Source organism: Coffea eugenioides, chromosome 2, assembly GCF_003713205.1.
Source record: "Coffea eugenioides isolate CCC68of chromosome 2, Ceug_1.0, whole genome shotgun sequence".
Classification (NCBI taxonomy): Eukaryota; Viridiplantae; Streptophyta; class Magnoliopsida; order Gentianales; family Rubiaceae; genus Coffea; species Coffea eugenioides.
Genome location: NC_040036.1, coordinates 21,449,679 through 21,584,637, shown reverse-complemented (window position 1 = coordinate 21,584,637; position 134,959 = coordinate 21,449,679). Strand labels below are relative to the sequence as shown.

At 36.1% G+C, this 134,959-nt stretch overlaps 15 protein-coding genes and 1 non-coding gene across 26 annotated transcripts; 8 read left to right on the top strand and 8 right to left on the bottom strand.

The window, feature by feature from the left end:
* Positions 1–37,989: 37,989 nt before the first annotated feature.
* LOC113759237 (probable phytol kinase 3, chloroplastic) lies at positions 37,990–40,394 on the bottom strand. The gene is made up of 4 exons (XM_027301804.1): positions 40,357–40,394; positions 40,113–40,247; positions 38,474–38,589; positions 37,990–38,264 (listed from the first exon to the last, which is right to left on the bottom strand). Exons 1-4 carry the CDS (start codon positions 40,392–40,394, stop codon positions 37,990–37,992), a joined length of 564 nt encoding a protein of 187 aa, XP_027157605.1.
* Positions 40,395–48,182: 7,788 nt separating this feature from the next.
* LOC113763411 (formyltetrahydrofolate deformylase 2, mitochondrial-like) lies at positions 48,183–53,244 on the bottom strand. Of its 5 annotated transcripts, none has more exons than XM_027307217.1 (7): positions 52,866–53,244; positions 51,467–51,675; positions 51,205–51,282; positions 50,967–51,079; positions 50,701–50,781; positions 50,122–50,257; positions 48,183–48,306 (listed from the first exon to the last, which is right to left on the bottom strand). In XM_027307217.1, exons 3-6 carry the CDS (start codon positions 51,268–51,270, stop codon positions 50,179–50,181), a joined length of 339 nt encoding a protein of 112 aa, XP_027163018.1. In that variant the 5' UTR covers positions 51,271–51,282; positions 51,467–51,675; positions 52,866–53,244; the 3' UTR covers positions 48,183–48,306; positions 50,122–50,178. The 5 variants fall into 5 exon arrangements, 3 of the variants coding, with proteins under 3 accessions (XP_027163018.1, XP_027163016.1, XP_027163019.1); XM_027307215.1 differs by lacking the exon at positions 48,183–48,306 and adding an exon at positions 49,792–49,860; XM_027307218.1 differs by lacking the exon at positions 48,183–48,306 and adding an exon at positions 49,792–49,860 and having other exon boundaries at positions 50,122–50,229.
* Positions 53,245–55,355: 2,111 nt separating this feature from the next.
* Positions 55,356–56,699, top strand: LOC113759236 (pelargonidin 3-O-(6-caffeoylglucoside) 5-O-(6-O-malonylglucoside) 4'''-malonyltransferase-like). The gene has a single exon (XM_027301803.1). It carries the CDS (start codon positions 55,356–55,358, stop codon positions 56,697–56,699), a length of 1,344 nt encoding a protein of 447 aa, XP_027157604.1.
* A 2,495-nt stretch (positions 56,700–59,194) lies between these two features.
* On the top strand, positions 59,195–61,886 carry LOC113761939 (magnesium-dependent phosphatase 1-like). Its single transcript, XM_027305136.1, has 4 exons — positions 59,195–59,358; positions 60,065–60,236; positions 61,245–61,361; positions 61,535–61,886. Exons 1-4 carry the CDS (start codon positions 59,249–59,251, stop codon positions 61,703–61,705), a joined length of 570 nt encoding a protein of 189 aa, XP_027160937.1. The 5' UTR covers positions 59,195–59,248; the 3' UTR covers positions 61,706–61,886.
* A 645-nt stretch (positions 61,887–62,531) lies between these two features.
* On the bottom strand, positions 62,532–66,431 carry LOC113761577. The gene is made up of 6 exons (XM_027304637.1): positions 65,998–66,431; positions 65,694–65,789; positions 64,905–64,945; positions 63,739–63,856; positions 63,438–63,518; positions 62,532–63,003 (listed from the first exon to the last, which is right to left on the bottom strand). The coding sequence occupies exons 1-6, from the start codon at positions 66,214–66,216 to the stop codon at positions 62,947–62,949; spliced, it is 612 nt and encodes a 203-aa protein (XP_027160438.1). The 5' UTR covers positions 66,217–66,431; the 3' UTR covers positions 62,532–62,946.
* Positions 66,432–70,040: 3,609 nt separating this feature from the next.
* On the top strand, positions 70,041–73,326 carry LOC113761246 (beta-ureidopropionase). Its single transcript, XM_027304141.1, has 6 exons — positions 70,041–70,330; positions 70,956–71,063; positions 71,717–71,905; positions 71,990–72,217; positions 72,312–72,536; positions 72,799–73,326. Exons 1-6 carry the CDS (start codon positions 70,175–70,177, stop codon positions 73,159–73,161), a joined length of 1,269 nt encoding a protein of 422 aa, XP_027159942.1. The 5' UTR covers positions 70,041–70,174; the 3' UTR covers positions 73,162–73,326.
* A 1,801-nt stretch (positions 73,327–75,127) lies between these two features.
* LOC113761013 (protein EXECUTER 1, chloroplastic) lies at positions 75,128–83,667 on the top strand. Of its 2 annotated transcripts, none has more exons than XM_027303807.1 (12): positions 75,128–75,720; positions 78,268–78,384; positions 78,525–78,590; positions 79,419–79,525; positions 80,178–80,259; positions 80,822–81,523; positions 81,618–81,741; positions 81,870–82,039; positions 82,333–82,407; positions 82,624–82,716; positions 82,834–82,989; positions 83,212–83,667. In XM_027303807.1, exons 1-11 carry the CDS (start codon positions 75,262–75,264, stop codon positions 82,924–82,926), a joined length of 2,088 nt encoding a protein of 695 aa, XP_027159608.1. In that variant the 5' UTR covers positions 75,128–75,261; the 3' UTR covers positions 82,927–82,989; positions 83,212–83,667. The 2 variants fall into 2 exon arrangements, with proteins under 2 accessions (XP_027159608.1, XP_027159607.1); XM_027303806.1 differs by having other exon boundaries at positions 83,166–83,667.
* Positions 83,668–83,746: 79 nt separating this feature from the next.
* Positions 83,747–85,723, bottom strand: LOC113761016 (nicotinamidase 1-like). The gene is made up of 5 exons (XM_027303808.1): positions 85,422–85,723; positions 85,027–85,210; positions 84,725–84,858; positions 84,423–84,608; positions 83,747–84,102 (listed from the first exon to the last, which is right to left on the bottom strand). Exons 1-5 carry the CDS (start codon positions 85,560–85,562, stop codon positions 84,010–84,012), a joined length of 738 nt encoding a protein of 245 aa, XP_027159609.1. The 5' UTR covers positions 85,563–85,723; the 3' UTR covers positions 83,747–84,009.
* A 2,171-nt stretch (positions 85,724–87,894) lies between these two features.
* On the top strand, positions 87,895–89,823 carry LOC113762578 (fructose-1,6-bisphosphatase class 1). Its single transcript, XM_027306088.1, has 3 exons — positions 87,895–88,382; positions 88,856–89,252; positions 89,382–89,823. The coding sequence occupies exons 1-3, from the start codon at positions 87,972–87,974 to the stop codon at positions 89,780–89,782; spliced, it is 1,209 nt and encodes a 402-aa protein (XP_027161889.1). The 5' UTR covers positions 87,895–87,971; the 3' UTR covers positions 89,783–89,823.
* Positions 89,824–91,307: 1,484 nt separating this feature from the next.
* On the bottom strand, positions 91,308–92,705 carry LOC113759234 (putative UDP-rhamnose:rhamnosyltransferase 1). Its single transcript, XM_027301802.1, has one exon. The coding sequence runs from the start codon at positions 92,703–92,705 to the stop codon at positions 91,308–91,310; it is 1,398 nt and encodes a 465-aa protein (XP_027157603.1).
* A 1,475-nt stretch (positions 92,706–94,180) lies between these two features.
* Positions 94,181–99,715, top strand: LOC113761306 (KH domain-containing protein HEN4). Of its 2 annotated transcripts, XM_027304238.1 has the most exons (7): positions 94,181–94,969; positions 95,514–95,960; positions 96,055–96,327; positions 97,047–97,331; positions 97,510–97,589; positions 98,440–98,551; positions 99,285–99,715. In XM_027304238.1, the coding sequence occupies exons 1-7, from the start codon at positions 94,331–94,333 to the stop codon at positions 99,420–99,422; spliced, it is 1,974 nt and encodes a 657-aa protein (XP_027160039.1). In that variant the 5' UTR covers positions 94,181–94,330; the 3' UTR covers positions 99,423–99,715. The 2 variants fall into 2 exon arrangements, with proteins under 2 accessions (XP_027160039.1, XP_027160040.1); XM_027304239.1 differs by lacking the exon at positions 99,285–99,715 and having other exon boundaries at positions 97,047–97,341; positions 98,440–98,524.
* Positions 99,716–100,160: 445 nt separating this feature from the next.
* LOC113761307 (costars family protein) lies at positions 100,161–102,533 on the bottom strand. The gene is made up of 2 exons (XM_027304240.1): positions 102,308–102,533; positions 100,161–100,536 (listed from the first exon to the last, which is right to left on the bottom strand). Exons 1-2 carry the CDS (start codon positions 102,386–102,388, stop codon positions 100,336–100,338), a joined length of 282 nt encoding a protein of 93 aa, XP_027160041.1. The 5' UTR covers positions 102,389–102,533; the 3' UTR covers positions 100,161–100,335.
* Positions 102,534–103,386: 853 nt separating this feature from the next.
* On the top strand, positions 103,387–107,845 carry LOC113754236 (GATA transcription factor 28-like). The gene is made up of 7 exons (XM_027298611.1): positions 103,387–103,856; positions 104,659–104,742; positions 104,848–104,981; positions 105,742–105,852; positions 106,083–106,188; positions 107,186–107,257; positions 107,409–107,845. The coding sequence occupies exons 1-7, from the start codon at positions 103,446–103,448 to the stop codon at positions 107,505–107,507; spliced, it is 1,017 nt and encodes a 338-aa protein (XP_027154412.1). The 5' UTR covers positions 103,387–103,445; the 3' UTR covers positions 107,508–107,845.
* Positions 107,846–115,092: 7,247 nt separating this feature from the next.
* Positions 115,093–120,199, top strand: LOC113760404 (GATA transcription factor 19-like). Of its 4 annotated transcripts, none has more exons than XM_027302966.1 (10): positions 115,093–115,601; positions 115,859–115,945; positions 116,025–116,158; positions 116,555–116,653; positions 116,886–116,991; positions 117,528–117,587; positions 117,722–117,787; positions 118,170–118,238; positions 118,920–119,000; positions 119,874–120,199. In XM_027302966.1, exons 1-10 carry the CDS (start codon positions 115,305–115,307, stop codon positions 119,976–119,978), a joined length of 1,104 nt encoding a protein of 367 aa, XP_027158767.1. In that variant the 5' UTR covers positions 115,093–115,304; the 3' UTR covers positions 119,979–120,199. The 4 variants fall into 4 exon arrangements, with proteins under 4 accessions (XP_027158767.1, XP_027158766.1, XP_027158765.1 ...); XM_027302965.1 differs by having other exon boundaries at positions 116,877–116,991; positions 119,877–120,199; XM_027302964.1 differs by having other exon boundaries at positions 116,877–116,991.
* Positions 120,200–121,327: 1,128 nt separating this feature from the next.
* On the bottom strand, positions 121,328–131,536 carry LOC113760386 (dynamin-related protein 3A). 2 transcript variants are annotated; one of them, XM_027302940.1, is made up of 20 exons: positions 130,925–131,534; positions 129,526–129,808; positions 129,386–129,414; positions 129,164–129,265; positions 128,825–128,893; positions 128,678–128,737; positions 128,236–128,349; positions 127,932–127,980; positions 127,645–127,754; positions 126,975–127,067; positions 126,755–126,847; positions 126,541–126,678; positions 125,175–125,288; positions 124,974–125,069; positions 124,817–124,859; positions 124,424–124,584; positions 124,170–124,316; positions 122,901–122,953; positions 122,629–122,728; positions 121,328–122,123 (listed from the first exon to the last, which is right to left on the bottom strand). In XM_027302940.1, exons 1-20 carry the CDS (start codon positions 131,312–131,314, stop codon positions 121,857–121,859), a joined length of 2,511 nt encoding a protein of 836 aa, XP_027158741.1. In that variant the 5' UTR covers positions 131,315–131,534; the 3' UTR covers positions 121,328–121,856. The 2 variants fall into 2 exon arrangements, 1 of the variants encoding a protein (XP_027158741.1); XR_003467033.1 differs by having other exon boundaries at positions 122,035–122,123; positions 122,901–122,963; positions 130,925–131,536.
* Positions 130,071–130,153, bottom strand: LOC113764289. The gene has a single exon (XR_003467567.1). It is a non-coding gene; the product is annotated as a small nucleolar RNA snoR53Y (small nucleolar RNA).
* Positions 131,537–134,959: the final 3,423 nt, after the last annotated feature.

Genomic DNA, 134,959 nt, shown 5'->3' with positions numbered 1-134,959 from the left:
GTAAATATCAACAAACATTCCACTGCACATGTAGTTTTACACGATAAGGTAGATTTTATAGGAAGGGGTTTAGTGGAAGAGGGTTTTATGTGTCCATTGTGAAGTACTTGCTCTAAAGGTCCATGTAGACTTGAATCATTTGTTACGGAGTCATTTCCACCACCTCCGTGCATTATTTTTCAGCTAAGCAGGATGTTGCTGCTGCAGTCATTTCCACCACCTCCGTGCATTTTCTGATATGATCATGATATGAAACATGATCTGTAGCTTCAGTGGTCGTTGTTGCTGCTGCAGTTCGGGGTTGATTAGTGTATCTGCTCATGATGACTGCTTGTAATTTCTTCCACATTCTTTTAATTTGGGATAGCAGCAGTCGAGAGATTGCAATCAGAACCCACAGTGAAACTAAGAGCGAGCAAACCGGCGCAGGGACAAGGAAGGAGAGCAAAGATGTCACCGAAATGAGCCCAAAAATGAACGTGACGCTTTGAACAAAGCAGTAGTAAATGTTCTTTCTTGGGGAAGAGGGAAGTCCAGCAGAAATCCTTAACCTGGCGTAAAATGACAAACAGGAAATAAAGAAGCTTGAGATAGCCAACTCCATGGTCTTTGGGTGGGTTACAAATGGGGATTTAACTATTCCTTGGTACTTAATTTGAAGAAGACCAAGCAACGCGGGGAAAATGAAGATGAAAATAGCCTGTGGAGCATAGAGGTCTCTTTTAGTACTGATAGTGGTTTCCTCGGCGTCCATTAATGGCATGAGATATAGATATGCGCCAGCAGAAGAAAAAAAATGAATAAGGGTAGAGTTAGAGATCTGAATAGGGTAGGAAAACTTCGAATCCTAGCTTTATTTATAGCCTAGCATTGACGAGGAAAACCATTCTTGCTCTTTTGTAAATTTGCAAAATTTACTACTGTTATTGATTTCGTTGATTATTGTAGAGACTATATTAGTGTTTTTTTTTTTTTTTTGGGTTTGTAGGAATATTAGTGCTTTATTAATTAGGAAAACCCGAGATTTTTAGATCCAGAAAAACCCTAGAAGTAGAAAGTACCCCTTCTTCTACATGAAAGAAGTGGGTGCACTTTCTTTGCGGGAAATTGAGTACAAATGTACAATGAGAAACATACAAGGAACAAATCGAAAATCCATTCCATACAAGTTTAGTTGGTAAAAAAATATCTGATTTTTAATTACACAAACTGTTATAGTTTGCAGTATGCCTTAACTCGTACAGTTTTCTTTTTGCACATAAACTAGAATATCTTAGCAACCATTTAAGAGAGAGAGATGTATATATGGATATACAAAATAGAAAAAAAAAAAGAACTCTTTTTTAGTATAAGTAGAAGATCTCGATCCGAAATCTCTCACTTACACCTTTTCTCTCCATATCATTTCACACAACTTTCTCCCCAAAATAAAAAAACTTTGTAAAGTTTTTTTTATTATTATCTATATAAAAGTTGGGGAAATTTTGGGTGATGGCAATAGGAAGAATTCAACCTTTCTATTACCATCACCGAAATTGACCCCGAAATTGTCTGAGTAGAGGTCTCACACTAAAATGCACTTTGTCGTTTTGTTTTTGGGCACTTCCAATGCTTTTCAGGATGGGTTCCAAAAACAAAAGTTGTACAGAAGACCTTCACCAAAATGCTTTTTTGTCGCCGGTCCAATGCCATTTAGGAGGTGTTCAGAACAAATTTGTGATCTTAAACGGTCATAGCTGTTTGTCATGAGATTGAACCGCGATTGGTCCATGAATATATATAGAGTGCGGGTTTCTATTCCCAACTTATAATAGTCTATTACGCTTGTCCAAACAAGAGAAACACTGATTACTATTATTAGTAGTATAAATTGTTTTTATATGCCTTCACGGGCACCAATCTGAGAAATAGATTGTCATCTTAGTATTTTGCTCTTTCTAAGTACTATCAGAAAATTTTCCCTAAATTCTAGGTGACCTATTTCTAAGCCTTGAATTCACAATCTTTCCTCTGGGATGTAAATAATCAATTAAAACATTTTTCTTCTAGTACATTTATATACACTTAATTTTGTCATGTGAGTGTACACATTATATAATAACTGTTATTCATATTTATGTACTTTTTCTAATAATTTTTTTTTAAAAAAAAAATATTTAACACCTGAACTACATGTTAATGAGACACTCATCAGACAAATCAATAATTACATGCACTAATCCTTACTTAATCAGTTGATCTTCACAAAGTATAAATGTTTCTTTGAACAAAAAGTCCCGGTCGGAAGTCGGAACAAAGTCCATACGAAGTCTTCCTAGGATTCGACCACATGGTCCTCCTCAAACTACAGGAGGGCTTTGCCGCAACTTGTGCTGTGCTACGTGCCTTGGATTGGAATGCTCAAGGTTCGAGGATCTTTTTTTTTTTTTTTTCCTTTTTTGGGTAATAATCGGATTACATAGATAATAAAATAAGAAGACAGGAATTTTTTTTTTCTAGGATCCAAATGGACCAATTATTTTTCCATATTCCATCGAAAAAGAAAATTTTCTCTAGCTAGATTTTAAATGAAATCACGTCATATATTTCTTTTTCCCCATAAATCGCGTACATCTAGTTACAATTTACAATAGTTTCATCATATCTTATCTCTACAAAAGCATTGAAGTTTCATATCTTATCATTACTTGTACAACCTGCCGCAACTTTTAGACATATAGTCAAATTGGCATTGGGAATTGGGAATTGGAACATTTCCATCTCAATCTGGTCAAAAGGAGTATACAACTAACAACCAACAAAAAAGCCGATTTGACTATTCAGTTCAATTCGGGAATTATTTGGATTTCCTTTTGCATTTTTCATGTGACGATTCAGTAGGCTCTATCTTGATGGTCATTGCTGTCGAAATGATGAGCAAAATAGATATGATTCTCCATTTTATGTCTAAGACATGGGACTATTTATTAGTATTAGTTTTAATCAACTTTGAGCTGCATTCATGCTTCTCTTACCAATAGTTCCCTACCAAGTTCAGATGGATTGAACATAAAAAACAATTACTTCAAAATTTTGGTGTGGACTAAGAATTATGATGTTGCCACCACGAAAAACCCAGAACAAATTGTTTAATGGCTTTAAAGTTAAGATTGCAATACTCACAGCAAATGGAGCAATCAATTAAGGGTCTACTTTCCTGGCTTTTTTTTTTTAGACAAAAGTTTTATCCAATAAAACATATATATTCTTTAATTAATTCAGAAAAATTCTCCCAAGCATATCTCCTCGCCATGAGGCCCATGACAGCAATGGCCATTTTGCAGAACAAGAAGGTAGGAGTTAACTGGAGAAAAGGAACTGGCGCAAGGGAACAAGGCGGCAAAAGAGGGAGCAAGGAGAGGGAGCAAGGAGAGAGAGAGAGAGAAGGAGATGGGTAGGGTGCAGAGGGAGGGAGAGAGAGAGAGCAGGTATAAGCAATGGCGGGGTTAGCATCTTTATTCAGGGGTGCAATAATATTAATTTAGATTTATAAGATGTTTGTTTGGCTTGTAGATTTCTAGGACAACTAATAAATATTTGTTATAGTAAACCAATGCTATAGTTTGAAATTTATTATTTTTCGGATCATTCAATGATATAAAAATATGCATAAGAATACAAGATGTATATACTAATTAACGTATACGGTAGGCAAATAATTTGTACACAATCACTGTTTGCTTGGCTTGTAGTAATTCATATAAACAGGAGAAAAGTTAAATACTAAATAAATAAATATTTGCTTACAGAATAAGGTAAATTACATTTAATAGAGAGGGGAAAAAAATAGCATCATATCATATACTTCAGTTCGAGATTCACCATTGTAGAAATAGTGAGGATAATTGTAAAAACATCTCAGCTATGTTTGGAATTAGGAGTTTCCCTTGCTGCATTCTTTTGTAAACAATATAGTTTAGCAATAGTGTTGGATTACCGTTCAATCTGTGATGTAAATTGGTACGGGAGCCCTCAATCCTTGTGTAAACTCATCAGCTTAATTATCAATAAAAGTATGAAGCGTAAAAAAAAATTGTAAAAACATCTCGACACTTTTGGGGACAAGTGTGAGTTTGAAGAAAATACGTACCACCAAAATTCAGGAGGACAAGACTAGAATAAAAATAATGCGATCCATGCCTTTTGTTCTTCGATCGGCATCATCGATGGTGAAGCGGCCAGCAATGATCACCATCATCGGTATCCTATGTTTACGATCAGTTAGCATGCTAAACTTCACTTTCGATCGTATGTTTTGTAGAGAAGAGTCTAACAATTTCTTGAATGAAATCAGTACAACACTTTTTTAAGACCACGGCACGCATAAAGAATACAATAATATTCCAATGTTTTTACTTTGCTGAGTTCGGTGGCAGTGGTGGATGACGGTAGCAACCACACCCTCGCTTCTGGTTGCTTTTTCACTTTCCAGTTAATTTCCTCTTTTCTTTTTGGCCTCGGTGATTATTTAAAAGTCTATTTAATGTTATCAACCGATGAATGTGCAGCTGACATGTTGAAGTCAACCGCTAGTTTTCCAAACAGTGTCTGCCAAAGAAAGGGTGTAAACTGCCTATTAATTGTAAAGTGCAATTCAAGTAGAAGTGCGCAAGGGTTTTCTGCAATCAACCCAACCCTTGAGCAAATTAAGCAGGGGAAGATGATACGCATAACTATTGACGGTAATTAGATATGTCCGTAATTCTAAGAGAGTTGCGGACCGTTGTATTTTCCATGTACAGAAGACTTATTAAGGTTCTTGGATTGTTGTTGTGATGTTTTTTCATTTGATTAGGATGAAACTTTTCTATTTAGTTAACGGGTAATGAATGATAATTAACTGGCCCAGTTCCAAATTCTCTTAAAACATTTTGGTCCAAGAAACAAGCTTGCAGGTTCCAGGAAAGTCTTCGCGAATCAATTCAGTTTTAGACAATGTCCAAAATGATTCACTTTTGCCATTTCCACAAAAAGATGCAAGAGGTAACTAACACCAGTCTTGGTCTTTTTGGCTTTCAAGCCTCAAGTATTCTTCTTTTTTGAGTTTTTGTCGATGGATAGCCTCTTTTCATCTTTTCTTCTCGTGTGTAGAGCAAAACAATGCCAAAAGGTAACATCAGTAGTATCTTTTCATCTTTTTCCCTTTTCACATCTTCTTCTCCTGTAAAGCAAGGTATTATTTTGAATATATATCCCCAGTTATTTCTTCCAAAGAAGATTAGCATCTTGGCAGCTTAAACTAGATTCTTCAATCACTTAAATTGAGGAGTTTTCAGGCTCTTGATTAGAGAATCAAATAAATCTGTCGTAGCAAGAGGTGGAGAAACCTTTCGGTGCATTGTATTTTAGGCTTCTTCACACTTCATTCCCTTTAATCAGGCTCTTCATACACTCTGTTGTCTGTCCTACACTCCTCTATGTTTTACTGTACCCCAGTGACTACCAAAGACATTATTGAAGTTTCGTGGAAATAGATGTTTAGGCCAGGGAAAAGACCCGTACATACAAACGAAAGTTACAAAAAACCCAAATTAAGCTAAGCGAAGCCAAGTTTTTTATCAAGTTTGTCTGTTATAAATTTTTTAAAAACTTTAGTTACAGTAATCTAAAAAAATTTTTCAAAGTTTTTAGACTTTGTGCTTCAAAATATTAAAAAAAAACACATTTCAAAAATTTTTTTAAAAATTTTTACAGTAAGGTACAATAGAGTTTTAGACAAACACTCGTAAAATTCACTTGTCAAACGGGGAGTGCAGGGCTTAGGTGTCAAACTTTCAACCGTCTGCGGGCTGTCTCAGTCTGTTGAATATATCAAATTTTGCGGCAAAGGCGCACGTACTTGAAATGATGTTCTGCTTCTGCCACATCTCATGGAACGAGTGTGCAATTCTTGTATATGTCCCATATATATTGGAGTATCTTATTGGAATTTCATTTTTTTTTTTTTTTTTTTTGCATTTGTGGTTTTAGTTGTGTATAAACGTTTAGGGTATTAACACCATTTCAGTAGAATAGGATGAACTGAGAAAAGCAGAATAATTTTCAAGACAATTAGCAAAAGTCTTCATCAAAGAAAGTTGTACATGTCCCAAATTCAGGATAGGTGTCCTCTGCCAGGTAATATGTTTGTCATCTCTCTAGTGATATTCATCTCGTTTAGATCTGGTTAACATATTTTATGTGCACTAACAGTCGTAGCATATTAGTATTTAGTTACATTTGGAGTGTATTTAGATAGGAGATTATTTGGGATAATTTTTTGGAAAAAAAAATATTATAGCATTTTTTTGATATGACATATGTAAGATAAAAAGATGACTGAAAAATTTGTTTATGTTGCAAGGAATATTTTGTTCTCACATAAATAGAGATTCTTCCAAAAAAGAATTATCATTGGCTCCTTGAGTTTTCGACGTCCTCTTTGCAAATCCCACGAATATTTGGGCGATTAATGGGTGGAAAATTCTATTGTCTCTTTAGGGAATCATTCTCTTCCCTCAATGTATGTCCCTCAATGTCAATGATGATATTGGTTAGGGCGGAAATCTAGATCCAAAGGTTTTGAGTTCAAATTTCTCTTCTCATTTTCTAGATCCAAAGCCGAGCAAGATATATGAGGACTTTTGAAAAAAAATTGCAATTATGTACCCTTCTCAATTTTAAATTGTCAGAACATGGATGGCTATTCAGTTTCTCCAATTCTTTTGACAAGAGAAGGCAAAAGTAGGGCTCAAAACTGAAGAATCCAATTGATTATTCCAAGATGATGCAGAGCCTCTTTTTGTGTGTGTGGATGAAATGTAGCTTAACAATACCGGTTATAAGGACGTCGACTTCATTTGCTAGCATTCGGATACACAAAGCCCGTATAAATCTATGTAATGAATATTTGCTCAGTATTTTGTACCAAAAAAAAATTGATGGAAAAATAGGCAATCCTTTTACATTAATAGGAAAGCATTAAATCTTAAAATTAATTCATCAACTTGATGATAAATTCACGGTCATCTATCTAAGCGAACAATAATCACCGGCAACAACTTGCAGGAAGGACAATCGCTCGGAGAAATGGAGCTTGGGGTATATGCTCCTAATTTAACAAAAAAAATCTATATATATATATATATATATTTTTCACTTAGGAGTATTCCAGTCTTTCGATCAGACCAATTCTTTAATACTGTGTAGAGTTTTTTTTCAAGAATACACAGCGAAACAGCACACTGGGATCGATTACGAAATTTGCTGGTAACTACCAGACTACGAAATTGGTCGAACTACTTGCGGATGCACGAGGATATCAAGTGTGTGGACTTCTTGGCATTACAAAGCGATATTTGACATATACAGTTCATGAAAACTTCCCCCTAATGGCTCCTCAATTGATGTCCCCGTTAACTCAAGTTAGGAGCTGTTTGGTTGGAATTTCACAATCGCTGTCACTATTGGTATATGATAATGGATTTTAATAAAAAAACCTGCAGCATATTTGTTAACGGCACAGGTAAATTTATTTATCTTTTAAACGGCACAGTTGAATTTAAAACTTTCCACTTCTGTTAATTCACTTTTTCAACGAACCAGTGTTGAAAGGACTAAAAGGCTGGGGAAAAAAGAAAATGGAATAGAGCCAATCAAATTGGAAGTTTTTTCCTTTTTTAGGGAAAAAAAGGAAGAAAAACGAGATATTCAATTCATCCAGAGCACAATAAACGAGTAAAAAAAAAACGAAAAAAGTATACCACAAATGAAAAAAAAAAAGAAAAAAGAGTGCGCTGTTGTGTGTGTTTTCAGTTTCACATTACAGCGTGTGTATTCCTATACGTATCTGACTGTATAGGTGTGTGTATTTGGGCTAGATACAGAGACCCAATTGACTCTCAAAAAAAAAAACACACACATTCTACTGCACATGTAGTTTTACACGATAAGGTAGATTTATACGAAGGGGTTTAGTGGAAGAGGGTTTTATGTGTCCATTGTGAAGTACTTACTCTAAAGGTCCATGTAGACTTGAATCATTTGTTACGGAGTCATTTACACCACCTCCGTGCATTTACTGATATGATCATGATCTGAAACATGATCTATAGCTTCTGTGGTCGTTGTTGCTGCTGCAGTCATTTCCACCACCTCCGTGCGTTTGCTGATATGATCATGATCTGTAGCTTCAGTGGTCGTTGTTGCTGCTGCAGTTCGGGGTTGATTAGTGTATCTGCTCATGATGACTGCTTGTAATTTCTTCCACATTCTTTTAATTTGGGATAGCAGCAGTCGAGAGATTGCAATCAGAACCCACAGTGAAACTAAGAGCGAGCAAACCGGCACAGGGACAAGGAAGGAGAGCAAAGATGTCACCGAAATGAGCCCCAAAATGAACGTGATGCTTTGAACAAAGCAGTAGTAAATGTTCTTTCTTGGGGAAGAGGGAAGTCCAGCAGAAATCCTTAACCTGGCGTAAAATGACAAACAGGAAATAAAGAAGCTTGAGATAGCCAACTCCATGGTCTTTGGGTGGGTTTCAAATGGGGATTTAGCTATTCCTTGGTACTTAATTTGAAGAAGACCAAGCAACGCGGGGAAAATGAAGATGAAAATAGCCTGTGGAGCATAGAGGTCTCTTTTAGTACTGATAGTGGTTTCCTCGATATCCATTAATGGCATGAGATATAGATATGCGCCAGCAGAAGAAAATAAATGAATAAGGTAGAGTTAGAGATCCATCAGCAACCAATTTATTTTACAAAACCCACAAGATTATTGATCATCACAGCCAAAGAAAAGAAGAAGAAAAAACCGAACCAGTTTGCATTAAAATAAGGATCAACTAAATCTTTGCCAAATTTCCAGGAGCTATCTCGTTGGAATCAAAACAAAAAAAATAAAAGGAGAGACTTACAATGGTTTTACAATGGAGATTATTATGGCAGTGGTGGTGGTAATGGCACTAGCAGCAAGCTCCCAAGCTTCCCCTTTTTCGTCTGTGGCTTTTGTCTGTCGAGGGAGAGAGCCGAGAAGATGTAAGAGTTGGAGTGTTTCTCTTCTTCTTGTTCTGTGAGAGAGAGCCCAGAGATGTGTTGGGAGAAAAAGTGGAGAGTTGGTTTTTTTTTTCTCTTGTGTCTTGTCTCTCCTTTTTTTCAAGAGAGAGCCAGAGGGACTTGTAGCCAAAGTGGAGCTTGTGTGTAGCATTTGCCAAAATGATGATTTCTCAACGAATGAAAAGAAAAGTCCATGGCCATTGAGTCCAAAATGGGTTAATAGTTAATTTGGTGAAACAAAATGATTATGATTTTTTGATTTTTTTTTTAGTTTTCTTCTTTTTCTTTTTCTTTTTTTAGTTTTTTTGTTGTTTTTCTTTTTTCTTTTTTTTTTTAAAACAAACCTGCAAAAAATGAGAAAAATGCACATTAAAATGCAAAAAAATAAATAATTCATTAAATAGATAAAAATTCAGGAAAATTTTTAAAATTGACAAAAATTTGGTGTCTACAATCATTATAAAATGGCACCGTATTGCGTAGATCAAGTTTCAAAACACTAGCAGTGATTTTGTAGCAACTAATGCCTTCATGAACAACAGCTTTCTCCAATCCAAGATGACAAACGATTTGATTCATCTATCAACCCATACTTGAATTGAAGAAAAGCTTGTCGTTCATTTTCAATACAAGAGACATTCGAATAATTTTCAATACAAGAGACATTCGAATAATTATGAGCTTCTTTACTGCTGGCAATTGAGAATTGGCTGGTGACTGGAATAGAACTGAATAAGAAGAGTAGCAGTAACGATGAAAAAGTACAAGGACGATGATGCTCCATTGGATTCCTTTGGTATCGTTGGTTTGTTTGATATAGTAAGCCTAGAGGGGTGGCCTCATTTATACGCTTTAAAAGGCATATCACTTCACCGTTCTGTGTTTGTAGGAAGTAGGAAGGAACTATACAAAGGTGATAAAGCGACGATGACTTCTAGACTTCGTTGAAAAAAATTTGTTGACATGGTGGAGGGGAATGACAGCATGGAAAATCCTTGCGTGCTTGTGGGGAAAATCCTTGGTGACATACAAATGTAAATATTAATTCATTTTTATTTGGATTTGGATAACTACGTCACCACAGAAAATCAATCCTAATCTATGTTTTGTTATTCATATTAACTAGTGATCGGGACACATTGTATGTGTGTATCAATAATTCAAGTTATGTTTAGTTGTAAAAATTAGTTTTACACTTTGAAAATTTATGTTTTATGAACTTTTGTGTGAAAAATAATAAACACGAGTAGTTAATTTTTGTTAGTTACCGTTAATTGTAAGCATTAGCAATACAACTAAAAATTTTGCATAAAACAAGAAAAAGTAATTTTTCGAATATGGTTATGCCATTTTACCCCTTAGTGTAAGAATGAAAATGGTAATGTAAAAGATGACAAAATATTTGTTTATAGTTAGACATGAAAGAATGTTTGATATAATATCATCAAAAATAAAAAAAAAATCAGCTTTCGACTTCATATTTATTTATTTATTTGGTAAGCAATATCCAAATCTTGATGGTTTGCAATCTATAAGATAAGAAACTGAACCTTTTTTTTTGTTTTAATGACAATTACAACTATCTAGCCATGAGTAGAGCTGTTAATCGAACCGGGCAGCTCGCGAGCCGAGCTCGACCCGGCTCGATAAGGGCTCGACTCGGCTCGTTAACAGAGAGAAACGAGCCGAGCTCGAGCTCTAATGAGTACTCGTTTATTAAACGAGCCGAGCAGGCTCGGCTCGTATAAGCTCGGTAGGCTCGAAAGATAGGGACATTTTCGTCATTTCAGCGTGTATGTGGTACACTAACTCACTAAGTCATCTCCCGTCTGCTGTAGCCCTAATTCCTCCTTTCCTCTTTTGGTATTTCGTTTTTCTCCTCCTACAGCCATCACCCGACTCACCCCGCAGCCTCCATTCTCACACCACCGCACGCCGCATCCCTCAACCTCCATTCTCACGCCGGTGACGCCGCATCCCTCAGCCTCCATTCTCACCACCAGCCATCCCTAATTTTTTGATTTCCCCTTTCTGTCATCTATTTTCCCATTCCACAGCCGCCGCCGCACCCCGTAGCCTCCATTCGCACGCCGCACCCCGTAGCCTCCAGTCTCACGCCGCCGCACCCCGTAGCCTCCATTTCTGTCATCTCTTTCCCGTTCCACAGCCGCAGCCACCATACGGAGCCATCTCGGTAGAGCCAGCCACCAGGGCCCTCTACCATACCCCGATTCACTGCATTCTGGTAAGTAGCCTTGATGGTTTTTTATCGTAGCCTTGATGTTTTGATAATTATTTGCCGTGGTTGAAATTAGTGACATCTTGATACTTTAAAGTACTCTTCGTGCAAAAGTTTTAGTGAATTGCAGGTACTAAGTGACTTTGTTGTGTATCAGCAAACCTTTTTATGTTATATTATGAGAGACATACTGCTTAGGCTTCTCTGGTGTTATGCTAATATACAGATGCAGCTTAATAGTGCATGAGTAATTGCAAGAGAGTCTGAAATTCTTTGAATTGGGGGAGTAACTTTGGATAGGGTCTCTGAAAATACAAAAATGCTAACCCCTAACATGAGTAGGATAATTTTGAAGTCATGTAAAACAGGTACTGTTATTGTTCAGTCATGTAAGAACAGGTACTGTTATTGTTCAGTCATGTAAAAACGGATGCATGCAATCTGTTTTTGTAGTCATCAACTTACATACCACTGGTACTGGTATTTTGTGTGAATTTCATTTTATACTTGAATTTTGTGATCCTCTGGTACGTAGGTTTAGTATGCAACTTTAAAGTGCATGTAACTGAATTCTGTCATCCTTGGGAAGAAGCTGTTGGACAATCTTTGCTTATGGTCCTAACAGATATGGTGTGGCATCAAGAGGTCCAATCTAAGATCAGCAATAGTATGCGTTGCTGTTTTGGGAGATGGTTCCATGTTGGCAGGCCCTGGCACAGGTTTTTATGTTCATAGAACCATTTGTAAATGATTGACAAATTGAGAGGAATCCAAATGCCTTGTTTACGAGTATTGAAAATCATTAATTTGGTTGAAGTGCATACACAACTTTGAGGTTGATTTCGTTGGATTTTTCATGAGAGTTCCTGTTTTCCTGGTCAACTTATCATTAGTTCTATATGGTTTGCCTGTGCAGCTTAAGCCCCTGTGATTGTATGACTGTCCCATAAGTAGGGTCTATTTGTTGAATGGTTGCAATATATAATATTTGATCTTTATTAGTCTCTAGCATTATGATTTTTTTAACAATTTTTGAAGTTTTTTATTTTATTTTATTTTTTGTATGTAAATCTGTTTTATATCCCATTCTCTTCACTGGAGCTTTCCTTAAACCTTTTCGAATTCTTTTTGGTACAATGCTATAGAAAATTAACTGTTGCATCATATTTGTTTCAGTGGTTGATTCCCCTAATTTGCAAGTTCGTAACTAATGGTGATGATTTAGTTGATTTAATGGTTAAGTCTGCAGTTGTGATAAAATTAGCTTGAAGTGCAGACTTTCTTAGCATTATTTTTTTTAGCTTGAAGTGGGCATTATTTTTTGAAATCTGTTTTATTACTTTTATACCTTATTTCTTAGAAATGTTATTCTAAATTTCTGTTTTAACTAATCAGATTCTGTAGTGGTTATTAAATGTTTTTGATTAAGGAATGTACAGCTCTCCATTCAACTCATTTCAAGGTTCATCATCAAGTCCTACGATGGAGCAAAATAATGAAGACGTGGAACAATTGAATTACAACGAAGAAAGAGCTGATGAGATGAGTGAAGAAGAAATAGAAATAATAGAAGATGATGGCAATGAAGGAGGACAACAAGTAGATGAAGTTTTAACTTCTTGTATTGTCATTTGGTGTAGTTTTAACTTCTTGCTGCAGTTTAAACTTCTTGTAATTTGATGTGGTTTGGACATTGTAATCCCCCTGTGGACATTTTGTTTCTCCATTTGATGGTTTTTGCTGTAGTTTTAACTTTAGACTCTGCCTTGTATTGTGATTGAGGCATGGCTTGTTGAATTGAATCAGAGAAATACGAGTATTGTCATTTGGCATGGCTTGTATTGTCATTTTGGCTTCAAATAATAAATCAGAGAAAGTGTATTTTCTTGTGATATGGGCTCTCCCGTAAACGAGCTCGAACTCGAGCTTCGAGCTCGAGTTTTTCGCGAACTCGAGCTTCGAGCTCGAGTTTTTCGCGAGCTCGAGCTCGAGCTTCGAGCTCGAAAAGCTCGACTCGAGTTTTTCGCGAGCTCGAGTTCGAGCTTCGAGCTCGGCGGCTCGATTTCAAAATTCGAGCTCGAGCCCGAGCTCGAGTTTTCTATCAACACATCGAGTCGAGTTCGAGCGCCTTGTAGAGCTCGAATGACTAATCGAGCGAGCTCGAGCTAGCTCGATTAGGGGTTCGAGTCGAGCTCGATTGTCCTATGCTCGAGCTCGACTCGGCTCGTTTAACAGCTCTAGCCATGAGGGACAAAATTAGTTTTTTGGGAAAAATTGATAGTTATATTAGTCACAGCTGTATGGATGATTAAATGGCAATTATCCCTTAAACAAACAAGTACATAACTTCGCTTATATGTAACATGGTTTAGATGCTAGATTATAATCACACCTCTCTCAGTTTGTGTCCATTTTGATTAGATGAGTAGGAATATTTACGAATGGAAAAAGCGACATCTACAACATGTATAAGTAGGTTCCCAACAAAAATTACTCAAAAGATGAGGGTTGCACACTTTATTCCATTATAATATTCCCCTAATAAAAATGGTTTTGTCCCCTCAAACAAAATGATAAATCATTGTGCTATCTATATGGTATAACGCCAATGTAGTAGCACAATTGACACACAGTCAAATCCCAGGGAAAAAAAAAGGAATACTTGTCATTGTAAATTTTCTTTTGTTTGACAAAATCACCTCATTTTATTGATCATCAGAAAAAAGGCCAATTGATTAGAATATAGACCTTTGGCAAAAAGTTCGGTCAAATGTAGTCCGTTGTCTCCGAGGTATCATTCTATGCCCGTCGCTCCTATATGGCATGACGGGCAGCAAATTTTTTTTTTTAAAAGTCTTCTGGCCATCGCACCATGTTGAAGCGACGGTCAGAGCTGTCAAAAAATTTCTGACTGTCGCTCCTATATGGCGAGACGGTCAGGAATTTTTTTTTTAAAAAAATCTTCTGACCGTCGCTCCCACATGGCGCGACTGTCAGAATTTTTTTTTTTTTAAAAATCGTCCTGCTCATTTGAAAAAAAAAAAAATTTCTTAGGCATCCAGCCAGATAATTAGAATATATACAGCCTTTGACCGTGGCTCTATTGATAGCTTTTTTCACGTGAAACCTTTCCGTGAAACCTGTGTTGCCATTCGTTCATCATTGTTAGGTTGATGAGTGCAATAAAAAGACAAATTGGCTCGATTATTGATCGTCCTCATTTATTATGGCCTCTCCTTTTAGACATATCCAGCAAGACATCTGTCAGACATATACAAAATTTATTGGCCAGAAGCCTGCAGCCTTTGACCGCCTGGACTACAGCTTTATTTTTGTTGGCTTGTTTTGTGTCAGGGATAGGCGTAGACAGCCTTTTTTTTTTATTTCTCAATGACACTCTAGTCACTTCAACATGGAGCAACGGGCTAGAGAAATGTACAATTGCTTCGCTTATAAATTGTTCTTCAGAGCAACTCCCAACTCCATAACCACAACTTCAGTCGTTTTCTCTTTTTCTGAGACTTTCGTTTCTCCCTCTTCCCTCTAATCATAAACGGAGCTCCGCATCTCCATTTCTCATGTCTGTAAAGCCTCTACATTCTGTTCGAGCTTGGCTGTGTGAAGTGAAGTAAATATTGTTTGAAGTTACAAACAATATTTGGACAGAGACAGAGATCCTTGAAGTTCGCGCTTAGCTTAGCTACATTCTGGATGAGCTTAACTTTGTGAAGTCTGAAGCTATAATATTTGAACAGAGATAGAGGGCTTGGGATTCGGTCAGTAGAGGGCCTTGGATTTGAACAGTTGTGTTTGCAAGTCTCGACAGGCGAAATTCTTGCAGACACTCCATCATTGACAAGGGAAAACCAACAATAATCAAGTAAGTAAAATACTTATCTATTTCTTTAATTATTATTCATAAATATCGTTTACTATAATTTGGAACGTGTCATTCATGATTATTAATTATATAATATAGTTTTTTATGTTTTAATGTGAATTCTATTTTTGTGTTATATTATATATTATTTGTAAAATCTAACTATGACATGACATTGTTTATATTTTATTCCATATTAGTGTTTTTTAATTGACATGGTAAATTAGAGTATTTTTTTGTTGTAGCATGGTGATTAGTTGAAATTAATGAATGTAGTATTAATGAATTGTGTAATACTAGGTATGTGGAAGAATATGTGATAACCCAAAGTAGTTAGTTAGTGATTAGCTTAATTAATTAGTAAGGTAAATTATTTGATTAGATATTAATTAAACATATCACTAATCATCCTATTAAAAAAGGATAAATTTAAGTGTTGTTACCAATTAATATACTTTTGACACATGATTAAAGTTAACAATAAATTAATATAGTTTTACCACGTGATTAATATTTTAAACAATAGGTGCAAACATATGGACATGTTAATAGATGCTATTAAATTTTTTAATATTACATGTATATCGAATTAAAGGTAATTAGTGTATATATTTTACAAAATTAAGGTAAAGTTACAAATATATCCTAATATTTTAAATTATTTGGAGAGAAAATTTTTATGATTAATTTATCAATAAACTTTTAGATTCCATATTAGTGTTGTAGCATGTTAAATACATGCTGTTGAACTGGTTCATAATACAAATATATTAATTAGCGTTAAACGTAATTAACTTAATATAAATATATTAATTAGGGTTGAACTTAATATAGATATATCACTCGACTGCTTACGTAATTTAAATAAAAATACAAAAAGTTTTAAATTCTATGCATTGATGATGTATAATAATTATGTTAAAATAATATAAAATTGTATAATTTACTCCATTTTTGTTAACAGTGATACATATATTATATTAACGTCTTTAGTAGATTAGGTGAAACATGTCAAGCGGTAATTGTCTGATGATGCAATTCTATTGGGGAGGAAAAATTGTGTATACTGGCGGGTCAATATCATATGATCCACAAGGTCACGTTCCTCACAGAAAGGGTGAATTTTGATGGATTGGTGGACATCGTATCTAATATGATGGAGTTAAACCAAAATACTCATAAAATTAACTTGATATTTCGGAATTACATGCAAAATGGTGTGTTCGGTGCCACGCCCTTGGTAGATGATAATGGAGTTGACGGAATGTATTTTTTGAAAGCTAATAGTGGTCATGGGACGGAGATATATATCGAGGTTGAATTGATTCTAGATTTCAAATATGCTGATATGCAAAATTTGCATATTACAAGTTTGCTTGGTAATCAAGACCCAAGCATATATGGATCGGAACATATGGATGTGGTTGGGACAATTGGCTTATATGAGAGTCAATTGACCCAAGTAGATTGTGAAAATGTCCGATCGGTTCGAAGATCTAGGAGAAAGGGTAATGGACGCTGCATGGAGGTTAATCGTCCCAGTAGTAGTCACCTAATAATGGACACGAAACCCATTATAAGTTATGGTGTGGACATTGATACGTGTACAGTTGGGGGATTCGGGGAAGATAACGACATTGAATTTGTTGATGTTGATGTTGATGTTGACTTCGAACCCGAACCAGATGATGATTCCGATGATGACAACCCTGTGTATGGTTCATTTCCCCATAATGAAAATTTAAGTGAAAGTCAGTTCACATGGGATCATTAGGATCATAATACTCAATGGACCTTTGATGAAGGACCACAACTGCGATATAAAGCTGGTGTTGATGCTGCATTAACGTTTGATCCATTGGATGCATGTGGGGTTGAGAAGCTAAAATTGTGTAATGAATGCACGAAAGAGTTAGAGCTTGGCCAGCTATTTGAAACCAAAGACCATGTAAAGCGAGCAATTAAATTGTGGTCTATAAAGGAAAATAAGGAGTTCAAAGTCCGTGAAAACACTCCTACAACTTGGTATGTTAGATGCCGGGCTCGCACCTCTGTACCTCCATGCAATTGGCAACTTAGGGCAACCCTACGTAAATCTCACAAGATGTGGATGATCGTTACACTTGCTGAAAAGCATACATGTGTCCGTGTATGTGGCAACAACGATCATAAGCAACTGAGTGGCGACATAATAGCTGAGCACATTATCTCCCACATAATGAATGGGCCAGTGTATTGGATCAAAGAAATACAAATGTCAGTGAAAAAAGAATTTCACGTTGACATTTCATACAAGAAAGCCTGGTATGGCAGGCGTAGGGCTATTGATATTGTCTATGGCGATTGGCCTACGTCCGTTGCACAGCTCCCAATGTATGTCCAGGAATTACAATATACCAATCTGGGTACGGTGGTTGTGTGGGATCATCATCCACTGAGTATTTCGAGTAGTCCGATATTTGACTATATCTTTTGGGCATTTGCTCCTGCCATTGAAGGGTTTCGTCATTTAAAACCCGTCAATGCAGCACCTTCAACAATACAATCATATGAAAATTGGTGATTGGGACCCATTTGAGACCCAAACACAGTCTCAACATGTTCCCTATGAGAGGCCAATTGGACGTGTCCCTCGTCAAGCTCGAACATCTACCAGCGGAGTTAGACGACATAGGCATGGCTTGCACGATGAGGACGACAACGAGGCAGAGCATCGTGACCCTGAAGTGGACCCTCAAAATTGCACTAGGTCGACCGGTACACATTTTTCTACATCACGTCATACACCGGTTTCGCCTTTGCCACAGTTTACACAATTGCCACACTTTTCTGTTTATGGTACACAATTCACCCCTTCCCCACACGTACCTGCGTTTGGTTCACCATTCACGCCTTCGCCGCATATACCTGTATTTGTGTACGATGCCACTACATCTGGGGGTTTCTTACATGCAGACTTTAGCCAAATATATGATTTGCTTGGTGCCACGGGAGGTGGTTCTACTACTGTAGATCTTCTGGATTATTGCACTCTTGGTCAGACTATGTTCATGCCTACTCAAACCCAACCAATGGGCATGTCAGGACATGCTGTTCCAAGAAATTTTCACGACTATCGTTCCAAAGACACTAATGATAGTGATGGGACAGCTGAGTCGACAGGCGAGGATACCCTTGTCTCTGATAACGTAGATGAAGATTATGGCCCATCTACTGCTGTTCCACAAGTTCCTGCTCTAGTTATTGGAGAACGAGTGTAACGTAATCGTCAGAGAAGGCCTGCTACTAGATATTATTGTCCCCCGACGATACCTCAGGAGAAGGATAAGGGCAAGGCTAAGGGTAAAGGCAAGAAAACTATGAGGCATTGATATTATTTTGTCTTCGACGATGTTTTATATCTCATCCATTTAATGCATTTCACATGACATTTAATTTAATTTAGTTGTCTACTTTTTCTGTTTAATCCAATCACTTTTAATTTGAATGACGTTAAACATTGTCAAAATAAAGAAGTACAAGTTATTTTATTAAACCCTATAATTGGATAGAAGAGTCCCTATAGGATAATACCTATAAAACAAATGTCGTTTTACAGCTATTTTAATAGATTAAATTATTTAAACTAATTATCGTATATCAAATAATGACACGCAAATAATTTTTTATTTCTACAAATATGTTATTAATCTTTTTATACGATTACATTTTATATGAAAATTCAAATATATAAATCGTAATTCATATTATAATTTTTCATTTTTGGACACAATTACGGTTCCTTTAACATTCTGTGTGCATTATACATAATAAAGTTAAAATTAACAAATCATAATAATATTAAGCAATACTTTCATCCATTACGTAATCACTTCAACTTAAATCATATTATTAAATTATTTTTTAAATTTAACAAATTATAACAGTTACGCATGTTATATGACTTAAACTTGCTAAAATGGTAAATATTAATTCTTTAAGAAACCTCTAAATCATTTAACAAATGGATCAAATTTTTTAAACTTAATCTCCTTTAAAATGCTAAAATTCTTGCAAGCCCAATGTTTGTTTTTAAAATTTTGTCAAACTGTATGCATTGTTTTTTCAAAATTTTGATTTTAAATAATTTTTACAGAAAATTTTTTGCCGAATTCCCAATTGAATTGTACAAAGATTTCTAAATCACCTGGCTGAAGGATTTTTTATATTAAAAAATTTCTCAATGAAAAACAAATATGTTATTAATCTTTTTATACGATTGCATTTTATATGAAAATTTAAATATATAAATCGTAATTCGTGTTATAATTTTTCATTTTTTGACACAATTACGGTTCCTTTAACATTCTGTGTGCATTATACATAATAAAGTTAAAATTAACAAATCATAATAATATTAAGTAATACTTTCATCCATTACGCAATCACTTAAACTTAAATCATATTATTAAACCCTAAATCCTTTAACAAATGGATCAAAATTTTAAAACCTAGTCTCCTTTAAAATGCTAAAATTCTTGCGAGCCCAATGTTTGTTTTTAAAATTTTGTCAAACTGAATGCATTGTTTTTAAAAATTTTCATTTTAAATAATTTTTACAGAAAAATTTTGCCGAATTCCCAATTAAATTAGAGAAAGATAAAAAAAAAAAGCATTTCTAAATCGCCTGGCTGAAGGATTTTTTATTAAAACAAATTCTAAATTATCTGTAACCCTAACTGTAAATGTAACCCTAAGAAATTTTTTTTTTTTCAAATGAGCAGGACGATTTTTTTTTAAAAAAAATTCTGACAGTCGTGCCATGTAGGAGCGACGGTCAGAAGATTTTTTTAAAAAAAAGAAATTTCCTGACCGTTGCGCCATATAGGAGCGACGGTCAGAAGATTTCTGACAGCTCTGACCGTCGCTCCAACATGGCGCGATGGCCAGAAGACTTTAAAAAAAAAAAATTTATTGCCCGTCGCGCCATATAGGAGCGACGGGCATAGAATGATACCACGGAGACAACGGACTACATTTGACCGAACTTTTTGCCAAAGGTCTATATTCTAATCAATTAGCCCAGAAAAGAAAGCTATACATAGAAGCATAAGCTCCAAATACATGAGAACTGTGTCCTATGGTATTTAGAATATTTATACAAATGATTAATATCTAACATTGTAAAAATTTTTATTCCTACTATTGCTCAGTTTTTATTAAACTTCGAGTCAGCATCTGATCTAATCGAATTTGGCTGTGAAAAGAAAAGTAATTGGCCAGAAACATTAGTGGAGTAATACTAAAGAAATGCTCCACTGGATTTTTTCTTAGTAGCCAATAGCTTAGTCCGCTCTGCTGGGCTTCATTTGCGATTGTGACGTAGAAAATGCACGATGACTTGAAGTTTTCATGGAAGTCATGCACTGACCCCTAAATGATGCCTCCCTAGCCCTGCTCAAACAGATATAAATATGTAAGTATTAACACAAAATATTTAGATAATATGATAATAACATGTGAAAACATAATAATTTATCACTCTGTTAAAATATGTATCATACTTTCAATCTAACTGTACTTTATATAGAAACTAAATCCCTTAAGTAGCAATATAAAGTAGTTGGGTATTTAATATTACAAAAGACCATTATCTGAAAGGAAATAATTGCAAGTTTGTTGGAATAGGCAATCCAAGAATCAGTCAAGCAAATTGATTCAATTGCTATTCTTGTGGTTGCTAGCAGATGGTATAAATGGACACCGCTTTGATGGATACATTATTAGCTTCAAAAATTGACTTAAGCTGATGATATATTATCATTATCATCCAATCTGCGTCTCAAATTTATTTGTGGTGAAAATTAAACAAAGAAAAATCCAGTAAAACCAACGTGTTTAATGGGAATTTAATTGGATCAATTAAAACTTGACCTTTATATCCCACGTAGATAAGCCATCAAGAGTCTCATCTTCAACAACATAATTGTATTACTAGGTGGTCTGTAGAGTGATGTTTTCTTTTATCAATTGGTATCAAAATTAATGGCATGGACCACTTAATTAATGGCTGGTTGAATTAGTCCATCTCCGAGAGTAAAGTAAACCAACCAAAATTTATAAAGTGGGATCCACATACTTTGCTAAGCAAATGATCCAGCGATGTTCTTCATTAAAGTGGACGATTTACACACATAAAAAAGATTTAAACTTTATGTCATGAATACTCTTTGCAATATATGCATGGATCTATAAGTCTCTTTCTCCAGTGAAAACCGTATATAATGCATTACATGAGACTTGATAAACTTTCATTCTTTTTTTTTTTTGGACATGATGAACATTTTAATAAGCAAAACATTTTGGTGGCTTTTAAACTATAAAAAGGTTGAAGCTAAAAGGAGAATAAATAGATCAAGAATTTCAAATGCGCATCTAAAATTCTAAGAAGCAAAGAAATCCTAAATAAAGAACGTTCAAGATCTTGACAGGCAGCATATAACGTTCCAAGTTGGGTAGAAAAAATTGGCGGATGTACTGGGTCTAAGTCCGCTCGTCAATGGAAGTCGTGACCCACCGTGGAAAATTTTTATTTTCTTGTGGACAAAATACTTAGAGCCATATTTTGTACTGACTTAATGGAAATTTTGATTCTCTATCAGTTGGTTATGGAATTGATTTTCTGATTTACGACCCTCACATTTGCAATCTAAATTAATTTTAAAATGTTTGGCTTAAAATCACCAAACCTATTGAAAATTTGCCACATATCCTAAAGTTGATAGGTCTATGCTAAAGAAGCAAGTAAATAAGGTTTCCATGAGATGACAACAACAAAATCTAAAGCACGAAGGACAGTAGTCTGCATTGCATATTGGATAGTTACCAAAAAAAAAACTGCACATTTATCAAAAAGAGTTTTGTACAGATTTTGAATTTAAAAAATGTTTGACATAAAATCACCAAACCAATTGAAAATTTGTCACATATCCTAAACTTGATAGTCCCTACATTAAAGAAGTAAGAAAGTAAATTAGCTTTTCATGAGAATAACAAAATCTAAATTATGATGGACAAAATTGATGTTTAAAAAATGTTGTGTGCATTGCATGCTGGATGGTTACCAGAAAAAAGGTGCATACTTTATAAAAAAAAGTTTATAGATGTTGAATTTTTGTTATGTACTTGTTTGTTATCAAAATTTGATCCTTTGAAAGTTCACATTGTTGAATAAGAGGTTTGAGTATTGAAAAAGTATTTTGTACGTAAATTGGATTATATATAATGCGACAGACACCTTAATTGGATGACCTCTATTAGTTTCTCTCGAAGGACATGTAAGTATAAAACTCTTTTTTTTTTTTGTCTTTTTTGAGCTAATCTATATTTTTTTCCTCCAATGAAGACATTCTTTGACATTAATGTGGCATCATAAAGTTTTTCATAAGTAAAACATTTTAGTGGCTTTTAAATTATAAAAAGAAAAGATGAAGCTAAAAAAAAAGAATAGACCAACAACCTAGAATGCAGATATCAAACCAAGGAAAACGAAGAAAAATTCCTAAGTGCATACCCTGCAAAGATCGAGACGTCCTCATATAATTTTAGAATGGTAGGTTTGGTGGTCCAATACTTTCACTTATTGTAGAGGCCTCAACCAAATTATGATCTGTTCATGTCTGCAATTATATGGGTCATTTTAGAAGGAAAATAACTGTTGACATAAAGCCTCCCTATTGGGCAATGACGTTAAATTCAAATTTCTATTCAAAAACCAATCCGGGTATTGTTGACAGAAAAAATTACGTATCAGTTGTATTACTAGGTGGTCACTAGACCGATTGATATCACGTTTAAATGGAGAAAATGGGAATCCATGCTAACTATATATATATTTTTTCGAATTAAATTCCAAAATAATATAACTACAAAAATTATTTCCCAATGTAATACTTTTTCAAAACTATTCCTCGATTTGATACTCCTTGTGAGTTGTAGACTTGCAGCAGGTGAACAAAAATATAAATTATATTGCAAAAGTTTGTAATTACAAGGACGTGTTGACACAACATTTCCTCAGCCTTTTTCTATTTTACTACCTTGTTGTCTAACCTCTGTGCTTTCTAACTTTATCCCTCTACCAGTTTTTCCATCTGTTCATTACTCTTAAATATTTCTTGTCCTTCACTTTTGAACATCTCTCACCTTTTTTTTGGGTTTATTCTAACTCAAACGAATATTGTCTTCCACCTCTCCATTCTCAATTGGTTATGCTTCTAGATGAAGTAGTACTTGGTAAAATGCATAAGTTTTTATCACATAATTTCTAATGTGATTATTACACTATTTTATTGATAAATTATGATATAATCAAGGTGATTGCAGTTAATCTACAATTCACTGGGGACAAAATTGTGATAGTAAATTTGGTGTGACTGATAGTAAGTTTTTGCACAAAAAAGTAACTTTTATAATTTATGTAACTTACTATCTAAATATTAAATCTTACTGGATTTTTTCTAGCTAAAATTACTTTTTTTTCAAAAACTCAGCATTTTTTTTATACAAAACATACTATTTTTCAAGAAAAACTTATGACTTCATTAACAAATCTTACCACTTTTTAAGTAAAATTTACTATATCATTAACAAAACTTTTCTATTTTTCAAACGAAACTTCCTATTTTTTGTACAAAACTTCCAACTTTTTCAAACAAAATTTATGACTTTGTTAATAAATTTTAACATTTTTTCATGTACAGTATATTAGTAAAGATCTAAATAATGATAAGCTTGGTTACTGCTGCCAAATGGGAATTCGCTGGAGACTTGAATAAGAACTGAATAAGAACAATAGCAGTAAACACGAATAAATACCAAGAAGATGCCCCATTGGATGTTTTTTGGTACCGGATATTTGATAAAGCTACCCCAGATGGGTGGTTCATTTAAATGCTAGTAGAAATTGCTGATAAAGACGACTACATGAAAGTCTTCATGGAAAGTTGATAGCTTGCTCTCGAGAATGATGTATATATTTCGTTTTTCATAAGAATTATCAGTATGAACCAGTCCATCGACGACTTGGGACAGGGATCGTTGTCAGGTTAACTGTATTGAACCATTTTTGTTAATATATTGAATAATAAGTTAGGTCGTCAATGAAAGTCCCGATACTCTCTGGAAAATCTGTTATGTTTTGTGGGGAAAAAAAACCCATGGAGACATATTCTAGATTCAATTAATGGAAACGTTCATTCCCTATCAGTTGGTTCATTTACAGATTTATGGTACCACAGAACTTCCACCCTCCTTTTTGCAATTTAAATTAATATAAAATGTTTGATAGAAAATCACCGAACCAATTGAAAATTTGTCAAATGGGAATAACAAATATTTTTTGGGGTTTGAACCATTTTCATCTTTAAAGTTTCCCCCTGAAGACATATTTAGACCTAACATTTTCAAATTTTCATCAATTCTATATAGTTGACGACAAATCAAATAATTTGGATACCAAAAAAAGAAAAGAGCTTGACAAATAACGAATTAAGTTTTTGTACACTATTAGTGTAAATATTTTTTACACTAGCAGTTCTAGATGTATGCTACCTTTGAAAAAACTGAATTTCAAATTTAAAATTAAATTATGTGGCATATATCCAATACAACTCATGTATATATTGATAGTGCATATAAAAATTACACCTTATCTAAAGTATCTTTAATCGCCGGTCTCATTTTTTTTTCTCATTTAGTCCTTTTCCTTGTTCTCGAACACAAAGTAGTCTTTATTAATAATTTTAGTTTCTTCCACCATCAAATCCAGCAGTTCTATCAAAAAGTCTTCCACCATCCTTTTGTTTTCAAGTTCTTCAACAATTCCTTCCACTACGGATTGGGTTACCAAATTAAATTTCATCAAAAAGGTTTCGGTACCTCTGGCCTTATACCCGCCTCCTCCTTGTTCATGTTAATTCTTGGGCTTGGATAATTGAAGAATTACAGCGAATAATATGCATTAATAAATTTATTTATTTATATAAATGCAAGATTTTTGTTTGGTGGATTATAATTTATAGGTTTTTTGTTTCCCTGGCCAGTCATGCAAGTAAACCTTTTTTTTTTTGGTGCAAATAAACGATTAAGTATTTATCTAACATAGGAAAAGCAATCTACTTAAGATGCAAAAGAACAGGGGTAAATTATGATTAAACAACCTCAAGGGGCTAATTCCTAATTTAATATAATTGCAATCCCTTGTGTTCTTGACGTGCTGGGAGGGTCTGGTCGTGAGTCGTGACTCAGCATCGGAAATTCTTACGCCGGAGGAATGTTTATTAGACAAATTTGGTTTTAAGAAAAAAGATTCCCACTTGGTGCTTTTCTGGATAATTTCTGTGATATCTCAAAACAATTGCCAAAATTGGAAAAAAAAAACAAATTTTAATAGTTGATTTGGTTATGATCAAATTGTTTTCGTAAACTTTAATATGGATAATAATTTGCGGGGAACAACAATTGTATGATCAAAACAGGGTGGGGATTCTTCAACCTCATCCCTCTGCCTCTGTTCTCAATGGTGTACCTAGCAAGGGCTTCTTGTCACATGCCATCAATCTCTATCTTACTATAAGCTAATTTACTACATATATATATATATATATATGTCTCTTTTAAGTTAGTTTATTTTATTTCTAAAAAAAATTTTGAATCTATAATGTACAAATTTTGTGGCAATTTTAAGAAAATGGAGAATGAGTATTTAATGTGAGACAATAATTAAGTTCACGTTGTGTTGCCTTAAAATAAAAATGTCAGATTGTGTTCCAAATTAAAGAACTTCATAATGTCGGCAAACAACTTGAACAATAGAAACAAATTAATAGATAGTTCACCTTTTTTATTTTACAAACTCTCATATTTGTATCTATCACTTAAAAGCGTTGTGATTTAAAATTACCTTTTACCTCCCAATTGAACATGGACCAAAAAATACAAAAAAAAAAAAAAAATCCTCAATTGGGTGGAAGTCATTGCTCGTTAGGGAATGGCAGCAATTGACTTAACAGGATTTGCAGATAAACCACCAACAAATGATGCGGAAAATATTCTGGACTTCCAGGCCTATGAATTTTGGGCTCCATTTTACCGAAATCTGTCTCTTGGTCCAACCTGAACAAGGCTCTACATAATCCTAGTCTATAACACTCAACATCTCGGGCCCTAAGCTCTGTGTCGATACTACTCAGGTAATCATTTTGTCCTTCTTTTTTATTAATTTGTGTAGATAAAAAGATAAAATGGTAACCCATGTAAATGTTGGATAACGGGCCTCACAAGTAGAAATTTGTCTAGTTCATACTAGTTTGTGTAATTATTAGAATCACTGGGTGAGACACACACACTCTGTGTGTGCGTATGTTTTAGGAAAAAGTAAATAATGAAAAAGATATAAAATAACAAACTAGTTAGAGCAAAAGAATTAATTATAGAGTATTGGGATTTTTTTAATTGAAGTTAGCGGGTAGACTTGGATATATATAGTAGTAGTGGATAAGTACATAATTTAGAAGTAGCAGTTATGTCAACATGGATGGTATGGAGTATGAGATGGCAATATAATACTTCATCATACAAGGAGAAAATTGGAATAACAAACAATGATAGAATTTTTTTTTAACACAAATTACAACTATTTGGCAAAAAACTCTTGAAAATACTTGCAAAACCTCTGATATTAAATTGTGCATAATTAGTAGCATAAGTTTAGAGTAATTACATTTATCAAATAGTGATACAATCTCTAGTTGCTAGACGGGGGGGAGGGATGGTGATAGGTTGAAATTTGATATTAAATTTATGATTAATTTCTCTTTTATTCTTGCCAAATATTGTTTTAATTGTCGGATTCTACTTATATTTTTTGTTTTGTATTAATTATAGGACGTTGGAGCGAAAAGTGCTAAAAAGGGGCAATTTTCCTGAAATTGGTCATCAAGCGCAAGTTTGCAAAGTCAAGATGAGTTTACGTAGGAAGTTAGGCATAGACTAGGAAATTGCCATTTTTCTTAGATGTTTTTATTTAGGAACAATTAGGATTATTTTTTAAGTTTCCTTTTTCAATGAGAACTCTATTTTTCAGTTAGCCAAGTAGAAACCGAATTGGGGGTACTAAAAAAGGTCAAGAGGTCTTGTGACTGGCTCTCACGGAAAAAAGGCAGAAAGCTTTAGCGCCTTCATCCTTTTTTCTTTTCCTTACGTTTTGGACATTACCAGATGGTTATGAAAAACACTTCAATCAATTCGTATTGTTCAATTGCGATAATGTGCAACTAAATTCTCTTTTTCTAGTTGAGAAATAACAAAGGATTTGATTCATCAACATCTATGAGATCTAATCATTTTTATCAATTTATTTTATTCGTTAATATTTGTATATTTTCTGATTTAATTTCTCATGGTTGTTAGTTGTCTGAATATTAAAGGCACCTGATATTTAACTCAACCTAACGAACTATTGTCAATTAGGACAACTAAATCTGTAATTATTTAATTGTCTTAAATTAGTGGCAACTAATGTGATTGGAATCATGTTAGGGAGACATACGATATAAATTAAATAAACTTTGGTAGTGTGTTTGTTAATTAGAATAGGTTTTTTTTTTTGTTTTTAATGCTATCAAAAAATTAAATCTTATGGGCGTACCTAGAGTTATTTTTTGGTTAGAGAAGTAGTTAACGAGCGTATTTTAACTATTGAAACACTAAGGAAAAGTTGGTTGTTTATGTTTATTAGCGAATAATTGAAATAATTATTGTATCGATAATCAGTCATTTGAACCACTCCCGGAGTTATTTCCTTGGTTAGAGTTCGTTTATCATTCAATTAAGTTTAACTTGTTTTAGTTTAATTATTTTTTATTTGCATTGATTGTTTATTTTCATTTTCAATTGTCCAGACTCTCCCGATTAATTCTCATTTGGAAAGAAACAAATTTTCCTCCTAATCCCTATAAAGACAACGCTACTTGCCATTGTACTTGTTTACATCTTTGAGAGTATGATTTTATTATTGCACAGATCCAATACCTATCAGATGGATTGGGTGATAAGAAGAAGGGAGTACAAGTAAGAGATCGATTCTGGATTCAAGACCTTCTACTTACACTAAAATAAAAATAAAACAAAGTAAGAAAATCTCTAGTTACTATGTTTGATCAAACAATGTTACAATGGCACAATAGTGTAATTTGTTTACGGTGGGAAGTTATGAAGAAGTCAACGGTTGATTTTTTTTCATCTCTGCATTTGTAGATAGAAAAGCATATTTTGGGAAAATCAAAGCAACATTTTGCTAATCTTATTTGGGTTTGTTTATGTAAGCATTAAAATATGAGAGCTAAGTGTGATTCTCGATGCCTATTGCTAGCTTTTGCAATTATGTTATACGTCAAAGGGGTCACGTGAAATTATTTTCATAGAACATTACTTTTGTATGAAATTCTATGGATCTTTGCACCTATTCAGTACAATTGATTTGCAGAAAAATGTGAGAAAGTCACTTCAAAAAGTAGTTCTTGAGCTTCTTTTTTTTTGCTGAAACGAAGTATTGATAATTCATAACTTTACACTGGTAGAGCAACGGCTCCAAGAGACTATTCAAAAGTGTTAGACACCTTGAAGATTGTTCCATTCCTCATCACCACAAATGCCAACTGCATAAATACTAACAGATTTACTTATATTGTCATTTGCTATATCTAAACAAAATGTGCATTTTTGAAATAAAGAGTTTAAATTGTTGATGTCATCTATCAGAGTTGCCAGTCTAATATCTTTGGTTTTTCTGGACATCAACGATGATAGAAGCTGCTTCTGGGGGATATGGACCTTAAGTTCTGTCTACTTCTTTCCTCTAGCTTTGATCAAATCTACTTTACTCAAGTCACAAACAACCGCGCTGTTTGAAATAAAGAGTTTAAATTGTTGATGTCATCTATCAGAGTTGCCAGTCTAATATCTTTGGTTTTTCTGGACATCAACGATGATAGAAGCTGCTTCTGGGGGATATGGACCTTAAGTTCTGTCTACTTCTTTCCTCTAGCTTTGATCAAATCTACTTTACTCAAGTCACAAACAACCGCGCTGTTTGTAAGGTTTCAAAAATTTTCCCCTTTTTTATTCCCTTTATCCTTTTGAGGTAGAAAACTAATCTAGGAAAGGAAAAATATATATCAGCATTATATGAATATAAAAATCTATTCATCTAGAATAATCAATGGTTCAAAAGTACCTGAAAAACATTAATTAGTAGTTTGTAAGAGTTTTTGAGAAAAAAGCTAGATTGAAAACCAATTAGAAATTAAATAACTACATCAACTATTAGCATAAACTACTATAGAATTCTTCTAAAGCATAAAACGTTGACAGAAGATTAGATCAGTGAACAAGAAAAACAACCTAAATTGTTCGACATAGAATATTTATTCCATTCAAATGCTAACAGTAAAATAATTATCTTTATAACCGGTTGTAAATAAACAAAAATCAATGAGATTGTCGTAATATGGACTTTAATGAAACATAATAGACTGCAATGTAAATATGGATAATATAAGAGAATTATTTGAATTCAAACTTTTTTAAGAGTTGAAACAATTGCTAGTAGAACGAGAGAAAGGTTTTGTTATCTAGTTTTTGGGATCAAAATTATCAAAAGGCAAGGAAAGGAAATATTTGGCTTCCAACCAAATAATAGTTTATGGGGAAAAATTCCTTCGAAAGCTATTGATTTGGTGTTAGAATCATCTGGGATAGTTAATTGGTAACCGGCATCTACTACTTTACGTTTCAATTTCTACGTTATTCTTTGCTTGAAAATAAAAAACTTATTAAGCTCTATCATTTTCTTATTGGATAGAATTGGGCAAGTTGGGATGCATACCACAAATATTTAGAAATATTTGGAAAAAACAAATTACAAATTACAATAAATTTTCAAATTATCAATGTTAAGTTCTATTTAGTTCTCTACAATCAACATACAAAAGCAAAAAGAACAAGTCAGATGAAGGAATGTCTACAAAAATGTGAAATTTTCAAAGAGCAAATTATCAAGGATAGTATGCTACGCAAATTGTGGTGCCTTTTATATGTACTTAACAGAAATTCCTCCTCAGGTGAGTAGTCTTCAATGCACTTTCTATAAACTTGGAAGTATGCATAGCGCCATGACTTCTTGAAGAGAAGGATTCCCAAAACTCCCAAGAGCCCGACAGCAAAACCCGATCCTATACCAGCATAAAACCAAGACCAATCAGATTCGCTGTGGCCTTCATCCTCATCAATAGGCCCATTTTTGGTAGGCAATTTGTGTTCCGAGCAGTTCTTATTTTCTTAATCAACCACCACGGTCCCTCTGGAACCCCAAAAAAAAAGAGTTATTGGTCTTGAGAAATAAATTGATCTCGTGAATAACGTTTGGCATGGAGCCCCATCTATCTGGAACAACTGTATTTGGTGGGCTCAAATTTGAGAATGGTTGATGGTGCATTTTTTTTTTTAAAAAAGAATACATATCAAACAATTTGTGCAAAATTAATGATTATGATTCTAAGAACCCATGCTTGTCTGGCATTAGGTTGGTAATCCTAAATGAAGCCTTTGATTATACAAATCATAATATATTTGAATTTTGGGACAAATAAATGCGTTGGAGCATTTGGTTGATCCTTTAGCGTTCCTGTCACAAAATGACCTCTTCTTTCAGCAAAACCCGGTCCTATACCAGCATAGATGGATGGATCGGTCAAGGTCTGAAGTTGATTTTCTGAAAATTTATTGTGTGACAAATTTAGAAAGTTCTGACTTTACAATGTTTTAACTTATATTTTGAATAAAATTACACCGTAAATTTATCAATTATTATCACTTCACACCTTACACTACTAATTTGGATAATGCATACCCTAAAGGAAGCACTAATTTATTCCAAATTATCATAATTTTGCAAAGTATTAGTGATAAAGGTATATAAACAGTACACGCTTACATCATTTTCCTTCTCATTATCTGCGTTTCTGCGACTTTTATAACACACCGATTTGAACAAATACGTTAGATTATCATACTCTACATATGCAAGTCTAGCTCTGAGTGCATCAACTTTTGATCAAATGATCTTCATGTTGCATATAGGCAGAGGATTACATCAACAAGCTGTTGTTTCGCCTCTACAATCTCGACAGTTACAGTCGCCACAAATCCATAGACAAATCCTTGCATGTATTAGATATTTGTCACAGGGTTTTGCTCTTGCCTTCCGATGCCAGTCATCGACGTAGAAAAATATGGCCAAGTCGGGTTCTTGAGAAGACAATTCCATCTACAACAGAGCTTCACGAAGCAGGAATCCAAATTCAAAGGAGTAGAAGTACAAGTCTCCAGGACATAAGATTTTACAAAGGTGTTTTCTGCGTCACCCTCAAGGTTCCTGTAATTGTTGTGGATAATATTACTGAAACATTCTTTCTCAACCTATTAGCTTTCGAGCGTTTACACGTCGGCGCAGGCAGAGAAGTGACTAACTATCTTGCTTTCATGAACAATATTATCCGAGATTCCAAGGACATTAGTCTCCTTCGCTCTTGTGGGATCATCCAAAATTCTCTTGCGTTTAGTCTAACCAGAGATCACAATTGATCCTGATAGCTCAGTTTACATGGTCGAAAAGAAGGTTATCAAATACTGCAGTAGACCTCGGGTTCGTTGGAGAGCCAATCTTGTTAGGGCTTACTTTAAGAATCCATGGGCAAGTATATCTGTAATAGGTTCAATGTTTCTTTTTGCCTTCACCTTTGCCCAGACTGGATATACCATAATTGCTTACTACCGGAGGCCTTAGTTGATGTTTAGGCATTTCTTGTTACCAATTGCATGGATATTGATCATCAATTGTTGGTAAAAACGGTGAAGAGGCTTAAGTGTCTTTGGAATCAATAAGATGGAACTCAAATGTTATAAAGTACTGCAATAAAAACATATTTGTTGGTTTCATTGTAGACAAATTTATATCCTTGAACTTAACAAGAAGCATACGAATGGGATGAACTTTGCTGAAAATCTTTGCATATATTCTCAAAAAAAAAAAAATGGATGGAATGTATGTCCATTCTCTAATTCATGGTCCCGGTATAGTTTTCCAGTTGGAAGTTGGAACTAAATCATGAATGTAGACATTCATGTCGTAGTGTTTTCTACATGATTATTATGTGAACAATTTACCGGCCTTATTCAAATCAATCCCTCCATATGTTGATCGAGCTAATTGAAAAAGAAAAAAAAAAATCTTGCTTTCAATTATTGTTTTAAAAATTTGCCCCAGAACTTCTCAAGAGGAAACTATCAAAGTAAAATTAAAAAATTAAAAAAAAAAACTATGACGAACAACATCCTAACACTTTAACAAACCAGGACTTGTCACTACAAGAATTTTGGTCATCAGTAATAACTACCTTTCGTCACAAAAAATCAAAAAGTCGTCACTGATAACCATTATTGACAACATTTCAGTTGTCGCAGGGTCGTCATTGAATCTCCGTCGGTAAAAGTATACAGTGACGACTTTAAAGTCGTCAGTAAATAGAAGCTTTTTTATGACAATCTATGTCGTCAGTAAAAAATGAAAGTATACAGTGACGACCTTAGAGTCGTCAGTGAAGGAAATTTTTTATGACAACATATGTCATCAGTAAAAACTATAAATCTAGTGACGACACCTTCTCTTGTCAGTGATGCATGGAGGGACGGTAGTGAGGGCATAGGGGAATTAGTGACAACTTTGTTGTCAATAAACCCCTGATCAACTGTGGCAACAATCCCTTATCAATAGACAGTTTTGATTGAGTGACAATAACAATTGTCAATAAAGACATCTTGCCTAGAAAAATACTACTCATTTACAACACCTTACACATGACTTTCCTACTACAATAATATCTAAAAAATGAAAACATCAGCAATGTTTAATAAATAACAAACGTCGGCACCCGTTACAATAGAATATGCCAGAATAACATATTAAATATTCAAATGTCATAAATAGGTGCAACATCATAGTACAAATAGTTTCATAAGTTTGAGTAGAACAAATACTACTCATATAAGTCAAGACTGCACTAAAAAACATATTCCAAGTCCCAAAACATTTCCTGCGCTTCTGAAACATTTTCTAAACTTAAGACAGCACTATAACCACAGTTTTTGAGCCGACATGTAAGCCGTACTGCTAATCTTCTTCGAAACCTCCAAAATGAGCAATATATCTGCAATAAAGTAGTAAAGTTATTAGTAAAGTTATCAGGTGACAAAAGCAAAACAGTCTCTAATTGCTAAATAAACAACAAAAGTAACAAGCATTCACTAATCTGATACCACCGTAATGAATGCAGCAATTGCAGCAGAAATAGAGTGATAAGGGGGAGAGAAACTAGACTTGAGGAAGAAGAAAGAGAGATATTATTCAAAATGATTTTTCCATGTTGCCCAATCCGGATTTCTGCATTCTTATACAGCTCAAGAATAACAAAATAACTACTTGATTGTTGACTCAGCACAACAGTCTAACTAACAAGGAAGATTCCCTTTAACTACTTGAAGGAAATACATTTCGCATGTACTATATTGGTATTCTTCAAGTGAAATACTATACTGGAAATACATTAATTCTTCAAGTTGAAACTGACAATCCACTGCAAAGAGACCAAACAGTACTATATTGGTATTAAAGGCTAGACGGACACAAATTAATGGAAGGGGAGAAGATGGAGAAGGGGAGAGTATGTGTAACAGGTGGAACTGGACTTTTGGCATCATGGTTGATCAAAAGGCTTCTTGAAGATGGTTATTCTGTCAATGCTACAATTAGGTCCTCTTCAGGTTCATGTTTGCTAATTTACTAGTAATTAGTTCTTTACTTGAATTACTTTACCATTTCCGTCTGCAACTTTACATATCATCGAACAACAGTTTTTGGCAACTAAGTAGGAGCTAATTTCAGAAACGAAGGGTCTGAGACAGAACAACAAATTGTCTGCACCATATTTCTAACAAGAAATCAGAAGCTTTGGTTAGCAGAGACAAAGGGAATGAAGAAGACAGTGCCATGATAAAATTCAACAAGGAAAGAAAGGATTTTCCAAAGTAAAGGCGGTAATTAGGAGCCATCAAAGTTTCCGTTTGAGCTTTAAAGCCTAAATGTCATTGCAAACAGAAAAACTAGAATCAGGACACCACATAGCAAATCATTAGGTTTAACTGGAAATTGCATGACATTAATGTTTAGCAAGTATTCAAAAAGCTAAATCAGTACTTTGTTTTTGCTGTTCATTTCTAACCTAAATTAGTAAGCAGATATCAAATCTTCCTACTCTGTTCACAACGACCAGTAGTGATAGCAAAGTTATGCATGAACTTACTTTATAAACTCAAGGTGATTTACTCACAGCAAGAGTAAAATGAGAAAAAGAAACATCATGGAGCATAAAAAACGGCAAATGAGCAAAAAGGGAAAACAACAACAAATTTTCTTCATACATTTGGAGACCTGGAAACTAATCATGATGAAACGATCATAACCCAAAGGATAAACCTCAATGCTAACAAATGCAAATGAACATAGAGCTTGTGAATTGCTGTGCAACAAATTTATAAGCCGCGGACTTTACGAATTGCGAAATGTGAAGCATAAAAGAAAAAGGGTTCCAGCTAAACGGAACTTGCTGCTTCATGTAACAAGAGCGAAGTTAAACATGAGAGACGGACTTAAGACATCACAAGCATAATGCAAGCAAGGAGAATCAAGAAAGACAGCCATATAGGCGTGTGAGTAACCAACAAGGAAAAGGAAACACCCATCAACAAACTGCCATCCAGCAGACTTTTGTTACGTGCATTCTGGGCATGACTCACGCTCAGTAAAAAGATTCTCAACATCTGACTAATTTATCAAAGAGAGACATGAAACAGAGGGAACCTATGAAATGGAAGAGATAAACAAGAGAAAACAGCCCATAAGTACTAACGAATAGATTGCTGTCTATTTACATTCAAATTCTCAAACCAATCTGGCAACTTGGAGAAATCATATCATTCTAGTTCCAAACGCTACTCGGTGAACCAGCAAACAGGGCAAACATTTTTCAATCAGAACCTAGTTAGGCATTTCGTCGAACAGGTTGGGGCATTAGAAATTTCATCAGACTTTTGCTCCAATTGAAGTTAATCGGCCCCAAAATTGTTCAATAAGCAAGAGCTTTCAGTTCAATTTAACACATAAGGCACATATGATCTAAAATCCTGAACAATCAACATGACAATTGTACTTAGCAAACGCACGGCAAAAATGCTCTGAACATCGCGGAATGCAACAACGAAAAAGTGGAAAAAATCAACTTCAAGAATCATGGCTTTTCTTTTTCTTCCCGACTAGCAAACACACGGATTCTGCCTAACTTTGGACTGGCCAGAGTCCATATTGAATAAAAAAGCACAAAATCCCCTCTTTTGGTTCAAAACTTTCGTTTGGGTTTTTTATCAAACAGGTCATGGGCATTAAAAATTTCAATGATTCTTTGTTCAAGTGATATTATATCTAGCCCCAAAATTCATCAGAACAAAATGGATTTCAATCCCAGCATCATATAAAACACATATATTCACGGGCTATGTAAAACACAGAAGGAAGACTGAACTGTAAACGAAGAAATTACCTCTCATGGTCTAGCCAAAGCAAAATTCTCCAAGGCAAGCATCCAATGAGGACCTCTGGTGTAGACATCAATCAAGCCGTTGAACTGCCTCTCTCCTCTTCTACGTGCTTATCATCAGCCTTCAACTTCTTGACATCTTCGTTGTTCTCTCCCTCCTCGTCAGCTTCATCTCTGACGCGCTTTAAACTGCCGGCACCGCCAACCGCCGCGTCATCAGCTTGGGCTTCGACTATTTTCATGTCTTGAGTGGACGATTCCTTCACCTCACCGTCGACTAGGGTTTCTGGGGTTTACTTTTGCTCTATTTCTGCCATAGTTTCCTCTCTGTTTTCCTTTCTTCTCTTAGTCTACCTCTCTCTGACTTCAACTCTCTCCTTTTGCTTTTTTTTTTCCGCCGCTCTCCTTTTCCTTCCCTCTGTTTTTCCTCTTTTCGTAGCTATTCTTTCCTCAGCCGAAGCTCCCTCTCTTTTCCGTTGGCTTGCCCGATAGTTTTTCTCTTTGCTAATCCTTGTCCGCCGCCCTCCTTCATTTTCTGATTTCTTCCGCCGAGAATCGGCATACCTTTTTGGTAGAGAGTTGCTGCTAAATGTGGTCTTCTATTTGATCATTTCCGAGCCAAGATCAATTAGGAGATGGCGAGGAGATGTTTCGGCAGAGATAAGGAGCAGTGTGCTACGGTTGGTTCTAAGTGTTGGCTGTTGGCTTTAGGATACTGCTGGTGTTTTGTTCGGTGATACTGGTAGTGTTGGCTTTAGGATACTGGTAGTGTTGGCTATTTGGTTCTAAGTGTTTCCGCGCCTCTCCTCAAAATATTGACTTTGAATGAAATTTCAATTCCTTATATTTCCCCCTTACTTGTTCAGTACCAAAATTTCAATCAACGTTTTTTAGTTTCCAACATTTTAGTTGAATTAATATTTTACTAATATAATAGTATTTGCTACTTTTAAATATTTTTGTGAAAATATTCATAATGGATGAGAAAATTATGTTGAAATATTACAAGTGGTAAATGCACCTTGGTTCTGCTTCAAATAGTTAATTTTTTTATGACATCAAACAGTTGATCCGATATTAATATTACAAGTGAATTTTTAGCTTCAAATTTTATTTAAATTTACTAATGTATTTGTAATCACTACTTCTTAACATATTTATCAAAAAATTATAATGGATGAAAATTTTTTGCTAAATTCAAAGAACTGGTAAATATACTCTTTCTCAAGTTGTAATAGTTTATATAGTTGTTCTAACTAGAAACTTTCATTAATTTTTTTCAGTTAAAAACCTATTGAGTAACTATGGCTAGTTTAATAAATCATCAAATTTTTAAAAAATTAAATTAATATTTAAGTAACTATGACTAGTTTAATAAATCATCAAATTTTAAAAAAATTAAATTAATATTGAGGCTCACAATTAAATAAATGCATTAGAGATGTTCAAGTTAGTGATGATACTTATGTTGTCACTAACTACGCTATAATTTTACTGATGAAAATTGGTCGTCAGTAAACATAAACAGTGACAACAATGAAATGTTGTCAAAGAAAGCGGTATAATTACTGACAACATTTATCAAGTCGTCACTATCGCAAATCTCGCGTCTTCCAAGTCCCCTGGCACGAAGTAGTTTTGTGACGACAATTAAAGGTTGTCACTGAAAACTCAGTTGCTTTGAGTCAATTGTGACAACCTTCAAAGTCGTGACTAAACAACCTCATTTTGTGACGACTTTTTGTCGTCACAAAGAAATGTTATCACTAATAATCTTTTTTCTTGTAGCCGTTCTTTCGGAATCCAATGCAGATAAATTTAGATGTGCCGAAAAAATGGGCCTTTGGAGAAGTTTTGAACCATTGAGTTTTGATCGAATTAATTGATACAAATAATTTTGCAAATGCATGTTTAACTAAACTAATTAACACATACCTTCAATAACATCATTTTGAGTTTGGTAAAATTAATTAAGTGCTACTAATGAAATCCTCAGCTGCCCTTGATGAATCCCTCTAGTTTACCCAATAGAAGCAAGGGGAACTGTCAAATTGTCATCAAGTTTTGTGCTGATACCACTAATCCACAAAGAATTTGTGTACCATTTTCCAGCTTTCTTGAAGGTACCCAAATATCGAGAAATAGTGCATCTACCTGTTGCGCAACCTTTTTTGTCAGGGAACTGTACATCAAGTTTTGATAATGTGAAAATGGGGGTAAGAAACTAGCTGCCACCATTGCAATAATTCCAGCAACGGATTTGTTTTTATTGTATGGTAATTTCAGGCTCCCGAAACGCCTCCCCACAATAGGAGCTATACCTGGAGCAGGATAAGAATACAAAATCCAAATACTCCTGAGTCCTGATTGCTGTATGGAAAGTTTGAAACATAACAAGCTAGACACTGGCTCTTGTTTTTATTTTATGGGAAAAAAAACAAGAAATAAGGAAAAAGCATACAAGCGAGAAACAATTGATTTGACTTGATAATGTAGTTAAAGAAAATGAGAATGGACCAAAGACTAGTACGATCTCCAGCACAAAGTTTGCATACTGCTGCAACAGCCACCGGAGAAGTTCTCCAATAAACAACACTGGCTAAGGAGATTGCGGTAAGGTAATAAAATGATGCCTTGAGAATTTGCCTGAATGAAACAATTAGCCAAGCTTAGTTTATGAAGCCATTGAAAGATGTAGAGGCTTTCAATCATTAAGCAATTGGTGATGAAGACAATATGGAAATTTTTGTGCTGCTACCATTTATTTTTTATTGCCGTTTAACAATTGATAAATTTTACTTGAAATAAATATATCAAAGTTAAAAATATGTCAATACACTTTAATCAAAGTTTACAATAACTATCTTTTGTACTTTTTCAAAGTTAAAAAGTAAAAATGATATTTTAATCTTCTCAAAGCAAATAATTATTTGACTTGGTTGATCAAACCTGTAAACCTAGGAACCAGCTAGCCAACGGGCAAGTTGGATAAGTTGGTTTACAAATATTGAAGAAAAGTTCAACTACACTTTTTGCACTGGAAGTTGACAAGAATCATGTTTATATGTAGAAGCATTTTGTAAATCCTAATGGTTAGAGTTGCATAATTTTCAAGCCTTGGAACCTCCACACACAACATTCAAAGCCTGTTAAATTAGGAAAATATATACTGATTGAACACATTATTGTGTTTATCGTTATGATAGAGTTGATTAAGCCAACATTGATATGTGTTTGGGTCAAATTCAGTTTTGTCTTAATTTGCTACTATAGAATTATATCGCACAATTTATATGACTCTCCTGATGTTGATTATATTATCAATGTTTAATTGTTATGTGTACCCACAAACTATCACTAGTGCTTTTTATTTTTAGCTTTCGATTGTAGCATTAAAGTATCTTACACCATCAGTTTGTAGCATATTGGTTATTTCAAATCTAACAAATTAGATAGATATTTTTTGCTTAAACAGACATAGTACCCATAAATGGATAAAAGTACTTCGATAAACAAAAGCAAATAAGGTGTGTTATAAAGGAAAAGCGATGGGTTGAATGGTTCAGAAGGAGGAAGTGTAAGTGAAAGGTCACAAATTCGAGACTTCCCACATATTTTATAAAAAAAAAGAAAAATAATTAGGTTTGTTACAGTCGTTGCATTAAAAAACACTTAGAAAATTTAAATTGGCTTCAACTTATCGATGTGGACAATCATGTGTCACGAATTGATAATTTAGAGAGAAAAATGCATGGTTTAAAGGTGCATATTGCAATTAGCCCTAATATTCAACCTGTCATTTATATGGCTGTTATAAAATGCTGCACAAAACTGCACTAAAGGCTGTTAATCACGATGTATAGTCTTCATGGGAAATATATTAAATCAACTTGTCAAAAATAAATCGGCAACCAGAAGGGATATAAGATCCTTCTTTGGCCCGTGGGTTGGAGTCAAATCCCAACTCCTACAGTAAAAATAATCTACTGGTGTGCTAATGTACCCGTTTGGCATAGATGGGCCTTCTCTGTAGTAAGTTATACAATTTAATTGGATTCCCCATCTCCCTAGAGTAGGATGGATTAGATGTTGAGTGTGGGATTAGAAAATTAATGTCCTTTACGTAATCTGGTTTAGTGTTCTAGTACATTTTGTTAAGGTGCCAGAACCTATAGTGATCTCCCAATCCGCTCATCAACTTAACAGCCTTCTCATCTTTCCGCATTTCGAGTCCCAAAAGAAGCAATTTGAAAGCATTGAAACCAGGAACCATAGCTGCTAAAAACCCTCCTTGATTACCAGAACTGTCAAAAATCATAATAAATTAAATTAAACGCCATTTCTATTCTCAAGCAAATAAGAATGGCCTCTTTTTTTTTCCCTCTACTTTGTTAGTATGTAAATTTAAATTACCTGAACCTTGGCCAGCAAAGCGTGAAAACTAGCCCCATGCTAATATGCAAAAGCTTCCTGTAAGTATTCTAGAAAGGAAAATTCCAAAGAATAATAAGAAAACTAGTGGCTGTCAAACTACCAAAAATAAAATTTATAATGAGACCTACTCCCAAAACTGAATGAGTATAGTAGTGAGTAGGGTCGTCTCTTCAGGGAACTGGTAAATTTATTGTACAAAGATAATTTGGAGGATTTTAGGAAGGAAAAAGAAATAAATTAAGGATGTAGGGGTACTGAATTGCTAATTAGCAGAAATAAAGTAGCTAACGAATGTAATAAACAATTAATCAACACAACCTAGTCAAAGAATTAAATTCGGCACCGGTTCACGCAATTGATCATAGATACCACGAATAATTCACACGCTCGCAAATAAATTGGTTCTAGCAATTTAGCAACCGCCAAACTACCAATCTCTCCTTAATTTTACGGTAGTCCAGAGACGCTCTTAAACTACTCCCTTGTAAAATAGATAACCCCAGAGACGTTCGAAAGATTTAATCTATTCACAATCTTAGGAATTAGAGAGACCTGATTCTAGTTAACAGATACACATGCGGGTTCATTTAAATTAGATTAACTATTCCTAGGACCCATATTAGACTGCTTGCGAGGCAATGAAATTGTGCCGTTTACCACTAATTTAAGACAATCAAGTGATACGCACTCTTGTCCTAATTGGCAGTATACTATTCAGACAATTGAACAACTGGCCACATTGATCCAATAAATTCAAACAATAATAGGCTATTAAAATAAGGAGTAATTAAATACTCACGAATGCAGAATTTAAAACAATTAAAAGATCTCACAATTGTCCGTGCATCGGGTCTTGATTATTCCTCAACTAGATAAAGGAACCTAACCTTGCTTCAGAACGATGATGCAATTGAAAGATTTAATGTAATTTAGTTGATTGAAAAGAAGTAAAAAGCGGTACAGCTGCTGGTTTCTGATTCACGTTAAGAAGGGAAGAAAAAGATCCAATGACCAAAGATGCCAGACCCTAGTTTATTGTTGTTCTATTTAAAGTGTTTGTGCCGCCATCGAATTTTGCCAATCGAGAGTTTGTTTCCCTAAAGGATAGTTTCCTTATTTTCCTCCTTGAATTGTTGCCAAAGGTATTCTCTGAACACGCAGCTTCAAAACACGTCTCCCAAGAATAGCGGCTGCTTGCAGGGATAAGTCTCGCGGTACGTCTTTTGGACGTAACTCTGCGGTCTCTGATGTGGGCACGCTCTGGAATGAATAGTCTTTTGGAATTTGGCCTCTTTTTATCACTTTTAACACCAATCGCCTGCAACTAACACAAATATCAATTATGAGTAGAAACCCATCACTTTGCATAATAAGTGGTCAAAATTGAGACCAAATACCATCAAATAAAATGCACAATTATCTCATTATCAAATCCCCCAACACCAAGACAATGCTTGTCCTCAAGCATTTCAAAGTTCAGAGATACAAGTACAGCTACACACACGTAGCAATCCAACATGCGAGCACAAGTGTCCTATCCTCCTAACAATGTCATCAAATTCAGAAATTGCAAGACTTAACCCTCTCTTATAGAATGGTATATGACTACTTATCACACCGATATGAAACACAAAGGGTCACTCTCACCACACAATAAAATGATGTTACCATATGTTTGCTAATATATCACATCGCCACCACCAAAATCAAATTTAATGTAAAAATCAAAGGGTTTTGATGCGGGTTGTAATGGGGCTCAAGCATGGGTTGGATCAAATAGGTAATTTAAGCTTGTTATGTCAAAGGAATACCACTGACCCGCTGCATGAATCCCAGTTTCCTTCTTCAATTCGATGATCTTTTCAAAGCATACCCATAAGTTTCCCAAGAAATTAGCAAGTGCAAACACAACCAAGGGGTTCACCCCACTATCTCAACATCACACATATTGATAATAGCACGTCGTAACTCTTTTTTTCCTTTTTTCTTTGTTTTCTTTTTTATTTTTTTATTTTTTTTCTTTTCTCCTCTTTTTTGTCTTTCTTGGTGTGCTCCTCTTCTTCTCTTTCTCCCCCTTCTTTCCTTTGTTTTCTTTTTGGTTTTTTCAAATACGCACAACTACATGGGAATATAGACACACTCGCTAACTTCAATCATCCTTTTTCATCACAATTTGAAATCGTCATGCACTGAAATCAAGGCATTCCTTTGACACGGGGTAAAAATGAAAAGGGTTCAAATACAATGGGTTTAAGGGTGACCAAATGAGCTATTAAATAAAGAAAAGATCTAGATCCAACCATGGTCAACTAGAGGAGATATAATTAGGGTCGGTCTTTAGAAAGTCCAAAATGGTTAACCTAAGTGCCCTTATCATTTTAATGCATCAAATTCAAGAATGTGGTCTTGATATGCATAACAAAGGAAGTTCTAGAACAATTAAATTATGTGTGGTATCACTCAATGAAAGAAAATAGAGTAGTTATCAATTCAATGCTCATTGGCTCAACAGCTCACAAAATGGTTACTAATCGCCAAGTCTTGCAAAATTCATCATTCAATTCCGTTATCAAGAAGACAAGACATTTAACCTACATAATGTCACTACTCATGCTTGTAGAGTAATTACAATCATCATCATAGCATCAAATTCTAGCAATTTTCAACTACTCCCCCTACACCTGAGGCCTACTTTGTCCTCAATGTAGCAAAAAAAAAAAAACAGAAACCAAGTAGAAAGGAGCTAGAATTGCCCTGAATGCTAAAAGGACGCCACGAAAGCACTATATGGGAAGAGGATGAGGCGGCTGAAATCCAACATGGGCAAAGAAGGCTGCTAGATTTTGTGTTGAATAGAAGAATGGAGTTGCAAGGCTGTGAGACGGTCATCCAGATGATCAACTTGTTCACCCAACCCGTGAAGGGCATCCGCTAAGGCGCGGAACTAAAAATTTCCAAGTACACCGGATGCAGAGGGGATGGACGTTGAGGGAGTGTGGGCAGCAATGGCGAGCAGCGGCGGCCTGGGCGGCGGTGCTTGGTGGCAGCGGATGGCCGTGGGTTGTGTTGCATCGCGTGGTAGCGACGGCGGTCCGTGGTTGAGAAGCGTTACCACACTTAAGAAGCGTAAGTCGGCTGCCCATTCTTTGTAACAGCACCCATTAAATTTTTCGTGAAACGTGGGCACGCCTTGGAAGTCACAATCTTCTGCATAACACCAATAAAGCACTGGGAATGAGACATAATAAAAATAATAATAATAGTAAATAAAAAAATATATAAAAATGAAAGATAGTAATAACGAAGAGTTTAGTCCTTAGGTTGCCTCCCAAGCAGCGCCTCTCTTTAATGTTTTTGGCTAGACATTGCCCTGTTTATTTACAGAGGATAAAATCTTGTGGCTCGTTTCAATACTTCATTCTCTATATAGTCCTGATAACCCTCGTAAATAGAGTAATTATTGAGCATACGAGGTACGGTTTTTCATGGATTTGTAGATGGCACCAAACAAGCAAGTAATGACCTTAATTCTTCACTCACTCCTCCATCACGAGCACGTATTGGTTCGAGATATTTTGCCATCATGACTCTTAATTTATTCCTGTCATGAAATTCAAAATCTTCTGGTATAATAAAGTCAATCTCACTAACAGGAATTAAAGAATAAGAGTCAGGAGAATATTGATTAATGAATGGAGGAGATGTCACCGCATTTGGAGATTGTTCACTGGATTCATTCATTTGAACAATTTGATATTGGGGTTCCATTTCTTGTACTTCAATTCTCTTTTCAATTGCATCTTTAGATTCTTCTTCTTGAGACTCTTGCAGTTCCATGTCATTTGTCAGGATAATTGTATTCTCATCTTCTTTAAGATCGATGTTGGTCTATAAGGGCAATTCTTCATAAATTGGAGAAATCAATTTGGTCATTGTAGATGCCAATTCACGCCTTCCATCTTCCATCCTTTTAATCATCCTTTGTGTCTCCTGTTGAAATTGATATATGTTAGTAGCTATTAATTCAACCATTTCTTCAAAAGACATACTTGACATGGATGATGGCTGTTGCTGTTGATATTGATGTTAAAAATCGATTGGCTCCGGCGTATAATTAAAGTTGGAGTTGTCCCACCATCCTTGATCATACCCGTTTGAATAAGGGTCATACCACATATGATATTAAGGTGAAAAATCTCCAAAAGTGTCGATTGGAGCACTCAGGCCATTTTGAAATGTGGGGTATATGTCGGTTGAATGATCTGAGGAAAAATAACTTCCACAATTTGCAACAGCCAATTGATCATTAGAAAAAACACGAGTCTCATAACCCATTTTAGAAATAAAATCCAGTTCATCACTAAAATACAGAAGATTAGCAGCCATAAACTAGTTAAAAAAAATAAGAGAAAAAATAGACATGAAAATAAGATGAAATAAAAAAAGAAACAAATTAATCAAGCACCAGGTCCCCGGCAACGGCGCCAAAATTTGGTGGCTGTCAAACTACTAAAAATAAAATTTATAATGAGGCCTACTCTCAAAACTGAATGAGTATAGTAGTGAGTAGGGTCGTCTCTTCAGAGAACTGGTAGATTTATTGTACACAGATAATTTGGGGGATTTTAGGAAGGAAAAAGAAATAAATTAAAAATGTAGGGGTACTGAATTGCTAATTAGCAGAAATGTAGTACCTAACGAATGTAATAAACAATTAATCAACACAACCTAGTCAAGGAAGTAATTTCGGCACCGGTTCACGCAATTGATCATAAATACCACGAATAATTTACACGCTCGCAAAAAATTGGTTCTAACAATTTAGCAACTACCAAACTACCAATCTCTCCTTAATTTTACGGTAGTCCAGAGACGCTTTTAAACTACTCTCTTGTAAAATAGATAACCCCAGAGACGCTCGAAGGATTTAATCTATCACAGCCTTAGGAATTAGAGAGACCCAATTCTAGTTAACAAACATACATACGGGTTCATTTAAATTAGATTAACTATTTCTACGACCCAAATTAGACTGCTTGCGAGGCAATGAAATTGTGTCGTTTACCACTAATTTAAGACAATCAAGTGATACGCACCCTTGTCCTAATTGGCAGTATACTATTCAGACAATTGAATAACTGACCACATTAATCCAATAAATCCAAACAATAATAGGCTATTAAAACAAGGAATAATTAAATACTCATGAATGCAGAATTTAAAACAATTGAAAGATCTCACAATTGTCCGTGCACCGGGCCTTGATTATTCCTCAATTAGATAAAGGAACCTAGCCTTGCCTCAAAACGATGATGCAATTGAAAGATTTAATGGAATTTAGTTGATTGAAAAGAAGTAAAAAGCAGTACAGCCGCTGGTCTTTGATTCATGTTAAGAAGGGAACTAGGAGGCATATACCGCGCGGTGCGCCGTGGTATACAAAGAGAAGATGCCCAGGCAAGCATATAATGAGGAAGGAAAAGTAATGGAGGAGGATATATTGGCTGAGGCTAATGGTTTTTTTTTTTTTTCACTAATACTATTTTTTTTTTGGTATATGGGTTACACAGGAGCACAAAATAAGTAGTAATATACAGTACTTTTAGGAAGATTGGAGCCGAACAGAACAAGATATACAATGGAAATACTTTTCGTAGAAAGAAGCTCTTTAAAATAGAGCAAGATACAGAACTATAATTTATTCTCAAAGGCTATCGAAGCATTTAGTAACCTAATATGGATTAAGTTAGATGAAGAGTGAAATTAAAATGCCATGGATACAGTTTTTCAATGCCTTTTTTGCTGAATATGATAACAGCAAAAGAGGTGGCCGCCATGGACAAGCATGACTTGCAAATGGTCTGGGATAAACATAAAATATGCCCCCTTAAACATATGGATTCATGGAACAAAAATGTTTGTTAGTAAATAATTTATGTACATAGCTAAACATAAATATACATGAATAAGTAGACGGCAAAATCGTTTCACAAAAATAGTACGAATATTGATTTAGATTTATAGAGAGGTATTGCTAGGATTTAAGGTTAATACTTTTTTAGTTAAAAATTGGTGAATTTTTCTCCTATCTTACTCTGTTGTTCGTTTAGCACGAGAATAAAGTTCAGCATTTTTCATGAAGTGCATAAGCATAGGATGTGATGATTTGAATATATCATACTTCATAAGAGAGAAAAAGTACTGTCGAGATATAGAACTACTTTGGTTGGAACTTGGGAAATTCTTCTTTTATCTCATTCCATTTCTTGTTTAACATGAAAATCAAGTTTACTATCTTTCATGAAGTGTATAAATATATAGTGTGACCACAAGTATATATTATGCTTCACAGACAAAAGGGAAATATTAAGCTAAATTTGAAGGCATTTTCATTATATATATAGCAACATTGATCCAATTGTGACTATAGCAGCTTGAAAAAAAAAAGGTGATTGAATTCTCATATTAGTTGACTATGAGTTAACCGAGTTGAATAATGAAATTAAAATGCTATGGGTACAGTTTTTGAATTTCCCTTCAGTTGAATTGGATAACAATAAAAGAATTTTAAAATTGTGAAATATAAAGGAATATCTCGCTGGCACAAAGAGTTCTAAGATTATTGAACTATTTTGAGATCTTTCCGTAATTCATGGATGGTGGCATAATCCCTTACAGTCATTTCTCTCCTACTAATAAACTGGAAAATATCGTGATTCATGAATTTCCTCTGTTGCTTTGTATTTGTAGGACTGGGAGATTGTAGCAGCTTCAGAAAAGCTGGCGGAGTGCCAAGAAACTATCTTAAACTGGGAGATTGTAGGAATGAGAAGTAGTTAAAGGCATTGGTTTCACCCATAAAGGCATCTCTTTTTGTTAAGGCCTTTTTTGATAAACTATCCTGTTGTTGTCATCATGACAACTTCTGAGAAGAATACTCGCCAGCGGTCATCTCTTCTAAATAAAATGCTAGCTGAAGACAAATATGAGACCAAGGATCTCAAGCCTCCTAAAACCAAGAAAATTATTCTAGAGGGTAATTGCTATTCCACCTTTGGCCCGAATTGGACAATCGAACGTCCAGAGAAAGTGGCAAGGTGAAATGGTGATAATTATTCAAAGGATAAGCTGAGATTGGTTCTTTGGCTATCGTTCCCAGTAAGAAAAGGGGAAGTGGAGGATTGCTAAAGAAGCTGTGAACTAATGCTAAAACTGAAGTGCGGAATCCAGTAACAGTGAAAATTGGTTTAATTTTTTTTGGCTAGAATACTACAGTGTGATTTGTGCCTTGCATATCTATGTGAGAGAGATGGTGGATGCCTCTTTGTTTCTTCTATTGTATATAAATTCAAAAGAATACATTTCAATTGAATTAGAATTAAATTTTTTTATTATACCAAGAATACAACAATTTTGAGAGGAGGAATAATCTAGATCATCTATGTTCAACACATAGAACTTACAAGGATAGAGCATTCATCGAAAAGAGCATTCAAATCTTAAGTTGGTCATTGGAGAGAGAGAGAGAGAGAGAGAGAGAGAGAGAGAATGCTCTCTATAAGCGGTTTTAGGATTTTTGCAGAACGCAGAGCTAAAGGCCTGCTTGTGCAGGTGATTGGGAAGGCACAGAAACTTGGTCTTGAATTCAATTGAATGTTATAATCAACGTCATAACATAATCCAAATTATCATCTTCAGAGGTAATTCCAGAATTGTAGGCGGCAACAGATTACAAAATTGGAAATGTACATGAAAGCAAGATAAGCATATGCCAAAATCAACTTCAATTCAATTTCTGTATAGCACAAATTTGGCAATTTCATGGAGCCCAGCTTCCTAATAACATTCAGCAATCCGCTCCAAATTGTCATCCCAGGTGCTTTCCACAGAAGCCAAATCCAACAAGAAAGCTGCTTCATCCAAAGCAACCTGTAAACAACAGAAGGTGTAAACACACTGAAGCACACGCTACCAAAAGGTGAAAGAGATATGTGAACTAAAACAACACAATGCAGATAACAAAGCAAATGAAGGGAAGTACAATATATGCAATCTTAAAGGTAATGAATATGACAATAACAATGTAAAGCAACATACTGTCCCCAATTGAGGATGCGTAACATCTTAAGACTTACATTCTTGGCTAGAAGCCATATCCTGTGCTTCTGTACTTGTATCACAGGTATCTCCATCCTGAGGATGCTACAAATTGAGATCAAACAATCTAAGAAGAACATCTCAACTAAGAAGATCTGAATTAGTTTACCCAGTTGGGGCAGTAGGCCATCGCAGCAAAGTAGTTACAGAACCTATACACAACAAGCAATATGTAAAGATAGAATATTCGTCTCAAATCAATATTATTTTTTTTTGACTTTTTAACTCAAACACAAGCCTTATTCACACCTGAGGTGTTTTCTGACAGGTACAGCAGGAGGAATCAAACCTCGCTTGGCCCCAAGAGAGATTAATGACTCGCCTGCTACCAGTCAATATGCCAACCTGAAAAGATAAGAACTTTTTACTGAGTAAAAAAGGAAGAATTTTAGGCGCAGTTGTATAATTCAGTAGAAATTGCAAAGCAAGGCTAGCTTGTCAATCACAAATTAATTACTAAAATAGATAAAAACAAAGAAAAAAGAAAAATAACAATTTATCAAGAATTGTAACTGAGCACCACAGGCAACAACATGAAACTCGTCACGCAAGTCTTTACACAAGGGAGTATCATGCAACTAAACAAATAACAGAAACAACATAAGAAGATTCAGGGGAAGAATCGCCAGACGAATCGAAAACAAGGATATTAGAAAAACAATTGACTCACTACAACTTATTAGTCTAATTAAGTGCTGTCTTGAGATGTCAATGTTTGTATGTCTGGAATAAGTAGAAGAATAGAATATCTAAAAATCGCTATTTGACGTGAGAGAAAGAGATCATCATCAAGTATTTCAAAATGATTGCCTGCGGTGTCCAATCTTCATGGGAATTTAAACAGAATAGATTATCTTTTTTTTTTGACAAGTATATAAATATAGTCTACCAAACAGTGACAGGGAACACTATAGCCTAATAATATGCTTAGGTTGCAAAACAAGGCGTACTCATAAACTGACAACCTATGTTGCATTTTCTCCACCAAATAACCAGAGAGATATTTAGAGAAAAAACACGCTTGCAAAAGAAAAAATGACAGGGAGAACGAGGGATGACAGGGCATACTATTTCCAATTGGGAGAGAGCTTCTTGCTTTCTTGATGGTAGAGAGTAATCTCATGTGCAAGTTCTCCTAGCCCAAAAAAATCCCTATGTTATTATAAAAGCTTTAACAACAAGAATAGAAATGCAACAATGAAGATGATGTTGGTTTTTTCCCCAACAAGTAACAATTTTAAACTATGCCATACCCCGAGTCACACGAAACACCATTCTGAGTGTTGTCGTTCCCCTCTGTGCTAACTTGCAGATGTAATCTTCAACCTATCCAATATACACTTAATTAAAAAAAAGAAAAATAGAACACTATGAAATGCATGCCTGTACATCTAGAAAAGTAGTAAAATAATGAAATTCAACTAACATCTTGGAAGGACATGTGTGGAAATGCTCTTATTAGATACTATAATCACCGGGAAAAAAAAAAGAAACCAGTCTCTGCTTCAGAAATGAATTAAAATGAGCATGAATGATAGCAATTATTTGTTAGCCTGTGACTCTGTGAGATATATAGAGACAACAGACCTGCAATTGTGCACCCATAAACCTTGTCAAGTCTTGAACCTAGCCAAGTCAAGTTCTTTAGTAACAAAGTGACTTGGCACCAATTAATTTGACGCCAGCATCAAATGTCTGCAAATTGTGAATGCCAGGTTTCAATCTACCAAAAAGAAGTAAAGGATAATGATTAAAACAAGCATTTCAAAAAGGCTTAAAAAAAAACTTGATTAGCTTGATGACCACCCTTGAAAGAAGGTAATAAGCCATGATGAATATTAATAACAGCTTTCCATAACTTTTTAAGAAGTTTCCAGAAAGAACCTGTAGAAATCAACTGAAGTTTTGAAATACAGCCATTGCAATGTGTAATTGAATAATGCTACTCTGGTATGTCAAAGCACAAGCGCATGACAACCAAAAAAACATTAGAAGCAGCAAATGCAGTGATTCCAATGTTCTACTCTGTTGTTTTAACGTAAAAGACATTTGAACTGAAGATCAAAATGGTAGATGACATGAAGAAACAAAAAAATATTCTAGAATTCTAAATGTCAATCAACCAAGTCTTTGAAAGATGCTGGGAAGATATCTCACTCTATTGACCTTATGATTGTAAACCCAAAATCATTTAGATGAACACCAACAGCAATCATTACGATATCTGCCATTGAAGAATAACCATATCTGCCATTGAAGAATAAATCACAAAAGGGACCATAACTCTTAACATCTGGCCTAAATCTACTTCACAGTACCTCAAACATAAGCCAGATAATCCGGAAAAGAATAAGAAGAAAGGACAAAACCAACTTATTAACTTGCCATAGAAAAATGTACCAAGAAACAAAGTGCAAGGCAGTGCAATAGACCTTCTAGAGTAAAACACATTCTTGTCCTCGGGCACAAAAACATCAGCATTGAGAATGTTTCCACCTATTGAAGCAATACATTCTGATAGCTTTGCAACTATTCCCAACTCATCCTGCAATTTTCACACACCGAAAACAAAATCAAAGAATTAAAAATTCCATCTTTATACCTCATTTGGCCTAATCCAACTAAAAAATGAAAAACCATTTCAATGTCATTAATGATACCGTTACTCACTGGGCAATGGAAGACATGAATACCATGGCTGATGGAGGAAGAGGTAGATTCATCAAGAGACTCCATTTTGAAGGGCCTCTATAGATCATTAAGAATAAATATTTTTTATCAACATTAATGGTTTGGAAATATGCATGAATTTCCATGCAAGATCCTATATAAGTATAGATTACCAAGTTGTAAACTGAAATAGATAGGAAAGATAGTCCACAGACAAGAAGAACGACAGTAGATCTAATAGATCAGTCCACATGACACATACCTAGAATAAGTCCAGCTCCTGCCCTGTAGCTCGACAAACATGAATCCCAAGAACGTGTAATCCTAAAGAGTAGAACCCAGTAGCATCTAGTAGATACAAAAGCTGATAAGCAAAAGACAATCCTGCAAAGAAGGAACTCCCAAATGGATTTGGCTGTGAGTTAGGTGGCTGTCTTGGCATCCCAGGCTGTCCAACATTATCGCACATTTCTGTAAAATCCCAAGATTAAGAATATGTTAAACAGAGAAGAAACACTTGAACGATATCAAAGTCATGGAATACCTTTTTGGCTAAAAAAAAAGGAAACTTAAATTGACAAACCAAGAGGGGCAGCCATGTGTAAAATGCATATGTATTGGTACATACTGGTATATAAGAGTTGGAAACTACCTTCCCCCCAAAAAAAAAACAAAAAAAAAAGGTAACTTCTATTGTACAAAAGGTAACCTAGTCATTTCACCATTGCGACAAAGATTCTCATTTTGTAATTTTCCTCCTTTTTTCCCCTTGGCACTTGAACTTGACCTTCTCATTCTTTTTCTAGAAATTCTGCCAAACAGAAGCATGTCATGGGGGGAGAGGGTGAAAATTTTCTTTTTTTTTTGGCATCATTAACTACAAAACTGCAAGGTGTTCCATTAAACGCTGTCATTCTTCATTTTACAGATCCACTAAATTTAACACCCTTTGAAAATTGTAAACAGCATCAAGTAGGCAAATCAAAAGGCAAAAGCAAACAGTAAAACATTTAGATTCAAATAGAAGTGTGCAGTCAAGAAACCTAATTGTTTAATTGCTCTATCACATAACAGTTATTTTGATGTTACCTAAATTTCCAAATTCTTGTCTGTTTAATCTGAACGTATAGTTGCACCTACATTACTGAGCACTACCAAAAGCAAAGGATATCATTAAAAATGAGGAAAAAAAATAAAACTACACTACTTACCTGTAAAGCATTTAAATATTCACCAAGATGAAGAAAGGTTCCCTAACGACTTTCAGAATCTAGATATTCAAATCCTCAACTCTTTCCACAATTTTCACATTTTTTTGAAACATTTTTCATAGTGTGATAAAGATTTCAATCATATATCAGAATAATTGTCACCTTAATTCACCAGATTCAGGACTGAATCAATCAACAAATAAACTGCCAGGAAATTTTTTCCTTTCTCCAGAAACCGTGTGTAGGACAAAGACAGGGTAACTACTTCCTAGAAGAATTAAGCGTGAATCACAAATTAGAGGAGACCGTTCGGAAACACAATTAAAATCGAAATTCAAAATTCTCCCAAGCAAAATCAAGCTGCTAATAAACATGATCCAAACTCAAAACCATAACAAGTCTCTAGATGTAAAAACATCGATTAATTAAAAAAAAAGATAGCAATATTACCAGTTGGCATGAGACAGAGAAAAAGGAGCGAGTAGAGTATATAGATCTGCAATCAAAAGTGCTGTAGGAAAATAGCTTGGATTTGGAGTACGGCGGAGGATTCCAAAGAAAAAGAGATCACTATGGAGGACTGGTTTTGCGGCAGGAGGAGCGGCTGCCCTGCTGGTGGTGCTGGGTGGACATGGAGCGAGTTGGCCGAGATTTGAGAGCGATTAATCAGGCAAAAAAGGAATGAAAGGGGGAAAGAAATATCAAAGAATGAGAAGGAAAGAAAGATAAGAGATGACGGCGATTTGGAGAGGAAGAGGAAGAAGGAATGAGAGGTCAGAAATCTGTTGAAAAGAAGAGGAGAAGATGAAAAGCGGCGCCTCAAAGCTTGAGCGTGATTTAGGGTTAGAAGAGGCCTAAAAAAAATAGGGCGAATCACATGCTTGTCACATGAGAGACGACGAAAACCATTCCAGGTCATAAGAGGCCTTCGGCTCTTATTCTATATATGTTGATGAATGGACCCGCCAGGTGCGTTTCATCACTAGTGTCATTTCAAAATTACTTTCAGGCCCAGGCACCCAACATCGATGTTAATGAGTGGAAAATTATTAAAGGGGTGTTTGGGGGGGGGGGGTTGGAAAATTAAAATTTTAAAAATCATTTTAACTAAACAAAATCAAACGAAAGAAGATTTAAATTAATTCAATAATAAGCAAACTCTAACTAAGGACAAAACTCCGGTAGTGGTTCGTACAACCGCTCATTAATGCAATAATAATCTCATTTATTTGTTTTTAAACATGTAATAATTACCAAATATGCGATCATAATATGCGAAATAAAAAGATAATTAAAAAATATATTTACAAAAAACGTAAAAAATTTTCTACCAAAAATCATAATTCCTAAATTTGCTAATTACAAAAACTCGACTTGATTGGGTTGGAGGTGTAGGGGTTCAAGTGCACTAGTTGATCAAATATATTATTTCATACACAAATGAGTGTCATGCGTAGCATATCACTTTTAAGATAAATGATATTCCTCCGTGAATTTCATTAGTTGAATGCATGGAACTTTCTAATTTCTCATGTCTAGAGGGCATATAAGAAAAAACTTAAATGGCCACGTAATTCCAAATACGATTACTTGCAAAATCTCATCAATGCAAACCTATCGAGTGGGCCCAAGCAAAACGACCCAGTCAATCCCAAAGCCCGACCTGGGCATGATAGCGTTCGATTGAGGGACTTAAAAGCTGATGCACGATTTCAGAGTAGCCATCCACCAAAATGAAAAGTTTGTGTGCGCTTTACGGACCGTCATTCGTCGCCCACTAATAATTGGACCCGTTCATTAGCCCAAGTTTCCTCCACCAATTGTGGCCATGGAACGATTGGAGAAAGCTCTCAGCCCGAGATACCCAAAAGAAAGGCCCGGCCCCCAAATAAGCGGCTCCGATCCAACCTACGGTTTTATTAGACATTCTCTAGTGTGGGATAATCCTCATATATTTTCAAAATTAAATAGTTAATGATCCATCTCATAAGTCAAGATCGTCTTGCAAAAACATTTTAAACTAAACTTGATTGGATATCGTATCAGGATACGTTATTACAATTTTCACCACTAGGAGTCGAGGACCTTGTCCTCTATCCACCTGTCATCACAAATCAGTAGCGTGTAAATAAATAATTTTAATTGAGACAAAAACACTAATAGAATTCTCTTCACTGTCAAATTTAGGATTTAATTCCGTGTCTTACCGTTGAGGGTGAAAATTGAAAAGGATACGAGGAGGGGTGAAAAAAAAGGGTATGTGTCGATTCTTTGATGAGGATAAAATAGTGTGTTTCACTATTTTGGTTAACCAATTGTTGGTACATGCTAATTATATATCTTGAACATGTTTTACTGATACAAAAAATTTAGATAAGTGAATTGGCAAATCATGATGGCGGTAATCTAATCGAGAGGCGTGAAATCCTTGGAATACATTGTAAATGAGATGATAGGCTTCAGTGACTTGCAAACCTCCACAACTGGATACAATTACTAATTTTCCTATTCACTTTAATTTATTTATAATGAAGTGGACACGAAAAGGACATGCCGGCGGCACAGCGAGGAGCATTAACTGTTAAAAGTTTGGACAAAAAGTATCAGTGTTTGAGACGAAAGGAATCTAGTAGGCATGGACTTCTAAAATAACCGGTCCTGATTGAATAATGCAGTGTAAAGAGCAATATAACCGATATAGATACAATTATATAACAACAGATACAGCTTCTTGCAATTAAGCTTCTTCTCAATAAACACAATTTTCCAATTTAAGATTTCATTTAATACTATTTAGTTTGGCTTCATTCATGTTCAACCACGTCAAGCCCCTCCAAAAAAGAAAGGAAAAATCCCTTTCATCCTCGACAATTTCCTATAAGTGGTGCATCATTTATTTTGCCACTTCCTCCCAATAGGAGAGACCAACCGACGATGAAGATGATGATGATGGAAGTTAAGGTTCTATCTAGGAAACTCATTCAACCATCAACTCCTACTCCCCATGACCTTAGAAACTTCCGTATAGCTTTCACTGATGAAATGTCTCCAACAGCGAACGTCCCACTGATTCTCTACTATGTCAACAACAGCAGCAAAGCTGACGACAAGACTAGGATCAAACAGTTGCTGGAGACCTCGTTAGCTCAGGTATTACCCCAGTTCTACCCTCTAGCAGGAAGGTACGTCGAGGAAAGTCGCCTCATTGATTGTAGAGATCAAGGTGTTCATTATGCAGAAGCACAGGTCCTGAACTGCCATCTGCATCAACTTCTTGGACCGGAGATGAAACCTGAGCAGCTCAACGATCTCCTTCCGTGCCCGCTTTACGCCGCTGATGGAGTCACGGATCCACTGTTGTCAATTCAGGTTAGCACGTTTGAATGTGGTGGTATGGCGATCGGCGTGTGCATTTCCCACAGGATTGCAGATGCAGCCACCCTGGGCACATTTCTCTGTGCCTGGGCTGATGCATGCAGTCTAGAAGAAGGCAGGGAAAACGTCTGCCCTGTTTTCAATTCCTCCCATTACTTCCCTGGAAGAAACTTGCCTAAGCTTGAGCTTCGAATCCCACAAACCAATGGCCAGGATGTCCCTAAGATATTGACGAGGAGGTTTGTGTTTGATGGAAGGGCGATAAGCAAAATTCGGTCCAAAGTCTTGATGAACTGCGAAAATGGCACAACCAAGCATCAGTATACAAGAGTGCAATTGGTTTCCGGCCTCTTTATAAGGGCTCTTCTTGGACTTGATCGAGCAAAATATGGACGTTCAAGAGCTTCACTCATTACGCATACAGTAAATTTGAGGAACAAAACTTCTCCACCTATTCCAAAACATTCTTGTGGGAACTTCTGTACTTTCGCGGTAGCCAATTGCGCCGCGGAGCAAGCCAAAAGCCCAGGGCTTCAAGACACTGTAAATCTTGTTGGGGATGCAGTCAGGAAAACCGCAGCAGATTGCGCGAGAATTCTCAACTCTGGGGAGGATGGAAACATGGTGATCATCGATTCCTTTAAACATGTCACTGAAATTATATGCAACAGTGGTGGAGATCTGAATGTTATTATGTTTACTAGCTGGTGCCGGTTTCCACTCTACGAAGTTGATTTTGGGTGGGGAAAACCGATTTGGATAAGCCCTGCTAGCATACCTGCACCGAATTCTTGTGTGATGATGGACACCAAAGATGGCGATGGCATCGAAGCATGGTTGAGTTTGGACGAGAAAGATATGTATATGCTCCAACAGGATCACGACATCACAACTTTTACGGCCGCCTGAATGGGCTGAAAGTTTGCATTATTGCCACAATCGTACGCCCTTTTTTTTTTGTACTTTGGTTTCTATATTTCATGATTCATCAAGGATGAGGACATGACTACGTCCAAAACCTGATGTGTCAAACCAATGAATGAGTTGCTGATTAATTACTAAGAACTTTGATTAAATATTAGGGTACGTAGCTAAAATTGACGTTTGCTTTGATTGCTGCTACTATTAATTAAGTTGCACCGCCCTTTTTCTGGTCAAATATGCAAGTTGTAGAAAAAAATTTCAAAGTCTTTGTTTTTCTTGTTTTTTGGTTACAGAAGATTACTATAAACCACAATGGGGTCACATAATCAACAAATTAACCACAAATGGTTGAAATTACAATTCAATAATATTACAAATAAACCTAAATAATAGGAAAAGAGACTAGATCACATATACTAAGACTTGGAGCCTCTAATATTCCCTTTCATGATGAATTAATTGAGTTAGACAACTTGAATCCAAGATTCTTTAATTTACTCTTAAAAAGGCTTCGAGAAGTAGAAAGTACAGTCAGTGCAAGTCTATATCCATGGACAGTTATGCAGAAAAACCTTTTCTACTTACAATATACAGTAAAAATGACATTGGACTTTAGGAGTTAGTGTAGTGCTGATTTAAGCGAAAATCTGAGAACGACCCATATCGCAGTAGGAGTGTGAATCGGAATCGAAGTCGGTAATTCGAAACTTTGAAATCGAAATTTTTTAAAATTTTGGCATCAGAATTTCCGACCGAATTTGATTTCAAATTCACCAACTTCGAATTCAATTTGGAATTCGGTAAATTTCGATTTCACCGAATTCAGGTATATAAAAATTAATATTATAATATAAATGTTTTATTACATATATATATATATATGAAAAATTACTTTGAAATCGAAATAAGAATTCCGAATCACCGAATTCAAGAATATAAAAATTATTATTATAATATAAATGTTATATTACATATATATATATATAATATTATATATGTATATATAAAATATTATATATGTTTTTATATATATATATATGAAAAACGAATTTGAAATCGAAATAAGTATTTCGAATTTCGATTTCGAATTGTGAATTGTGAATTTGAAATCAAAAATTCGAAATCAGAAATTCCGATTTGAAAAATTCTATTACCGAATTCAAACCAAATTCACATAATTAAAAATAGAAAAACCCAATTTCAGTTCCGAATTTTGAATTACCGATTTCAAAAATTCTAAATTCAATTCAGCCGATAAATCAGAATTTTTCGATTTTGTACACTTCTATATCGTAAGATATACAAAAAAAAAATTAGATTTACCCGATAAAAACATTAAAAAAATTAGGAAGATCTCCAAAGGATATTAAAAAAAAAAAGAACTACAAATATGCTCACCTATACATAAAACGTAGATAGATGAAGTTATTATGGTAAACATTGAATAGAAATAGTGTTGTTAAATGAAACGAGTAACTTGAAAGTTTGAATAAGTTTGAATAGGCTCTGCTTGATAATGCTCGAACTTGGTTCGTTAATTTCATTAAACGAGTCGAGTTCGATCTAAAAATTTATTCGATTAATTAACAAGTCAAGTCAACTCGAATAGTTTGTTATTCGATTAGCTCGTTTGACTTTGATAAGAAATGGCATATATGCTATTTCATAAAAATTGTCTGATTGAATAGTAGTATTTGTATGAATATCAACAAAATTGATAATGACAGTTGTTTGAGATTTCGAGCTCGACTCGTATGTAATGAAGGAGTCGAATTAGAGCTCAAGTTCAAGTCACAAGTCCCATTTGTCGAGTTGATTTCGAACACATTTCAAGACTTGTCCACTTAATCGACTGAGCTTTGAACCTGACTCGATAAAGGCACGAGTCGATTAACAGCACTGAATAGAAATAACTACTAACAAATCGTGCTTGGTTAATGCTTATGTATGGACTTATGTAGTACAATTAGTATTATATACAATTGGTACGATTGTTATATATTTTTTTTAATAATTTGACGTACACTCACACAATTTATTGTATTTTATGATTTGATGTACGTTTTGTATAACTTTTATTACACATTATAAAATATAATAAAATTACATAATTGGATACCAAATCATTAATATAATAAAACAACCACACCAATCACACCTATTGCTAACCCATATCTACCCCCAAACCCTTTATGTAGATGAGTGCAAACAGAATAAAATAATTTAAAACCACCAATACCTAATAAGCCATGGTTGGTTAAGTGTAGAAATTCTCTTTGAACATAACTTGTAAGGAAAAATTTGGGCCCATATTTTAAAGGCCAGAGTCAGAAGGGTAGTAATACCTCGGCCCTCTTTTGGGTTCCCTTCATTGAAGGGTATTGCATCTTTGGGCTAGTTCCGTCCATGGGCTACAAATGTTGCTAGTAGAACAGTTCTGCTCACCCAGAAACTAGAATACCATAATAAAGAAGAAAATTTGTGCGGAAAGAAACAGACAGGGAGTGAAGGTTAAAGAATCAAAATATCAAAAGATGGGAGACGAGAAGGTGAAGAATGAAGCAATGGAGATAATGGGACTATTTCAAGTGCTCCCTCGCCTTATCGTCTTCGATCTTGATTACACCATCTGGCCTTTCTACTGGTTAACCATTTTTTATTATTTCCTCTATTTTTCTTGAGAATTCTGTCAATTGTTTGTTGCTTGTGATTCTTGGATTAAACCATCACTTTTTCCCGTTTCTGTTTCTTTGGTGAATCCCATCTAAGTTTGTACCTGGATTTTGAAACTTTGGGTTTTGCTGGATGGTCAATATATGACTGTTTCGAGGAATGCAAATGTAATTCATCCTTTCTTGGCTTTAGTTAACCGAATCAGATGTTATGGTCCTTACGGAGTTCCCGTTTTGTACTTTCTGTCAATCTAATGTACTTGGACAGCATAAGAGCTCATAAATAAATGCAGATTACCCACTAAAGTATATTTGTCATGTTTAGTGAAACTTGGCTTATTTTTAAGGGCTAATCAGTGTTTATGATAAAATGTGGTCACTAGACAACTTATCACGCTTTTTATCTATGGTTTACGTTATGATTCATTAGCGATGAGGCTCAGTACTGGTGATTTCGTACGGATGATCCAAAACGGTTTTGGACAATAAGTTTGTATCTATCTGCACATCCACTAAATTATGTGATCTTTCAGGGAATTTTTCTTTCCAAATATAGTTATGCTATGTCTCGTGTCACAATACTGGAGAAAAGTGGACAATTTCTGCTGATCATGTCCTTTTCTGTCTGTTTGAGTGTTTATTTTTCTCCTTGGAAACTCTTATTTGTTTATTTTCCAGTGAGTGTCGCTCCAAACGTGAAATGCCATCGCTCTACCCTCATGCCAGAGGCATATTATATGCACTCAAGGACAAGGGCGTTGATGTTGCTGTTGCCTCGAGATCACCAACAGCAGATATAGCAAACACATATCTTGACAAATTGGGGATAAAGTCAATGTTTGTTGCTAAGGTGATCCAGTATAGAAGTAATTTATGTATTATTTTATTTTATTTCATTGCTACTGCTGACTTGAGGTCATCAATTTGATAGTCTTCACAAGTATAAGAGTACGCAATGAAATCTTGTCTTGATAGTGGATGTCACGGAGAAACAGGAACGCATGACATGAGTGAAGTGGCAACATTTCCTAACTTCTTGAATTGGTTAGAAGTCTAGGCAGTGATGTTGCAGCCCCTAATTAGAGTTCTGGAGTAAATAATTGGAACTCCTTTTATTAAATTAGTGTTGGGCAAGCATCTGATTGTATTTTCTTGCATCTATGAATGTTCTTTCTGTTATTTTGGTAAGCAATCCCTATGAACCTTTAGAATTTTTACATTGTCATACTTTCCTGTGATTGCAGTATCCAAACTGTGATCTTTTGTAGCACCGATAGGTTACTAAAGTCGAATTTTGTGAAAATCTTTCATCAACTACAAACTTCTTTCGTGCACCATATTTGTGCGTGGAAGGTGCTATTCAGAAGTCTGGTTTAAGGGTGTGTCAACTTGATATTTGCACATGCCTATTTCATTGTGGGGATTCATTTAACAACTGAATTTTGCTTACTAATATACGGAGTTAACCAAAATGAGAAAAAAAAAAGGTGATGTTTTATTTTCTTGATTTATGGCCTTCAAGTGCCTGGTTACACGTAAACAAAATTTTGATATTCATTGATATGGTGGTTTTGCATCATTGTAGGGAGCCCCCCCCCCCCCCCCGGGGGGGAGGAGGGGAAGGGGGGTGTAGATGTTGTCACCAAGAGCTGTTGTCTTACATTTGCTTACATCAATCGACTCTAACCCTTTGATAAGTTGTGACCTGAGTAGTTACTAAAACCGAGTGCAAACTCTCTGTGTTGCAAAACAGTTCTTAGATGTTTTGCAAAGTTTTAGATAGGATACCATGTATACAGTGACTTATCACTATATTGCTTGTTTTTGGCTGCAACACTGAATACTTGTCATATTCCAGGAAATATTTTCCAGTTGGACTCATAAAACAGATCATTTTCAGAGAATAAACCAGAGGACTGGTGTGCCCTATAATGCAATGCTCTTTTTTGATGATGAAGATCGGAATATAGAAACGGTACCGTCTCCTTCCTGGTCCTGGTAGTTTGATTTGATTATCGAACTTATTGTCTGTGATTATGGTACCTGTGGTTCCTTGCTGAGTGAATGCATACCTCAGTTTTGAGCAATATTGAGAAACTGAGTTTTCTTATCCTGCAAATCCAGTAATTTGAAGATTTTATATTTCAGGTGTCAAAAATGGGCGTGACAAGCATATTGGTGCGCAATGGGGTAAACCTTGCTGCTTTGAGAGAAGGACTTTCAAAGTTTTCTCAAAATTTAGCTAAAATTGATAGGAACAAGCAAAAGTGGCTGAAATTTTCGCAAAAACCAGGTTCATCAGAAAGGGACAAGGAATGATTTCATTTTTGTTGGGAAGTATGATATTCCTAGTCGTTTAATTGGGAGAAGATCATATTGGTTTCTATGCTCGTGGAGCGCATGGACATGACATATTGTTGTAATGACACTTCATAATAGTGGACACATACTTCTGTAGCAACCCTTATTTATGGATGTAAGAGTTTCGTTTTTCGGTTCATGAGTTGAGCTTGTCTAATTAGTTTCCTTGGGCAAGATGGCTATTCTCCTATCCTTTTCTTCAAGCAGTCAATGCAAGAGAATTTGTGGCGCATTGGACTTTTTCCGTACATGATAGCTCAAGTTGGTCAATCCTGCATACAATTGTCTACAATTTCGACTAAATGGTAGAGAAAAGAAAGAAATGGAACATCATCTCCAATTGTCCCAAGTAAATTATAAATGTTATTGACTTGCATAAGTTGTTGGATCTAATGATATTTACTTGCCTAGGATAGTGATGATACATGCTGTGAAAGAAGGGACGCTGTCCCTTTGGGGACGTCCGATAAAAAAGAAAGAAGAGACTCTAGTTTATTAGCCAAGAAGCCTTACCATTAAACTTTGAAGAGTCACAATGGAATTCGCCAAGCTTTCAAAATCAGCAGCGTAGGTTGATACGTGCTCGTGAGGAAAGCCATCAGTTGTAGAAAAAAGGAAATATAATTATAGTTCCCTAACTGCCCTGGGGGTGATCTGAATATTGGAGTCATTACCCTTAAAAGAGTTTTTTTTTTTTCTTCCTAAAAGTTGATGTTTTACAATTTATCCCTTGTTAAATAGTAGTTCTGACAGCTGTTTTCTTATATAAAAGTAATTTAAAAAATTGAGCAAAAATTCACATACCTTGAAACATGAGTTTACAAAATTTTCGTCGAAGTACTGGAGCAATCAACAAAGATTCGAAATAATATCTTGCACCAGTACGGAAACAATCCAAAGTGGAAAGGTCCCTTTGTATGCATACAGGCTACAGCCCCAACACGAAACTGACCAGCAGGGGTGGATTGGCGAGTTGTCTCAGGTGCAAGTGAAATGCAAACGTTAGACTTAACTGTACAAATAGGCTACTTCAAGCTTCACTACAGTGTACACCTAAGAAAATGTGTGGTCCAACTCAAAAGAATAAAACCAGAAAAGAATTTATGATTATGGTCTCTGATTCCCAGTATCAAAAGCTTCCATTCTAGGTCGAGCAGCAGAATGCTCCTGAGCTGCCAGACTCTGCACTTAAAGTCTTCTCAAGCCCTATCTTCAACAAGCAACGCCTCAAGTTCCTCTCTACGACGTTCCAACTCCTACAATAAGCGTTAAAAAAGAAAAAGAAAAGAAAAAGCATGAAAAGACTACGTCAAGGATTTGAGTTGACACTATATAAATTTCTCAAATTCTGAAAACAATGTTTAACAACTTGCAAATATTTTCCCAAACCTAACAAATCCACTAAATGTCTTTCACAGCAAATATCTTACAATACACAATGAAGGTAAAAACGGCCTTAATGGCATGCAATTCTTTTTGATTCGTTGTCAGCTTGCAAATTTAATCATTTTAAATGGGTCAACTAGCATGTTTTCTTCAACGTGCATGCAGTGGTTTATTTGCAAATTCACCAAGCTTCAAACTAACTTATTTAATGCATTCTACTGCCGAGCAGCTCATTTGTGTTGTGTCAAAAATGGCCACCCGTGCACCCGATGGTATGCAAACTATTCAATGTGATACATTTTACCTCTAAATCCTTAACAGCTTGATCCCTAGAAACTTCTTTCTTCTGACGAGCACGTTTTAATGCACCAATGCATAGTATGCCCTGAAAGTTGACAAGATGAAGTATCACAATTACATCTTAGATTAGAAATCAAAGAATATTCGAATTGCAGATGGGGATAGTCAATAAGGACAGATTCTCTCTCTTGTAAAAGTAAACTCCTGGAAATTAGGTGAATTACATTCTCTTAGACTAGAGAGTTCAAAGAATTAATGACAGGTTTATCCTTCTCCATAGCAGATATTGTGCTTATATTACTTACTGATACAATATAAATCAGCCCACAGGATAGAAGCAGGTAACATGCTATCTTCTGAAGAAGCACAAGCTCTTGTCTTTCACCAGAATATTCTGGGAAAGCTCTTGTCATCACAGCAACACTGAAACAAACTAGAAGATATTAATAAAAGAAACATGTTTAACAAAAACGAGTTGATTATAACATCCACAGCTTCTCTAACAACTGCTGAAATTATTGCAAAGAGGGTTCAGCCTGTGGTTCTCTTACTTATACCAAATGGTACAAACTCATCCTTAGCCAGTTAGTTTAGGGGTGGCAAAGAGACGGGCTGACAAAGATTCTTGAGTGATCCAAAAGCAAGGTAGAAATTGGCATTTTATGGTACGAGCAAATGGTTTTGGACAAGAATTGGACTGGTCTTATTAAGTGCTTCTGTTGGACACTCAACATCAACACTTGCACAAGTGTTCCGAAAAATGGTTCTACACTTCCCTTAAAAGGTATAACAACATATAGCGGTAGGATATCCTGCAACCAAGTTTCTCATACTTCACAGATGGTTATTGACCAAACAGAAAACCTTACTCTGATAGTTGCAACACAAAGATACTGCAAGACCGGGATGGGAAATCGTTGAGAAAACCATATTTTGCAGATTTAATACCATTTTAACATTGAAACTAGAGGTTAAAATGTCAAATGCTTTACAACTTTTAGGTGGCAACAAGAGATCTTTACGGGATCAATAGATTGACAAGACGTTACATATGCTACACCTATTAATCATTCACTTCCATTACAAATTTGAGACTTTGAAATGCTTCCAAATTAACCACACAAGAATATGGAAGCGAAACATTCAACAAACAATATATGGTTCTACCAACATTAACTGAAAATCTCAGGAATTTGAGATAGGAAGCCTAATCCCAACCATTTCTGCAATTTAGGTCCTTAATAAGTTTGTGAAACAATAAGAAATCTTAAGTAGCTATACTACTTGGCAAGGTCCCTTAAACCTTTTTCAATAAACGACTATACCTGTCAATTAATAATTTTCACACAGCTGATGAAAGCAACATTTCATCCATGTAAAATCACACAGAATAAGAGAATTTGAGTATACTAAGCCCATATTTTGAAAGCAATGCATCATTTATTTCGCGTGAATCAATCCTCAGACTTACAAGATCTGCAGCATACCCCTGCCAGCCCAATACTCCAAGACCTGAGTTAAGTTGGTGAAGACTGTTAGACAAATCAAGCTGTTTTAAAAACAAATATTGAAAATGCTGAGCATGGTAATACCAGCAAAACGTATCATCAATTTATTCCTTTCACAAAATGTTGTGAAAACTAGTTCAGTTTCTTTTTCTTCTTAATTGTAACGTGGCTTAGCATAGTACATAGAAAGGCCGTGAACAAATCATTCACATCCTTTTTAATGGCCTTAAGAATTCAGTATATGAAGCATCAACAAGGCAATAATTCTTGACAGGCAGCACAAGTAGCAATGGATGATAAATTCAGAATCAGTAAGACCAAAGTTAAAGCATTTAGACGGACCTTATGCTGCCTGTAGGATGGATCAAAATCCAAGGCATTTCTGATATCATGTTAAACCGTTAAACCATGAGGTCATTTTTATCCAAAACCAATTGACTGTGAGCGAAGAAGCATCCTATTCAATACCTTATTAGCAATTTTTACAAACTCTCAAGGATACAAATAAGTCCTTCAAGAAGGACTACCATAATATTTTTCCCTTTATCTCTCATAACACGATTATAATTTACGATCAAGTATTTACCACACAAAAATATGACAATGATACAGCTTTTGAAACGACATAGTATTACAAGAGCACATACACAGAACTGCAAATTCTAGTACAAGAGAAACTGAACACTTTAGGACAACGAAATTTCGTCATAGTTAATCGGAAAAAAAAAAGAAAATAAAAATAAACATTGAACCTTCCAAAACTTGAAAATGAATCCCCATTCCATCTCAGCTAACACTGCAAAAATCGCAATTACGACAGCGTAGCACCTGAATATTCCATCAAATACCTACAAGAGAAAAAAAATTCCCGCCAAAATAACCAGAGAGTCCTCATTTTGCCAATTTTAGGAACATTGCCCATATAATTCAATAAACAATACGTAATACAATATTCTGTACTACTATTAACCCACTCACCCACCCCCCCCCGGTCGCCCCGCCCCCCCCCCCCCCCCCAAAAAAAAAAAGAAAAAATGATATAGAGATTGAAATTACGTCTGATCCGTTCTTGAAGGATCGGATGGCTGAGAGGATGTTGACGGCAATGCAAAGTAAAGCAGCTAAGGCTGTAATGAAACTGAAGCATCTACAGACCACTAAGAAGGGGTCGGTTCCGGCCCGGACTGTCCGGGTTGCAGAGGAGGTTGATGAGCTCCCGCTGTTACTGCCTCTGCGTGGCACAGGATGCTCTCCCTCGTGGACGTTCGTCGCCATTGATTTTCACTTCCTTCAGGCTTCAGCTCAGCATAATCTTCACTAGCTCAAACAACAATAGAAGAAAATTAATTATTTGGCTTTAAATTTAGGGATTCCCTCTTCCTTTTTTGTTTTTTAATGTTACATTTTCCCTTTTTTGTTTCTTTAACAGGCTTTGTTTAGGTATGTTTTCTGTAGGAGGTTCTTTCCCCTACCGGTCAAGGAAACCGTGGGCCGTGGCGGGCAGTTGCCAGTTAGTTGAGGACCTGTTTGGATTACTATTTTATGAAGTTTTAGAAAAGAGGTACCGTAGCGATTTGTAATTTGATCCACAGAAAAGTAAAAAAAATTTGAAAAAAAATTACTTTCTAATTAAACATGCACGTGTCTCAATTTTCACAGTTTTCAAGCTTTTATTGCCAACTTATTGTTACAAAACAAAACTCAACTATGGTTACATTGGTAACAGATTCTAGAAATTATTTCGACGTTGGTGTCATTTCTCTAATGGATGTCTATCAGCACTCATTAAGTTTAAACGTTTGATTTTTTTAAAGATAAAATTAATTAGGGACAGTGTATAAAATGCAAGAGATAATAGTAATTATAAGTGTATATACACACACAATAAATTGGATGAAATTTAGGTGTGTAAACGGGCATCGAGTGAATTATTTCTATTGGGTTAGTAGGAGTAATTCTTTTGTTTTTTCGGAAAGAAAGCAATAGCCTTTTTTGAAAAAATAAAAAATGAATGCTCATTTTTCTACCCTTAGGAATAACTGGTACTCAATTCCGTAGACGGACTCGCCATGGGATACATTAACTTACCCTTTTATACAGAGAGAGTAAAATAGACGAATAGACGAATACCAGTTCTACCTGTAAAGCATACTTTTGAAAGCCATGCAGTAAATTTGATGATAAGAGGGTATTTAGAATTAAAGATATTCCAAACATTTGCAGGCTTGCAAGAAAATAAAGCAAAAGAAATCTTTTAAATTATGAGAAGGAAGGAAAGAAATTATCATCCCTCCGTATCAGTTAGGGGTCAAAATGAGATGGAAGATCACTAACTTGCTTATTTACAAGTTTTCCCTCCCTTTTAGATATTTTGGAGTGGGGTTGCTGGGCAAAAGCGATATTTTATATATCTTGGAGTGCTTTTTTTTGGGAGTTTTTACGAAGATAATATTGTAACAATTTTTTTAATATTTGATGTGTACGAAAAAAAATATGGTTAAGAAAATATTTTTAAAAAATATCCAAATAAAATTTCATGAATAATGCAATCCAAACAATAACTCTTCTTTTTCTTCTTTTTTTTCTCCATTCTCCAAATTTAACGAATTGTTTGTATACATTTACTCTTTTTTTGCATGAATGCAGTAGAAGTATGGAAAATGGCTCTAGTAAGGTGGGATGGTTTAAAGGACAAACAGCATAATCTATGGCTTTGGTGGGAGAAAGCTACTCAATCTATATCAAAGGATCATGGACCAGATAGAGTTAACCTCACCATCAATATTTTTTGGTAAATCTGGAAAGCAATAAACAAAAAAGTTTTCGAAAATGGATGCCAGGATCCACACAAATTTGTCATGAAAGCTCAGGAGGATTGGATGGAGTATGAGCAGGCAAGGGAAGAAGAACAAGACACCAGTGCACCCCCAAAAACAGTGAGCACCAGAACAGAAGAGAAACAGCAAGGGAAAACAAGATTTGTCTGTTCACAGATGCTGCAATATCAGCAAAGATAATAAGGACGGGCCAAGGAATTGTGGCAAGAAACTGGAAATGACTGATCATGAGAGCAAAAGGGATAGTCAATCAATACAAGGGTGTACCAAGCAAAGAAGAAGCTCTGGCAATCAGGAATGCAATGCTGATGGCTAAACATGTAGGATGGACGAAAATAATAGTCCATTATGATAGCAAATCAGTAATAGACCAGATAAATAGAAGCAATGACTATGAATACAACATTGCAACTATTCTGGAAGATGTGCAGGAACTTAGAACACGTTTTGAAAGTTGTAGGTTTGTGTTTATGTCTAAATCAAAAAATGAAATCAGCCATGCTCTAGCTCAATTTGCTATCAAGCTAGTGTATGATCTCGAATGGGAACAAGACTTCCCAATTTGGCCGATGGACTTAGTGAGAAAGGAAATAAGGGTAGTAGCCCCTTTTTGTAATTAAATATTGTATTATCAAATGGTTTCATATATATATATATATATATATATCTGTTAACGTTTGTGGGGAAAAAAAAGAATTGTTTGTATACATAGTTACATACATAGATTGTAGAGCCATAGTTCTTATTGTTCTTTGAAATGCCTTTTAACTTTATTAAGAGGCAAAGCTTTCCCCTCGAACATTCTTAGCAATGAATAAATAAAATAGAAAAGAAAAAAGGTAGGGACCTTAATTTGGATAATGAATCAGTACAATTATATTTTGTGCTATTTTGTGTAGTCATTGTATATATTTAAATTTTGTATATATAAATATTTTATAATGTTATAGTAAATATATATTAAATATTTTTTTTATGTACATAATTGGTTACTCTAAATAATATAATGTAATTATATATCCTAGTAATATAACAAGTAGAAAATCCAATCGATACCGTACCAGACCTCAGCCGAGCTGGCCCTTCTTCCCTTTTATAGGGATTCAAGCCACCTCCTCCGTATTTAACAGCATACAAGGTAGTGTGGTTAAGATTGTCAAACGACCTTGTGAGTTGAAAAATAAAAAATTAAACTAAACTCGTAAAAAATCAACTTTTGAACAAAGAAGGGTCCGAGTTTACTTATACTCGACTTGCAAATACTTTAGGAGTTTGGTCGATATTGGGTTCATTCCAAGTTTATAATTAATATATGTAGTTATATATAATATATTTCTAAGTTTTATCTATTCTTATATAATTATATAAAGTATGAATTTGTTAAATTATAATATGTTAATTGTAGATTATATGCATTATGATCTCGTGGTTAATCTTGGAAAGGATCCAACGAGAAAGTATCTCAGAATATCTCTTCAAATCTAATTAGTCATTTTATATTCGTAGCAACAAAACTTGAGGTCTTAATAATCCAAGAATTAGAAATTACATGGAGCTATTCATGACCGTTATTTGACATATTATTCGGGTAAGCCATTTTTCTTTTCCAATATCTTATGATTTGCTACTAAACTAGTTTATCTAGAAACTCAGTTAAATTATTGAAGTCGTTATATATTTATAATGAAATTTTTTTTAAGTCAATAACAAAAGCAATTTATTCTAATGTTTTTTATTTGAAGAGAAACTTATACGATAGAGGAATATATATCATCTAACTTCATTATTTGAACAAAATTTGCTTTTTAAAAATTTATACACTTTTTCATAATTTCATATTTTTCATATGAAATTATTTGGCAGACAAAGGAGCTAGAATTATGACACAAAATGTGCTAATAATAATTGGATTAATCTTTCCTACACTGACGGTGTATACACTATCAGCATTAGATGAATGACAACTATGCAAAATTTGAATTTGAAATTCAACTTTTTGCACACATGTCATGAATCCAACGATGATAGTGTATACACCGTCAGTGTAGGAAAGATTTACTCATAATAATTTTGTAAACATAATTAATATGAGACGTTTATTAAATTCTTAAATTGTCCTTTGTATCCTTTATTTTGTTTATTGACCAATGAAACGATGATATTGGAGAGGGGGGAATGGGTTGGGTGAGAGAAGCGAGAAGGGGCACGTAAGAGATCCATTTACACTAAAAAAAAAAAAAAGAAGTAATGATAATGATGATTAGTTTCGTTACATTCTTCCCTTCTGTTCCTGTTTACTTAGCTCACCTCGCACTCCTCGGTCCTATAATCCTATTCCAGTTTATACATAAAACACAAATATTCTCGAATCTCATCTTCAGTCAACCTTACAAAAAATGGAGATTATCGGAGAAAAAGCAGTTGTATCATCATCAGAAAATGGTAAATCCGAGACAGAAACGCCGGAGAGCAGCTCCAAGGACGGTTCCATATGTGGGTTCGATTCCCTCCATCACCTCCTCCAGGAGTCCCTTAGCCCTCCGCTTTTCCAGGTAACCACCAGTTTTGCTTGCATCAACTTCGTCTCCCCGTTTGCCCTACTCAAGTCAGCACAATTTCAATTTCACCGCCATTTTCTTTTTCTTTAGCAAATTTTAACCCCCGTTTATTGAGATTGGATACTTATTAATCTGTTTACTAAGTTGCTGATTATAATCTTTTCTATTAAAGCCCGCTGGATTCTGTTCGAAATGATTTGACCAAGCTGAAAGAGTAGTCTGGATATAGTTTAGATTTTTAATCAGATGGTGTTTTTGATCGAATAGGTCTGGATGTAGTTTATATAATTTCTTCAATCATGTGGCGCTTTTTAATCGAATAGGTTTGTGTTATAGGTTCTTTTTTTTTCGCAATTTTAGTATCCAACGCTGACCTTTGGTGGATAGGATCTTCTTCACTAAGCTTGCTAAATGGGTCTTTCCAATTGTCACATTCTAATAGCTAATGTTTTTTCATATCAGTCATATCAGTAATAATCTGTGTATAGAACTTTGTGAGGCTCGGTCTTAGAGATGTAATACACGCATCACATCAGATTTGCAGCCTACTGTTTTATTCTATCTTTTTTCTACTTTATATGATGGGATGCTATGTTGATCTCATATCTGTATATTATAGGAGGTGAGTCGTCTGCTTCTCGGTCTGAATTGTGGAAAATCACTTGAAACCATTGCTCTCCCGGAGCCTGCAAGAGCTCTTTCTTCAAAACATGATTTTGATCTCCAGGTAATCGTTTATAGGGTCTGATGTTGATTTTATCTAGCTTTATACTTGCTACCCTTAAGTTTCTTTACTGTTTTGTGTTTTTTGAGTGTTGCTTAAGCTTCTCAAAAGTGGGGTTTTTTATCCATATTAGGGGTAATGTAGGAGACATCTGTATTTTTCCCCTCCGGGATTCTTATTCAAGTTGAGATTATGATCCAGGATGCTCATACGAGAGAGACTACTGGTTATGCTAACTCGGCCATAGATTTTGTGAAAGCTCAACCTTTTTGGGGATTGGATCTGAGAAGGAACACATTTTTGCTTTTCTCCTTAGATGTTTATCTGATGATGTTTTGAACTTCTTGTTGTTGTGATGTTGAACTGATTTTAATCCTTACTTTTTAATAAAGCTGCAAGAAGAAGTGCAGCAAATATGACCCAGGACACATAGTACGTGCACATATTCTTCCCCAAGGGTATGTTGGAAATAAATGAAACTGAAAATTCACTTTCTCAATTCTCCAATTTGTGTAGTCAGATTGATTTTCATAACTCTCATGGCGAATTGCTTGGCTAAGGATAAAATTTTTCATTTTTCCATGATGCATGAAATGATTCGTCAGCTTGCGACTGCAGAAACGTACAAAGCTTAAACTTTCTATTGCTTGATGCAGGCATATTCTTTTCGTGCTGACAAGGAGTCACTCAGAGGACCTCGATTAGTAAGGGTTGGTCTTGTTCAAAATGGTATTACTCTACCGACAACTGCACCCTTCTCAGACCAGAAGAGGGCTATTTTTCAGAAATTGACACCCATCATTGAGGCTGCAGGTGCTTCAGGGGTTAACATAATATGTTTGCAAGTGAGTCTAGTTATTCTAGATTAGCAGTTTCTTGTCTACAACCTTTGGCGTTTCAAGTATAACCAACAAGCGTGACTTCTTTAGGAGGCATGGATGATGCCCTTTGCCTTTTGTACTCGTGAGAAGAGATGGTGCGAATTTGCTGAGCCAATTGATGGGGAATCAACAGAATTTCTTCAGGAATTTGCGCGTAAATATAACATGGTCATAATAAATCCAATTCTTGAGAGGGATATAAAACATGGGGAGACCCTTTGGAACACTGCTGTGATAATTGGAAATCATGGTAACATAATTGGGAAGCATCGGAAGGTAAGTGTTGGAATCAACTAGCATTTCTTCTTCTTAGTCTCTTAGTCTTGTTACATGTGCTCGAATCTGAAACGCCTTTTAATTGTATTTGCAGAATCATATACCTAGAGTAGGGGACTTCAATGAGAGTACATATTACATGGAAGGAAACACTGGACATCCTGTTTTTGAGACAGCTTATGGAAAGATTGCTATTAATATTTGTTATGGAAGGCACCATCCACTTAATTGGTTAGCTTTTGGCTTAAATGGGGCAGAGATTGTCTTCAATCCATCTGCTACTGTGGGTGAACTCAGTGAACCTATGTGGCCTATTGAGGTACCAATGTTTTTGGATTTCTAAAATGGGAATTGTTTTCTCCTGCAGAATAATTTCTCTGTTTTCAATTATCCTGCAAAATGGAATGTTCTTACCAACATTGACTAGTGTTCAAGATATCTGACACAATTGAGGATTGGATTTCCGATATCTGTGCAAGTAGTATCTGGAGAAATTTTGGTCATCATGGTTCTTAGTTGGCTGATTGGCAAGAATTTTATTATGGCCTTCTATAACTCGTATTGATGCCATTGTTTTGCAGGCTCGTAATGCAGCAATAGCAAATAGTTACTTTGTGGGTTCAATTAATCGTGTTGGAACTGAGGTCTTCCCCAATCCGTTCACATCAGGAGATGGAAAGCCACAACATGCAGATTTCGGGCATTTTTATGGTTCCAGTCATTTTTCCGCTCCAGATGCTTCGTGTACGCCTTCTTTATCACGCTACAAGGATGGGTTGATGGTATCAGACTTGGATCTGAACTTGTGTAGACAACTGAAGGACAAGTGGGGATTCCGTATGACTGCTCGATATGAAATGTATTCTTATTTACTTGCTCGTTATGTGAAGCCAGATTTTGAGCCCCAAGTCATTTCTGATCCCTTGCTGCGTGGGAGCACATAATACATTGTGACATTGCATCTCAATTTAAGTGCAGCGAGAGGGAACTCTTTCCTTCTTTTAGTTGTATGCATTGAACCAAATTCCTACACCCCGGAAAACAAACACTTCGTCTTTGCCAACGATTGTGCATTTATTATATCATCAAGATGCGGGAACTTGGCGTCTGATCATGTTCATGGCATTAAATTATTTATTTCATCGTCGAGTGCTTAGTTTCGAGTTGTTGAACCCAATCTCCGAGTTTTCATTTCATTATAAAGCGGGCACAGTATGAACATGGTTCAAAGCGGGCACATATATTGATCACGGTTTCGGCGAAACGTAAATTTTTGAAATATTTAATAATCTAAAAAATGTAAAAAAGTGTTATAAATAAAAATAATAAAAATTTAGTAAAAATAATAAAAATTTGAATTGATTCGAGGTGATTCGGCTGTTTCTATCCGTCTGGAAGACGTTTTGATCAAATTTTTGTTAATTCGGCCGATTTTTTGATGATTCATTATTTCGGAGTCATTTCATCCCGATATCAAAACGAAAAGCCCCGTTCTGATGACGACGCGGCCGAGTCGTCACGGTCTGAGCTGAGTCTTTGAATCATGGGTGTAACTAGGTAGAGCGGTAGCGACGGGTGTCTTTGCAATTGGTTACATCTTAAACTCCAGTCAGCAAGTCATAATTTTGTTGATCATAAGCCTAGGCTCTTCTGATTAGTAATCTCGTAGATGTTTGATGGTAGCCCTTCGAATTTGATAACCCAGTACCTGTGTTTGCCCATGTTATTCATTTTATTTATGAAAAATGTGCAAATATAGTGATAAGTAATTGTTGGCAAAAAATAGAAAATGACAAAGAATTGCTGAACAAAACCGAAGAATGAAGTGAAGATAATTTTTTTTTCTCATATAATTGTTTGTAGACAAGCAGCATAAGAAGGATGATAATAGCCAGAACCTATTTTGAGCTCGTTGGATTGGGAATATGCTATTTTGCTCGACCACAAAATCAATTAGGCGGTCGAGTCAATGTTGGACAAATCAGAAACATCCACCATGAACATTTCGGCCCCTCAATTATCGGGGTTGGGAGGGTTTGGGTTGGTAGTTATAAGTCTCCTGTGGGACTTCAAAGGATACCGGCTTTTGGGGTTCTCTCGGGGTTTAGATTTGTAAAAATTGACGTAAGCTCTTTGAGCTTCGAAAGAAAAAATTAAAAAAATAAAATAAAATACAATGAAATAGATGAGCAAATGATGGAAGGAAACCCAACCCAAAAAAAAAAAAAAAAAGAATTAACACTTGCGAAAGAGAGCGTGTCTGTATATATATACACAGAGAGAGAATCCTTTACCTTTCATCAAATGAATTTTTTCATCTTTCATTTTTTTATATTCATCGTTCACTTTTAAAATATTAATTTTATATCTCTTCTAAATTTAAATTGACAAATTTTGGTCACAATCTAGGTTTCGAATCACCTTTAAATTTGAAATCACCACGTGACTCATATATAATTGTTTTATAGGTATAAAAAGGTCATATCTCACTTGTTTATAGGAAAAAATGAATATAGATTAAGTCAAATCATACATTTTTAGGGCTTAAGTTAAATTTCACTTTTTTAGAACAATAATTGAATATGCACCGAATCATTAGTTTAACTACAAATGGTATCAAATCTTTTTGCTTCTAAAAAATGATCACGTATGAGTCATACGATGAATTCATGGTTAAAAAATAATCAAAACTTAAATTGAAACCAAATTTTATAGATTTTAATTAATGAGAAATGTGAAATTAATATTTTAAAAGTGAAGGGACAAAATAATTTAAATTATTTGATGTGAGAAATGATTTGAACAATATTTTGTATACACGCGTGTGCGTACGACGAAGAAAACAAATTCCTTATCCACTTTTACTTCCTATGCACTGTTCAGCTTAATCCTCTCCTCCTTCAGTCTTCAGATAGCCTCTTTTCCCCTTTTCTCTCGTCTAGCATCAACAAGCTTGTACGATTGCTGTAGTAGCTTCTGTACCTAACGACGTCGTTCTTAGCATCCTCACCTTTGCTATCTGATTCTAGTTATTATTATTTTACATGGCGTCGATAGCACCGCCAACTTTTCCTTCCCCGTCGACTAGAACCGATCCGAACCCGCACAAGCTCAATTTCTCAAACTCTGTATTCTCGTCGTCATCTCGACTAAAGCGCGCCTCCTCCAACTTTAACTCGCACCATCATTCTCTCTCTAGGGTTTCACGTTCTGATTCTGTGCTCTGCCGCTGCAACAAAAGTGGCATTCCGGATAATCCGTCCGAGGGTGATGACTCCTTGGTTCGGGGATGGGACTCGGCGATTCAGGACGTGTTTCGGAAAACGATGAAGAGGTTCGATGATTATGTGAATTCATTCTGGAATCAGGATGAGAGAGTTGGTAGTGGGGTGAAAGGAGGTATAGATTATGGTGGAGTCGAGCTTGAAGACTGGGATTGGGAGCGGTGGAGAAAGCATTTCAGTGATGTTGATGAGCAAGAGCGGATTGTTTCCGTTCTCAAGGTTCGTCTGTGAAATTTTACCCTTTTTTTGGGTCGAAATAGTTGATATTTGCAGTACGTGTTCGATTTTGTTTGTATGGGGCTATTTGCTAGTTAGAAACGGGTTAAATAGAGGTAAAATATCTATAAGGTATTGGACTTGTAGTTCATCCAAAAAAGGAAGGGCATGACTGAATGGGAAAAAGAAGACACTGGGAGTGGGATATGAAGCCTACGCCGAGTAGTTGGCAAAGTGGGAATACCAGTAAAATAAGTGGACGTTGAGCTGCAACTTGTATGACAAGTTAGAGGCTGCATGAGATATACGGTAAAAGGAGTGGCATGCAGATGTGTTTGGGTGATTACAAGGAAAAGATCAGTTCATAATGGGATAATGTGAGTTTCCATGGTGGAGTGTGAAAAGGAACTGGATTTAAGCATCGCTTACTAGCTGACTGATTTAGCTTTTTGTATTGCCTGGTTGGCTGTAGAGGCAGATGCGGTATGGGCGGGGAATATAACTGATGGTTTTCTTTTTATTAAACAAAATTTTGGGGGTCAAGCTTATATTAAGCAAATAATAATATAGTTGATGATATCTTCTTTTGTTGGTGGAATTTTCTTGTCATTAAAGGAGCTCCATAGTAGCTTGATCAATAGATTCTGTAAACATTTTAACATTAAAAGCACTGGCTTATAGATATTAGTAGGTATGGAACCCTTGTAGTGGCTAGCATAGTAAAGTGTGGGAGATTCTTTATTACCAATATCTGAAAGTAGAAATTAGTAAGACTTGGGTGAGCAGCCTGAGGTTAGGTCCCTAGTTCATCGGGCTGACTTCTTTCAAATCTTGATTATTTGCATCCTTTTTGGGTGCAACAGAATAGAATAAAATTTCTCCCTGAGGATTACTATGAATTCGAAACAAATTTGAGGTGGAAAAGTAGAAGAATAAATACTGATTGAAGTAAATTGTCTTGGTTGTTAGCACGTAGGTGATTGGATTACCATTATTTAATTCAAATTGTAAATGCTTATACCTGAATACTCTTGAAATGTATGCTCTTACTCGTTCATGCTTTTTCACTATTATCCTACTTTAAATGAGAAGCTTGCATTTCAGACTTACAAGGGTTCTTTCCGGAAGATCTTTATAACCTTAAGTTTTCGTCCTTGGGGAACACTGATTTTCTTCATCTGCTTACTGCTCTTGATTGGCAGGATCATGAAATCTTAACATATCCAACTTTGGGAGGCTTCATGGTTTTCTAGGCTGTATGTTGATTATCCATGATTGATTAGGATTCATCATTTTAAGCTGCTTTTACGCTTTCAGTGTCAGTGGGGAATGCTTTCTTAGTCATTGTACTAATGTTATAAGCTTACAAGCAATGACTTGTTATTGTGAGGTTAGCTGATTTTTTTTTTTTTGGGGGGGGGGGGATTTGATTGACGGTATTCACTTGACTTGTCCAGGAATGGAGCTTTAAAAGTACAATATTTGTGACCAAGACTTTGCCAAATGCATGGGCTGTTATCATTGTGTTACTACGTATAATCTTGTACATGTAGACCAATAAAAGCCACAAACCAAGTCATTTAAGCAGCAGCTCATTTCAGCATTTCAAAAGTCCTTGAAGCCTAAATACACTTTCTTTTTCTTTCAAAGGGAAATAATGTTGGGACAGCAGATAATGTTGGCTGACTGGGGGCCCTTTCATTGATGTTATGCTGCTTGATTTGTCTGGGAGTGTAGCTTTAAAATAGAATTTCGTGACTAAGGTTTTGTTGAAGGAATGGGCTGCTATTATTGTTTTACTAATAAAAGCCACAGACCATGTCATCTACTCAACAGCTCATTTCTGCATTTCCAAAGCCCATGATACCTCAATACCCTTTATTTTTCTTACTGTGGGAAATAATGTTGGGATGGGACATCCCTAACTACTCTACTGGGTTGTGACATGTGTGGCCCCTGATTTTTGAGAACCTGGAGCTAGAAGTACGCAACTGTTAGCTGCAATCAGCCATAGCTAGACTGCAACACCATCAAACATTTAGTAACATCAGAGGGGGTTGTCTTTGATTTAACCTTGATTATAATCCTTTTAGGTGTCAAGTAAATTTTAACAGGTCATCTCATCCCCCAAAACTTCAAGGCTTGGGGGTTAGAGAATACTTAAAGCAGCAAAATAAATTTTTACATTCTATATTTGATCTAACATTTGAACTTTGCCATATAATCAACACTTTTCTGGGATTTAAGTTTTTCCTTTTTCTAAACTTTTCCATACACTCTTGTATTTGAGTGAAGATGTTGTCTTTGTCGTCCTTGAAATGGCTGTGGGATTCCGAAGGATGTTTTTATGGTAATTTTAAGATGGATTATAACTTAGTTGGTAAAATTTTCCCAATTAGAGCAGAGACTTTCAGCATTTAAACATCATGCTGATTATTTCTGCAATCATTTATGCTGTGTCAGTCATTTTATCTGTCTATGTGGCAATTTTGAAGGCTATTTTGGTTAACCATGGTATGCTTGCTAATGATGACACCAATTAATCTGCAGTCTCAGCTAGCTAGTGCTATCAATAGAGAGGATTACGAGGATGCTGCCAGGCTTAAGGTGGCAATTGCAGCTGCAGCTACAAGTGATACAATTGCCAAAGCGATGTCACGCCTGAATGTAGGAATTTTTTTGCTGTTGCTTTTTGTCCAAGTGTCATTTATTTTGTATGTTGGTTCATATATGTCTCGTTTTTCAATTTTTGCCTTCACGACAATAAGTTATCACTATCTCTCTTTGATTTGTGGAGCATGATGCAGAGAGCTGTGCAGGAAGAGCGCTATGGAGATGCAGCTCTTCTACGTGATTATGCTGGTGCTGGATTGGTAAGTTAGAGTAGCACTTGGGAGTATTAGAACTGTAATTTGTTGAGTCTGTTGTCCATATTATATGCAATCTACAATCCTATTTAAAAGGTTTTGCAATGGGTTAGTCTATGCTGCATTTTGCCTATTCCCAAACCAGTTCTGCAGCTTACATATCAAGATGTTGACCAATTCACCTAAGCAGTGAATATGGTGGACCCATCATGGACCTAACTGAACCTTGCTCGCACATGTCATGTATGTTGGACAATTGTCCTATGTTTGTGCATACACTTGTACACGGGTAAATATACTCTCTTTCATACAGAAATATATGGAAAGCTGATTTTATAAAAAGGTCTTTATCCACCTTGAGATTTACGTCAGCGAGCAGCATATTCATGCCAATTTTAGAAAAGAGGGTGTGGATCTTGGCAAGTAGATGGGCCTGTATTAAGAGCCAATCACTTGAAACATCCAGATCCGGAACCAAGTCTGGTCTTGTCCTGAGTTGCTGCAGACCTAATATTGGAAGTTTCTAGGTAAGGAAATACCATGAAGAAAGAAACGAAAAATCTGAAAATAGGTTATTAGGAGAACATCATCAGCCAAGTGTCCTTTTTGTCACATTGATAACAATCTCTCGGGTATGAACAATGGTGTCTCATATGGAGTTGAATTCACTCATGAATATATGTGTTTCAGGCTGTTTCTTACATGACTGATAACCCTAGCAAATGTGAGTTCTTAGCGATGTTGCTTCTTGTTAATAGCTCATGCTATATTTGTCCTGCATATGTATTGCTTTCTGTCCTTTGTAATGTGGTTTGACTGGACCTGCTATTTCAGGTGGGGTGGTGGGCTGGTATTTCAGAAGATACTCATGATCCTTATGGTTGTATTATTCACATAAGTGCAGAGCATGGGCGATATGTTGCTAGAAGTTATAGTCCACGGTAAACCACCTTTAGAGTTGAAGTTTGCAATTTTATGCCTAGACATTCTTATTAGTTTAGATCTCTGTTTGATTGGCTATTTTATGTGGAAGATGCTAATGGAGTAGTCAATAATGTACAAGTAAAAACCTGCTCCCCCCTCCCCCCAAAAAAACCCCAAACCCCCAAAAAAAATGGAAATAATAGTAACCCAAAACTAATCTAATTGTCTAAAATGTATTGAGAGCAGCCTGGTATTTGGCTAAGTTAAACCAGTAGAATCCTTTTTTCCAGAGGGATGTCCAAAGTAGTTCACATCCATATAATGGACTTTTTTGGTAGAGCATAGAGTCCATTGTCTGATTGATGCTGGCAATTCTAAGGATGTTAAAAGTGGTTGATGCAGGATCTCTGTCTGACCATTCCTCTTTAAGGCACATTTTTTCATTGTTATCTACTCTGATCTCAGTAAGCAGTCAGTATGCACTCTTTCTCCAGCCTTTGAGCTGCAGGAAGCAATCTAATGGTGATATAGTTTTCTGTTTAATCCCTTTCTTGGATCGTTGGTTCTGTTGATCACTGTCCTATTAACCACTCTTCTATTAAGCTTGCTTTAGCTTATTTCACTCATTGAGTATGAGAATGTTGATGGGATCATGTTTTCTACTGTCAGGCAGCTTGCTACAGCCAAGGATGGCGCCCCATTATTTGAGATTTTCTTTACCATGAATAAGAAGGGTGAATACAAACAGCAGGTACCTTTCTTTACCAGCTAAAATTTGGTGAATGAAATGTGTTCATGGAGTTATCAGCATGCATGACACATGCAGGGAGGAAGATAAAATTTTGTTTTACTTCCATGTTAGCTTATTGTTTACACAATGATACTCATCGAGTATTGTGGTTGTTTTAAACCTGAATGTTATTTGCTTGGAGTGTGGTTCTGACAGATGATGTGATCTTTTTCCACTGAATAATAGGAAACCGGCAACTATGCATTCTATGCCTAAATCTACTCCACTAAGTGGATAACTAGGGCAAGTTTGGTAGCATTTGATATTAATGCTTCATCAAAGGCTGGAGAACAGTAGTTTAGTTTTCTTGTGTCTGTTTGAGAAACATGCATGCAGTCGAAGAGGATGCCATACCTTTTTCCCTTCTCTTCACTTGATATTCAGCTTCTTAGCCATTGTTCAGTTCAATAAACATGTTCCTGAAGCATGTAGATAGATTTGGGTCTTCTGTAATATTTAAATTTGATAGTGAGATATCTTGTTTCTTTCACATGTAATTTTGGGAATTTAATTTTCATGTCAGGCTGTTTACTTGAAACGGAGGAAAGCTCCGTTGGATTTTCCTATTCCTCCTTTCAAAACATCAACTGGTACCAGTAACTTTGATTCTCTCGGTTCAACTGAGGACAGAAGTGGCCTGTTGGAAGAAAATGCTGAGGATTCAACGGATAGTGATGAGAGGGATGATGACTCTAGTCTTGAGAATACCCTGCGAGACCTGATCCCTGGTGTGAAGGTCAAAGTTCTGAAAGTAACTGCACCAGGGAAGGTTGACAGGGATCTTATATCTAAGGTCGTTGAACAAATAATTGAGGAAGAAGATGAAGAACAGGACATTGAGCTAGAAAGTACTGATGCTGATGATGAAGTTAAAGATGAAAATGATGATGAGGAGGACAATATTGTATTGAATGCTGATAATGGAATTCCTTATGGCGAAGAGCAGAGTCAAATTGCAGTTAAGGTAGTTGTTGGAAGCTTGGTGTCAAAATTTTCCCCTGGTTCCCAACCAAAGGACCTGCTTCGGGTCCCAGCAAGGCTAGAGAAACGGGGCCGCTTGTCATTTACCTTTACTGTAGAGGAGGAAGATGACAACAAACGCATAGCTGGTGGTGACGGAAATACTTCACCTAACAAAAAGGCTAAGCTTCAAGGTCTGCGCAGCGTGGACCATGTGATGCTTGATCTTGCAAAGTTCATTGGCAAGGGGCGGATACCTATGAAGGTCAGGCTACAAACTGTTATCCATCTATTGCTTGTGAATCTTTGAAGCTTTCTGAATGACAAACTGAGCAGTTAAGGATTGTCTCAATGAGCAGGTGCTAAAGGATGTTGGTGAATTGATAAATCTCACACTTAATCAGGCTCGAAATCATCAACCACTGTCTGGATCAACAACATTTAGTCGCATTGATATCCCTGGAAATCAGGATCCATTGAATGGTAACTTAGTCTGGATAGTGTTGCTGTTTAAAATACTAATTTTCCATTATTTGTTGCTCTGCTCTTCTCAGCGCATCATTTTAGCCACATTCTGGACAAGTTCAGAAAGCATGTTGTACATTTCTCAGGACTATATATAGGTGCCCATGGGCTCTATACTTCGGAGGTTATCCATTTGAGGCGCAAATTTGGTCAGTGGAAAGAAGATGGCCGAAAGGAGGAGCCTCCCAATGTTGGGTTCTATGAATATGTCGAGGCAGTAAAACTGACAGGGGATCCTTATGTGCCAGCTGGCCAGGTAATTTTCTATTTTTGATACCAGCTATCTGTCTGACATTGTTTGGCTCAGGTTTTGAGCTCTGTGTGTATGTGTGTGTGTGTCTATTTGGTGATGAGGGCTTTGGGCTATCCTGCTCACCCCCATGTGGAAGAGCTCTAATCAGCCAAGGATGCCCTGTGATGTAAAACTCATTTGCTGCTTTACTTGCTTGTGGATTTTCATTACTTATTCAACATGCTAGGCTTGTGTTTTATTTAGTTGAAAAAAATTGTGGCATCCTAATTTTTCTGTTTATCATATACTCGTTGCAGATAGCCTTCCGTGCCAAAGTTGGAAACAGATATCAGCTCCCTCACAAAGGGATAATTCCAGAAGAATTTGGGGTGGTATGTTGCTTTTTAGAAAATCAATTTGTTTACTATCTTTCTTCTTTTACTTGAATTTTCTTTTCCATCAATTGTACAATACTTATACACTAGTAACCAGATTATATGGTGCATCGATTCTTATTTTCTATTGCATCTTAACCCCAAAAGAATATTTTAAAAAAAAACTCTAATTGTACATGTATTAAGTTATTCGTACCTGTACTGTTGATGTAGGTTGCTCGTTATAGGGGACAAGGCAGGCTGGCTGAGCCTGGGTTTCGCAACCCTCGATGGGTTGATGGTGAACTTGTCATTTTGGATGGAAAGGTTCCCGTTGCTTATCAACTTCTGCAGTTGCATTTGCTTTATTTTCCATCTTTCCATAAAATGTATCTTTCCTCAGCTGTTGGACTCATGAAATGTTCCTTTAACAAATCCTTGCAGTACATTAAAGGGGGGCCTGTGGTTGGGTTCGTGTATTGGGCCCCTGAATTCCATTTTTTGGTGTTTTTCAATCGGCTGAGGCTGCACCGGTGAAGTCTGCTTGTACATAGATTTGACGCTGTTCATGCTTTTGCAGTCTTATTACTAGTCTGATGGGTAGGTTCATTCAACTGAGCATCACAGGAGTTTTTTTTTTTTTTTTTTGTAACTTCCACATATGCACTTGATAGCCAATGGGTTCCACTGACACATGATGCAAAGAAGACTTTTAATATATCTGTGTGTGTGTGTGTGTATATATATATATATATATATATATATTTGTTTTGCAGTTTAGATGATCTTTACTGTTATGAAGTCCTTCGAGTATCACTGCAGAAAGAAAGCTGGATGGTTTCAACTAATTGGCAAGACTTGGATGAATACATCTGACGCTTATGAGACAGAGAAATATCATGAAACTAACTACCGAACTTTTGACTAGAGGTTCGAGGAGTCCCCAAATTTTCTGGTGCGGCAATTTCTTAGGGCGTTGCCGCTCTGGTTTTTGGTTAGCTTCCATGCCGGAAATGTACATAGGATGTGAATATCTATTTGAAAATGGAATTTGGCTGGAGTTTTAGTAAATAGGAATGTGCAATTTTAATGTTTATCCCTCATCTTTATGACATTCAAGTGCTAAAAAAATGTATGCTGTTGCAATCTACCATCTTTCAGGTTAAACTAACTTGGCATGCTCACCTTTTTGTTCATTTGGTCTTGGGTTCTGTAATGCAAAACACGATCTCGTGTGGTTCGAGAGATTTCTATTATGAGATGATTGCAGATCTAGGGCCTTGTGGAAATAGGCTTTTTACGGTAGAGGATTTATTCTAAGCCATTATTCGTACGTCCAACCCAGAAAAACGAGTCATAAATGGCTCAAATCAGACCATACTCTGGAACTTTCCGAGGGTACAAGAGCTGGTTATTAGCATGCATGTCTTGTTAATATCCAACAAGAAAATGGTTCTCATTCATAGCCGACTAGAAGCTTAAATGGTGCAACACACGCTGTCTCTGAGCGTACACGCTTTTCGAGGAGCGTAGCACATGGGTGGTATAAATGATAGCCAAACAAAAGCAATTAAGAGTAGCGGCGCCTTGGTAGGCAGTACAAGGGTTGCCGGTAGTGAGTCACGCATTCTTGACTGCACCAATTGACACTTCTCTTGCTATCTTGGCTCCCCTTCCCTTGGCCATGTAAAGGCCAACGTGGTGCATCAGCTCCTGCCATGGAAGAAAATGGTCAAGCTTATATTCCTTGGAAGCTACGGGAGCTGAAGAGGTAAGTTCGTTCACGGATATTTTCTAGAGTAGTAAGAAAAGCTGCTAAGGAACGCATTGGTCAGCATAAAATCCTTAGGAAGCACCATAAGTGGGGCAGGTATAAGTGTCAAAGAGACGAGAAATTCAACAATATCTGCTGAAATTCTTAGGAATAATTTAGAGTGAGAATATAGAGAATAAAGCATTAGTGCTATAATTGTTATCCGAGAAGGGTCATACGGAGTATGCTTTTGAATAAAAGACTGCGTTTGTAAAAATACCTGAGGATGAGCAAGCACGTCTTTGGTGTTTTTGGCCATGGAAGCTGGAAAGTCAAAGGTGGCGCATCCCCGAGAGTACACCACCACTTCCTCCAAAGGCGTAAGAAGACCTCGGGTTTTAGCTGATAAAGTCGAGCAAACAAAATCCAGCACGCAAATATCTGTACATATCCCTACAACCAATAGCTGGGCACAAATTATATCAGTCAGATTAAATTCATCATGTTTGATAAGTTATGTCTTGAGTAGCAAAACGGTGATGAGAAATCCTTCCAAACTTTCAATTGGGATATTACACTTACAACTTGTATGTTGTTTTTCTTAACCCAATCGACGAACACATTCGAACCATCTTCCTGAAATGAGCCTATATAACCATCGTAGCAATCTTTACGCCTGATTATTACATTTGGTTCTTTCTCTAGCCATCGTAAAGCTGCAAACAAACATACATGCAAATGACATCATGGCCACGGCCAACGAGTTTGAAATTGAAGTTGTTTCAGTAGTATTTCTCAGATTAAGCTTCGATTTAATGTTTTGAATATTGGTATCAAACAGAAAGGGAAATTATACATGACCAGTCTTGATTCAGTAACCATACCAGGAACCAAATTGGACTCATCTGTACCGCTGATGCAGTGAGGGGGATAAGGGTGCTCGAGCCTGTCAGGATGGTGCGAGTCAAGAAAGGCCAGAACTGGCCACTTGTTATCACAGAAGACTCTAGCTAGCTTTGCTGATTCATCGATCATTTGAGAAATCTGCCGGCTAGCCTCCCTTGGGGCCTGAACAAAACACGCACAAACAAGATAGGAATACGTACAACTATGAATGAGTACTATGAGCCCCGAAATCTGGATATGTACACAGATCACTGAACAACGAAGAGAAGTTCCTTTTTTTGTAAAAAAAAAAAAAAAAAATCCTGGTAACGGAAAAAAAAAAAACAGAAGAAGAGAAGTGTCTAAAGGAGTACAAGGACTGATCAATAGGTACCAGATTGCCAGCTCCGACAGTGCAGAAGCCATTGATGATGTCCACAAGAACTAAACCAGCGTTAGTATCTTCACTTATAACTACTGATTCTTCCTCTATTGGAATTTCATTCTTTACAATGTCTAATGTCTGCAGTACCATCTTAACACTGAAAATACCCCACAAACTCAGACTAGGCTTTATGAAGATAGGGTTTCAAAGGTTTAAGTATATTTGCTTATACATAGACTAGAGAGAGAGAGAGATGGATCCAATCATTTAGCATTCTATACCTACTACCAGTATCTTTGGGTGCGCTCTTTTGACTTTTGGAGCAAAACGTTGGCTAAAGCTAAGATGAAAAATTTGACACGGAAGAACAGGTTTGGTGCATCTTCACCATTTTTCTTTTTCCCTTTCTTTGGGGGGAAGGAACATAGTCGGCAAGTGATTAAAATATACCAAGTTACACCAAGATAAGTTTACTTGTCAATGTTAGATTTCAGGACTCCTTCAAAGTGAAAACCAACAGAAGAAAATTCTGTCCATTTGGTCCTGTCACAAAGTGACTAATGTAGCTCATGACTAATGATTTTTTTTTTTACTGGTCAGTTCACTTCATTACAAGGTTGAATCATATTTAACAGCAAAACTAAAGAGCATAGTAGGCTACTAGCATCTCCTTTTGTCGGATTGAACTTGATAAACTCACAAGAAAATTTTCATTTTCGAGTTATGCGTTTTTGTATCGTTCACGTTTCGCAAAGACGAGCAAAAGAGACAAGATCAGAACCTGATAATTGAGTCTGTGTTACCGTGTGCGTTCAATGATACTTTCTTGGTGGTCAGACGCAGTGATGGAAAACCATTAACTTTTTAAACGCAGTTGCTGATATCAGTCAATGGTTAATTTGTCTGTTTTCCTACTCAGTAAATTGCATAAGAACCCAGTTTCAGTTTGTGCTCTGCCTGCATTCATGCTTTTAGCTTTCTGCGACCTATATCACTGAACCTTTTCGATCACAATCCAAAGCAACTATTCTACGAGGCATATTAATCTCGATGACTTGAAAAGGCACACAAGCTACCTCAAGTCCATATGGTAACACAACTACGAAGATAAACAATTCAGAAGCTAAACAATACCAAAGATATTTTAAATAGTAAATCATAGATAGTAGTAGTAATACTCGAACAACATAAAAGTTGAAGAATTTTAGGCTCTTTTTTCTTTTTTTCACTCGTTGAAGAACAAGCCAAGATGTCATTAATGAGGAATTGGCAGCTGTTACAAGACTGATGCTAGCGTAGGTTGTCTGCTTGGATACAAAAAAAAAAAAAAAAATGTAAAGGTAATGAGGTCCAAGCTTCTTTCAATGCATTTGAGCATGTTAGTTAAATGAACTCTTTTATCACTATTTTTACTCCGAAAATAATTTCCTCATTGCTGGTGAAAACCAAAGGTTATCCCTCCGCTGCAGCCATCTACCTAGGTTTCCTGAATACCATGAAGATGAGCAATAATATGCCTTGTTTAACAGGCCAGTTACATAATTATGCCTTGGTTCCTTTGCTCTTTCTCGGCTTCTTGTTCTTAACCTTGCCTTTTCCATCATCGTCTTCCCCTCCCTGGCCACCTACAGAGGTTTAGTGAGAAATCTGTTATAGGACTACTGTTGCTGCAATCACGTTTAATGAGTTGATTCCCAAAGAAAGACTGCTTCTAGTTCCACATCTTCTATCACGACCTCTATTTTTCTTTTCACGACTTCTTTGCTGAAAATCACGTCTTTAACTTACTTCTTCTGCTTGAATTCCTGCTTCATGACATCTACATAAAGTGAAATTTAACCTAGTGCGGTTGATGGCGAAGTATCTAAACAGCTCATTCGTCTTTCCTTATTATGTTGGTAAGTTTCCTTTTCTCTTTTTATCAGTATTAAATAGGATTAGGAAGATTCCTGTTTTCTTTCAATCGAATTCGAATTGGGAAGCTTAAAAATTCTGATTGGACTCTCGTTTTTCAGGAAAGTCCAACTACAAGAAGCTATCTCTTTTTTTTTTTTTGGTCCGTTATCACCAAGTATATCTACTCCCACTCCTAATCCTATATTAGGAGGGTGATCCAACAGAATCATGAGAAATTAACAGGAATTGAATCAATATCGGACCATACGACTGCATTAACACTCATATAAATATTAGAAAAATCACATTAAGTGACAATTTTTTATGAAAGTTAAGATTTGAACTCTTGACTTTCCACTCACTAGACATATGATAGCTAAAGTAACGAAAAGCTATCGCATATGGATTTGCATGCTACATTGTTGCTTACCCAAGTAACGAGTAAGGATCAGATTATTATTATTATTATTTTTGGAAATCGGTTTTTCTCTTTTTATTGTTTGGATTTTTTTCCCCTTTTCCGTGGCTTTGTACCAGAAAGTCAGAAACCGAAAACTGGATTTAACCAAGTTGGGCAGTCATCGACCGCATGTTCCTATCCGTCCAAACTTCGGTCCGAAGACGCCTTTTTTTTCCCAGTTTCATCAACAACTGCTGCAGGACATGCTATCTTCCACGATATCCTTGAAACCCAACTCCAATTTCTCCCCAAGAATCCATCTTTTCCCGCCAAAATTCGATATTGCTCAACCCAAAAGCAGAATGGCCTCCCTTCCATCTTTTCTTGGCGGGTTGAACTTGAGCAGGGTCGCTGCAAATATGGGTGTTGATGCTTCTTCTGCTGCAGCTTCTTCTGATCAGAGTAGTGAGTTTTGTACATTGATGGAGTATGTTGGTAAAGGAGGGATTGATGTGGGTGATGACTTGGTGGTTTTGTTTGGTCATCTGGAATATGCTTCCAAGAAAATTGCTGCTCTGGTGGCTTCCCCTTTCAACTCTAGCCTTGGAAAAAATGTGACAATTGCCAGTACCCCTTCCGAAAGAGATGAACCTAAGCCTCTTGATATCGTCTCGGTATAATTTCTCAACTTCTTCAATAGTATATCAATAAAAAGAATTTTTTCCCCTTTGGTAGTCATTTGTTTTTATTAATTTAGCGATGTGAACGTCTTGAAACTTGGATGAGCAATTTTCGAATAAAGTACTTGTGTTGTTTTTTCCTCTAATCTTAATACAGCAGTACCTTAAAAGGTATTACTAATTTTTTCTGCTGTTTCATTTGTGCAAAGTTTTCTGTCGTGGTAGAATTTGCTTTGTTTACGCTGTAGTTTGATGCTGCTACTAGGCAACCATAATTACCATTTTCATTCGACTGTACGAGGAGCTCTTCTACATTTTTAAGTACAATTTCGATGGTTTGGCACTTCAATCACACATTCTTCTCTCCAACTTTCTGATTTCATCTCTTTAGTATCTTGGTGTCTTCCCGACTCTTTCATCAATTGGAATGACAATTGTAATGATTGGTAATAATTCCTCGGATGCAGAATGAGATTATTTTGTCTGCTCTACGCCATTCTGGTAAAGTTTCAGCCATGGCCTCAGAAGAAGATGATTTGCCAGTTTGGATAAATGATGATGGCCCATATGTGGTGGTCACGGATCCTCTAGATGGCTCCCGAAATATTGATGCCTCCATACCCACAGGAACAATCTTTGGAGTTTACAAACGTCTTGTGGAACTTGATCATCTGCCAGTGGAGGAAAAGGCAATTCTGAATTCCCTACAAAGTGGAACGAGGCTTGTCGCTGCTGGCTATGTTCTCTACTCATCAGCTACCATTCTCTGCGCCAGCTTTGGTTCTGGAACACATGCATTTACTCTGGATCACTCTACTGGAGACTTCATTCTCACACATCCAAATATTAAAATTCCCCCTAGAGGTGACTGATTTGCCTTTATACAACTGAAGTGGCTTTCCAAGAAAATAAAATATTTGCAAATGTTGATTCATGGGGGTTGCTGTTGTACATAATTATCAATTATGTCTTGTTCCTGCTCTTTCTTGCCAGGGCAAATATATTCTGTGAATGATGCACGGTATTTTGACTGGCCTCAAGGTTTGAGGCAATATATTGACACCATCAGACAAGGCAAGGGGAAATATCCTAAGAAGTACTCAGCCCGTTATATATGTTCTCTTGTTGCTGATTTTCATCGTACTCTCTTATATGGGGGTGTGGCAATGAATCCAAGGGACCATCTGCGTCTTGTTTATGAAGCAAACCCACTAAGTTTTATTGCAGAGCAGGCTAGGGGTAAAGGAAGTGATGGTAAAAGTAGAATTTTGTCTCTTCAACCAGTGAAGCTACACCAGAGACTTCCTTTGTTTTTGGGGAGTCCAGAAGATATAGATGAATTAGAGAGTTATGGAGATGTTCAACAGAAAGTAAATCCTGGTTATGAAGTCTAATAATATGGTGCTCTTTTATTTACCTCTTGCATTGATGTCAAGACATCTCATTCTGCAAGTGAGCGAAGCCAAGATAATTTGTAAATGCGCTCTTTCTTTTGATCATTTCTGGTGTGCTTAACAAGGAAAGATTTACTGGAAATGTGAAGGAAAATGTAGATACACTAATAATTTTTTCAGAGTTTTATTCTCTGATCTGTGAAATATCCAGATATACAATTTTGAAGAATCTCTTGCTTTTGAAAGCTATTTGAACTCTTTGATTACTACCTTCTATTTTTTCAGATTAGCATCTCTTAGTCAATAGCTTTCCATTTGTCTTCCTAAAATTTCCTGGTCTATATATTAGTCCCTCGGAAGATCTTATGTGGTTCAACGTGACCTCAAGCATATTGAGGTTCAATTACCTTGATTTGGCAAATCAGTGCTTCATTGTGTAATCTTTCTCTTGCTTTATTTTCCCCACTTGCATAGTTTATAAAGATTGTAGGAATTGATGTGTGCTAGTTGATGTCATTACATCTGCAAAAAATAACCAATTTTAGGCATCAAACATGGAGACACTGCAGAACTTTTGTAATCTCAGCTAGGCTTGCTTCTTCTTGGCCAATGGAGCAAGATAGGACAAATGTTCTGGTTTGAGCATTCAATGAGGCTGGATGGGAGCTTGAGCAGGACTGCAAGGTTCCACACTTTTGGGGATGCTTCTTGAGCTTCTTTGTCAGGTTGATCAGGCATTCCTTATTGAAGAATGACTAGACGTATCATAAGCATGTTAGCATCATTCTTATGAAGGTATGTAAGTTTCACAAGTCTATTCTTAGGTTTGTGAAGCCAATCCACTTCAGAAACCACTAGCTCATTTTGAAAGAGAAGCTGCAGCCTGGCATACTGTTAGGATAAACAGGTTTTCTTCTGTATTGCAGAGAATTATACGTCCTTGAATGGTATCAATAGCTTTTCCTAAGATTTTTTTTTTTTTTTTTGGGCATCCTTTACCTTGCATCATCAGCCATCACACAAATGACCTGGCCATCTTTTGGTAAAGCTAGAGGGTTAAGCAATAAAACTGGAAAGTGACCAATTCTAGAGAAGAATACGAAAGGTTGAGCTTCACTAGAAAGGACAAATATAATGATGATTTAGAGTTACATTTAGCTTTTTATTGAAGTATTCTCAGTATTATTAAACCAACTACAACGTGACCAATAAATTTGTATCTAAATGAAGAGAACAAATAAAAGACACAGAGTGTACTGGTATTGTTGTCAAAGAAAGATCCTGTAAGTGGTATACAAAAAGGAAACATACTTTTTGGTCAAGTGCTGTAAATTTTAATTCCTCTGCTTGTGGTTGGAAAGCTTTCTCTTTCTGTAGTATAATAAGCTAATCAGTTTCTCTTTTTCTGTTGAAACTGCAGTGCTCAAATGCATGTGCATATACAACATGTGTTTTTTTGTTGTGTTGGCAATGCTCTGTAACTCTGCACGTGCAGCTATTTATGCTTCTTTTGAGCTTGAATGGCTTATACTTGGTTTTTGAACCTTTCAAGATGTTGAATGAATTTGTTTATGTAGTTATCATGAAGATCCTGATTGCCAAAAACATTTTTCATCTGAGCAGCTTTGACCCTTATCTGCTCTCCCTCCGCTTCCACCATGACCCGTCTAATTGATGCAGCAACGCATTCCCGGCTGAAAGAGCCATCAATGTCTCTTGGAACTTCATAGCCTACTTCTTTCTCTGCTAATAATTTAGCATTCAGTGTCTGGTCATATACCATTGGCATGAGAATCAGTGGGTGTCCAAATCCAAGGCACTCAATTATTGATCCCCAACCAGAGTGGAAGAGGCATCCTCCTATGGCTGGGTGGGCAAGTATTTCTATTTGAGGTACCCAGCCTAGACAAACAATGCCCTGGTTTGAGGTGCGATCAAGAAAACCAGGGGGCAGTAAATTTACAGTGTCTGCTAGTGGCTTCCTGAGAATCCATATAAAAGCTAGCCCTGAAAGCTCGACTGCGAAAGCCAACTCATGGATTTGCTCAATTGGCATCTTGTATTCACTTCCAAAGCCCACAAACACTACGGACTTTGGTTTCTGTTTATCCAGCCACAGAAAGGTTGTAGACCAGCTCGAATTATTGTCACTGTGGCTCTCTTGTATGGTCTCTGGGGGTGGAGGGAGTACACCTATAGGCAAAACAGGCCTTTGATAGAGTTCCTCAACAAGATTTATGTATTCTCCTTCAAACTCTTTACAGCTTTTCACAGCAACAAAGCTGCATCCTCGTACAACTTTAGCAATACGTTGGCCACTGGATAGACCTGATATGTCAGGAATGTGCAAATTCTTGAACGCTGTAGGTGCATAATGAGGCCTATGGGCTACCAGAGAAGGGAAGCTGAACCAATCTGGTGGCCTCGTGAAATGCTCTGCAGTTTTACGTAGAGTTCCAGAGATCAGTTCGCCTGGTGGTCCCAAGAATGCTAGAGTTGCAGCTGTATAAGCACTGAAAAAGGCCACAGGTATGCCAAATTTAGCAGCAGTTTCTGGAATCCAACCTGCAGCAAAGTCCACAAGGATCAAGTCTGGCAATTCCTGTTGCAGGAGCTTCTCCATGGGTTCAGCTAATCTGTCGTACGCCTTCTTCAAGAACTGCGTTTGCTCTGGTTGAACGTCGATGGTGGCCTCACAGTTCTCTGGTAAGCCATCAACCAATGGCAGGGGGACTGCCAGCAGCTTTATTCTGTCTGATAAGTCTGCAGGAATGGGGGGCAATCGGCATAGGTTTTTTGGCGTGGAAACAAAGGAAATTTTGACACCTTTTGTAGCTAATTTTTTGGAGAACTCCAGAAATGGTAGCAGGTGGCCAAATGCTAGCCATGGGAACATCATGAGATGATGCTGTTGAGCAGCCATGGGTGGTACTCGACTCCTTACAAGCAGCTGCTAATTTGATGCATTTTGTTAAACCCAATAAATAGAAGTTTGCAGCTTCCTCTACTCCCATGTCACAATCCTTCTGTGATAGCTGTTCTCGTTCTACACGACTAGAAAAATGCTCATCACGTTAGTTAGCTGATAGTTTCTTTTCTTTTCTCTTGTAAAGGTTTTCTTAGGGTGATATGGAATCCAAAAAAGAAATAATAAAAAAAAAAAGACCAGAAGAAAACCATCCTGGTTCTCATTCATCCCAAATGCATTGCGTTTCAGTACTTGTGAATCAACTACTTCACTTTCTATTAACAAGAGATTTTGTGATTTAAAGAAAGCCAAATGTGTTATGGTTCCTACCCAAAAAAAAAAAAAAATTTGCTTTTGTGCTTATGGAGTTGACAGCTTTTGCCACCATCATCTTACAAGCCCAATCATTAAAACTCGAATAGGTTTTCACACGTTACTTTGGAGTGGGAGATGAAGGCGCGATGACTTGGAAAACTCATTAGTCAAACTCTAGTCAACATCGTATCCGCAATATGTTTCGATAAAAGGCTTTTTTTTTTTGGTAAGATAATTTTTTTTTAAGTACGAGTGAGAGTTCGGATTCAAAATCTCTTATTTATACTTTTTCTCTCAATATCACCCAACTCATGTTTTCCTTCCCTCCTTCCCTTTGCAATAAAAGTCAAGAGCTCGTTTGGATTGCAATTTTTAGAAAGTTTTTAGAGAAAGATTATTGTAATACTTTTTAAAGATGTAATGTATGTGAAATAAAAATATAATAAAAATTTGTGCAGAAGAAATATTTATGAAAAAATATAAAAATTTTTCTCTAAAAAATCACAATCCAAACAATGTTCACAATTGCTTAAATAGATACGCTCAACATTCTAATTATTTTTTGTTCTTATCGAATTAACATATTATTACTACGTACCGAGAATCTAGGACTAGTGGAATTTGGAATATTAATTACTCTCTTGTTGTTAGAATTAGTTTTAAGATTCTTTTCTTTATTTAGCATATAATCCTTTTGTCTCCTTTTGGCATATATATATATATATATATATATATTTATGAGTATGTTTATCAGGTGTGTTCAGCGAGTGCTTGTTGAAATGTCATTTTGGTGTTAATATTTTGAAAATTTATAATTAAATAAGAAAAGCTTTTAAATATAAAAATAAATTAATAATTATTAATATATACATTCATTCATATGGTTGATATTTCAATCCAATCCCCGTACAAAACGAAAAGAAAACATGAGTAAACCATCGCATGACTCACCTTAAATCTCTTATGATTTCCCCTTGTGGATATGTCAAATTACATCAACAACACCGGACCAAATAGTAGTACTATATGATGTATGGAACCTTCTTTAGCTTCTATTTTCTTTTTATCAAATGAATTTATGGAATCTTCTATTTGCCTAAAAAATGAGCATATTCTACAGGGGAAAGAAAATCTACCAACTTACTTGAGTTGTGATACGAAGAAATTAATGGTACTCATTAGCAACAAAAATCTATAAAGCCCTCTCCTTCTCAAAACTCAATCTCACTGACGAGTGGTACTTTCTAGTAGTAGTACTTTGTAGAATGCAAGAAGCCAATTACAACCACCACTCCGCCACCGGCACTGCGACTGGTTTTCTCGCCGTCAACGGTGGTGGGCCATCTTCCAAACGCTTAAACAAGCCCCAGTTACCCCCACTCACAGTCCCACCAGGACACGTTTGCTTCCGACTCCTCTGCCACGCGTCTCGGGTGGGCGGAATCATCGGCAAGGCCGGCTCAATCATCCGGCAACTCCAGCAAGAAACCTCCGCTAAGATCCGAGTCGAAGACTCGCTCCCCAACTCGGATGACCACCGAGTCATTGTTATTATAGGCAGGACATCACTTGTTAGGAGAATTAGTTTCAATGCCAACAGGGAAGGAGACAGTGCTAGTGGTGGTTGTGATTGTGATGATGGTGATGACGAAGTGTTTGTTTCAGCAGCGCAGGAGGCGGTGGTCAGGGTGTTTGGCAGGGTGATAGAGGTGGCGGCGGAGAGCTGCGGTGATGGGTTCGCAGCGAGTGGGGGACTGGTGTCGTGTAGGCTGCTGGCGGAGACGAGTCAAGTTGGGGCAGTGATAGGGAAGGGCGGGAAAGTGGTTGAGAAGATTAGGAAGGATACTGGTTGTAAAATCAAAGTTTTGACTTCGGAAAAGTTACTGACAGATGAAATGGTTGAGGTAATTGAATCCTGGCTGTAGGAAATCTCCTACCTTACAACTTCGATATGCATTGAAGTCTGTATTAGATACAGGGTCAGTTAATGGAGTAGTATTGGAGTGCTTACAGTTCTGGATTGCTTTTTATGTGTTGGAATTCTTTGCTGTGCCATGATGTGTTGACATTGCACTTTCCGTGGTTAAGTAAATGCATGATATCGTAGGACTACCATATAGTGGTTGAGTTTTTCGTTTTACTGAGTTTGTGTGAGTTTGATATGTATTGAAATTAATTCAGGTATAAAGTCAGTCCATGTGGAGTGTATAGAAGTAATATTAATTGAGAATGATTGAGCTCTGATTGAATTAATGTCAAAGATTGAATCTCGATTTTCTTTATGATAACTAGCTTATTCAAAAAGATGGCTTCTTGGTATTGTTGGATTTTCTGTTGAAAATAATTGTTTATGACTGATAAGCTTGCTAAAATTAGCTTTTCGCTGGTCTAGTCTACAAAGTTTTTTATCCCCATAAAAGCATCTAACATGGGTAAGTCTGTGGACAGATTGAAGGTGATATCGTGGCTGTTAAGAGAGCACTTGTTGCTGTAACTCGTCGACTGCAAGACTGTCTACTAGCTGTTGAGAAAGCAAGGATGATGGCAAGCAGGCCATTTGAAGCCATACATCAAGAGAGCTTACCTGATTTACGTATGGACCTACCTATTCATAGAGTTTTAGTTCCACAATCTACAGAATCAAGCTCCTCCGGATATTCCTCAGGGGACTATCCATTGTCAGTAGAGGCTGACAGGGTTCCAGTTATGGAATTAAAACCACCTCAGCAAGAAGTTGTCTTTAAAATTCTTTGCTTAAATGATAGAGTAGGGGGCGTGATCGGTAAAGGAGGTTCAATTGTAAGGGCTCTTCAAGCAGAGACAAGTGCTTCTATTAGTGTTGGGCCTACTATTGCTGAATGTGATGAACGATTGATAACTATTGCTGCAATGGAGGTTTGATTAGATTTTAGCTGTGTTTTAGTCTGAATGGATTATAGTGACTGATTGTGGATTAACACTTTATATCGTTTTGGTCCCTTCTGTTTAGAATCCAGATTCACGACAGTCACCTGCACAAAATGCTGTAGTACTAGTTTTTAGCCAGTGTGTAGAGGCTGACTCTGACAAGGGGCTGGATTCTGGCTTGAAGGGCCCACCTGTTTGTGCAAGACTTGTAGTACCATCAAGTCAAGTTGGTTGTTTGTTGGGTAAAGGAGGAGCAATAGTTTCAGAGATGAGAAAGGCGACTGGTGCAGCCATTAGAATTTTTGCGGGTGAGCATGTACCAAGATGCACTTTGGAAAGTGATGAAGTTGTACAGGTATGCATATTTGAAACTTATCATCTAATAAAGAATTTTTTAAATAATTTATTCTAACCATTTCAGTTAACTTATGCAGGGAGTTTTATTTATTAGCTTACAAAAAGTAGAAGTATCAGCTAAAATTATCATTTACATCTCAGAAGAATTGTCCTAACCATATCGATTAAGACATTATGTGCTGCAACATGTGTTTTTTTGCCTTTTTCTGTCAACTTTCTTTTTCCCGCGGGACAGTAGAAGACATGTATGTATCAATAGGTGGTTGTGCCTGTGATAGATCTGACAATCTTGGTGGAAAAGTTGATGTCAATAAAGTTAGTTTGGTTACCTTTGCAGAGCATGATGTCAGGTTTGAAATTAGATCACAAAAAGTGTAGGATAGGCAGCAGTTCATGTCTCTGGGACTGGAAGTGAATGGAATGTCAAATATGAGGTTCCTGTAATTTTTAAGATCTGCTTCAAAATCTTATTGTATTTGTTTTATGGATAAGTGATTTCATCTGTTATATATAGTTGATCTTTTCTTATGCATCCCTTTTGGTGCTTTGTCTTTTATTCTCTTGAACACTGTGAAAAGTTTTTGATGTATCTTTCTTGCAATCGGAAAGGTTCTATTTATTTTCATTGTAAGTTGGTCAAAGTTTATATTTCTTGTTGAATTGTTTTGGAATTTTACCACTCTGCTTTGACACGATGGATTTTCACTCTTTTGACAGATTACTGGTGAGCTTGTGAATGTACAAGATGCATTGTATCATGTCACTGGTAGGCTGCGATATAATCTCTTTGCAACTAGAATGCTGAATAGTGCCGGAAATAGGAGCAGTTCCTCTTGTGTTACTGAAACAGGTCCCTTGGGGAGAGCAAGGGATCAGCCTTTGCCTGGATTTCTTCCTTCTGTTGGTATCTCTCAGAGTCAGCACTTGACGAGAAGTATGGAGAATCTTGCTCTTTCACAAAGTGTAAATTGTCCCCCGTCACCAGGGCTATGGACATCGCAGGTGAAAGAAAGTAGTAACTTTTTCTTGTTAGCATCTCTAGCTTTAGTCTTCTGCTGCTTCTATTATGTTGCTATTACTATTTGTGTCCTTTCTTTATGTTGAAGGTTAAGGTGTAATCATATTCTTTTTGTATTGTTTATTACATCAACTTCCCACTATTTGGGGTGCTCAATTGCAGACAGTGCCAGGAGTCGATCAAAGGAGTCAACTTGATGGCAGAGGATTGACTTCAACTAAAGGTGGTGTTGAACTTGGCAGGTTTGTACTAGCATGCCTGGAGAACACTCAATGTTTTATATGCTTGTTATAAAACATTTTATGAGATTGGATGCTGCCTACCAAAATAATAGTAATAATAATATATACACAGAGATTAAGCTAGGGAGAGAAATGATGATGAAGAAAGCTGGATTCAGTGCAAAGAAACCTTTGCTTAGAGGAAGGAGCTTAGAATTATTAAATTCTAGTGAATTGAATTGTTTCCTCAAGTTCTTTAACTTCCCTTGTAAATTTGGAAATTTGATGTATTAACAAATACAAATTCTAAAGTAAACTTGCTTTTTGCCTTGATTATTTCATGTCACTTGTAATGTTTCTACAGGATTTATTGTGTGGTGGTATTTTGAGACATTAGTTGCCCTCTATAAACATTTCAAGTATCTTGTAGCCTGCTAATTGAATGTCTTCCCTCCGGTCTTCGACCTACGCATCTTAGCATCTGATGTTCTTTCTGCTGTTTATGCTAACATTGCTATTGTATTCCTTCTTGTAACTTAATTGTGTGAATAATATTAAGGTGCTCTTAGTGTAATCTTTTGAGTAACCTTATAACACCTGCTTTACTTTCTTAAATGCTTTTCTGCGATTGATACCAAAATGTATATTTGAGAGTATACTGGTTATGTGATAATATCAGATGGGCTGCTCTTTCTAAATGAACTTACCGGATGGCATGCGAATTATATATGTGAAGCTAATGAACATGATGAACTATCTAGAGGAAGTATTCAACCAGGCCAGAAATGCAGCATGTGAAAATTGTCTAAATTGTTGCTAAATGCATTTTGTTGGCACTCATCAGCTATTTATTCTTTTTGCGCATTTGCAGTGGTGACAGATCTGCCATTGTGACAAATACCACTGTGGAGATTGTAGTTCCTGAAAATGTTATTGGCTCAGTTTATGGAGATAATGGTAGCAATTTGGTTCGTCTAAGACAGGTGGGTAGTACTTTCTACGTGCTTAAAGACAAATGAAAGCTCTGAAGTTAGGGGCTATGCATCTCAACTCCATATTCCTGATCTTTTGTACTTTCTGGTGTTTGTTACATAATTCCTGTGTCAGTATGTCTAACATGGGTTTCCTGGCGAAGAATTAGTATAATGTACCTCATCTGAAGTTTTACCTCAAATATCCATCCTATAGGTCATTTTAAGTCTGTGGACCTATTGGTGTTTGATCTTAGATCTTACCTGATAGCTGAATGAGCAAATACTTTGAAAGGTAGTTTTTAGTCTTACCAGCTCTAAGAAAGGCAATTCATGTACTACTCACTACTAGTGGCCTCTTTTTATATATATATATATATATTTTATAGTGAGTTGGGAAACATGAATGTGGGAGACTAAGTAGAATCCTGTGTGCGCTGATGATGTGTCGTGTCTTGACGGAGAACATGATCCTTGAAAGGTGTTATTGCTGTATGAAGATTGATACTATGTGATGTGAGCCTCAGTTTAGTTGATTTGGCTTCTAGAGGATACAAAATTTATGGAATAATTTATAAGCAGAAGCTACAGATTTGGTGTGTTTCTTAGCAGTACGCAAGCTTTCATACCCATATTATGCAGCAAAGAAAAATTCTTGTTTATCTCTAGTTTTATTACTCGAATGAACAGAGATTTGTTGGTCATCGAATTGATATCCTCTTTCTTCTGGTGCATTTTCGTTTAGATTTCTGGCGCCAAAGTTGTAGTGCACGAGCCACGCCCCGGAACATCTGACAGGATGGTTGTCATATCTGGATCTCCTGATGAAACACAAGCAGCGCAAAGCCTCCTCCATGCGTTCATACTCACAGGGTCATCATGACGAGATGAATCTTTCTGCTAACAGATTGCCTTTTTGTTTTTTTGGGGCATATAACATCAGAGCTTCCGTTTTAAGCTCCAGCTTTGTACATTACTCCAATTTCTTTGATGCCCTTTATTCTTGAAAAGGAAAGAAAACGCCCTATTAATTCCAAGAAATTAGTTTGGGGCATCATAGTTCAATTTTGTTGGCCATGTATTTTGCAAGCCAACTAGAATGGTCATGTACTAATAAGCTTGATATTTTGTGATTAAACTGAAGGGTGAAAACCCCTGTTTTTAATTGAAATTGGAGTAACATGTGTTAGTAGAAAGCTTTAACAGCCAACTGCTTATGCAAAACATATGGTCGTGCTATCTGTTTTCAGGTACATTGCCATGTTCCCTGAAGTCTTTTTCTTTTTCCCCCCGCAACAAGAAAGGTAGGCTGTCCTTACGAGCTGGTCGATTCTCAGGACATGCATGCATTCCCGAATGGGATCTTCCATCATGTCTCATCCACTCATGATAGGAAACTGGTACCTGCTAAATTTTGCCAAAATATGAAACTAAATGTAAACCTTTCGCGGTCCTCTTGGCTTGTCCCATTTTAAGTTTTAAGTTGCAACTTCCTAGTTCCAATTTTAATCATCAGCGTCATGTTAAGGAGAGTGCTGAGACCGTTTCAAGGCCTGGCAGGTTGAAGTATTTATTTATGCGAGTCAAAATGCACTTCAGCCATACGCCCTTGCATCATGAATTGAATTGGAAAACCATTAGCTGCACTAAAATTGAAATGCATATTATTGGCACACTTGTGTCACTAGCTCCTTGGCCAAACAACATTAACGATTGACATTGAAGTGATGTACAGAAACATGGGACACTTAAGTAATACCTTGCACATAAACCAAAACACCAGCCTTGGTATGTTATCAGCTCTTCGCGACAGCTTCAGCCGATGTTGCTGTTGGCGTTGGTTTGAGAAGTATTTCCACGTTATCATGAACTCCTTGCAGCAGTAACTCACCATCATATGTCAAAACCTTGCGTTTCTTAGCCGCCCTCAGTGTTCCAACAAGGGCTTCAAAGATGTTTGCACATCTATCGTCATTGAACAGCACGCCAAATGTGACCTTCAAGATAAAATAACAACATATATTGAGAATATCCAGATAAAAGAACTCATCTAAAAGGTAAAAAAAGATCAGTTGTCAGAAGATTTTGACCCCACAAAACCACGCAAGTCCAACTTCTTATCCACATAAATCACATTAAGATGGGTGAAAATGATTGCAACTCTTTAAATATTTCGAAGCAGTAGCGTATTCATAATAACATGCTACAAAGCCAAAGGTAAATATTAAAATTTTCTCAAGCATTTAAACGACTTATAAACTTAAGATTGGGCATACAAGATAATCTAATAAGTACAAACTTTACTCCTGTAACTTTGACGATAAGGACGGTGAGAGTGTGTCAAATGGCACCTTTGAGTTGAAGTAAATTGTCAAGAAAAAGAAAAACTAAGGGGGAAGTAGAGCTAGAGATCACAAAACCACACCAGGCAACAGCTGAATGGTTTTGGCAAGATGAAGCAAAGAAGAGAAAAGGAAAGAAAAAGATAGCTTGAGGAAGAACTTCCATTCCTTGATAACTCTGTCTCCTTTTCCTCCCTCCCTTTTCTGACCTTCATCTTGCTGAAAATGTAGTTCCTGCTTGAAGCAGTCTCGGCCTGGTGGGAGGGTAGTTCTTGAGAAGAACAAGGTGACATGCAAGTCCTGGAGGATTCATTGTTTTGTTATTCATATCCTTCAAATGCTTCAGTTCAGAACCTAACTATTTCACAGCTACAAAACTTTCCATGAACTGCTAACATTCCAGATAACAAATTTTACCATGAAATTTTCATGCTAGATTCTTTACAATCATATAAGTTACCATAATCTGCCATTAGATTCCTGAATGAGGGCTTTCTCAGCTTTTCCAGCCACCACTAGTTTTCAGAAAGCTCATGATTATGTTGTTGTAGTTATTACCAGAAAGTGTCCCAACACTTGTCCTACACGCTGAGCATCAACGAAATATGTAGATTTATAAGTTTACATCTAAGCATAACCGCTATATCCGTATGTAAAGTATCTAAATGAAACATATGAAGACCAAAAGGTAAAACATTCTGGCATTACCCTCTGGCAACTACAATAGTTACATACACAAGTCCTTTCAACACTAGTAGAGAGCCCAAATTCTGTTCTAATCTATGGAAAACAATTCATTCTGCTGTTGTTCTGTACCTTCATGTGCTTGATAAAACCAAATTCGCACGCAAATACCAGGTGATATTAATTTCCAAACTTTAGGCTGCAGCATCAATAGGTGTGACTGGACCAAATTGATACGTAGAGCATGAGGCTTTGAACAATTAATTAGAAGCCTTTTTTTGCCTGTTCTAGATTTATTAAGATACCCTTAACACTACAAAAGGATGTCTATTTCACGGCAAAGGTGATGAAGCTAAAAATTCAGAAATGAGAGAACATTATTTGCAATGAAAAGGTATTGACAGAATGCCAGAATAAAGAAAGTTCACCATGCTAAATTTCAGTCCTAGAGCCAATGACCAGCAAGGTCAGTTAACATCTGATGCTATACTGCTCAATGCAAAAGCAATTTGCATCATCAGCTCAAATTTTCCTCAGCCAGAAACAGAGATCACTCAAGGTCAGATTGTAGCAAGAAAAATTTCAGATTTACACCACAGCCCAGTTGATAAAAGATCAAAATAATCTGCTCTAACATGCGATCGGGAAAATTGTCGAGTACTTGATCTGGATTGCTTCTATAGTTTGCATTGCACAGAAGAACAGTATTGATGGTCAGGTAGGGAGAGGAAGATGAGATTACCTTGTATGACCCATCATCTTGGAGTTTGCCCAGCCTTTTGATTTCCTCTTTGAGTCTTTCAACCTCCTCTTCAACATTCATTTTGTCTTCGGTTGGATTGTAATCACACGTATACTTCAGAATTTGGGAAGCTTACGTATATTCTTCTTAGATATTTTTCCTCCCTGAATTTGGATTTTCCTCTAACAAGGGATGAGGAGAGATAAATAGGGAAGAGAGATGGTCCCCGGGCAATGTAATATTTGATAATTCTATCCTATTAAAAGAAATTATTACGAGTATTTTTTGTCCAAGGTTTGTGTGACACTGGGATTTTAAAGTTGATTTTTTTTAATAAAAAGTGAATTGACCTATTTTTTTTAAAAAAAATTAAATATAATGTTACAGTAATACACAAATAAAAATAACTCAAAAAAATATCACATCCATATGATATATCAAATATTTATAATAAAAATTTTTCATATATACTAATATAGTAAAATATTTTTAAAATATTTTCAAAAATAACTAATTCAGACGGAGGCCTGTTGATATTTTTTACAACAAAATGTGTATCGATAATAGTACCATAATTTTGACTCACAAGGACCTTTTGTGGGTAAGGTCCAGTATTATCAAAATTTTATGATCTTTTCCTATCTGTTCCTCTATCATTTACTCAAAAAGAACAACTTTTCATATTAATTCATCATAGATCATAAAAGTAGAGGGAAAAAACTTTTTTAGGTGCACATTTTGACATAAATAGACGCTTTGATAAATGAAATCAAGTTAGCCCTTTTATTTTAGTTTATATTTTTTATTTGAGAGAGAAATGATCATTTCATTTTACTTTTGTTTATATATGGTTTATATGTCAAAAATTATTTGATCTTATTCTATACATATTTTTTCCAACTATTTTTTGATCTTTTTAATTATTTTTATCACTTTTTTTAAATTTTATATACATCACATATTATAAAAAAAATGTTGCAATATTTTTTAAAAAATTGGTCCAAATAACACCATGTGGCTATTTATTATCCATCTGAGGTTTAGGATTATTATTAGTAAGTAGTACTAATTGAGAAAATACAGAAGGCGGAGAGATAAATCGGGTGTGCTTTCTTTGTACGGAAACGCAGCAGAGATCATGAACGACGTACAACGCCAACACCACCCTCATCATCATCAGCAGCAGCAGCAGCAAAGACAGCCCGGGCCCCACCACCCCCACAACCACCTGGAAGATGAAGAAGACGACGACGTTTCTGCTGGAGGTGGTGGCGGAGAAGAGTCCATAGACAATCCTCATCCTCACTCCCATGACCCTCACTCTCAGATCCGCTACGACGCTCTTTCCCATTCCCACGCGCTTCACAACGGCGGGGGTGTTACCAACATGGATTCCGCCCTCAATGGCGTTGAGGGCGTCGGCCCCCATGGTTTGTATGTGCCCGGCTCCGAAATTGCTCCCGCTCCAGCTGCTGGAGCTGGGTCCGACCAGCTTACGCTGTCGTTTCAGGGAGAGGTCTATGTTTTCGACTCTGTTTCTCCTGAAAAGGTACTCGTTTCCTTCGTTTACTTATTGCATTTGATGGGTTTTTGAAAGAAGATGAAAATTCTCAATATCGATGGATAGATTTCTTTGAATTATGCAACACGCTAGCTTTCCCTAAAAAAAGAGAAAAAGGGTTCTTCTTCTACCTAGTAATGTTTCTGCGATTTTGTCTGAGGGCTGAAAAAGTGCTTTTCTTGCGGAAAAATGGGCTTGATTTTAGTGGATTATTGATTTTAGGATGGAAAAAATTAAGTTCTGGTGGATAGACTTCGCTATATTAATCAAGAAAGCTGGTCTCTCTCTTTCTTTTTTCCGAAGTATGGGAATGTAGCAGAAAAAGGAGAGGGATTCTTTTTTTTCGACCTGGTAATATTTCTGTTCAGCAAAAATTTTATTTTTTTTGTGGCTTAAAAGTGCTTGTCTTGCTTGTGAATGGGCCTGAACCTTAGTGGATTTGTGACTTAGAATGGTGGTTTTTTTTTTTAACGGTTTTCATGTGCACTTACTGGATTGATTGGGTCATGCGTTCTTGATTGGGTAGAGGCAAGTTCTTGCTAGTGTGAAGGCATGCAGTTCTTTGAGTGTCTTGACGCTGACTTCTTTTTAATCGGTTATGTAAATTCTCTAATTTGGTGTGGGTTTTCTCGTGCTAGACGCGAAGTTTCCATGGTGCATTTGTCTGTTCGATTTTTGATGCTTTATAGTATTTCATAAGGTAGTGAGTATGTGAACTAGTTTTAGGGTACGTATTATGGAAAAAGGATGATGACATGGGATTTAACTTTTCTTCTTCATTCACTTTCAGGTTCAAGCAGTGTTATTACTGTTGGGGGGATATGAAGTACCCACTGGCATTCCTGCTGTTGGCATGGCTTCCCAGAATCCTAGGGTAGTGGATATGTAGTTTGTGAAATGCCCTTCCTTTTTATTTTTTCCCCTCCAGGTATGGCTTTAGTTTATGTAAGTTCTTACTGTCTCTCTTCATCTTATGTAGAATTTGAGTGACTTACCAGGGAGATCAAGTCAACCCCAAAGAGCTGCTTCCTTGAATCGGTTTAGAGAAAAAAGAAAAGAGCGATGTTTTGATAAGAAGATTCGTTATACTGTGCGGAAGGAAGTTGCACTAAGGTATTGTACATATCTTTTTGAATATATTTCTCAAAGGCAACTTGAAATATAAAATGGAGAACTGATGGATGATACGTGATTTTAATCTGTACCTTATAGAATTGGGAAAATGAATATGATCATGTAAAGTGTCTGTGAACTATCATGCTTCCTAATCTAAGTATCTGCCGTCATAGGAGTGGATAGATATAAATTATGATGACCAAAAAGATTCAGTTTATCAAATTTGAAATATACATACTCAGGAAATAGTGATCAGTATTATGTGCATGCGTATAATGTATTGAGATATCTCCAGAATGCCAGTTATGTTATGAGGAAATGTGTAATCTTTAGCAGGAGCAACAATGTGCTTGAGTTTCGTAAAGTCGCTGGAAACACTGACTTTCATTGTTCTTCTACTTTTCCCACCATTGAAGGAAAAGAGTTCTATTCTCTTTGATGTTGCTTTAGTTAATGAAATGCTACGTCATATATTGGGAAATACAGAGAGATAATTAGGGCTTAGAAAGAGTTGGCAAAACCTTGTCCTGATTCTTTACTAGAATAGAGGTCCTACTGTGTATTTCTGCATGGTGAGTTCCAACTGACTAAATATTAGGCAGGTGATTTATTTGATAAATAGGTGTTTGATGGAGTGCGGAAGCAAATATTTTTAGTAGAGTTTTTCCTTCAAAGCAATTCTTGGCATCATATCGTGCCTGCTGTTAAGAATGAGGGTCATTGTTGCACTACCTCTTGAACTCGCTTTCCATGTCAGGATGCAGAGAAAGAAGGGTCAGTTTACATCTTCAAAGTCAGTTTCAGAGGAAGTTGGATCATCTTCTTCAGATTACAACCCAATGTCAGGACAAGAAGAGCAGGAAACATCGTGAGTATTGCATCTCTTTCTCTCTTTCTTCTATATGTGTTTGTGTGTGTGTGTGTGTCTGTATTATATGCACTCTATGAATCTTTTATCTGCTTTTTTTTGGTTTCACATATAATTCTTAGCCTGATTACAAATTATCACTTTGTTGTTTTGGAATATTACTGAGCTATCACTTTTGTCTTTGAACTCTTTTAAGTTGAAATCTAACATTCAGTTCCTTGACTCAACAGATGTAGACATTGTGGGATTAGCTCCAAATCCACTCCTATGATGCGCCGTGGACCAGCCGGCCCAAGGACACTATGCAATGCATGTGGACTCAAGTGGGCCAACAAGGTCTGCAAACTCTTGAATCATCACTTGTTAAATTTTGGTTTTTTGCTTGTGGGAAGCGCTACTTGCTCTCTTATCTTTCTTCATTTTGTAAATAGTGATACTTTGTGTTTTTAAGAGCCACTAGCTGCTCTGTTTCATTCCTTTTTGGGTTTAGCCACAAGGAACTTGTCATCATTTATGTGTTTCATAGGTTGTCTTATTGTGATGTTGATTCTATCACATGACACTGGTGCTAGGATATCATGCTTGTCCTTGCCATCTTAGTCTAACCATGTGAATCTGTTAAGGAAGAACTTGGTAATAATGGCTTAGTGTAGATTTCTGAGCAATAACGAGAGGTACAGCTATCCCATGGCTAGGAGCATGTGGCATTAATCTCATAAACTTTCAACTTGAAGTAATTGGTGGGTAATCTTTAGAGAACGGCACCTCATTGTGAGCTTTTGGATGCAAGTCATCTTGTGTATCGAGATACATGGTTGGAGGCAATATTTTATACTTTTATCGCATGTAAAAGCTAACCTGGGGTATATTAGCATGTAGATTTGGCTCTGTAGATCAATTTCTCTTAGTTACTCTTTTTTCTCAATAGGCCTTACATCTTATGAAAGTTTCTTGCCATTGATTTTTTTTTTTTTTCTGTTCTTTTGTTCTACTTTCATTTCTCTCCTTATCGGCTTTGAGATTGATATTTTTCAAACTTTCGCAATATGCTTTTTCATATTCCCTCCGCGGCAAACAAGTCAGAAGCTCTTCTGGAGTTCAAACTGCTAGCAATTTTTGGTATTTGTCAAAATGCAACTATTTATCAAAACTTGCTTCATGAGCAAACTACTCGGATCATATTCTTAGAAGACCTCATTATGAGCTTGGAGTATCTTTGCATTATTGTGATCCATATACATTTCCCCTGTACCACATTATTTTTCAAAAACCTGCAGTAAGTAATCAGGAATACTGCTTTGAGGAATCTCACAGCATAGCTTGTGTTATGCAGGGCATTCTAAGGGACCTCTCTAAAGTTCCTGCCGCTGGAATCCATGATGTGATGGTGAAGGCTAGTGAGCAGGTTGGTGGCCTCCTACCCATGCCGTTAAAAGCTAGTCAATCTTCTTTAATTTGATTACACATTTCCTTTTTCTCATCATCTAGAAAAGAGTGGTATTTTCCTTGAGAAGGTTCATTCAACTGGTTTGCTTAATTTTTTCCCCTGATTGCAGAGCAATGGTGAAGCCAATGACTCTGATGGAGTGACTGCTGCTGTTGATATAATCACTTCATCAAATGGTGACAGCTCTGCTTTGACTGCTGAACAGTGAGCATTGTTGCAGTCACTGGAAAGTCAAATGTACCAATTGCAACTGAATCAAGGCGTGTAATAATGAAGAAAGTTACTACGGAGTAGCTAAATATACTTGTACTAATTGTACATATTGTACACTGAGGAGAAACATATTGAATGTTTCTTTTTTTTTTTTAAAGTTTTTTTGGGGTGCCTCCTTTTAGTTCCCCATTACGTGTAGATAGTGTTAGGCTTGCCCCTTGCTAACTGTGTATGAGAACCGATTGTAACAGCGGTAATATGTATTAGGATTTCATACAGCAGCACCTACTTTGGTAAGCATAACAAATCTTGACATCCTGTTTCTTTTGGTATTGTCTTATCCTTATTGTTTGATGATTAGGAAGAAAATTGCAATTATAGAAGCTGCATGGTGGAATATTCTTGTTGTGCATCCCTGTTATGATCAACATTTCAACAAATAATATAGAGCTGTCGTTCTTTAGTAGTACTAGAAATTATTATGGAGATTCAGCAGCTAATGTCTGGAAGAGTGACTCGGGCTTGCCATGGAGGAAAGTTTTTACTCTTTCTCTCTCTCATATTCTGTGTGCGTAGGTAGGACATCACTTCTTTCTGCAAGGGAGGATTGTATGTGGTAGAGAGTTCTATTCTCATCCACAATACCTTGGTTAACAGGACCTTCTTCTTTTTTTTCTTTTTTTTTTTTGGTATTTTGGTACTTTGGCGGTGAAGTGATGATAAAACTCTTAGAAAAATGCTGCTCTTCTTTTCAACCTAGTTGGAGGACATGTATGAAAATTCCTTTTCTTTTTGCTTATACCGCTGGCAAATATGGGGCGAATGCTGTTCTGCCTGTTGTCATCGTGTTGTTTTTACCTTTTAGGAATGCTCTACTAATTTATACGGGCAATTACTTTTCTTCTATGGAATAATGGGTAAGCCGTAAGCGGAGGGAGATGTTGCTTTGGTCACAGTAGCGTTAACTTTCAGCCTTTAGCTAAATTAAATTAGGGATAATTTCAGAAACCTCCCCTGAGGTTTCTGACAGTCTCAAGGACCTCCCCTGAAGTTCCGAAAATCCCTTATACCTCCCCTAAAACTAAGTAGATAGTTTCAGGTCCAACCCAATTGAGGTGGACAATGAATATAAAATGTGTTTCAGGAGAGAGAAAATAATCAAATTCCACCTCTGCCCTCAAGATTGTCATTAGTGAGGATGTTTATGTTGAAAATTTCAATGGAATCTAGTTCCTTTGAAATTGCAGGGGGTGTATGTGAAACTGATGGAAAAAGGTAAGGCTGTATTGCAAGAAATTGTCTTCTAGTTCATGCCAACGGCTCTCAAAGTAGTTCTTTGTGACGGTAATAAGAAACAGTAGTGTTGCTTTGGAGCTCTATATAATTGCCTACTGAAGTTGCAAGAGAAACCAGTGAATGTTGTTGGGTTGTGACTGAGGTTTCTGCAAAAGTGCTCATACAAGTAGCAAAATTCTAATCAAAATCTATTTTTTGATCACAACAAGAAGTGTCACCTATAACAGGAGCGGGCAGTTTAGAAATTTATTTATCGGATAAAATAAATTTAAACCCATTGTTGAATAAAAGACCAGCTCTTTATGGCTTTCGTCCATTATACTTACAGAGTACCCATTTTCCTTAAATACTAATTTATTTGTCGGATAACATAAAATAAACCCGTTGTTGAATAAAAGAGCCCCACTTTTCAAAGCTTTCATTCATTATAAGAACAGAGTACCCATTTTTCTTAAACAAAAATTTAGTTATTAGATATAATAAAAATTAACTCGTTGTTGAATAAAAAACCAGCTCTTTATGGCTTTTCTCCATTACAACAACATAGTACCCAAGGTCCCTTAAATAGAAATTTATTTATCGGATAAAATAAAAATAAATCCGTTGTTGAATAAAAGACCAGCTCTTTATGCCTTTCGTCCATTATACTCACAGAATACCCAAGGTGCCTTAAATAGAAATTTATTTATCGGATAAAATAAATTTAAACCCATTGAATGCCGAAATTAAAATAAAATAAAATAATAAAGATGAGTATTGATTCATAATAGTAAAGAACCAGATTCATTATCATGTGCTTCCAGTTTTGCTTATTGAATACCACATGACAGATTTTACAAAAACACAGTGTACAAGTAATAGTGCAAATGGAACTTCAGTCTTCTGTTGAGAAGCATTTTGAGTGTACAACAGCCAAATCTTTCCACTTATGCATCCAGGTTAATACAAAAAGATAAATTCGTCCAAAACATCAGATAACTAATGTTCAGATACCAAAATTAGATAACCAAGACATCTAAAAGATCCTGATATTCATCAGTAATGATCAGATATTCATGTCCTCTGATATCCAAATAACAAAAGACTCTTAATAGATTCTACTAAAAGGTGAAGCTGCTACTGACATTATGAGAATCATGAGAAACTGAAGCATTGATGTTGACATCAGTTTGTACTTGGGCACTTCCACTGGGATGTAGTGCAGCAGTATGCATTCCTGCAAATGGTTGAGGTGCTGCTGTTGAAGTTTTCCTTTTGGGGTTATATACAACAGATGGAGCAGATTTGTTGGAAGGTCGGCCTCTCTGAAATTGCAGATGAAGCATGATTAATATACAGGCATGTAAATAAGCATTAAAAGTGCAGCTATCTCTGAAAAAGGATTAAGGAACAAATACCTTTCTCTTAGTAGCATTGGTTGCTGTTTGCAGATTCAAGTCAGCATTCATTAATGGTAATTGAGTTGATGGACTTCGGTTATTGCCTTGACTAGAAACTACAATAGGCACATTGCCATCAGCATGATCCTGCACAAATCAATGGCAAGCATTAGCTCATCAGACAACAGCAACATAAGAAAAGTCTGTTTCTGAATCTAAAAGAATTGTAACCCATAGAACAGATCCTGCAAGCCCTGTATTTGCAATTCCCCTTCCTGGCTTTCCTCTAGCAAATTGAGTCCCCTGACATGAAAATTAATAACAAATTACAAGCTCGCTTAGCAATTTCAAGTCTCTCAATTAAACCACTAGACTGAACCTTGTTTGTGCTGGTGCTTGTACTCCTTTGTCTCACAGGTGCTCTTTGACATGTTCTAGTATTATGTCCAGTAGCTTTGCAGTTGCCACATCTCATAGTGGTTGACCTTTTTGCTTGAGATTGGCTTGGCTCATCAGGCCCTCTCCTTCTATTAACTCTTGGACGACCTGGAGCTCTTCTCAATGGTGGTGGAAGGACAGTTTTTGGTGTGACATCAATTAATGGAGGCCATCTCTTCTCGTGAGGAATTGGATGTATCATGCCACTATATGTCTTGAGATACATTTCTGTTGAGAAGCAAGGATCACAGTATGTCTCCAACTTCTGTCTTTTGTATACAATTCCAAGTGCAGCATGCTTGCATGGGAGTCCAGACAATTGGAAAGCTCCACAGTCACATGTCTTCTGGTTCAAACTCACTATAAATGTTCTGTCACCATCAGTAACTTCAAACAAATCCTCACTGGCCATCTGCAATGAACATCTCCTAGAATGTATTGCAATTTCCTTGAGCTTTTCTATGATGTTTTTTGGGATAGCAGACGTCCATGTGCAAGCCTTCTGGTACCTTTTGTGTAATTTCTTCATAAATTTTTTCCTCAGTCCTTCAACAAGTGTCAGTATTGGTTGGCACCTTAAGTCTCCAATCCAAGCATTGAAGGATTCCGTGAAATTGTTTGTGACATGGTCACATTTCAAATTTGTTGAGAAAACATGTCTAGCCCAAGCAGAAACTGGAATCTTGGATAAGTACCTCCATGCTTCTATATTCATGTCCTTGATTCTCTGCATTGCTTGTGTAAATCCAACTGCATCATAACTCTTAGCAGCTTGCCAAAAGAAGGTACTCAGTAACACTCCAGGGAATTGAGACTTGAAGTTCATGCAAATATGTCTGCAACAGTATCTTCCAATTGCAGATGGCAGCTGCTGTTCATATGCAATGTTCAACCCCTACATCAAAAGCAAAAAATCAGTCAGCCTTTTTTACCATATCTACACAGCAGGTTGTCCAAATTTGGCAAAGTAAAGTATTTAGTAATACCTTTTGTCTGTCACTCATGACAGTTAAGGGACAGTTGTTATCGAATGGTCCAAAAAATTCTTCAAAGAAATGAAAGAACCAGCTCCAAGTCTCTTTGTTTTCTACCTCAACAATAGCAAAAGCAATGGGAAATATGCTGTTATTACCATCCAATGCAACAGCAGCCAGCAATACTCCACCAAAACTACCTTTCAAATGACATCCATCAAATCCGACAAAGGATCTACAACCACCTAAAAATCCATCTTTCTGACTTTTAAAGCTAATAAAAAGTCTGAGGAACCTTGGTTCAACTAGTAGATTTGGTCTGTCATAATGAATCTTACAAACACTACCAGGATTATGTCGCCTAAGAAGCACAGCATATTTGGGCAGTTTACTATATGATTCTGAATGTGTGCCTTCAATCTCTTCTCTTGCCTTTTGTTTGGCTCTATACACTTGCTGTTTACTAGGATGCACACCATATTTTAGCATCTCAGCTTCAATGCCCTTTCTTGACAAGTTAGGATAGGTTCTCATCACAGCTATCAGTTTTTTGGCCATCCAGTCAGAGGTGGCCTCACGATTTTTATTATCCATCACACATGTGTGTTCAGGTGTGTATGTCTTAATCATAAATGTTACTGAATCAGCTATAGGGGACGCATGAATCCTCCATGTACATCCAGCACTATCACAGATTGCAGTACACCTGGTTTTCTCATTCTTCAGCCTTTTGATGGGAAATCCTTTTTGGATCACATAATCCTTCAGTGCTGCTCTAAAGGCATCAACATTAGTGAATAGCTGTCCCTTCTTGAATTCTATGTCCTCTCTTGGATTGTAAGTCCACATCTTGTTTCTTAGCACTTCTTTTAAAGGGTCCATTTCTTGCTCAGATTCAGAATCTGGTACAATTAGATCACCAGTTTCATTATCATCCAAGTTTTGAAAACTTTCATCACTGCTAGAATTCTCAGACAGAACCATTAGCTCATCACCTATATCATCTTCATTGTCATCATCAAATCCTTGCTTCCATGAATCATCAGAGCTCGATTCACCCCTATACCCCTCATCCTGGGAGTCAATAACATGAACATTCTGCTCATCAGCAGCCAAGGCAGAGTGTTTGTTCTGAATTTCTATGTGCTCACTCTCACCATCAATCTTTCTCAACAACATGACAGGTTGTTCAGCTGGGATAATATCCATGTTGAACACCTCTATATTTATGACTGGTTGACCTTCATACACACTGAACATATCATGGACAGCTTCATCATCATTCACATCAATGTAAGCTTCTGTTCCAGGTATTGCACATCTCATATGTACAAGAAGATTAATATTTCCAGGCAGTTCATCTAATGCCTTCTCGGCAACATCATTCAGCAGATTAAAGAAAGAGTATTTTTCAGGATTTATATTGGAAATTCGAACTTTTGTCCCTCCACAATGGAGTACAATGTCATACACATCACCAGTCACCATCCTACAACATCAGATATCACTATTTATGAACTTCAATGTATACAAACATATAATACTATGACAGAGTAACTCCCTAGACCTCATGCAAACCACTTTGTATGATTCATATAAACAGCACCATCACATATGCATGAATACACATTCTAGTTTATAACTATTATAACCAGAAATAATGAAAACATTGTCAGGTGATCATATTAATAACAAAAGCAGAAACGCAGAGCTAATGTAGGAAAATAAGAAGACATGCTCAGTTTCCACATGGTCAGTAACCTTCATCAGCCATAAGCTACGTAGTATCTAACCTTGCTTTGCTTCAGATGCTCTCAGAACACCAACAGTTCACCCTTTGCAGCAATACTTCAGCTCAATTTCCAGAACTCAATTTCTTCAAGAATTCTCCCGTTTCTCCTGGAGCTCTCAAATGCTCTTCTCATGATCAGTATGGCTCAAGAAGGTCTATTCCTCACCAAAATTAACGTTCAGTCAGCTACCATTGTCACATCAACAACCAAATGGGCGCCCATTTTTTGCGCCTTTTCTCTTAGCCCAAATTAGCAATTCATTTTATTATCAAATTCCAGTTAAGTTACTTAATCCTTTCTATTACTCATTTCACTAATTAATTCATGTTATTATCAGAATATATTACTTCAACAGCAGGGATATTTGTGTCAATTCAACGTTTTTCAAGTCATTTTGGGACCCAACAATCTGACAGGGGAGGTATAAGGGATTTTCGAAACTTCAGGGGAGGTCCTTGAGACTGTCAGAAACCTCAGGGGAGGTTTCTGAAATTATCCCATTAAATTATTCCATGACTCAAAAATTAGTTTGGATTGATGATTCTTTGTTTTTTTTTATATATATAAAAAAGATATATTTATTGTATCATAAACACTTTTTTCAATCATTTTTTTAAATTTTTATGATTACCTTATTGTCTCACATATATTAACTCACAAAAAGTGCTACGGTGCTATTTTAAATTCATGTTGTTACTAGCTAAACTAAAAGAAACTCACTAGCTTAAATTTGGGGGGTCTTAGTACCTCTTTTGGTCAATTCAATTGATCTCCAGTCGAAGTGAGTGAAATCATTAATGAGATATATTAGTACTGGACTATACTTTATACAGTAACTGATTCATCGAACTCAATCCATCACCAATGTGATCATCAATCCTCTGACATGAAAACACAATTCATTCAGCACGTAGGACCTCTAATTTGACCAATCACTAAATTTTGGCTCAGTAGTCACAAAAAACGGATTAAATTTTTTTTTAGGTTATAGGTCGGGGGATTCAAACTTTATCTATGTCAGAACATCCATTTAGTCTAATCAAATTCTTATACCTGTTACTCCCTTATACACAACTTCTTTAGATTCTCTTATAATTGCCGGAAAATAAAATATTTAATTTGACCCGCTGATCAGCCATTAATCCTACTACACAGCCCTTTTAGCCTTCTACTTCTTCTAGATTAGGATAGATTTTAATAACCTGCTATTTCCTTATACACAATTTCTTTAGATTCTCTTATAGTTGCCGGAAAATAAAATATTTAATTTGACCCGCTGATCAGCCATTAATCCTACTATACAGCCCTTTTAGCCTTCTACTTCTTCTAGATTAGGATAGAGTTTAATAACCTGCTACTTCCTTATACACAACTTCTTTAGACTCTCCTATAGTTGTCAGAAAATAAAATATCTAATTTGATCCGCTGATCAACCATTAATCCTACTGCACAGCCCCTTTAGCCTTGCCATCCTTCTAGATTATGATAGATTTATGTTATAAAAATATTTTATCATTGTCGTAAAAAGAAAATCTTTAATTTGACCAGCTGATCAGCCATTAATCCTACTACCTGGATGATGCCCCGGGCCAATCACGTGACTCCTCTCTCACCTGTCACGTGATTTATCTCCCCATTTACCATTAAATGAAATTGAAAATGCATACTCATTAAATTATTTCTCCCCCCCTCCCTTCGAAACAACTCCAAGTCTACCCCTTTTCAGGCAAAAACGTAAAAGTAATTATGAAATCAACGCTATTTTCTCCTTCCTAATCAAGTTTATTAATCACAGTTGGAGTAGAGCAATTCGGATAATCTCGTGGTAGTCTCCAGTGGACTTACTCGCCCGAGCTACTGACCTGGGCTCCGGGGTTAGGGTTTTTGGATCGTTGCATGTGATGGTGGAGAAATGGCGTCGACGATGAACGGAAGGCGACGTCATACACGGCCGTACAAGGATCGTTACGTGAACGTGCCATTTCAAGTTGACGAAGACGGCTCCGCCGGCGGCTTTGACGCCGACGACATCGGCGCCGTTGACGAACGGATCAATAGCGGCGCTCGGGAGATGCGAGCTGTCAACTCCATGCCAATAGCGACTATACTAACTAGCCCCGGCGGAGCTCCCATGGCATCACGGACTAGTGAGCTCACCATCTCTTTCGAAGGCGAAGTCTATGTTTTCCCTGCTGTTCCTCCCGAAAAGGTTCAATTATAATTGGCAAATGAGATTTTTAGCATTTTTCCTCCTGTGTAGCTTCCATTTATTTGGTTTAATTTTCTGTGTTTCTTCTTTTAATTGTTATTTGAACATGTGTTGTGGTGTAATTTTTCTATTTTTTTGGTGAGAAATGATTACAATACTTTTGTTGTTCCGGTATTTGGTAAGGAAATAATTTTTTTTTCCCTTTAATTGCATAAAGAAGCAAGGGATGTTTATATCGTTGGAATTACTCTATATAGGTGCAGGCGGTACTTTTGCTATTGGGAGGGCGTGATGTACCACGTAGTATACCTAGTTCTGAATTTCTGTTGCAACAAAATTGTAAGGTACTTTTTGCAAATACTTCGTTTTTTCTAGTTCTGTTCATCTGCAAAGTTTGATGCTACCGTTTGAATAATGCTCTAGACTACAGATGATGGTTCCAGTCAACCAAATGTGTCTAGACGAATTGCGTCATTGGTTAGATTTCGTGAGAAGAGGAAAGAGAGATGCTTTGAGAAGAAGATTCGGTACACTTGCAGAAAAGAAGTTGCACAGAGGTGCGGTTCAAAGATCATATTCTTTTGCTAGTTGTTGCAGTGTTCCTTAACTTTCGTATGCTATGAGACTTGATTCTAAATTATGGGATTTGGTTTTTCTGGGTTACAATTTTGAATGATCATGACCCTGGGCTTAAAGCAGATCTAGGATGGCTGGTGAGTGGTGACTGTAGTTTTAGTAAGATTGAGTAAAGATAATAGAACACAAGAACATGATTGTAGAGGACGGCATGCAATTCAATGGTTTAGATCATCGTCCATGACTCTGTATACAATATTCTGCTCAGTAGATGCTTTATATTTATTACTGACACTTGTGATATTGCAAACTGCTTGTTGTGTTGTGTGTGGTATAAAATTGAGAGAGATTCTCTTTCTGGTTCTATTTTGGATTAGGATGCATCGGAGAAATGGACAATTTGCCTCTTTAAAAGATGCAGGAAAAGCTGCTGAAAATTGGGAGTCAGGCGAAGGCACTCCTCATCAAGAACACGTGTAAGTGCTCTAAAATCTTCTCCGATAATTGGTACTTCCAGAGGTTTTTTCTTTTGCTTGTTTGATACAATTCATATTTGCATTGTTTTTTGGAACAGAAGTGAACGAGTTATGTTGGAGCTTTTTCTCATTTTTGAGTTATTCTATTAAGCTATCATTTACTCGTGTAAACGCGTCCTTTCTGTTCTACATGTGGTTGTTTAACTATCCATGTATTCACTAGTTCACGCAGGTGTCAACATTGTGGGGTTAGTGAAAAATCAACTCCAGCAATGCGACGGGGGCCAGGAGGTCCAAGAACTCTCTGCAATGCTTGTGGATTAATGTGGGCTAACAAGGTAGAAGCTTGTCTGACGTGTTGTGTAATTTATCTTTTCTGTTTTTAATTAATCATTTGTTGTTCTGGGCGGATTAGCCTTCATCTACATTTTGTTTTAATCAATGAAAACATTTTATGAGCTAGGCTGGCTATGGGACTAGAAGGGCTAAATTGGTAGAATTATTTTGCTTTTGGTCAGTGAACATATGGCCTATGTAAAATGAATTGCAAAGTAATTTTGTGTTAGTCTTAAATTTCTCCTTCATATAGTTGTGAACTGCTTTGGAAATCAGTTGGCATTTTTTATTTATGACTTTTAGTGTGGAAGATCATTGGGCTGTTGCATTCTTTAATGCTTCGTGCTTTGGTAGCCTTCATGGATTATAATAATGACAGCTTTGTGCCAGAATACTTCATTGTCTACTACAATGTGTTTGTGACTTGTAAAACTATGGGTATTTGAATTTCTGATTAATGTTATAGTGCTGTTTGTGTTGCCTGATATTATTCTGGTTGGAGTTCGCCTTTGACTGACAATTTCTGTCTCTTGTCAAGGGAACTTTGCGGGATCTTACTAAGGGAGGACGAAGTGCATGCTTCGACCAAAGCGATCCGGTAAATAGTTTCTCTCTCATTATATATAAACAGTAATAAGATGTTGACCTTTAGCCATGGTGTTATACTCCATTATGATCATATACAAACACGTTTCTGCTTTATGGACCTCATGGTGTTCATGCAATCACCAGGAAACTCCAGAGATGAAGGCTTCTAGCATGGAACCTGAAAATTCATATCATAACCAGGATGAAGAGGTATTTTATCTGTGGGTAACTTGAGTTGAATCAATTCTTTAAAATTTGGTTGTTTTGCTTTTGCATCAGATATTCAGAATGATAGGGAATATTCACTTTGAGACAATAGATGACATTTGAATATCTCCTTAGGAATTTTTGTTGATGATGGGATTTGGATTAGTGATCTCCTGAATAAGAGATAGATTCTGAAATATACTTATGTACTAGATATCACTTTTATGTATCTGGTAATATAGTTAACCTTTCACCCTTGATGCCTTATTGTGGGTACTTTTTTTCTTTTTTTGATTAATTTGGCTGAAATTGCTCTGAAATAAGTGGCAACTGGACATACACCATCAGTTGGTACTGAATTTTCTTTTTTTTTTTACTTGTACAGGGAAGTTCAGAAGATGCAAAACCCATGTTTGTGGAGTCTGGTTGCCCTTCACTTAGACCAAATGCACAGGTAGCTGTAGATTCTTTTGCAATGAAACTCTTTTAAGAAACTCCCTCTCACCAGTGCAAGGTTCTCAAGAATTCTACTCTTCTACTAAATGAACTATAAGTGCTCTATTTCTCAAGATTTTCATTTCTTTGACTCATCATGACCCCATAACTTAGCTTTTCCTCTTAAGTGGTATAGGCTGAGTAGCATTGTGGGATAAAAAGGAGGAGAAAAGAAAAACAGAAGAAGATAAAAGCTAGGATAGTAGTTTGTATCTTACTTGAGAACATATTTGAGAGTTGCAAATGTGTACATCAAAAAAGCACTTTTACATTTGAAATCTGCTAGTACTACTAAATTTCATTAGGAAAAAAGGACTTTTATTAGGTTAGATAACTTGAGTTGAAATTACTCTCTTGTTGCTGCTTGCTATAATTTAAGTGGCTTTCCTTGAGCAATTATGAAGCAACTCTGTGTCGCACGTTCTACATATCATATCTTGGTTAACTCCAACTACAGTAGGAATGAGTTTTAGTATGAATCACTTATGACGATATTTGGTAGTTGGTTTTGCTTGCACTTTTTGTGAACTTACTGCAATTTGTTTTAGTAAGTTTTTCCTGCAAATCAAACTTTTCTTTTCCTTGATGGTTCCAATTGCATTCAATTTCTGGATGTATCTAATTTACCTGTCATTGTCAGGATTTGCTGGAAACTGCTCAAGGACTTAGTGGTGATTCTCCTGTTGGATTAGGAAATTCATCAATTAACCTGGATGGACAGGTAAAATTTTCCTAATTTTCAAGATCTTTAAGGTTTTTGATAACACTTCTGACTCTTGAAAATTCATTTGTTCATTTTTCATTGTTGTATAAATATTATAGAGTTTTCCACTTATATCCAGGTATATATGCTCCATTTTACCATTTGTGGGTTTGAGGAGAGTGGGTGAGGTTGGGGTTTTCAGTGGATCATGCTGTTGCTCCTTGGAACACCTCATCAAGGGTAGCTTTGGTTTTGATTGATATACATTATGTACAGTTCCAAAATTAGATGCTCTGTGTTTTAGTGGAAGAGAGACTTTATACGTCCATGGTGACAAGCTTCCTGACTTGATACTAGTAGTTAATCTATTGACTAACTCAGGGGGCCATGATGCTTCCATACTTATTCTAACATTTGGCTAGCAGAGACTATTGGCTCTTTTTTTCTTGCAACTATTAGCTTAGATGAACTTTGTTAAATGCTTGCAATTCTGGACTTATTACTAGCATGCAAATATTAATTCCCTAACTATTTTTTCCCTCGTCTCTTTGCATGAAGAAACCAGTTGTGATAGTTGAATTGTAAAGTTAATTTCATTTTCGTTTTTTGAAAGCAAAAAAAAAGAGGGGGGAAAAAATTTGGCTGTGCTGAACTGTTGGAAGTTCCCTTTATTTCTGATAACCATCTTTATATAGATTTCCTTCAAATTTGCAGGAATGCTTTTTCTTGGCCTAGTTCTGTAGTTTGACATCTCCAATTCTAAACTTAATTTTGTGCTGTTGTTTTCCCTTAAATTTGGAAATTTGTTCTTTTAACCTGATATGTGAATTCACTGCTATTAATATGTTCACAAAGTTTTACACAGTTATATGTTTGGTGACGTTGTATTAGCAGGAGACTTTAGATGAACTTGCTAATGCTTCGGGGACGGAATTCGAGATTCCTTCGAATTTTGATGAGCAGGTTTGGCTTTCTAGCAACGCAGATCTTGAGTAGATGGGTAGTGGAGCATGTGCCGTCCAAAGGTGGTGAATTAGTTTAGCTAATCATGTACAGTTTTGATCAAAGATGGTAAATGACTAATTGGATACATTAGTGAGGAATGAGCTGGCCTCTAACTTGTACAGACGCTTCTGTCCATAATACTAAAAGCGTATGCATGTATCGGAGGAGTTGCTGAACATTTTATAGAATATAATTGATGATTGTCTGAGTGACCAAGATTCTTTCTTCCTTTCTCGCTGAGGAATGCCTATTTACGCTGCTTGTATACGACATGAAGATTGCTGTGTCACCCTGACCCAGCCAAGTGGTTGGTTTAATTGCGTTAGAGTTTGTTATGTTTTAGGGATTCTAGTTTCCTGCCTTCATGACAATCAATCTGACATGCTACCACAGAACACAGAGGGAGCAAAAAGGAGAGATGGGGAAAGCTTGGGCAGGGGATCACGAAACATGTACGCCACATTTTCATCGATGAAACTTCTAGCATGGCTAGGCCTTAAAAAATGAACTAGGAGATGGAAAGAGCTTCCAGTTTAGCCAGTCTAAGAGTGCACTGTTGGCCTTCCTATTCCACATAATTCAGAATTGGAAGTTCTGTGAAATTTTGCTGTTTGAATGGATGACTAGAAAAATATAGTAATACGGATGGCACTTTCCCCTCTTTTCTTGACTACTAACATGGGCAGGCCCCGGCATATATAGTTTAAAATTTATTTATTCCCGCAATATAGGCAAACATGATACTACTAAAATAGTCTCTCCATTCCAATATTAGAGTTTTGAAAATCTAACTTTCTATAGACATAGTAAAGTCACGGGGATCCAACTTTTAATGGAGATACAGTAATCATTATGTTTAGATGATGTGATATCAATGAATTTACACATGTATACTTCGAATTTAAAATATTTTCTTGTTAAATGCACATTAAAATTTTAAAAAGTTACTGTTTCAAACAATAAGAATAAAAAACATGTATCCAATTTGAAATGATAACTCTTATTGTAAAACATCAATAAAGTGAAAACACAACATTAACAATAGGATACAGGGAGCACAAAATTCTAGGGGTCTCCCATGGATGCCTATATTGGGCTTGTCCACGTTTCATTCATTTACTCTGAGCAAATTTAAAACAGATGCCAAGGACATGGTTGTACTGCCCCGGTGCAAGATCTTAAAGCGCATTTAGGCCAAGTATTTGTCTTTCAAATATTTTAGGGCATTCAACCAAGCACTCTTTTCTGATAAAGGTTACCGGATTCATACTTGTACCACCTCAAGAAGAAACAATTACATCAAGAAATTCTCGATATGAAAGGCTTTAACAGTGTTGCCATACATAAACAGGAGGAATACTACCGTGTCAAAATATGAATTAATATCGAGTCAGAGATACATTTGTTCTCCCAGTAGAAAAAGCAAAACTTTATATACTGTACACAAACCTCCAAAACATGGTTGAAATCACATCCGAGAACTTGCTCAGTCATGATCGTGAAGAACACGAGAGCAGGACCAACAAAATTGCATAACCTCGGGGTAAAGAAACTAAATACACTTCCATAAATTTAGGCAAATTGTCAGCAACGAAAAGGTCACCACTGCTAGCAAAGATGGAAGCAATGGCTCCTTTATTTAAGACCCTTTATGTTGGAGCTTGTGATAACCACTTAAAACAAACTATATATGGGGAAGGAAATGAAAAAATAGATGGGTAGGCAAAATAATGGTCAACCTTACTATCAACTTTTTCTTCATAAAAGAATACTAGCTCTCCACCAGATCCGAAGGCCATGATCCTAGATGTCCTCCAATCTGCTGGACAGTGATCAAACGTCTTTCCATCCACCATGTCAGCAATCAGCCTATACATCAACTGCAGGATAAAGATAATTTCGCCCCCCTCCATTAGAGTCAGCATTGCCATAAAATGGAGAATGGAGCTCTCCAGAATGAGATGACTTGCGGGATTTGAGATTTTTTGGAGCAGTGTAGGAATCAGTTGAACCACTGCTGGTGGTGTAGAAGGATGATGATGGCAGCCCATGGATCTTTGGGAGACCAGTTGTGTCTGTACTTAAGCTGTAGCCCCTCTCTACTGTATCAGCTTCAAGAGGCAACTCATCCAAAACCTAGATAAAAAGGATAACAAAACATTGCCTTCAATTGCACAAGTTCCATTCAAATTTTTTCAAGGAGGTTTACCATCTGCAATTGGTTAGCTTAATCACCTAGCAAAAATTAGAACAAACTATAAAAGGGAAGGAGTAACCAAAAATTAGAAAATTTGTTAAAAAAAAAAAGGAAGGAGTAAAAGGGGAAAGGAAAACAAACGATAACAAGATCCAATCAGAACAAACTATAGATGAGAATGGGAAGAGAATGAACTTTGGAGCTTTAGCAATCCATAGAGACAGGACATTGTTCTGGTAGAAGGCCTTTGCCCGAAAAGATCACAAGACGACAACCACAAAACCCAAAGAGTCTATACTTAGCCTGATTGACAAAATTGACATGCTAACAGCATTCATGCATGAAATTGAAACATAGCAATAAACCTCCAAACTGTAAAATGAATAGACACAAACTTGAAATGTTCATTTAGCTACAGACAATCACAAGGATCCAAGCACTCACTCGGAAAGCTTGTTGAAGAACACGAAGTGTCTCTCGAGCACGTTTCCTCTTCAAGGCTATCTCATCCGGTTCCTGCAACATCTCTTCGAACAAATTGTCTCTGATACAAGTTACCATTATCCCAGTCAATATAACTGATGAATAATTAAGCAGACACAGAACTTGAAGGTCAGAGTCCACCAGAAGACCAGAGGTACCTAGTGTGTGAAGCTTTCAAAAAAAAAGTTGATATTAAAACACCATTATGACAAGATTAGCTACATATATATTACCTGTAAAGCTTTTTGATGAACACATTGTGCAGCTCTCGTTTGGTGTGGTTTACCTGGGTCAATCATTTATCGCAAAAAACTTACATTAATCAGTTGTACTTCATCCTTTTTAAACAGCAAACTTGAAGAAAAGTAAAACCAGAACTATTTCTACTGTTTTTGGGACAGAAGACCTCAGCTGCAAGCAAACAGAACTATTTAACATAGCAGCAACAGTTCCACAATTGAGAATCCAAGGTTTTCCCAGTCATAAGTTGACATTTACTTGATACCATTCTTCCAAACTAATAAATGATAGTTCGTCATTCTTCATCAAAAATTCATACTGATAAATGACAATTCGTCATTCGTTGTCAAAAAACTAGAACACTCTTTGTTTTAATTTACCAAGTTACCAGTGATATCTTACAATTCAATTGATGACAAAGCAATAACATGGACTGCCAAAATAAAAGGAGACCTCATTGCAGGGATTCCCATATTGGCACGCACACAGACATACGAACCGACGGACAACTATGGAGGGAGAGAGAGTGACTTTATAAATTAGAAGTGTATGATGACATTCATTTTGTGCTTCACTTATTTATTCCTGCCCCAGGGGTGGGGGTGGGGGAAGGTCGTGGTGTTTGCTTGAGACCTCATAAAATAACCTGTCTCACAGCATCAGAAGATATCTCAGGGTGCTGGTGGCCCAAAAGTTGCATAAAAAATATACTTGGAACAAATAGCATGGAATTGGTTCTCCAAGAGCATAATATGTTACAAAGCCAACCACCCACATAATCACAAAGTTACGCCATAACCAAGAAAAAACAGCTACAAAATTGAATATTTTAAATTTCTGATACTGAAGAATAGCAGTGAAAACCCCATGAAGAAAAAATTGCAATACCAATAAGAATATTCTTATTTGCTTGTAGTCAGCAACAATTAAACACTGCCTGTACAGAAGTATCAATGTAAATAGTGGATTAACATTCTAGGTTAATATCCACAATATTAAAATCAGAGAAAAAAAAGTATGTTCGAACAAATAGAAAGATCAGAAGAAGAAAGGTATCAATGAGTATGACAGCAGTAACTGCCAATTCAAAATCAATGCCAATTGATCAGGAAATGTATGCCACACTCAAAAGTTTCTCTCAGCCATGAAACCTTAGGTTATAAATACTACAGGCAGTGATAATGGGAAACTGATGCGACAAAAGAAATATAGAGTAATAAACAACCAAAAGAGGTGCAATCCCAAGAAGAATTATTGTTTACCAGAAAATGCATGATTGCTTTGGGTACAGAATCTTCAATATTCTTTCTAACAATATCATAGTAGGACCTCAGCAACAGCTTTGTTACTGTAATCTCAATTGCCTCCTGATCTGAATGGGTTTCAGATGGCCTTAGCACTGTTGGTGGCTGTAAGAAAATTTCTCAGAAAATTATAACAAAATCATGTGCCAGACCAAAAGAAAGCTTATTTAAGCTATCCACAAGAGACTGGGAATAAGAGTGCATGCAAAAACCTCTCTTAGATGAATCATTGAAAAGGCATGGTCAAAGGCATGGTCCATGCTCTGAACAGGTTCATTAAAGTGCTTGTTGGTGTTCTCTTTAGCAGATGAGCGATTGTCAGATCCACCAAAAATAGAGGATATTCCCCAGCTTGAACCTGTTGTAGTAGGTCCTGCAATATAGCAGAATGCAAATAATTATATTAATTTTCATCCTCATCCTTAAATGCATCTGGAAACAAGACATAAGATTTGTATCCTGGCCTTGACTTGGATTTTTCAAATCACCGTATAAGAAGAGTAATTAGCATATCTTATAGGTCAATTCACACAGAACTGTTGAACATTTAATGCTTTCCCATAGTAAATATGATATGGATAATATCACCAATGAGATGGCAATACCAGAATTTCCAGTTTTCTCGACATCTGCAGCAGAGCGAACACTCTATATCCCATGCAAAAAGATGAAAAGTTATCAGGTAGATATACAAAAAGTCAAAACCAAGAGCATGGCCCCACAGAATCCACTGGGATTAACATAGACAGATAAAAGGCCTACCTGTTCGGGTACAAATCCATTCACCGGCCTAGCAAGAATAGCACGTGATTTTAGACTTCTTTCTGATGTTGGTGCTTTCTCTGAATCTACAACATCCTGTTGATGTTATGTAAATCAGAAACAGCAAATATAACAGCTAAGCTTGATTGTGAAACTAAGGAGTGGAAAGGCACAATGTAAAATAAAATAAACAAAATTTACCTTCTGTCTTGGATTAGGGGCAGATATCCTAGAGGACTTTATCTGTTGCAATGCCGTTTCCACAGCTTTACTACCACCAATAAAATTTGGATGGGATGTATTTATGTAATCCATCTGCAGAACTTATTAGTTATTATACCAGGATTATATCATTCTTGAACAAGGACAATTACAACCTGTGCAAAGAGGACCCTGGTGGACATCTAAATTAAAGATCCAGACTTGCGCAATATCCATAACAACAATTTTGAATCAAACGTATTTTCTTGCTTGGGCAAAGTCTTCTTATTTAGAAGAAGAGTTTTCATTGTAGAAGATGTGCCAAAAACAGATCTCCTTATCATACGTATCATTTTCAGGTAAGTCATCCCAATGTCATAATCAGCACACAGGTCTTTGCTTCACTTATAATTTTAATCCTACACGCCTCAACATTCCTAAAATGCTTGGATTTGGCAATTTTAATACTATACCCCTCAACACTACTATTTCACCATTGTTCATCATTAGATAAAACATCTCCTATCAAAGAATCTGATTATACTGCTAGAGTGCAGAACACACCACCAAACCACACAACCAGTAGCACCGCCCCCCCCCCCCCCAAAAAACAAAAGGCGTGCAGGCAAGAACCCAAAAAAAGGTTAAAGTTGGAAATACAAAATAAGAAAAACACTAACAGCAGAACCTGAGGGCTAACCAAAGGCATTCACATCATAGTAAAATAGGGCTAGTGAGGATAAATGCAAGGGGAAAAAAAGGACTTTCATTCGTATAAGCTACGAGTTCCGACTCTACATGCAACAAATAAAAGGAAAATAAAGAAGCTACCAAGAAACCAAATTCATGAATTGATTTTCATTTGTTGTGGGTTCGCTAAGTATATAACATGCTGAACTATTTTATATTCAACAAGAGCCATGATGAATTGCTTACAATCACCTAAACTAAAAGTTTTTCTTACACTAAAAGACGGGATCAGTTGTTATATTTTGCTTCTAGCTTAATTAAGCTAAAAAATCAAATTCTGAGATGCATTTGAGAACAGCTTCTCAATTTAAAATTGTTTTTCTCACTTTAAAAACTTCTAACCATAATACACGCTTCCGGTCTTTTTAATGATCCTTCAAGAATCACTTCTTGTCAAGTAACCCTCTTAAAAACAAACGAATAAACAAAACAAGCTGCATATTTCCTGGGAAAGTAAAATAATTAATCCATCTGTACAAAATCCAAAAAGAGGAAAAAGGCTATTGTGAGTTTTTTTCAATGTCACAGGCCTATTCTACAAGTATAGGTGAAAGGAAATGGCATACAGGAAACATACTTCAGGCCAAGAAACGAGGAAAACATCCAAATACCATACCTCCATCTCAATGATGTGACCAATCATTGTTTCAGAGGGTTCAAGGCCTTCCCGTAAAAAGTTCCCTGTGACCTCATCCATACGCTTTCTAAGAACAGGAAAGCGTTGCAATTCATGGATTATGCAGCGGTGGCTCATCTGAAAGAGAAATAACCAGAATTAGTCTCCAGATATGGTTAAGACTTCTCATGTCCAGAAAATATAAGCAGCGCACCTTTATCAGCTCATCATAAATGAATCTAGCACACTGAAGACTAGGGTCCAATAAACGAGCTATCTGTCTATGAACTAGAACTTCAAATGGCACCTAAAGGATGCAGTTCCCCAAGAAACAAAGATACAACAAACAAACTGTCAATTGAGTAAGAAATTTTTCCATTAACTCATACATTTCAGATAGCAATGAATAGGCGATAATTTGATAAAAGACCCACTTCTGGTACAAATAATGCAGACTTAGGACCAGTTGCATTTTGAATGGCAGTTCGAATGTCATCATCAGTCAAATCTTCACAAGGATCCACTTCCTGTGAGATGTAACAATCTCGGTCAAGTTTGTTAGCAGCAATTTAACTAAGCCAGCACTGGAAATTTAAACTGGATATATATACTATGATTTGGACGAAGCAAACGAACAAATAATTTACCAGCCAATATGGCAGACAAATCAGTGGATGCTCCAACATTTTCTCTTAAAAAAAGACTTGGAAAAAGAATTGTAAAAAAAGGTGTATCTGATAAAGCACACCCATGGCTTTTACTTGCAAATGAGTAGGGGAACTAAAACCAAACAAGTAAGCATTATAACAACAAAATGCTTTTACACTCAATTGAAGTGTGTTTTGTTCTTGCTTCCTTTTTCGTTTCCTCTTTTTTCTCTCTCACTAACCCAATAATGGTCAATTTTGGTTTTTCAGGAAAACAAAGAGACGGTCATAACATTTAGTACAAAAATGCTAGTTCCTAATTATGTGCAAACTCATATCCTATGGAAAAATTTCAAAGGTTGACCATGAAAAGATCAAAGAAAAATAAAGAGACCAAATATTGCAGAGCTTCAAAAATTTACAACTGACAGCATAAATCCATATCAACATTAAATACCTCCAAACTCTTCACATATATGTTCTGGAAGATGTAATGGATTCTTGCTCCTCCAGAGAGCTCAGAAGTAGACATTTCTTCATTCTTTCCCTCTATCATTGAAGAATAAGCTGTTTAAGAAAGAAAAGGTAATGTCATCAATGACCTATGACATCCCAGTAGTGGTCCCCCCACCAAAAGGAGCTGGCAGCTAAAGCAAAATACTGTTAAACACTTTTCATATTTTACATCGAACACTTTTCAGACACACAACACTCGTAAAGAAACAAAATGCATGGCAGCATTACCTTCACAGTACTTCGAAAGAATATTAAGCAGTAGTGCCCCCTGACCGGCCTATGGTTAGAGAGTACAACAAAGAATTAGTTACACTGTTAGGAAGCGTATTATAACAGTCAACAAATATAAACTCGCACGGAAAACCCTAAAAGATCAGACCACATTCAGTTGATGACAGGTTAATCAACCATAAGAACATCGTATAGCTACAGCTTTCCAATTCAAATTATATGAAGAAGAAAGTTCTAATCGGACTCAAAATGATCTGCAAACAGACAACACTTTCATATAAAATTGCATTACAGACTATACCTTTGATTCAGTTACTTCTCCATAGCTAGCGTGTTCTTTTGCAACACTAACCAGACTAGAATTGATGCGTGCCTTCAATCCTGGAAGAACAGCCTTGATATGTTGTATCAAAAGCTGCAAAAAGACAAGCCAGCACCATCATGATTGATTTACAGAACAGCAGAATACCGTAAGAAACATCATGGAGATAAAAAATTAAGAGGATATCATTTCTAAATGATAAGACAAAACTGGAATTTATGAACAGAGAAGAGCATGGCAAGTATAGTTTCTTGTTACTCCACTTCTAAGTACGCATCTCCTAGGAAAAATGCATGACATTATCAAATTGACATGTCAAGGGCAATATACCTAAGCAATAAAAATGACTCAGCGTTTAATATAATACTCTATAGCAAAAAGAGTTGCATGAGAGTGTTGTGAGTCAGAAATCCATAAATACCTGGTTCAACTTCTTTGCCAACTGAGGTACGCCGCAGCGATCGGCAAGGTCACTGTACACCTACATTAAAACAGCAAGGAAAATGAAGTAGGGTAAACCAGAGCAACATATGAACTAAAAAGTAAAAAAAAAAGTCAGAAGTCATACTGGGCGACTATGGAAAAATTTCTCCTCAGCGATAAGTGCATCCTTAATACTCCGATTCATCATTATGTCCTGTTAAAGGGCCAAGTAAGCGGATCACAAAAAGACTTTCTTCAAAAAAAAATAATAAGGCCTCACTAACCCATACTTATCTTACAGCATCTCTATGCAAGTCAAAATTTATGTACACTAGATGATAGTTCCATTATCTTTCCAGATGCTGAAATAAAGAGGTGCTTTAAAAAAACACTACAGGCATATAAAACCCAGACTATAGAAAACACCACAGGCATATCTGTTTAGTTGAACTACATTTCATGATTGACAAGAAAAGAATGATACCTCTTGACTACGGTTCACAACTCCAAGATAGCCAAGTTTAAGCGGAATTATTTTTCCAAGCAAAAAGTTGCGGGCATCGGTACCCCTGTCCATAATATCCAACTGAAGCAGCAGACAGGTACAAAGAATTCATAAACAGAATATTCAACATAATATAGGAAACCTTAAAACCCAGATGTATATCATTATGTATTTTATCTAAGGAAAAAAAATGGGGCTTACCTTGGTTATCACACCAATTGTTCGCAGCCCTGCCAATAGAAACTTGTGTTAAACTCGAGAATTGACAAATTTCAAATAAACTAGCAGCTTTCACACATTTAACTGCTTTCAACAAGAGAAATAAAGACACCAGAACCTACCATCAGGATCAGCAGCTCCAGCAATTTGAAGAGCATCTGAATTTGCCAAGTCAGCATTCGCTGGTGTAACAGCTAGTATTAGGCAGGTAGGACGTTTGATATAAGACATTATCATTGTTCTGATACGTGCTTCAATATCAGAAGGCTGATCACCCACAGGGACCTTTGTAATACCCGGCAAATCCACAAGGGTAATATCAAGAACGTTTGGTGAAAAAATCTTTAGACGAATCTGCTTGTCTGAAACACCTTTATTTAATCCTGCTTCTCTCACTGTCTCCGCCTAAAGAACAGATTGAATTTCAGTTTTATGAAACACAAAAGATGACCTTTGATAAATCTAAAAGCAAATTTTCTTTTTTTTTTTAATGAGCAGTTCAACACATAACAAAAATACTATTGTTTTCACAAATGTGATGTCCAAACAAGAAACCTTTCCTGAATGCATAAGTTTTATACCTGGACAGCAAACTGACGCTAAACCTGCTAGACGGCACCATTATTTATACTTATAATGAGTAGTTAATTATACAAATTTCGGCAATTGTCCCTCAGAAATTATCATAAATGGTTCCAATCATCATTTGATCAGAATTAGCATGGTTACAACTGAAGCATCACAGCGAACTACAGTGAGAAACCACAACATGGTATGGCAATTCATGTGCCAAAACAAATCGACTAGTGCATTGTCATGAGAGTAAATATAATAGGGAACATCATTTTAATGGATCAATTGTATACTACCCAGCCTTATTCAGAAAAAAACTCCATGTAATGGGTCTCAAATTCCCATAATTCATGCTTACTTCTTAAGGTCAAATAAAAACAATCAGATCAGTAAGGAGGTATTAGTAATGGATAGTAAGGACATCATATGCGGACAGACAAAGTTGCAGCCAAAAAATTGTAAGGGTAGCAGTAGTCTCACCTCAGTATATAAGTAATATTTTACGTAGAAGGACATAAAATGGTATTAACATGAAAATGTATCTTTTCTAGTGCAACAATTAACAAAAATTTTGCATAGGAGGCCTAGCACAGGAGCCTACAAAGTAGCAAGTGTTGCGGTACATGAATTATATATGACTCGCTGAACCAATAACAGCTCGAGAACATGAAACAAAAGCGTTACATTCCACAAAATGCAAATAACCAAATAGAAAAATGATACAATCACCACAATCATTAACCTTTGTACAGATACTTTCACTCATGCACCTAAATCTGCAACACACCTACATATTTAAAGCTTTTAATTCATGAAATTGTAACGATTCAAATTTAGGATAATGAAAAACAATTACGGAATACAAATGCTTTCACAATTTTTTAAAGACTTAAAATAACAAATGCAAAAATAGGCACATAAATGCAGAGTTAGACCCTAGCAATTCACCTCAATCTCCTTCCTAATTTCATTGAAGTTGTAGAATCTCTTTCCAGGAAGATGCAAAAACTCTCCCCACTCTTCATCGGTGCCATCAGGCTTTCGTCTAGTCTGCACGAGCTGAAGAACGAGAGGTCGTCGAGTACAAATATCCGAACCTCTGGGCAAGAAATCTCTTCCGACTAGTGCCTCCAGAACACTGGATTTTCCACTGCTCTGGCTGCCGACGACCGCCACTTGCGGCAGTTCAATTGTAGACTGACTGGAGAGCTGCGCGAATATGTCCTGGAGCTTGTTGACGATCGGAATGACCGAGCTCCCCAACAGCACAACACTACTATTGGATTGACTGGCCGGAGACGGAGAAGCAACGGCGTCGTTTACTGGTTCCTCAGCCATAGATGGACTGTCGTCGGCTGAGAATTGAGACCAATCAAATCAACTGTGCGTTAGCTACCGTGTTCTACTGTGTGTGGAAGAGATCGAGAGAGGGGAGTACTGAAACCCTAGCGTTGCGCGAGTTTTGAGTCTTTTGACTCGTGAGGCGGAAGGAGAAAGTAGAAAGCAGAAAGGGGGAGAGTTTGAAAACCTGTTTGTAATGTTTTCTTATTTTTTTGGGGAGAGAGAAAGGGCGTGAGATTTCGTGATTTCTTCTCGTACCGCCCAAGAAAGGGGTCTGATTTTCGTGCATGGGGATTCAGGTTAGGATTGCCAATTGGATCGGATTAACCCGGGTTTAGCCGGTGGGAAGTAGCGGATTATTGCCCATGTGCGCTGTGCTTCATACAATTATTGGTAAGAATTTTCCCCCGTTGGTTTACACTGCGTAGCATCTTCATTTTCTTACCCAAAAAGAATATATATATATATGTATGTATGTATGTATGTATATAGGGTGGTCCTCTCGGTCTAAAAATTATATTTCAATTAATTAAAATTTGGCATTAACTTTTTAAACATATTTTCGTTGTCTTCTAAAATTATATTTCAATCGACTTTAAAATGCAACATATCAAAAAAATAAAAATATTTTCTTAATATAATTAAAAAGTCTCTCATCTCCTCTTACATGATAAAAATAGATAAAAACATTCTCTCTACCACATAAGAGGGAAAAATGCCATCAAAGTGAATAAAAAAAAGTATCTGAAATTTTAATACCATTCATAATGTTGTAAATTTTAAATCCAAATTAGTACCATCTATTTTCCCCAAAAAAAGATTAATTTTTTATTGAAAAAGTTTCTACCAAGCTGCAAAAATGCTATGGGCTTTTTGGTCAACTTGGTTATAGAGGTGTAGATTTAAATTGTGAATGTGTGAATATATACATATAAATACACATACACATGTATGGGTGTATATATACACACACATATATCATGTGCTACAATACTAAAATATCGTGTGTTTATGTAAGGACCAATTAATGTGAAACCAACTCCAACTCATTTTAGTAGTTTAGATATTCTCGATTGATTCATAAAATATAATGTGTATTTTCAACAAGATTTTTTTTCTATTTTCTTTTGAAAAAATGGCAAAGAATAATTTTCCATTATAGACAAATAATTTCATGAGAATTTAATGATACCCTTTAACGAGAAATTAATACATTAGGTGGGTTTACTACTATTTTACTCATAAATGAGCTTTACACACGCTGATAGTTGCTTGACCATCTTCAACTCATTTAAAGAACCAAATGTTACCTTTCTTATTCAAAAGCACTACTCAAAGTAGCACATACTTAATCTACAATCACCAAAGAAAAGAAAAAAAAGTAAATGTAGACAAAATGAAGGATTTGCGCAATGGGTTATGAGTGACATTTATTCAGATATATTTCAAGTATTAGAATTTTTTGAAAGGTCGGATTAATTAAGAAAGGTATATAAATATAAAGAAAGGTAATGATTGTTAATACATGTATATGTAATAGATTAAATGGAATTTATGTGTGTTAAGGAATGCGTAATGAACATCCAGTAGAAAAACCTAAAAAATGAGATCACCTAAGTGTTTGTGTTTATCCTTTAGAGTTCATTGCATGAAATTCGTCCCATAAATCTTAACACTTATCCTTATGAATTCCGGGTACAGTTCGTTCCTTCTTGGCTGATGCTCTTATTTTTCTTGTTAATGAAATAAAATAAATAAATAAATAAATAAAAAGAATGTTTGCAATTTTATATGTCCACGTGAAAGAAATTGTTCAATTAAAAATAATACAATTTTAGCTTTATTTAAGAAAAAATCATTCAAAATGTCTATCATGTTTCACTAATTGAATTTTTGTAGTCATTTACTTTTAAAACATAACAAGATCAAAATTGGAGTAAAAAAACCTAGGAAACCCTTAAAATTGGAGTAAAAAAAACCTAAGGAACCCGTAAACTATCATCGTTGTCCACTTTTGGCCCCTAATCAATTTTTTTGTCTCCAACTGGCCCTTGAACAATTAAAAGTGCATAGTTTAAGGACTTCTAGCCATTTTAAACATAAATACGAACGGAATTGAAGGGCATTTTTGTCCAAAATTAATCAAAAGTATCGAGAGCAGGAGTAGAAGTTTTGAGAAAAGAAAATCCTTCATTTTCGTTAAACACTTCATTAAAATTTTCCATAAAATTTCCAAATTTATTGATTTCATACTTGAGAGGGACATGAAAAATCTAATGAAACTTTGGGCATTCGAGTATGAAAATCAATGAATTTAAAAATTTTGTAAAGAAATTTGATGAAGAATTCGAGAAATGGGACTATCAAAGTGGGACGGAGGGAGTATTAATTAGCACACTATATTAACTTTACAGAATATATATATATATATCTAATAGTATGTTGTATGCTAGTAGTATCAAATAGATAGATAGTTCATGAAACATATGTTTTAAAGATGTTCGAAACATTAATTCTACTAAATTATTAAAGAAAAATTAATAATTTTAAAATGATAAATTTCCATGACTAAATACTAATATTTTAAAATTATTAGAGAAATTTTCTTATAGAATAGTTTTAAAAATTAATAAATGCAGTGGATATTTGTTGTCTGTCATTATATAACAATTATTATGTGTATCAATATTCAATTATGCCATATATATCCACCATGTTAAGTTACTTTATACTATTATTATTAAAAAAAAGTAACATAAATGAAGGGATAAAAGTTTTTAGAAGAGATAGTTATTACTTTTAATTAGTTAGTTGGAAAAAAAAAGGAAGATTTGAATGTTAAAATTGGGCAACCAATTAAAGAAATGACCTACTAATTCTCTTCACTTCAATATGCCACATAGGACAAAGATAATCATCTAATTGAAAGCTTTTTTTAAAAAATATTTTTTCTAGCACGAATTTAGGAAGCGAGGAGAAAGAAAAATGATAATCTAGACCCTAAGTTTCAAATTTTGAACTTTAACTAATAAACCGAAGCCTCCTTGACTATCTAAATCAACACCCATTTAATGGAATTCGTTTAATTTTAATCCTAGGATGATTTTGAGCCCATTTAACGCAAGATTTCAGAAATTCTTCTACCATGTCCCTTAAATATTTGTAGCTGTTTCATACATATATATACATATATATATATATATACACACACACACACTTTATATATAAGATTTTTAAATTCATTTTATAATCCTTTGAAATTCTATAAGTTTTCATTTATACCCTTGTGAACATTAATTATACTACTACTACTTCATTCGCTAAAATATATATATATTTTTTACAAAAATAAAAGAATACCCCCTTAAATATACATGTACATAAATCTTGCCCTCTAAATCCCAAACTCTGGTCCGGCAGAGTGTGTAGAGTGGTTCAAAAATGAAATAGGGTGGAGTCCCAGGTGAGTTGGGTAGGAGAATCGCGAGTGGTCGTGGAATCAACAACTGGAGCATGCAGCATATTTGGTGATGTTGGCAAAGTTTGGAGGAAATTATGCATCCATCTCCTCAAATTAATTAATTACACAATTATCTCTTACTACATTCTTAAGCTTCTTCATATTGTCGGCAAGTTCGAGGA

Coding starts and splice junctions, on each gene's coding strand:
- LOC113759237 (XM_027301804.1), bottom strand. CDS start 40,394: ATGGGGCTAGTTTTCACGCTTTGCTGGCCAAGGTTCAG. Junction 40,248..40,356: donor CTTTGCTGGCCAAGGTTCAG/GTAATTTAAATT, acceptor GATTTTTGACAG/TTCTGGTAATCAAGGAGGGT. Junction 38,590..40,112: donor GGATTGGGAGATCACTATAG/GTTCTGGCACCT, acceptor TGTTTCATTCAG/GCAAATTCTCAAGGCATCAT.
- LOC113761016 (XM_027303808.1), bottom strand. CDS start 85,562: ATGGTACTGCAGACATTAGACATTGTAAAGAATGAAATTCCAATAGAG. Junction 84,859..85,026: donor TGAGTCCAATTTGGTTCCTG/GTATGGTTACTG, acceptor GTTTGTTTGCAG/CTTTACGATGGCTAGAGAAA. Junction 84,609..84,724: donor AGAAAAACAACATACAAGTT/GTAAGTGTAATA, acceptor ATTTGTGCCCAG/CTATTGGTTGTAGGGATATG.
- LOC113762578 (XM_027306088.1), top strand. CDS start 87,972: ATGCTATCTTCCACGATATCCTTGAAACCCAACTCCAATTTCTCCCCA. Junction 88,383..88,855: donor AGCCTCTTGATATCGTCTCG/GTATAATTTCTC, acceptor CCTCGGATGCAG/AATGAGATTATTTTGTCTGC. Junction 89,253..89,381: donor TATTAAAATTCCCCCTAGAG/GTGACTGATTTG, acceptor CTTTCTTGCCAG/GGCAAATATATTCTGTGAAT.
- LOC113760386 (XM_027302940.1), bottom strand. CDS start 131,314: ATGGCTGAGGAACCAGTAAACGACGCCGTTGCTTCTCCGTCTCCGGCC. Junction 128,350..128,677: donor TGGCAAAGAAGTTGAACCAG/GTATTTATGGAT, acceptor GTCTTTTTGCAG/CTTTTGATACAACATATCAA. Junction 126,679..126,754: donor TTTATGATGAGCTGATAAAG/GTGCGCTGCTTA, acceptor TTTCTCTTTCAG/ATGAGCCACCGCTGCATAAT.
- LOC113760404 (XM_027302964.1), top strand. CDS start 115,305: ATGGCGTCGACGATGAACGGAAGGCGACGTCATACACGGCCGTACAAG. Junction 116,654..116,876: donor ACTCCTCATCAAGAACACGT/GTAAGTGCTCTA, acceptor TGTATTCACTAG/TTCACGCAGGTGTCAACATT. Junction 117,588..117,721: donor GCTTCGACCAAAGCGATCCG/GTAAATAGTTTC, acceptor TGCAATCACCAG/GAAACTCCAGAGATGAAGGC.
- LOC113761307 (XM_027304240.1), bottom strand. CDS start 102,388: ATGAATGTTGAAGAGGAGGTTGAAAGACTCAAAGAGGAAATCAAAAGG. Junction 100,537..102,307: donor AAGATGATGGGTCATACAAG/GTAATCTCATCT, acceptor TTTATCTTGAAG/GTCACATTTGGCGTGCTGTT.
- LOC113754236 (XM_027298611.1), top strand. CDS start 103,446: ATGAACGACGTACAACGCCAACACCACCCTCATCATCATCAGCAGCAG. Junction 103,857..104,658: donor ACTCTGTTTCTCCTGAAAAG/GTACTCGTTTCC, acceptor ATTCACTTTCAG/GTTCAAGCAGTGTTATTACT. Junction 104,743..104,847: donor TGGCTTCCCAGAATCCTAGG/GTAGTGGATATG, acceptor CATCTTATGTAG/AATTTGAGTGACTTACCAGG.
- LOC113759236 (XM_027301803.1), top strand. CDS start 55,356: ATGATGATGATGGAAGTTAAGGTTCTATCTAGGAAACTCATTCAACCA.
- LOC113763411 (XM_027307217.1), bottom strand. CDS start 51,270: ATGGAGTCTCTTGATGAATCTACCTCTTCCTCCATCAGCCATGGTATT. Junction 51,080..51,204: donor TTCATGTCTTCCATTGCCCA/GTGAGTAACGGT, acceptor TGAAAATTGCAG/GATGAGTTGGGAATAGTTGC. Junction 50,258..50,700: donor TTTGGGTTTACAATCATAAG/GTCAATAGAGTG, acceptor TCTTTTTGGTAG/ATTGAAACCTGGCATTCACA.
- LOC113761939 (XM_027305136.1), top strand. CDS start 59,249: ATGGGAGACGAGAAGGTGAAGAATGAAGCAATGGAGATAATGGGACTA. Junction 59,359..60,064: donor ACCATCTGGCCTTTCTACTG/GTTAACCATTTT, acceptor TTTATTTTCCAG/TGAGTGTCGCTCCAAACGTG. Junction 61,362..61,534: donor AAGATCGGAATATAGAAACG/GTACCGTCTCCT, acceptor TTTATATTTCAG/GTGTCAAAAATGGGCGTGAC.
- LOC113761577 (XM_027304637.1), bottom strand. CDS start 66,216: ATGGCGACGAACGTCCACGAGGGAGAGCATCCTGTGCCACGCAGAGGC. Junction 65,790..65,997: donor CCTTCAAGAACGGATCAGAC/GTAATTTCAATC, acceptor TTTCTCTTGTAG/GTATTTGATGGAATATTCAG. Junction 63,004..63,437: donor AAGCTGTTAAGGATTTAGAG/GTAAAATGTATC, acceptor CGCTTATTGTAG/GAGTTGGAACGTCGTAGAGA.
- LOC113761306 (XM_027304238.1), top strand. CDS start 94,331: ATGCAAGAAGCCAATTACAACCACCACTCCGCCACCGGCACTGCGACT. Junction 94,970..95,513: donor TGACAGATGAAATGGTTGAG/GTAATTGAATCC, acceptor GTCTGTGGACAG/ATTGAAGGTGATATCGTGGC. Junction 97,590..98,439: donor GGTGGTGTTGAACTTGGCAG/GTTTGTACTAGC, acceptor GCGCATTTGCAG/TGGTGACAGATCTGCCATTG.
- LOC113759234 (XM_027301802.1), bottom strand. CDS start 92,705: ATGGCTGCTCAACAGCATCATCTCATGATGTTCCCATGGCTAGCATTT.
- LOC113761013 (XM_027303807.1), top strand. CDS start 75,262: ATGGCGTCGATAGCACCGCCAACTTTTCCTTCCCCGTCGACTAGAACC. Junction 78,385..78,524: donor AAGCGATGTCACGCCTGAAT/GTAGGAATTTTT, acceptor AGCATGATGCAG/AGAGCTGTGCAGGAAGAGCG. Junction 78,591..79,418: donor ATTATGCTGGTGCTGGATTG/GTAAGTTAGAGT, acceptor CTGCTATTTCAG/GTGGGGTGGTGGGCTGGTAT.
- LOC113761246 (XM_027304141.1), top strand. CDS start 70,175: ATGGAGATTATCGGAGAAAAAGCAGTTGTATCATCATCAGAAAATGGT. Junction 70,331..70,955: donor TTAGCCCTCCGCTTTTCCAG/GTAACCACCAGT, acceptor TGTATATTATAG/GAGGTGAGTCGTCTGCTTCT. Junction 71,064..71,716: donor AACATGATTTTGATCTCCAG/GTAATCGTTTAT, acceptor TGCTTGATGCAG/GCATATTCTTTTCGTGCTGA.